General features: G+C 48.1%; 1 long non-coding RNA gene across 1 annotated transcript; it reads left to right on the forward strand.

Annotated features, from left to right (window-relative positions):
• Window positions 1-8,244: 8,244 nt before the first annotated feature.
• LOC119383541 (uncharacterized) lies at window positions 8,245-104,707 on the forward strand. The gene is made up of 4 exons (XR_007415147.1): window positions 8,245-8,325; window positions 13,974-14,090; window positions 95,582-95,724; window positions 104,336-104,707. It is a non-coding gene; the product is annotated as an uncharacterized LOC119383541 (long non-coding RNA).
• The last annotated feature ends 39,472 nt before the right edge of the window (window positions 104,708-144,179 follow it).

Consider the following 144,179-nt stretch of genomic DNA (forward strand, 5'->3'; position numbering starts at 1 on the left):
CTTCCCGATTTCGCGAACATGTTCGGCTCGTAGTACGTAGCGCAGCGACAGCGAGGGGAAAGGGTTTCGTCTCGCCGGTTCGCCTGCGGAATCGGTCTGTTCCACTTTGATTTCTTGAATTCTCCCGATCTGCGCGGGTGTTAGGCTGTCGCAACCGCGACGGCGACTTCGGTGGAGAGGGTAGGGGTTTGCCCTGTGCGCCTTTTGATGCTTGTCTTTTTTTTTCGTTGCGCGCACCCGTTGGGGGTAACAGTAGTAACAGTCGGCGCAGTGGCTTGATGCTGTCGTCAGTATGCGGCGGCGCGCGCCTGTTTTAGCGCTCGTTTGTGAGAAAAAGAAGTGCTCTGTTACGAATATTACGCTTCCCGACACTGTAGATCGCATGGGAATACGTGGTACTTCACAGCAGCGTCTTTTCACACGTTCGAGTTGCACACCGGCACGCAACAGCTTCGCGTCATCACACCGCTAGAAGAAAACGCCAGGCCTGCGCTGAAACCGCAGCACAGACACAGCGAAAGCTGGAAGAGCGGCGTTTCTAGAGCCCGTTAAGCTCTCTTGGGGCTACAATACAAGTACACTAGAAAGGTACCCACTACGCCATAAATCACAATTTTTGTGAAGTTGGGAAGCACCTACTCAGCCATTATTCGTCATTCTGCGGAGAAGCGAGGCACCAGCTACACGTCGGTAAGGCATTATGTGCACTTTGTTGACGCGACTACTGATGACGATGAAGAATTAAGGCTCAGCCCTTGGTAATGGGTTGGAATCTTTAAACGGCCCACCAGTTATGTAATTTGCAGTGGGCGACGCCCGGTCGTTATTTCCCTCTCCCGTCATGCTGTATAACATAGGTTGACGTGAGAGAGAGACGGGGGGGGGGGGGCGAAGACCTTTACTGAGACCCCAAGGAAATGGATCATGCGCTTATGAGTTTCCTTGGCAACCAATACAAGTGCACTTGCGAGGAACCCACTACGCTATAAATCATTGTAATTTTTGAGAAGTAGGGCAGCAGGCACTGTGCCATTTTTCGTCATTCTACGGAGAGCGTTGGTACCTGCTATACGCATGTAAGGCATTATGCGCACTTTGATGATGCTGTGCCTGATGACGATGAAGAATTATGGCAGAGTCCTTTGTAATGGGTTGGAAGCATTCAACAACCTACTCGCTGCGCAATTCGCATTGTGTGACGCCTGGTTACAGAATTCTCGTTGTGCGACGCTTGGTGCTTATTTTACTCTTCTACCACGCTATATTGCATATGCTAATGTTGTTCCTTCCCGACAGGAAGCCTGTATAGGACCTTTTTGCAAAGCCGTTTCAAGCACCGGCATGGCTCAGAGGTTGAATACTGGACTCCCACGCAGAGGGCCCAGGTTCGATCCTCGTTCCATCCTGGAATTTTTTTCTTATTTCGTTGTTTTTTCTTATTTCGAGCGATACTGGTTACGGACACCGGCGGCGGCGGCGGCGGACAACTACGGCGCCAAAAACGGCCGGTGAAATGATCTCATAACAGCTTTCGCTGTAAAAAACCGTCTGCCACACACGCGCGCACCAAAAAACCGTACTCAGGCGCAGGAAACATGAGGCAAGCTGCTCACACGCGCGGTTACACACAAGAAGGACACGAGAAAGCACATGAAAATGCACATGGAGACGCATAAATCCTGAGGCGACCACATACTAACACGAACCGGCGTCTGCCTTGAGGACCTAGAGTCACTAGAAAAATTTCAGAGTATCGCATCTGTTTTCCGCGCCCGCCGCCGACGCGATTGGCTTACTCGCATCACGTGACCTCTCGCCGCCATATCCCTTCCAAGCGCTTTGGGTGCAGGCGCGTTGAATGCAGAGCGCAGCCGGATATTTAGCAGTACCACGGTCCCTAGAAGTATTTCGTCGCTTTTTTAAACGCGTCATGCAGATGCCAGAGAGTAGCTCACCAGTAACCGAACGTTGCTGGTGAGCTACTCCGGGAATTTCGTATATTTTTGCATTCCGTCTGGGAAACATTAACGTCAAAGAGCGTCGTTGTACGTGGCTGCATAGTCGGCCGCGGAATGAATTCGCCCCCCTCGAAGAACACTCCTTTCTGCAGTGAACTACATAAACTTTGCTGGAAAAGCTCTCATGCAACAGGACACTTCACCTTTTTGGTTCGCTATGTTCAGCGATATTGGAAACTACATACTACATACCTTTCTATTTGCTCGGCTGCTTATATCTCGATCTGTTGAACAGATTGTGCATGCATTTCGAGTTTTAAGCGTGTCACGCACGAGAGCGAAATCGAAGACTTATTAAAATAAAAATAACTGTTTACTGTATACTTTGAAGGCAATTGTCGCATGATCATTTGCCACTGCGCAAAACTGAAGCGTGGAACTCTGTTGATAAACTTTGTATAAGGCAATGTTATTAAGCGTATTTTATTTCTTTTTCAAAAAAAAAATTGTTGTTAATGCTGCATTGCGCCGAGCGTACCCTTACAATGCTCTTGAGTGGGCGAGAAAGTGTCACAGCAAAAAAAAAAAAAATCGGCCCATCTTCCCACGCATTGAGGGAATCGATTTCATGCGAGCCCTAGATCTACATACATACTGTGTTGCAGTAGCATGCGCGTTGAAAATTTTCGGCATGTGCTATTTCTGATCAAAATAACATAAAGCACTGCGCCGAGGAAGTTTTAACAAGAGTGCATTACGAAAAAAAAAAAGTTGAAATTAAAAGCAGTGCAGAAACCGAACCCTAGCTGTTTACGCGCTGGCAACGCAAGAAAAAAAAAAAACTTTGTCGGAACACAGCAAAATATTTGCAAATGCACTGTAACGTTGGGAATATTAAGGAGACAAAAAATAGGAAATGAAACAACTGAGTAGTGACGTCAATCATTTTGATGGCCTATTTTCTACGTATCTTTTAAGAAATGACAACGTATTCGCAAAATAAGATGCACCTTACCTACCGCACGCCGATTCGCCCGTGCGTTCGGCTGCTGGCGTTACTTCACGCACAACTTCCACTTACCGTACACACACCACTTCTATTACAGATAACACCCAGCTGAACAGCAAGCATGGTGCGCAAGTAAGGTATGCATCAGCGATCAGTCGAAGGACGCATTGCTGAACGTTCTCGATGTTCGATAATGTTCTCGAATGCGCTATGAAGTGAACCTGAACACCGACTGCAAAGCTAGCGCAAACAGTCAACATTCACCAAGTGTCGAAGTAAAGGGCATCTCGTACGGTCATTACCAACGTTTATAGATACTTTTTCATCTATAAACGTTGGGTCATTACGCTAATGCAACTATACAGCTCCGGATCTTGCGAACACACTCGGCCGTGAAACGAAAAGAGACCAATGAAGCCACGAAGAGAGTTCGCGAGCACATGGCAACATTCGCCGCACGTTTCATTAGCTACACCGCTTACCGCGCAGTCGATTCATGACTGTCGATGACTCGAAATCACTTCTGATATCCTTTGGAAGAAACACACACACACATATTGCAGTTACGCCGAGCGTAACACGGCATCGAGGCGAAAAGATCGGTCACTTCTCAACACACGTTACCAACGCGCCGGACGGTCCGGAAGGGATATGGCCGCCGCCGCCCAATGTTGCCCGCGTGCAGCCTACCTTTGCGGTACTCTGAAATTTTCCAGTGACTCTATGAGGACCGTGCTTGTGGCGCCCTCACCCAAAAACAGCTGCCGCTCAGCCGACCCGCGTTCGCCCATTGACGGCGACGCGACGCAGCAGGCCGCACCTGTTTTTTTTTTTTTTTATGTAGCGGCCGTGGTAGTGCCTGGTGAGATTTCTCCTGTGCGTGATTAAACAATAAAAATTTTGTTCAAAACGCCGTTGATTGATGAAATAAACCAACGAAAGACGCCAGATGTTTTGTAAAAGCAAAACGAAAGAACGCCAGATGTTTCTAAAGCAAAACGAAAACACGCCAGCTGCTTAACGAAAGACGCCAGATTTTTCTAAAGCAATGGTTTTCTAAACAATGAAAATTCACAGCGTACATGTAAAATTAAAGTGAGCTGCGAGTCGTCATAACTCATCGAACCTTTAGTATAAAAGCGCCCGATCTCACGTCGGTTGGGCAGAATTCACGGAAGATTCACGGTTTACCGATGAACCTCCGCAGCTTCGCCCACTCATCATCATTCACTCCGTGGATATGCTGTGATTTCTTTTTTCTACAATAATTTGCGTACATAGCCTCTCAAAGATTAAAAACTTCAGGGTGTCTTGTGGCTGGCTGAGTGTGTTCTTTTATTGTCGGTTGTAGCAGAAGAGCTACCCATGCCTGTACCTGTGCATGTTTAAACAACATAATAGAAAAAGACGGGCTTTACTCGTGTTTATTTCGTAGCACCTCCTGTATATCTCAATTTCTTACGTTCAACCACTCGCACTGTTGTACAAATTGTATATAGACGAACACTCCATGTGACGCCACGAGCGTTGTCTCTCTGCGTACCTCCATAGGGGAGAACCGCGCAGGGGGGCGCTGCGATGCCGGGCGCTGCCGATGAATGTGGGAGAAAACTCGTAACGTGACAGGTCACCTCTCCGCTCTCCCCCTCATCCCGCCTTGAGTTCTCGTTGCTTTGCCCGCACGCTGCACGCGCTGTGCCCGTGTTTTCGCGGGTTTCGTGGCTCGCGAGGCGTTTCAAGAAGATCCGCGTGGCTGAGGACTCCTTGCGTAGCTGCAGTGTGGTGAAAGGGCAGCGTGAGCACAGCCTTGCACGAGATGCGCAGCAGGTAATAGCAGACGACATCGTCTTGGTCTGGGCGAAGGGCTTTTGTATAAAGAAATATTTGTGGTGCAACTGAGAACAAGGGAGAAAAGCGAGAGAAGACAGGATATGGTGCCTGATTCACATTTGCCCCAGAGACAGGATTGTGCTGTTTCCCACAAAATATATCCGTGTGACCTCTGTCGGCTACCATGCCTTTCCATCGGCCCTGCGTAGACGAAGTCTATCACCGCACAACTCAAGTTGGCCATATGGGTACACGCCTTGCACTAGTATCCCCTCTGTGATTTAGAATAGCGGCAGCAGCGTCAGCACAGGGTAGCGCGGAGTCAACTGACACATTTCAAGTAGGGAATTTGGGGGGCTCGTTTCTTTGTTTCTTACAACCTTAATGAAAACGAACAGACAATGAAGCCACGTCACGTATAAGGGACTTTAATTGTTGAAAAAGTTAAAGACAGTTGAAAAAGTTATTTGAAAACTACCTGGCTAATTTTTAAAAAAAGTGTATTCATTCACTCCGTCGCCCACTTTTAATTCTTGACATTTATATAACACTTGCTACTACACAGTTAAAACGGTACAGTTAATGCCCCCTGTGTATAATGGGACCTCGTTGCATCGGCCGCCCGACGCTGATTGCTAGCCGAACGCTGGTTGCTAGCCGAGCGCTGGTTCCTAGTCGAACTTTTGCCGTATTGGAACTTTTGCTGTAATGGAGCTCCAGTTCGAGCTAGGCATCTGATTGTGTCGTTCGCTTGTCATTAAACGTGCAATACAGTCCTCAGGTTATTCGACACGACATCACTTTTTCATCGAAAACGTACTGTAGCCGACATTTCGAAGCCCCAAGGCCACGTAACTGATGTGTTCGCATGTGGCAATAGTTTCTCCTCTTATGATTGCCGCTCAAGAGAGTGTGGCATGTGAAGTTATAGCAAAGAGGAAACGCACCTGCCTGATGGACGTAAACGAATTGTTCGCTGATTTCCATAGGGCCCGTTGACATATCCTTTAATTACCGAATTGGAATATATTCATTTACCCGTTTGCAGAATGAATGTACAAGGAAATCCCCCCGCACGCATTTCTACGTATTTTTAGGAGGCAAATACTTTATTTCAATGTATTTTAATTTTTTTATTTTGCGCCACTTACCCTCCACCTAGAGGACTTCCATAAAACACAATAATCATATTCAGTGTCTTTGTGTTTCGAGTGGTCGATTAATTCGCCCTCGCGCTGCGATTTACTTGCCTGGTTGTTACCTCCGATGGTAGAGCGACCGCCCGGGAAGCGCGTTGGTCCTGGGTTCAAATCACGAATAGGAAAAATATGTCGTCAACGGGGAAGCTTTCTTTGTGATAAGTCGGTAAGGATTTCTTCATCCTGCAAACGGGTGAATTAGACTCGCATTTCCTTTCGTGAACCTTTCTCTATTCTGCGCACATTCGCAGAAATTATTTGCACTACCTTATAATTACCACTAGCGGCATTGTTTCCGAAGCTTCGAGCAATGTACGTAAGCGAGCCGACACATTGAGCAGAAGTAGACAGGCCTGTTTCCGTGCTTCCAGGCTGACTCCTATCGTAGCCTTTGTCACACTATTCTACGCGGTATACCTGCCCTACTGCGGTGATGGACCGTTGTGGGGTTCCGTCATACCGGACCATGATGCTTTGCAAAGCCAAATGGTGGGCCAATATTCTGTACGTGCAAAATTTCGCTCTACCGAATGAAATGGTGAGTACTTTCGAAAGATATCTTAGCGAACACGAATATCTGGTAAGCGACTCGGTCCCTAGGGTTAGCAGAAAAAAAAATAAGTTTTTGTTCCTTCTTACAGAGTTTTTTTTTTTTTTTGCAGAAACCAACTGAATCCCCCTCATATAGAATATTTGTTCTTGTAATTCTTTTGGTTCTGAGATTTTTCTTCTCGTTTACATGAATAATGTGAAATTTCTCTTCGTGCACAGCCATGCTTTTGGGGTATTATATGAAGTATAATACGTAACATATAGTAATTCTAGGTTGCCAGTGCACGAAGTGTTTCAATAATGCCGATGAGGCTACGGAAAAGCGTGGAAAACATCAAAAACCTGCGTCTACCATATCACGTTATAATACTCATGGCGTCTCTAGGAGTCCACGGCGGCTTAACGTTATCCAAGAACATCAGTATGCACTGATGTATGCGCATGTTCGACGCCTATTCTACAGTTACCTGTATTTACTTGTTTCCATTTTATGTACCATTACCATACATGGTAATGGTATTGCGCACTTGACATGTATGCGGTGCTCGATTTTTAAATAAACTCGGTGTATTCGGGAGATCGAGCGTTGTAATGCGCATTTGAGAAACAGGGGTTAATCACGTCACGTGAATCGAGCTTGCTCGAATTAAAGGCACGTCACACAAGCAATGGCGTGCATGGAGCTCTTCATGGCCATACTTTGGGTACTGAAGCAAGATGACAAGAATATATGACACGTTAGAATTGATTTGAAATAGAATATACAGCTCAAATGAGCAGGTACGGAATGTAAAAAAATGGCACGACACATCGGAATGCACATGTTATGGGTAGGCTAAACATTTAACAACGCCTCTGTACTGCGCAGCAACTTTGCACAGTTTGACGTCCTCTCTAACAGAATGGTTTATATTCGAAAGGATTAAATTGAGATCACCACAAGTCACGCCAGCTGCCATGAGTAACTGCCATTAGTAGTTTATTTTTATTGTGTTAGCCATTGGATCGCCAGCTCGGAAAACTGTTCGTTGAGCCGGTGGTGCGTGCTCAGTTGTGAATAAAGGCTTGAAAGAAAAGGCGTCATTGAGGCAATGGGTGATGGAGGCGAAGTAGCGTTTTTAGTTACATAAAACAACATATGCTATGTGAATATCATTCGACGGAAGAATTTCAATTATTGGCGTCTAATGACAAAGCACGATGTTTTAACCGTTACACACCACAGGCGCATTCCTCAAGAGTAGGAATAAAACACTTTTGACAATGTCCCGAGTGCAAGCAGGTATGTTGACACGCTTGGAGCGTATACACAATGCTGAACGTTTACCGTCGGTCTCATGTCGTGCGTACATCATCGAGGTACCACGCTTGCGCCACCACTGGAGGCACGGTTTGATCAGCTGTTTTGTCCACAGGTGCTCAACACCGCCGGAGCCCCATCACCCGGCATAATGTTAACGCATCTCGTTGATGTTTACCGCAATATCGACACTGACATTTTTCCTCGTAATCACCGTTAACAAATAAATTTAAGATATGATCACTACCACTCCTTACATCACGATGACTCCGCTACTGTCCTTGTGAAGATTTATTCGTGTAAATACGGTTCCATGAATACTGCAGTCGCGACGCTGACATCTTCAATTTCATTGAATTTCTAGGAATCAGTTCTTACTTGACTGCACATTTTTCAGTGTGTTCCTCAGACGTGGTATTTGGCCGCAGATCTTCAATTGTACCTTATCAGCCCGCCGATCATATATGCTTTGTACAGGTGAGCATTCTTCTCTCACCTTTAGAGTGCTATATGCAAAGTGTGTTAAAATGGTGTAGATAACAAGTTCTCGGTTAATGCAAATTTCCTCTTCCCTAATACACAGCTCTTGGGGACCGCAAGATTCCACGGCCGGTATATGCACTACCGTGTCCTCAGTAACTTCATATCAATATTCCCGCCAGAAAGGCAGATAGCATATGCGTGACGTATGTAATCGGTAGACGACCTCATCTGAAGCAGCTGACTATAACGAACTCTGCTCAATTTCACACGTACGCCAACGCTCGACGACGCAAGAGTTAGGTCTACCAACCGCCTTTTGGCAAAGGCACCTGCAAACGTCGTGACAATATCGCCGCCATCAGGGCAGGGCGGCCGTCATTTCTGTGCTTACGAGCTGGCTCGGGGCCTTGAAATTCGATTATGAATGTCCCAGACCGCATGCGATTTTTCAGTTCTTGAAAAAATTGGTATACTATGTATTTTAACGTTCTACAACTTTTTCATACAAGGAACTGCCCTCTAGCTGATAATTAAAAATTTTAATTACAAGTTTGATGAAGCCTCTTTTCATTCCTGTTTAACAGCGGCAAAGTTTATCCGCCTCGACGTAGAATCCTTCTGCGAAGACGACAAGTGCCTTACTCCGACAGCAATTTTCTAAACAAATGTATACTCTAAAAAAACACAATGTATATCGAGTAATGACGAGGCATTGCAGCACCTGAAAGTCTGAACCAGGGTCGGCAGACTTTTGAGAGGAGGGCCGAGTTGATTGAAGCAGACACGGCGGGGGCCGGACGGCAAATCGGTTGACGTAGAGGGGAGGGGACTTTGCAAGCAAAAAAAAAATAAATAAATAATCGACGAATCAACAACAATGTACAAAACTGGAATAGAAGCCATGTTTATTTGCAGCACGCGTGTCGGAAGGGTTGTAATTGACAGGCATACATTACAAACAAAAAAAAACATTGTTTCAATGCAGCTTTTGGTGCTTAAGCGCTAGTCCCCTCACTATATTATCCGTGGACAAGCAGCATGTCGAACTAAAGCTCGAGCATGTTCACTCGTCACCCTCACTCGGCGCACGACGAGGAGAGTCGCCCATTGTGTGGGGAGTAACCCTTGACATTCACTTGGAGATTCTTGGATGAAGGTTCTTTCCTCACCAAGTATTTCGACAGATAATCTTGCTTGCCCATTTTTCTGCACGTGTAAAGAAAGAAAGTGAAGGACGTTATCTGGCTAAGTGTGAAAATGGGGGACAATATCCTGTCTGAGGTCAAAACTTGCCTTATCATCTTTCAGGTAGGAAAACAGTGGAAATTTTTTAAGGGCTCGTTTTTCTTTGTTATACACAATAATAATGAGAACTAACAGACAATAATGCCAAAGAACGTATAGGGAGTTATTAGTTGTAAACGTAAGGTAAATTTCAAGAAAGAAAAAGTGGACGGAAAGATAACTTGCCGCGGGCAGGGACCGAACCTGCGACCTTCGAATAACGCGTCCGATGCTCTACCAACTGAGCTACCGCGGCGGCCATCCCCCCGTCCACTTTATGGGGTATATATGTACATTTAAACGTGGGATCTGTCAGTCAGCGCCGCCAGTAGCCATGACGGCGAGTGTGGAACACTCTTTTTCTGCCTGTTGGCGTCACGTAGCACGTGAACTTATTACGAGCTGGCAGCTGACAAATAATCCCTCACATACTACCAGAAAGGCATCAAGTCTGCCAGAACGAGACCGTCGCTATGAATGAAGGAAAGAAGTGGAAATTTTTTAGGGGCTTGTTTTTCTTTGTTATACACAATATTATTGAGAAATAACAGACAATAATGAAAGATATCTTCAAGCAGTTTCAGAATATACCCCATAAGGTGGACGGGAGGATGGTCGCCGCGGTAGCTCAGTTGGTAGAGCATCGGACGTGTTATTCGAAGGTCGCAGCTTCGGTCCCTGCCCGTGGCAACTGATCTTTTCGTCCACATTTTTTTTCTTCACATTTACCTTTTATTTACAACTAATAACATCCCCTATACTTCCTTTGGCGTTATAGTCTGTTAGTGCGCATTATTATTCAGGCAGGAAGTAACAAGAGGACGGGGGTTTGACGTCAAGGAGGTAGGGTGTTCCGACGTCATGTCGGGGCCACAGAATACTGCGCCGCGGGCCTCATCTGGCCTGTGGGCCGCAGGTTGCCGACCCCTAGTCTAAACGAACGAAAGCGCTGGTTGTTCTTCGGACTATTACCGGCGCTTTTATTGAGTGAATATCGGTGGTTAGGGCCACCTTTCGTTTTCCCTTTGCAGGGCACGATCGTTTTATTGGCGTTCTCGGAAATTGGCTCGAGTGGCGCTCGGTCGAAATGCGAACGGCGAAGAATGGCTGTTGAATTCATTGAATGCATCGATATCACAGCTCGCAGTGTTCGACAGCTCTAAAGACATGATTATATATTAGAGAGCGGTCACAATTAAGCAGCGTCTGCTGTATCTCAACGCCTTCGCCCTTTCCGTTCTCTATACTGAATGGAACAGGATGGTTTGCGCGCCTTCCCAGCTTGTGAATTCAAATAGGTCACATCTTTCGCGCTTTATTGATTATCCAAAACTTATACTCAAATTTGTTGAGCATTTCTACCATCAGACAGGAGCGTCCATGGAATGCAGGATCGCCATTACTTTGAGATTGTGAAAAAAAAGCATACGTTTCGGAGCTATATATGCTTGAGGTTGTCCTGGCCGTCGTTTCCGGAAGCTCAGAGGGTGTGTGACCCAAAAAGTGGGCGTGTGCCATGCAGGTCCTAGCATAGGATAGCCATGTATAGTAAAGTATAATAGCAAGGTGGTGGGAAAGGGAGTGAGGGTGAGGAGGAGTGATGTGAAGGTGATTAGGAAGGAAAGAGGAGGCGAGAGGGTAAATCATGTCATAACATTGTATATCATTGTGTAGCAAGGGAACGGGAAAGTGAAGTGACGGATGTTACGGTGAGGAGAAAAAGATGGAGGAAGTGAGAGGGTTAACCGCAGCATAGTCATGTACAGTATAGCATATAGCAAGAGATGGGAAAGAGAAGTCACCGAGAGGAGAACGGGTGTGAGGGTTAGGAGTGGGAAAGGAGAGAGGGCAATAAAAAAAGAAATGAAGAAAGAAAAATGAAAGAAACAAGAAAGAAGATGAAGGTGGAACTAAATCTGTATTGTATGGCAGATTCGCTGTTTCCTCGGGTTTTACTGGCGTGGAACTGGCGTTTTTTTTTTTTTTATTGTAACAGGAACGAAACTTGGTTAGGCTCTATGATCGCGCATATACAATCACTAACTATTTTAAATGCGAAGCATTTCTTAGCGAACCTCTGGCACTTTGAGCGTTTCTATCTACGTATCTATCTATCTATCTATCTATCTATCTAGCCGCCTACGTCTGGGTGCTCTCATGATCGCCTCCTTAACTTGGTGTAGACCAAAATTGGCATGGGAGGGTAAGAAAATTTGACGAATATGATTGTCGGGTCGTGACATGAATAACGTGAAAATCCTGTCACGTACGTCGTCAAACCCTTTCCACTAGACACGTGTGGCACATACCCGTTTACCACGGGCCTAGGTGTACGGGTATGCGCCACAGGTGATTGACAGTTTATATCTACCCAGGAACGGCGAGAACAGACAATGGTAACTTCAATGCTAGAGCGTTAAGGAAAACCGACATCGGCAGCGTTTACCCGACGAATGGAAAGAATGAAAATTAGGATCCCAGATGGAATCGAACCCAAGCATTCTCCGTGGCAATCAGGTGTTCTACCACTGAGCCACGCCACATCTATAAACTGGTTTGGAAAAACAGCCTACGCAGGCGTAATATCAGTGCAACGTCAATTGTGGTTGTGGTGCTTGCTATCTAATTTTACAAGAAAGCAACAAACACTACATGATACTCCTACGATGTGCACTCCTACGATACAGGCGTCATATCAGATTAACGTATGTGGTTCCAGTGTTGGCTCCACTTTTATAGCAGTCTAATAAACATCACGTTTGTATTCCTGATTCAGCAAGCTATATTGAAGCACTGCTCGACCCCGGAGGAATACATTAACGAAAGTTGTATATGATATCCACATCACCGCCCCGTAAAGTGCACTTCGCCAGAACGACGCAGTGTCCTGTTCATTTCTTACGAGGATGGGCGATGGTCTCATGCTGACCGAGGATGATGCAAGATTGATTGACAGCCGCTTTGTAGACTAGGCTACGTAGGCCACATACGCCCATGTAGTCTACGAATACGACAAGCGCCCTCTATTGATGTTGGTCTACGTAGCATTATCTAGGCCTACCAGCCTCTACGGCCTAACCCTCACCAACGCGAAGAGTGCCTTCAAGTTCCGACATGTCGCCGACTCTATCGACAGACAATTTGTCGACGAAATGATCGAGGCATCCACGATTTCCAGCAGCTGTACTATACCACATACTTCACTACACAGGGACCCCTCGTCACCATGATCACGACCGCAACGTCGTGACCAGCTGCTGGTGCTCGCTGATTACGGTAAAGATGCCCTTGTTCAAGAACTGTCAAGGACTTCTTCCACACATGCTCACGGGTTCGTGAAACGTGCGTGCGTTCTCGGGACAAGTATAAGCACTACATATCAGCTTACCGCTTCTGGTGTTGGTAATACCCACGTTGCCATTGGCAGCGTTACCCAACCGTAAACAACTGGTTATATAACACACATGCGGCTCTTCAACATATATAAGTGCGTGTAAAATTTATACAAATCTTTAGCGTCATTTTGTAACGTGTCACTTAGTAAAAAAAGATTACGCCACAGTACCTTCCCGCCGCATGCTTCGCATAACATCGACTCCCACGGTACGTGGGATCTGCCGAATTTTTTCACCTCAGAATTTTTCAAAGTATCTTCCACGTGCCTAAGCATGTGCTTGTTTGTCTAAAGAAATGAGCTGCTTAAATGAATGAAGATGAAAAATAAATAATGCACTGTTCGGCTTACTGCGCTGGCAGAAGGAATCTATTCGGTTGTCGTTGGTACCATATAAACGCTGGAACATCCCACTGTGACGCCAAACAAAATAAAAGATGCGCGCGCTGACTTCCCACTGGAAGCGGATTACTGCTAATAACCGCAGTAATCCCTGTCCCTGCCTGTCATTTGCGCTACTTGTTCTTGTTTGCCTGTCTGTATGTAGCTGTCTTTCGCGCTTTTTGTTCGGTAGGAATTCCTACAAACTCGCCCATATTTCAGCTGTGGTACTCCTTAAAACACTCGAAAAATAGGGACTGAATTGTTTGCCTTTTCTTCTGCTATTTACCTAGGCTTTCATGTCACGATCATGCCGATCGTCATAACGTGGTACGAGCGCCAGTGAGGGAAGCTTTTACGTAAGACGAGAATGATAACTTGTACAAATACCAGCCCAGTTTTGGAGTTGCTGCTTGTTCTTTTTTTCAACGCCGTGTCACAGTAGCTTGAAAACAGCTTTTTCTTAGAGACCGTAGCGTATTATTGTTAAGTGAATTCTTGAGCAATGTTCTGTTCATTTGAAATTTCAATCAGACCATGTATGAACAGGAATAACAGTTCACTCAATTTTCTTTACTTTCAGGAAACCTCGTGTTGGCTTCGTCGTGATGGGAGTTCTCTTTATCATGAGTACGGCATACGTCGTCATCGTCGTGGTCCTTAAAGAATATCCAATTGTCCTGCCGCCCACGACTCCTCTGTAAGTAATCAATGAACGCAATGGTATGCCTTACGATTTTACTTGCACCAGTTTTGTTTGCACAAAAAATCAACGCACTTATCCTATTCATCAGGGGCTTACGCACACATGAAATCCAGTTATAAACATCTTTATGCACATGGATTCAGCTGCACACTCCGTTTTGTTCACCGATTAATTCAGCGATAACAGCGAAACTTATTATACGATCAGAACGACAGTGGGGTAGTTGTCCGCCACAACCACCGCTGGTGTCCATACCTGCTATCGTGCGGAAAAAAGGAAATAAATAAAAAAAACGCCAGGCGTGCGCTGAAACTGCTGCACAGTCACAGCGAAAGCTGGAAGAGCGGCGTTTCTAGAGCCCATTGTAAGCGTTCTTCGGACTACTAATACAAGTACACTAGCAAGGTACCCACTACGCCACAAATCACAATTTTCGTGAAGTTGGGAAGCACCTACTAAGTCCATTATTCCTCATTCTGCGGGGAAGCGAGGTACCACCTACACGTCTATAAGGCATTATGTGCATTTTGTTGACGCGCCGACAGATGACGATGAAGAATTATGGCTCAGCCCTTTGTAATAGGTTGGAAGCTTTAAACGGCCCACCAGTTATGTAATTTGCATTGGGTGACGCCCGGTCGCTATTTCCCTCTCCCGTCATGCTGTATAACATACGTTGACGTGGGAGAGAGACGGGGGGGGGGCGAAGAACTTTACTGAGACCCCGAGGAGAGAGAGAGAAAGACTAAGAATAAAAGAAAGGCAGGGAGGTTAACCAGGGCTGAGCCCGGTAGGCTACCCTGCACTGGGGAAAGGGAGAGGGGGAAGGAAAGTTAGAGAGAAGGAGAGAGAAGTCACTCTTTCAACCGACGTAAGTGTTCCGCATTGGACATCACAAACGGCGAATCAGTCCGGTACCCATGTGTATCGGGTACCTCGCTTATCCGCAGAGAGACGAATATTGACATAGTGGATGCTTCCCTAGTTCACAAAAATTATGATTTGTGGCGTAGTGGACACCTTGCATGTGTACCTGTATTAGATTACCCATGAGAGTTTACAACGGGCTCTAGAAATGCCGCTGTTCCAGCTTTCGCTGTGACTGCGCTGCGCACTCCGCGCAGGCCTGCTGTTTTTTGAGGCAGAGGAAATATACAGCTTTGTGCACATTCGGTTAGACCCTGGTTGTATTGTTTGAAGGAGGCGCTTGTAAATGTTCTCATATTCCTGACAGTCCAACGCTATGTGCTTTTTTTCATGAATTCGTAATCGCCAGAGAGAGAGCGTGTGTATATTAATGTCGTCAATGCTAGCACCTCGTCAGAATTTAGAACGAAATTGCTGGGGTTCTTGACTGCTGCGTCTTCTTTCCTTTGCCATCATTCATAGGGCTTATTTATCTTGTAAGCAGAGTTCCTAAAGATCGTCCTATCAGCAAGCTCTAAGGCTGACACGACAGGCATCAAATTGAGCACACGTCTGTGCAGCTTTAGCAGCAAATAACAGTCGTCTTCTATACAGTACCACGGTAGACCGGTAGGTATAATAAAAAATGAAAGACGGAACTGAATAAAAGACGACGACGCCGAGCACTAGAGACAAAACAATCTATTGACACTTGAGCACCCAGAATGGGAGCCTGAAGGCTCGTTCACACCTTGACCAGCACCGGTCGTGCAGCCATTTGCGACTAACAACCAAAAAGCGACTCAAGACGACCGATGTTCATACCTGCGTGCGACCTTTACCCGTCACCACACAGAATTATCCTCTCTTCGCATTGCCATTGCCCCATAAAATAACCGGACATCCTGCTCGTACGCATCTGGTAGATTCAGAGGCTTGCGGCTGAAAAATCGAGCAGCTAGCGACTGAGCCGTAGAAGTCGCTTTACGAGAGGGCTGGGAAGTATCGCGATACGAGAGTATAGCGATACATGACTATCGCTATACCATTTGAGAGATACTCTTGGGTATCTATATCAGTGTATTAAGATACACTTCAAAGTGTTTTCGTACCTCTATAATGAACTGCTTTTACTATGTATCGAGTATATCGCAACAGTGGGTACCTCGTTACATTTTTGTCGGAGAAGAACTGACTTCCAAATTAGAGAAAAAAAGCTTGTTTTTTTGCGCTCGGCCAAGCAAAGGCGCCACCAGTCGGCGGCACAGGGGGGGGGGGCGGCAGCGAAGGCTTCCCCACAGGACGTAGAATGGCCCACGTGAAAGCGGTAAGGTTTCGGTACCAAGATGATGCGAGAAGAGATACCGCCATGCTGCAGGATTTTCCGGCCATAAAGGCGGTATTTATGCATTACAACACGAACTTGTGGTCGCCTGCAGCGGTAGAGAGGTTTTTATCGCTTCGCGAGTCTTATGCTGAGGCCGAATTGATGCTTTCAGGAAGGTAGCCTATTTGGGAAGCGGCTTTTCATTAAGTGCAATTAATGCAACGGTCTTCTCATCCGAAAGATGTGTTCAAAATTAATCAATACTTTTTTTAATTCACTGGTGCTCGATAGTTCTTCGAGCGATATGCTTGACTTGGTTTCAACGCGCTGCAACGCTATTCACGATGTTATGCTGCACCTAATATCTTTGCGGAGCATTAGTATCCCCGAAATAAAAAATAACTATTCAAGTATCTCTATTCTTATATCTGTATTCCGGGATACTTTTTTCTCCTTTTTGCAAAAGTATCCACGAAATCTCCCAATGCGACAAAGAAAATGTGTCTCATCTGTATTTTAGGTTTGCTTGCATATGTATTTCGATATCTGTATTCCGGAATACTTTCGTGAGTACCTCAGCCCTGCTTTGCGACCAAAGCAGTCATTTGCGACCGTTTGCGACCAGTCGCTTTGCGACTAACTTTGGTAGCGCGACCGGTGCTGGTCGCAGGTGTGAATGTGCCTTTATTCACAACGAAAGCGAAAGAACGAAAAGTAGGTGTTTAAATTGCCTGATGGATGTGGCCTAAACATGTTGCGTTTTCGGGGCGCAGATTCCCGTCCGCGCGGTTGAGTGCTTTTTCTTGTTTGTATCGTGAAAGGTTCCAGATACAGTCTCGAAGGCAGGTCCTTCTCGGTAACGACGACACGTGCCTTGCCCCAATGTATCTCATGATCTGAGGCTTGCGCATGTTCGGCGAATGCGTTGGAGGACGATTTCGCCTTCTACACATCGTTACAGTGTTTGCGTCAGCTGTCGCTCGTTAATTTCCGGGTTCACCGATGTACTCACAATCGCAGTTCGCGAACAGAACTCTGTAAATCATGTCTGAATAGCACTTCTTTAGAAATCTGTCTTTCACATTTAGAAGAGCGTGTTTCAGCTTGAGCGTGGGTACATGAGCCATGTGTACGTCGTACTTGAGCAGAACACGTCCCAAACTCTGACTCACTCCACGCACGTATGGTATACAGGCTTTTTTCCTACAATGCAGTGGTGCTGCAGAACGGCACTCCAGATTACGTTCCACGGACGTCACGAAAGAATCTCGCGTAGCCACTTACCCGACAGGTGATGGCGCACACGTTGAACGATAGATGAACGGTCACCAGTATTGGTGCATATCCCGTGGGCACGCTGCATAAAAGACGACGCCACGGACTTCTGTGCTGCAGGGTGTCCTGATCTAAATTGTAAATGCCAGCCGCTGCGAGTGTTCTTTCTAAATACGGCAAAAGAAAGCTCAGCACCGTCATGTTTCACCTGTACGCCCCGCAAGGCCAACATTCCATTAATATTTTTGAGTAGTAAACTTAATCGATTTTTCAATGCAGTTTAGGTGGTACGCAGACGGATCCAAATCTTCTTTCATAAGCATAAAAAAATAGTCATCGACGAAACGAAGGAAGATCTTCGAGGCTGGAGTGAAGGACGATAGCGCTCGGCGTTCCACAGACTCCGATGTCAAACTGGTGGAAATCACAGAGATTGAAGCCTATATGGCTGTGCCGTAGACTTTTTTAAATCCCCGTTAAAAACAAAGTACGTGTTGCACAGACAGAAGAGTAGAAGCCTCACCAGGTTTTGCACGTCGATAGCCGTTCGTGCAGGACGAGCGGGCTGAAAGAGAGCCTGCTTGCATATTGTGCCCTGCCAAATCAGTAGGCAAACTGGTGAGACGTGACATCACGTCAAACAACATCCTGATTTCACCGTCGTTTATACACAGGCCATTGGCGTTTTCAATAAAGTGGATTGGATTCTCGATGTGGGTGTGACTATGACCGACCAGAGAGGAGAGAGAGACTCTTTATTGGAAAAACACATATTTGTTGCGGTGTCTATATAACCGCTGGCCTGCTGCTCTGTATAGACAATTTCACTGTTTACAAGCGCATGCCCTGGACGGCTTCCGGTTTTGCCACAAACGTAGCCTACTAGCATTCGCGGGAAGAAAAGCCTTGGCGAATAGCGCGTATATTTGAACACTTTTCTCCCTGTGTTGCGCCAAATATTTTTCAATAAGTATTTTTCTAAGCTCTACACGTGATTAAAAGAGATATCCTTGAATTTTAAGGGCCTCACTTTACCTGAAAACGTAAAAAACAGGCTTTGCTTGCGCAGCACAACATAAACACACACTTTCCACTTCTGTGTTAGAAACTGATAAATGAAGTGACCGGAAATTTCTTGTGGAACAACGCTTACAGCTATTATTGAATTCTTGAAACCTTCTATAGAGATGGAGAATGTGATTAAAAGATTCCGGAAGAGAGGGGAAATTAATAATAAAAAGAAAATATATCAACAAACATGAAATGTGCAAGTGAACCTGATACAAATATTTACAACTGCGATGTCAGGTACGTTATGTATTTTTATAAGAAATAGTAATGAATAAAGCTTGAATCATGTAATTATGAAGCCCCCATGGCACAACCATGGGTGCTTCAATATCGGCCATTTTTGCTAATTTGACATTGGATTCTGTGGAAGACCAAGTGCTCTAGTCCTTCACGCCAGCCTCGAAGATTTTCCGAGGTAAATGAAACTGGTAGCGAAGCTTCCATAGAAGCCCATACATTCCGAAAATGGCGGCTCATCAGCTGCTCATTTGGTTTAGTGCCATCTGAGTAAAGAGAGAACACTTTCGGTTGAACAAAGAATAAATCGGATGTGAAACATTTTCCGGTAAACAAGTGACGTCATTTTGTTGGCACCAACGCAAAATTTGATCTAAAAATCGTTTTCGTAGGCCCCTAATCGCTAAGGACTCGCGCTAAAGCGAGCCTGAGAGTCCATGAAGAGTGCGCTTCAAGTCAACGCCATCTAATCTCTAATATCTAATCTGATATCTTGTCTAATATCTAATCTAATAATCTGATATTGACTCACGACGAGACAGTTGTGCTAAGTGTACTGCCGTTTAATTTGCCTTCGTTTTACTTGGACGCCTATTCTTGGAACTTTTATTCGGCGTTCATGGCATCTTCCGCAGATGGATTGAAGCAAGCAGCAATGCACCTCTCATATTTGCCGCGTTGCCTATTTACTTTGCAAATACGCAGGTTACTTAGAGTGCACATTGCTTCTGTGCTTCAGTTTTTTTAAAACGAAATGACGCCCAATCACGCCAAATTTCCGTTTTATTCGGATGGTCACAATAACGCAACTTTATTACAGCGCAGACAATCAGCACCAAGTGTGGAAATAAGTACAAAAAGTGGGCGGACACTACGTGCACTATGTTTTGCCTTATTCTCCTATAAATTACCGTTACGGGTAATGTATACAGGCATGCGAATTACAGCGCGATAAACAGCTTGACGATAAGCTCACCGATAGCAGGAATAATAGTAGGCACTGCATGTCCACAAAGAAAACCGGGCCGCAGGAATACTGATTCATGAAAGACCAACGAGCACAGTATTCCGAACCTTTGCCCCGGTTTCTTATCTAGAAGACATGGATCGCCAGGTGTACGTGTGCTGCTATTGCGTACTTGCACAGTACATCGTTTCCACGAGTACCGAGGGAAGCGCTCGGCGTTAAATCTTATCCGCATCATACCGTTGCCCCTTTGACACCGTCTTGAACACGTTCACCAACGATGAAACGGACCTCACGATTCCGCTCACAGCAAAGATCAAATACCACCACAATAATTCAGCGAACGCATTTAAGTGCGAAACAGCAAAACACGTGAGTTGGCGTGTCGTCGCCGTCGAACTTCATAAGCACGCCTTTCCATACATCGCAAGGCCTGCACTGAACTTATTATTAATGACGTGCACCTCTCTTAAGAGGGTGCTGAGAAAGAGGTTTTTCGTTATTTTAGTCGCCACCATAAATTCTTTGCACAATTATTCTACATATTATTGCTCGGGAAATAAATATGTCATTTGAAAAGCATTAAGATTGCTTCGCACTTGAATAAAACTTGGGTTTTCGCTGTAATTGTTTGCTCATTCCACACCTAGTCACACTTCAATCGCAGCACGCATAACTCCACTTGCTGATGTGGCTGGCAACAGGTTCTGAACCGCTTTTGGCCCATAGCTTCGCGACCTACTTGGATCGACCTCGAATTTTCCTTCGTTACGTCGATGATCGTTATTGAATGTTAAAAAAAGCGTTTGGATCCGCTTGCGCACCACATAAGCTGCATCGAAAAATCGATTCGAATTACTACTAAAAAAGAAAATATTAGAGAGTTGGCCTTTCTGGACGTACTGGTCAAACTTGACGGTGCTGAGGTTTCTTTTGCCGCATCAAGAAAGAGCACGCGCACATACCGGTATTTGCAATTCAAATCAGTACACCCTGCAGCATACAAGACGTCCGTCGTGTCGTCTTTAATGCAGCGTACCTACAGAATGTGTGCCAAGCCTGTTGACCATTCGTCTGGCGTGCAACATGTGCGCCGTGACCTCTCGGGAAGGCGCTACGCGAATTCTTTCGTGACGCCCGTGGAACGCAAGTTCAAGTGTCGTTCTGCAGCACCACCGCAATGTTGGTAAGGATCCAGTATACGATACGTGCGTGGAGTGTGTGAGAATTTGGCCCGTGTTCTGCTCAAGTACGACGTACACATGGATCATGTACCCACGCGCAAGCTGAAACACGCTCTTGTGAATGTGAAAGACTGATTTCGAAAAGAATGCTCTCCTGGTATGGTGTACAGAGTTCCATTCGCGAACTGCGATTGTGACTTGTGAGTACGTCGGTGAACCCGGAAATTTCGAGGAACGGCTGATGTAAGCACTGCAACAATGTGTAGAAGGAGAAAGTATCCTTCCAACGCATTCGCCGAACATGCGCAAGCCTCAGATCATGAGATACATCGGCGCAAGGCACGTGTCGTCGCTACCGAGAAGGACCTGCCTTTTACATGGTATCTGGAACATCTGATGATACAACCAAGAAAAATTCGGCAGATCTGACTCATTGTGGAAATCGATGTCATGTGAAGAAGTACGCGATTATTAGATGCGAAGTATCTTAAGGCGGAGCTCAATCCGGTGGTGGTGGTGGTGATGGTGGTGTGCGGCGTGACCACCCTTACTGCGCATGCGCATACCCTCTCCACACACCTCCTCGCCACTCACCCTCTCCCCTTCCCCTCTCCACTTTCTCTCTCCCCTTCCCCTCTCCACTTTTCCTCTCCCTTCCCCTCTCTACTTTCCCTCTCCCCTCCCCCTTTCCACTCTTCCTCTGAAACGCGGGCTAGACATGCCGAAATTCTCTCCTGCGCAACGCCGCGATGAGCTCGAGCGCATGCGCGTCCCCTCCCCTTCTCTATCTTCTACGCTGCCCCCTGTCGACCGCGTTCCCCGCTCGCCCTGTGAGAATTAACGGCCAGGCTAGATGGAAGATACGACGGGCCGTAGCGTCCCTCTTCGCGTTCCACGACGCGAGGTCGGTAGCATGCCCAACGAACGCCAACGGAACGCGATCGTGCAAGTGCTCCGGCTTCGCATCGCCTCATGGTCCCCTTTAGCGGGAGATGGTGTAATTTTTTTGGCCTGTACCGATCTTTTTTTAGTGCTTTGAGTCAAGCGTGGCGACTTGGACCATCTACTCCGTGCATCTTGAGTAGTTTTGGGGTTATCGTGGGCAGGCCCGTAGCGAGCAATTATTTCGGGGCGGTGAGGGGGGGGGAGGAAGAGGGGAGCACTTGCTGAAGGTCTTGCCTATTTGAGGAAAGGACCTGTTTTGAGAGAAGTACATATTTTAGGAAGCAAGAATTAGGGAGGGGCGTCTCCTAGGGTCCGCCCCTCCCTCCCCTGACTACAGGATTGATCTTGGGCTTACCAGGAACGTCGACTACATTAACGGGTAGTCCTATGGCCTGATGTGAGGGCGGTACTCACCTTAGAGCACAGATTTCAGTTTTATCGATATGAACTGCACGCGCTACGGTGCGATGATGTGCACATCTTAAGCACATCTTTGCCACATCTGTGCACATCTTTGCCGTATTCCCCCGGGTTGAGCAAGGGTTGACCATACCTTGGCGAGTTATAGGAGTTATGTATTGTTTATTACCTTGTTACACGTGCCGTTAGCAAACAATGCAACCACAGTTGACATTGTCGCGTTATGACACTATTAGTGGGTGTTTTTCGAAAGCACTTTCAAGCACTGGCGACTGCCACACAGAATGCCTGGGTCGGACTGCGGCTCTAACCGTGATTTAAAATTTTTCCGTCCCTCTGATATTTCCTTCACTGACAACGCTGCCGATGCCTACCCCGCATTGTCTGCGACACAACCTCCATAACGTGCTCGCATAAAGATTTTTAAAAGTCTGTTATCCCTGTTCCTGGGTTGGTACAAACTTTCAATCATATGTGGCTCATACCCGCAATCCATGGGCCGTGGTGTACAGCTATGTGCCACATGTGACTGAAGGAAAACGTTTCATGACGTACGCGACAAGTAACTCACGATATCCACGTAATGGCCTGTTCATCGTATTCGTCATACGTTAATGCCCTCCCATGCAGATTTTGGTATGCGTCACATTACGGAACGACCAAGGGAGCGCCCAGACGTAGGCACCTAGATAGATAGGTAGATAGAAACGGTCGAAGTGCCTTTGGTTCGCTGAGAAATGCTTCGCATTTTTTAAGCACGCTCAACTGCATGGACGGTAATCTGACCCCCGCATATGCAAGATGTTTAGGTCACGTGCTTCAGCCTATTTCAATGCTTAACTCTACTTGCTTCAGTTTTATTGCGAAGAATTCTCCGGCTGCCGAAACTTCAGTAGACTGCTTTTTCTCTGGTGGTCGTTTCAGTTTCAGTCAGTTTCAGTTTCAGTTATAGACAATTTGACTGTTTTAGAAAAAAACGCCACATATACTCTCACGACGTCATACGTCACGTGTGCAAAGCACTCACAACCATAAACTCCAAACTACGCCCACACATTACAGACGTGACAACACAATATCATTCACCACGTGGAATCGCATTTATCCTAGTCGCCTAGCCACAAACAGTCTATCGCGAACACATGAAATTGAGTTCTTTATTTAACAACAGCACCGATGGACCACACACACATGCGTAACCAAACGTTGAAACTCTGCTAGCCTACATTACGTCATCTCGCACCTACTTGTACTCATGATGGCCGTGTCTGTAAATGCAAGTTTGCACTTACACCTTTTGCAATGAAGGGCAAGAAAATAATCAGCAGCCTACTTAGTTATTATGCTCTCGCAACCTATCATTTATGCACCTACCGGTCTGCCCTATGTGGAACGTTCCACAAGTAAGTAGAATCCGGTAGACAACACACGCGCTACGTTCAACAAATTTGTTCCTGTGCTTCTTTTCGCATACGCTGTCTGTTGTCTTTTCTGGTGTTGTGTTCCTGCACAGGCTCACCCATTTATTAGGCGCTGAAATTTTTCTTTTTGTTTTTACTTGCGCTATTTACATGCTCGGAACCTTTTTGTAGTGCTTTTTTACTCAAGCCCTTGGCAATTGACGCTATGTGGTGCTCTGAATAACCCGCGTCGATTACCCGCGAGACCTGATGCGTGAAGCTTTCGTGCATGGGGCACTGGCATGACTTATTCAGTGCTTCACTCAAGCACATCTTGGGCGATTCTCCGTTTTATGAATATAGTATGCACTGAATGAAACTGTAACAGTGGCTTATTTGCTCTGGGTTCATAACGCCGTAGCAAATGTTTGCTAAGATCGTCTCTGGGTGGCCCAGATTTTAGCTCTGCGTCGCCGGACATGAATAACAGCTTAGCGATAAACACAAATTGACATATTAATTGAAAAAAATACTTGTCGGCCTGGAAGCACTAGCCGCCAAACATTACCTTTCTACGGTGAAGTTGAGGTTATGTACTCACCTGCACCCCAAAACGGAAAGGTGTTTGAAACATGTTGACAGCTGCAGTGCCTCCATTCCTACTGAAGTGGCGCAAGTCATTGCAGCTGCTTTTAAGGCCTGCCGATGCCGATGCTGATGCGTCGGTCGTTTTGGTGGCCGGGAATGACAGCGCTGTTGTGAGACGCGGCCAGCTTGCACGAAATGTCTTTGTAGCCTCGCAGTGAAACGGGTCCTCTGTCAGCTGGTTGGGCGAGTTCATGCCTCCATCGTTTGCCTCCGGATTGCCAGCACTTGCGCGTGCGCAGTTCCTTCAATCCGGCACTGGGCACGCATTATTTAGTAACGAAATAATATCGCGTGCTCAATTCAATTCACTACTTTATTTATCTTTCATTGAACAACGAAAGAAACGAGCAGTCACAAAAAGAATTGCAGTATATCCACGGGTGAATGATGAAGAGCTTGGGCGAAGCTCCTGAAGCAATCATGGTCTCGGGATCCGCTTCTCGCTGAGCCCGTTTGGCAGCGGCGTCCTTAGCGCGCGCCGTCCCGGGATCCGCCTGGCTGCCACCAACCTAGCGCCCGCCGCTGCGTATCGTCCATGCTCCACCAACGATCCGACATGTACGGCGACGATCCAAGAAATCAGAGAGGCGCTCGCTCCCCACGCATCTTCGCGCAGCCCGCGCAGCAGCCAATCGGAGAGCAGCGGCACTTCCAGCGCCATCTACACAAGCGCCATATTGTACACAATTCTATTGGACCAACGCCATCAAGAAAATGAGACGAGAAATGGTGATGACCACACAGATTGCGTACAGCGCCATCTAGAAAATTGTCCCTGAACTGCGGTTTGTATGTACTTCTATGAGACAGCGCCATCTATTGCATTATACGGGAGATACTGCCGTTTACGCCGGACAACGGAGACGTGACAAGGTTAGACTAAGAGGAGCTACGCCCCTAAAAGCTACTACAATAAGTAGCTCGACGAGCCGACTGCCTCTTTGTAACGGCAGTAACTGGCAATGCGTAGGACGAACACCCCCTCCCTCCACCGCCAAAAGAAAAAAAACGAGGTACACAAGATCGAAATGGTACACATGTTTAGATGATATATTTTAGTACGAAATCTTCTCATAAAGCCCTCGGTATATCACATAAAAAACAGTTGCTTGATACATAGCAGCTTTACAATTTCTTCGCTGGAAAGACCAAGTGAATGCCGCCACTATACAGGATCCCTTCTATCGGCTCCTTGCGGTATATCTTACGAGCATTAAGCAACACAATTAAGGCAAACTTGCGCATAATAACAATTGCTTAGGCCCAGCGGCTCAGGATTTGTCTAGGCCTGCCTCTGAGCGCCTGCGCTGTTTCCGTCTTTTTTCCAGTGTCCGTGTTTGTGTGGGCGCCATATTCGGTCAAAAATGAACATCTACCAACTAGCCCAATTATTCGCGGTGCCTCAGGGTGCTGAGTGCATATATTCGCACTGCCTCTGGAGTGTTAATTATTTGTACTGCCTCTGGTGTGAATTATTCCTCGGAGTGAATTGTACCTCGGATTGAATTATCCGTACTGCCTCTGGGTGCTGAGTGTCTCAACACTGGCATCCATCCATCTGAGTCACCCTGTCAAGACCCACGTTACAGTTGACGTTGCAGGCGTACATATATTAGGCAGCTTGCCTGAACGCCCCGTTACCAGATAACCTCTGTACCTGCTGGCATATCATGTACCCTTTCTGCCAAGCGTTGGCCATGAATTATGAATCATTACTATCTTGATCCACGCCTGCCGCGAGACTTTCGACTCCTCCGTGCTGCCTCATTCAGTCGGCCTGTCAGTACCTGGCGTCCAGAAAAAAAAGGCAACCATCACCGGCACTTAGATTAACAGCTCGCCTTACTTCTTGGAACGCGCGTTGTCGCTGGAGCCAAAGTTTCGACAAGCGGCCTTGCCTTCTCCAAGGCAGCAAAGCCGAAAAGACCGTTTGAAGAAACGTCGCATCCAGCGACGCCGTGTGTCCCAGAGATTTCTCGCGGCTTCAAGCTTCCATCTTTCCCTGAACTGCTATTTTATTCGCCTTAATTCTATTATATTGGCACGCGCCCGCTTCATGTTTTATTTTGATGTATTGGGGTTTGACCAGCAAGGACGATTAGCAACGCTCAGCACTGGCCGTGCCGCAGTGTTCGAGAAGCTTCGCGATCGTAGTAGATCATTTTGTGTAGATTGCGCGCAGGACGCGAATAGTCTAGATTTTTCCGGAGCTTGCGCGACCACCAGTGACAAGACTGGAAAGTTCGGCTCGTCCCGGTCATGAGCAGTTGATCTACGGCCGACGCCCAGTTCGCCGCTATCAGTGTACAGCGTGTATTGCTGTAGGTTGAGTTTTCGTTTCCCGGTCACAAGTTCGGCCAAATAAAGTTTCATCTCGACACGCCGACTGCTGTCTTCATCAACGTTACGACCACGTGACAATATGAGAAATAATCATACGTCGGCAAAAACGTTGGAGCTCACTCAGACTCACACAACCAATATATTCCGCTCTGCGGGCTTACTCGAACTAAGACTCACAAAATTTTCTTCAACCGGCCTCAGTCGGACTCAGACTCACCAAACTCTTTCTGAACCGCACTCACTCGGACTGAATCTCACAACATATTGTGACGGGGTCGTGACATCCACGAAGGCAGCAGTCGGCGTGTCGAACATGAAACTCTTTTATTTGGCCCATCTTTTGGCCGGTAAAAGGAACGTCAAACTACAGCAATAGATACTGTACATTGATAGCGGCGAACAGAGCGTCGGCCGTCGATAAACTGCTCTGCGGTAAGGCGTGTTGGCTTTTATACATGCGGAATCGAACATTGGAGCCTTATGGCTGTTGGCCGCGTTAGTTCTAAAATGAACTCAACTGTTCGAGTTTGTGCGCTCAAGACTATAAGAAGATTCTGAAATAATCAGGAAGGTTTCCAGCCATTCGGGCGCGATTTGGGCAAGACAGCGATTACACGTGTAAGTGACCGGTTACATAAGCATTGCAAAAGCAACGTGCTTGGCATTGCCCCCTCTCAAAAAGCACCGTCCCGATGCTTGTGACAGAACATAGGAGGGGGAAAAGCAAGTATAGACACAAATAAATTACAATAACAACGCAAACAGTACAGTGCACAGGTTCGCTATCGCGTAAAAACGGCTTAAAGCGCACGACATGGATGAATTCAGGCCGTGCGCGGCGCCGCTGAGAGTTTGTGATGCCGTCCGGGATGTCTTCGTAGTCTAGAGCGCTCAGACATCGAAGAACCTTGTACCGTCCGACGTATCACCGAAGAAGTTTTTCACTGAGTCCACGTCGGCGTATCGGTGTCCAGACCCAAACAGGGTCGCCTGGCTGGTATTCCACGAAGCGTCGTCGAAGATTGTAACAGCGGCTGTCGGTCATTTGTTGATTCTTGACGCGTTGGCGGGCGAGCTGTCGTGCTTCTTCGGCTCACTGAAGGTAAACAGTGACGTCGAGGTTTTCTCGTCGGGGACGTTGGGTAACATGGCTTCGAGCGTCGTTGCCGGGCTCCTTCCGTAGAATAATTTACAGCACCAGCTGCGTCGTTTCTGGCACGGCCGTCTTGTATGCGAAGGTCACGTATGGAAGGATCGCATCCCAGGTCTTCTGTTCGACGTCGACGTAGAAGGCCAGCATGTCGGCGATCGTCTTATTTAAGCGATCGGTGAGGCCATTCGTCTGTGGGTGCTAGGCAATGGTCCGGTGGTGGCTTGTCTGGCTGTATCTCAAGATCGCCTCAGTTAGGTCCGCAGTAATTAGTTAGGTCCTGTTCGTGGTGGTGAGGACCTCTGGGGCGCCATGACGTAAGACGATGTTCTCAACGAAAAACTTGGCTACCTCAGCAGCACTGGCTTTGGGCAGGACCTGTGTTTCGGCGTAGCGGGTCAGGTAGTCGGTAGCTAGGACGATCCACTTATTACCGCAAGTCAACGTTGGGAAGGGCCGCAGGTGGTCCATCCCGATTTGCTGGAACGGTCGCCGAGGTGCCTGGATCGGCTGAAGAAAGCCTGCTGGTTTTATTGACGGTGTCTTGCGTCGCTGACAGTCTCTGCATGTCTTTTCATAGCTGGTGACGTCAGCGGCAAGGCGCGGCCAGTGGTACTTTTACTGCATTCTTGACAGCGTTCGGGAAACACCGAGGTGTCCTGCTGTCGCATCGTCGTGCAGGGCCTGGGGGACTTCTGGTCGCAATTCTGAAGGCACCACGAGAAGGTACTTGGCTCGCAGTGGTGAGAAGTTCTTTGGAGTACGCCACTACGTAAGAAAAAAAACGGCGCCAGTGCTCGCTTGAATACTTTGGGAAAGACGGCGGTCTTGCCCTCGAGGTTTTCGATAAGGACTCTCAGTTCGCGGTCGGATCGCTGTTGTTCAGCATAGTCGTCGGAACTTATGGTTCCTAAGAAGCAGTCATCATCCTGGTCGTATTGCGGCGGCGGGTCCACGGGGGCACGAGACAGGCAGTCGGCGACGGAGTGCTTTCGTTCGGGCTTGTAAACGACGGTAATGTCGAATTCCTGAAGTCACAGACACCACCGCGTGAGGCAACCTGAACGGTCCTTCAAGTTATCCAGCCAACACGAGGCGAGGTGGTCGCTGACAACTTTGAAAGGCCTGCCGTAAAAATTGGGGCGAAACTTTGAAGTAGCCCAGATGATGGCAAGGCACTCCTTTTCTGTTGTAGAATAGTTGGCCTCTGCGTTGGATAGCGACCGGCTAGCATAACGGATAATCCTTTCCAGTCCGTCAGTCCTCTGCACTTCGACGGCTCTGAGCCCCACGCCGCTTGCGTCGGTGTGGATTTCCGCGTCGGCCTACTCGTCAAAGGGCGTAAGTATCGGTGGCGTCTCCAGGTGTCGTGTCAGTTCTTCAAATGCTCCGACTTGCCGTTCCCCACTTGAATTCGACGTCGGTTTTCATAAGCTGCGTTAGTGGCTCGGCGATCCTTGAAAATCCTTTGACTAAACGCCTGTATAGGCGCACAAGCCCAGAAATCGGCGTACGGCCTTCTTGTCGGTGAGCGGCGGGAAGGCAGCGATGGCAGCTGTTTTCCGTGGGTCGGGGTGAACTCCAGACTTGATAATCGCGTCGCCCAAGAAGAAGAGCTCCTCGTACGCCAAACGGCACTTTAGCGATACACCACATAGCTAAGAAAGGCCTCTACTAATGCGCGTCACTATAGAACATCCAAACTCTCTTAACTGGCTACCAAGTCACTGTAGTATTACGAGACAATGAACGCGCCGATGAAGCTGCCCGTTCCGCCCATGCCAGAAAACCAGAAGACCACAAGGTAGTCAAAGCGCTTTCTAAGAATGACGGTGCATGAAAGCTTCGCATTCTTGCACGTCAGTGCACCCCATATGAATGCAACGAACCTGATTTCAAGCACACCTCATTATGCTCCTTGGACTGAACTTTAAGAATTCGTGTGCCATCGAGACTTGGCTGAGGAGAGGCTACCGTTTTCTGTAGGCTATGGTTTGGCGTCGCGCTTGCCAACGCCTCGCGTTCCGCAGAAGAATGGCTGACGCCGCAGCCTGTGACCACGGTGGCAATGAAACACCAATTCGGCATATCTGTGCGAGTGGGGGTCCGCAATGTACGATGCTCAGAGACAGCCAGCGGCGCAGCCGGAAATTTTTTTCGGGGGTGGGGGGAGGGAAGGCGGGTGATTTTTTCTTTATGAATGTTCGTGGGTGTGCATGCGCGTCTGCGCATATACATTGCCACGTGGTCGTGACGCTGACGAAGGCAGCAGTCGGCGTTTTCAAAAAGAAACTGCTTTTCGGGCGAAATTGTGCCCAGGAAAAGAAGAGTTAACGTACAAGCAATACACGCTGTACACTGATAGCGGCAGGCACTGTCGTCGAGGTCGTCGGATAATCTGGCCATCGGTGGAACACGTCGTCTTTATACATCAGTCACCGAATATTCATTGAAATCTACGGCTTACCGTTGATAAAAACTTCTAGCGTAATTAATTGGGATCTCTTAGTTTGATTCTAATTAATCAAGTATATGTGTTGAGATACGTACACAAGTAAAAAAATGGTTGATCCCTCTGTCATAGGAATCGGAATAACACGACAGTAAAACGTGCCCTTACAGAAGTAACTGGATGTTTACTGTACATTTATATAAGAGAGTTTGCACAGTGTATATAGATGTCTGTCAGCTATAGCACCGTTTAACGTGGATGCACACCCACTTTGATGATTGGTGGTACATCTCCATCCCGACGACTAACGTCCATGTTAAATGATTAAACAAACCCTTGTGGTAGCTGTAGTAGTTAACGGTAAAAGCGTAATCAGAGAACGAGGTGTGATAGCCAGAAGAGCGTCGCATATTGGACGCAGAACTTGGTCGTCATCCCGCGGCCTGTTACAATGCGATTGAACACCACGGCCGGACAAGAGGGAAACGCAAAGCGCGTCGTGCCGTCCCGGTAACCCGGCCGCAATATTTCTCAGGGCGGGCGCGTCAGCGGGGAACGCGGTGTTACAGCCAGGTGTGGCAGGCGCGCGTCGCAGAGCTATTTCTGGTTGGCATTAGCGTGATGCTATGAGCGAGGCTATAGTGAACTAGAACAAGTTGGTTCTAGTTCACTATACGCGAGGCCGACGCTTTTACGACGCTTGCGCCAAGGTCGCCACCCTGCGATGTGTTAAGCTAGTGACAAAACTTAACTGCTATTTAAAACGCTGTGAATGGGACGGACGTGTATCGCGTTGCAGTTGCTATTCGCGAAGGCCACAGTAATCACGAATTACTTTACTTTACCGCTCCCAGAGGGCAACACCAACCCGCCGACCTGGAGAGTCGTAGATATAAAAGGCGCGTTCGTAAAGCCTGTAGAGTCTGTGACCGTGCCGCAGTGGATAGCGTGCCCGGCATGTGTTGTTGCGGGCCGAGTGGTCATGGGTTCGACGCTCGTTGAGGGAACATTTTTCTTTGCCATCTGATCGTGCAAATTTTTTCGACGTCATTTCCGTGACGGAAATACGTCACCGAAGTCTTGGTGGATCCTGGCATAAAACACTTTTGTGTTAAAATAATTTGTCAGGGACCGCCAGGGAGCGCCGACTAGTGCAGATGCGCTGAGTTCGGCTCCTGCTTTTTGCAATGTGTCGGATGATTTCTTTCCTCGAAAACGAGTACATTATGTGTTGAACGACGCAGCGCGTTGTGAGGACTTGACCAACACCGGACTTTCTACGGTGGGTGACTTTTTCCCCGTTATATGAGTGTGCCCAGTTCCGACCACGCCAAGGCACAGCTAACCCTAACGCGGTGAGCCTAACCTCGGCTAGGCAGCGCAGGTAGGCTTAGGCCTATCCCTGCGACCGCGGGCACTTTAGCCCAAGATGGAAATCGTGGAGAGAGAAGAAATCTCTCAAGACGAAGCAAGCAGCCCCGGCTGGATGATGGCATATGGCCGCACAAACAACAAAGGGGTGAGAACGACGACTACTTCCCGCGAACGCAACCCAATGCGTGGCGGACGAAAGGACGGTGGCCGCACTGCCGCCCCACGGAACGCGTACCAACGCATTGTCGCCACTTCGAGACTCCCTCAACGGCCGAGAGACACGTATCTCATCATCGTAAGACCGATGAACGGTCTGAATGTGACCAAGGTTAGTCAATTATACGTTTCGAGCAAGCCCTGGCCATGGCGGTGGCCCTGGCTCTGGCCTAAATTGAAGAGGGCACCCTTTGTCCCAACGGCACTCAAAACATCTATGTGGTGTGTACTCCTCATGAGAAAAATGCGTGCGCCGACGTAAAGGCGCAGCAAGTCCGACTGGGCGAATGCACGTACCGGGTCTCTGTGTACCCGACTCCCACCGATGACACGTGCAATGATGTCATAAGGGGTGTTGACATGGATATCAGCGAGGCTCAGCTCCGAGCAAGAATCGTGAAGCACCGCAACCCAGGAACCATCGAGGTCAAAAGAATCAAGAACACCACGGCTGTGATAGTATTGTTCAAGCGTATGAAGGTGCTCAATTATGTGTCCTGCGGCGCGAGCATGTTTCGCTGCACACTATACAGGAGACACACGGGGGTCTGCTACGGCTGCGGAGGTTGAGGACGTCGTGCTGACATTTGCCCTAATCCAAACAGCCAGTGGTGCCGCACGTGCGGACAGAAATCACCAACGGAGGGTCATCATTGTACTCCAAAGTGTTCGCTATGCGGAGGTCCACATCCCACTGCAGACAGAGCATGCAAAGACAGAATTCAAGTACCCCGCATCGTGAGATGGAGATGACGCGAACGCCATCGGCGCTCTGAGGAGACGCAAATGGCCCCATGAATGCAGTCCCATGACTCCGGCGTCTCTTCTAGCGTCTACAGCACCCCCAAGAGAGGCCGCACCGTCACGCCAGCTGCGCAGCGGCGTACCGCCATGCAGAGCCACTCGCGTTCCAGAGGGCGTTCGGCGTCTAGAAGTAGTAGGGAGCCTACATGACCGGCCGTTCATATAGGCTCCCTAAGAAGGAGATTCCAGAAGGAGCTCACAAGGGCGGATCGAGTCAAGGAGAACACGCCCAAACCCAAAAAGGTAGCGCGGTCGGCATCGCCAGAGCATGGTGCAAAGAGTAAGATTGAACAATTACGTCAGGAGATTGCTAGTCTCAAAGCAGAGCTACGCAAGCAGAAAGCCGCGCAGGCCATTTCCTGCAGGGTCGAGGGCGCGAACGTGGCGGATGACGCCGTGCATAAAAGCACGCAGGAACGCAAAGTCGAGGTCAGCAAGGCCAAGCGTAAGGCCCCCTCTACAAATGATGAGAGCGACTCGGAGATGCCCGGAGTGGAAAGCTCGCAGAACAAGATGCTAGAAGAGTTACTTAGGATTTCCAAAGAAAATCAGTCAAGCATCATTGAACTCGCGCTGCGCATAGGAGAACTTGAGAGTAAAGTAGGAGCTATAGAAAATAAGGTAGTCGCACTTGAATTAAGGCCAAGCCAAAAGGTTCGTAGAAAAGCTGCAGCTAACGATGTTACGGGGGTGACCCCGCAGGGTCAATAAAACGGAAACTAGCAAAATGGCGGGCACTCAAAATAATCTAGTAATTCCGCATTGGAATTGCGCTATCTTTCAAAGGCGCAAGACCCCACTGCAACAGTACATTACGGCTCAGTCAGAAAGGCAGCAAGTAATTTTGCTACACGAAACACTGTGCGACACACCCACCTTCGCTGGTTACACATCGGTGGCGGCAAAGAGGGGAGGCCACGAGAGGTATAGCTACGCTGGTGAGCAAAAATCACGCATACGTAGTAAATGACATTCAGCCAGGTCGTGGCAGAATGGAGGCGCCTTTCATTGAGGTTATCTCTAGCAGGTGGCTTAAACAAAGTGTGTTCATTCTCACTGTTTACAGGCCACCATCCGATCAGAGACGCTCATTCCACTCCCTGTTTATGAAGGCCGCTACACTCCCTAGACAGTCACCGTTAGTAATCGCGGGAGACTTCAACGCCCCACATAATGCATGGGGATACATCAGGCAAACGGCTAAGGGCATAAATCTAGCGCGGCAGTCGATGACCTAACGCTAACAGTCATCACCGATCCCCGTTTCCCCACGAGACTGGGCGCGTCGGTGGCTAGAGGCACAACCTCCGATCTCGCGTTTATCAAACATTTACAGCAAACAACCTGGGATAACAAGCAAGAAAGCCTGGGCAGCGATCATTTCATCATTAGTGTTACCCTTCAGTTCAGAGCCCCTAGGCCAGGAAATTTAAAGTGACGGACTGGGATGCTTTCCGAAAGCTCAGAAAAGAGGACAGAGGCGAATACGGCAGCTTCAGCGAACATATTCACTCAGAGCACATGTTGAAAAGGCCACAGAAGCTATTCAAACCGAGCTCGAGGTTTCCAGGTTGGATCCGCACCTCGCACATCTCTTGGAAGCTAAAGCCTCCATATTGAGGCGATGGATAACACAGAGGCTTAACTAGAGGTTACGAAAGTGGGTTGCGGAACTTATTAGGGTGATCGAAAAGTACTGCACTGAGTTAGCTCGGCTACAATGGGATGAGATCTGTTCAGCAGTCGATGGACGCATGCGTACAGGGGGAAAATGGAATCTCCTTAAACACATGCTAGATTACACGCAGACGAACGGCAATCAAAGGCAGGTACTTTGCCGCCTGATCCGCAAGCACAGACAAGAGGGTGGAACGGAAGAAACGCTCTTAGACGAGGTAGCAAATAGATATCTCCCGCTAGGCGCAGGACGCTCAGAAGAGTATGCTGAAATAGAATGTGACACGGTAAAAGAGCTCGATAACCCTTCACGGAGTCAGAAATTAGGGCTGTCCTCCATCCTTCACAACTTGAATAGCAGGTCAGCCTCAGGACCGGACGGCATCTCAAACAGACTGTTAACGAAGCTGTATTATAGATCAATTGAGATGCTAACGAAAGAGGTCAACAAGACTTGGGAGAGTGGAAGCGTCCCATTAGAGTGGAAAGCGGCCTCGATTGTGCTTATTCTAAACCGGGTAAATCCTTAAATCTTGACAACCTAAGGCTGATATCGCTAACCGCCTGTGTAGGCAATGTAGCGGAGCATGCGATCCTCAATAGGATCTCAAACTACATAGAACGCAAGGAACTATTTCCGCACAACATGATGGGCTTCAGGCCTGGCCTTTGCGCACAAGATGTAAAGCTACTTCTTAAGCAGCACATTTTCCATAACAGCACTAGCGATGTTAGGGGGATCTTAGCCCTTGACCGGACCAAGGCCTTTGACACCGTATTTCATCGCTTTGTCTTGCAGGCCACGGCGAGCCAAAGTCTGGGAGCAAAGTTTCAGGCCTTTGTTAGATCATTTCTGATTAAGAGAACGGCTACCACAAGGATCGCTCAACAAAAGTCAGACGAATTCACCTTAGGAGCCAGAGGCACTCCCCAAGGAGCAGTCATCTCACCCTTGTTATTCAATATAGTCGTGAAGGGCTTATCGGGGAGGCTCAGATCCCTGCTCAATATAAGCCACTCGCTTTACGCAGACGATATCAGGATCTGGCGCCCGAGAGGATCACTCGCAGAAGTAGAAAACGTGCTGCAATCAGCCCTAGACGAAACGGACTTCTACCTAGAAGGCACAGGCCTCCAATTCTCTCTAAACAAATCAGAACGGTTACTGTACAGGCCGGCCAGGCATGGCGTTAGGAGACTTCCGCACCTCGACCAAATTCCCATCGCCCTTTTTGCAAGAAATGGACAGCGCATTCCACGAGTAGATTCAATTAGAATCCTAGAACTACTGATTGACGCGAGAGGATGTAACGCAAAAACACTTGACGCACATCATGGCCAAACCAGAAAGCATGCTGAGACTTGTTGATAGAGTATCAGGACGCAGAAAGGGACTAGGTGAAGCCCATCTACTTCGGGTCCATCATGCTTTCCTAATGAGCCACATTAACTATGTAACATCGGCGCTTACCTGGACTAGAGCAGAAAAAATTGGCCGCGTATCTGCGTGCTTCGCTGCAAATGTCGTGTGAAGACGATAGAAGAGGCGCTGTGTGAGATATGGACGCCATCTGGCAATACGTCGGGAAACATGAGTGCTGTGTTGCGTGCTGGTAGTCCCGGCGCAGCAGCAGGCGAAGACCGGCGGTGACCAACGCGACCGGCGGGGACGCCAGCCAGCCCGAAAACGCGGTTTGCACAACGACATTGATGAAGTGATCGAAGTGCAGGTCACCGCCCAGGTGGTCAAGCTCGCGTCAACCAGGGCAGGAAGACGCATCCTAGACGAGGCTGGCGTGGCTCCCGGAACGCTTGCTGAACGGGAAATCACCTTATCCAGGGAGGTCCGGGAAATCTTTGTGGTCAGCCCATTCCCTCGGAATATGCACCCGCAATACAATGTTGGGAGGCGAAAAGCACGAGTACGGGCGATATTACAGAACGCCGCTGAGAATCGAGAATCGACTGTCTTTGTCGACGCGGCTCAGTACGGCAAGTCTAGCACATTCACGCTGGCAATCATTGACGGCAACGGGGAATTACGCTCCTCAGCATCGGTCAGATTAGCTACGAGCGCAGTTGCAGAACAGGTCGCCATAGCCCTGGCCATGACCGACCGCTCGCGCAACAACATGTTAACAGACTCACGAGCGGCCATCAAAGCTTTGGAATCGGGTAACCTAGCGCGAGAGGCTGCCTCCATTCTAGAAAAAAGAACAGACCCTGGCACTCACTTCATCTCTTGGTTTCCCGCCCAAATGGGTGCGGACGTTCATCAGCACGTACCTAACCTCAATGAGCTTGCTCGTGACCGTGCGCGAGATATAACGCGCCACGGCGGCATGGAGGCTTTGTGGAGTCGGGATGAAATTCAGCGTAACGATCCGCTCCACACTTTCATTGAAATCCTCTTTCACTATCGGCTTGGTAGAAGGGCCTATCCTCTTCCTCACCCGAAGTTAGACAATTACACTTAGAATTCTCCAGACAGGCTTGTTCCCCTCGCGGGGCTTTCTCAGTCGTATCTCCACAGACGTTGACTCAAGCTTTCCGGAATGTAATGAGATTTATTGTTCCTTAGCACAAATGCACTGGCAGTGCCCCTCGTTATCTAACAGCCCTCTATCCAGTGAAGCCGACTGGGAAGAGGCACTCCAGAGCCCATCGCTCCAGGCACAAATCCAGGCTATCCAGAGGGCCCAAGAAAGGGCGGAACATCACGGTGTCCCAGCCCCGACTTGGACGCGCCCAACGGCTTCCGCGGGTCCCCGATATGGGTTTTCGCGAAATCTCGTCAGGATAGTAAACGAAGAATAAAAACAGCGCTAAACACGGGACGAGAAGAGGACACATACACGGCACTTCTTCTACTCCCGTGTTTAGCGCTGTTCTTATTCTTGGTTTACCATGCAGCACCAACCACCCCAATCAAGCACACTGTTAAAGTTTATTTCCTCAGGATAAAATACAGTTCATTGCCTGGCTGTCTATCAGGATGCATGTAATATCAAGAAAAGAAAACATGTTATTTTAAAGGACATTGGCTTTTGTATTGAACAACACTGATATGTGCGCGACGTGTGCATGGAATCATATCAATGTAGATCCCACACAATCAGAGGACTATAGCTGCAGCGTAGACAAAGACGCATTTTGCTTAACGCGTAAGAGCGTGGCTTTGCTTACTAGGTAATAACACTGCTACAAAGCTGCTGCAAAACCTGCTGCAAAAAACACTCTCGCATGATGTTCATGTTGCCGGACCGTGTGCCACCGCTTTTATAACGAGCATCCTGGGCGCTGTAAAGCAGAACTGCGCTCGCCACTGCTGCAAGTCAAAACCATTGTCATTTAGCTCCGGCATCGAAGAATATAATGTAGCGAAGCCTTTATTGAGTAATGGGTTGCGCTATCTATAGCCTTCTAGTGGGTCGTCGCCTTTGGCTCTTCGCGCTCGCGCTCTTGAGTCCGTGTTTGTGCCTCGACCGTCGCCATTGCATATCGTCGCCGACTACCGTCCAATAAACGCCTCAACAAATTGGTGGAGAGTGCTGTGCTCCTATTCGATGCCCCTGGAGCTGAGATCCCGTACCCTACCAACTACCATGCCTCAAGACGCTGCTCAGCAAACGTCTCCTTCCACAACGACCGCATGTCCCGGTGTCCCCCGCATCCGCGACCCTCCTATCTTCACCGGCGCGGATGGAACCGATGTTGAGGACTGGCTTGCGATGTACGAGCGTGTGAGCGTACCAAACAAATGGGACGAGGCAGGCAAACTCAGCAACCTGGTTTTCTACCTCGCGGGTGCGGCGGGCCTGCGGTACAACAACCACACCACCGAGTTCCCCACGTGGTCTGCTTTCAAGACCGCCATCATCGATGTGTTTGGCCGCCCTGCCGTTCGTAAACTGCAAGCCGAACAACGGTTACGTGAACGAGCTCAGCAGACCGGTGAGTCCTTTACGAGCTACATTGAAGACGTCCTGGACTTGTGCAAGAAGGCTGACGCGGCCATGCCTGAGTCTGACAAGATCCGCCACGTTCTGAAAGGCATCGACGACGATGCCTTCACTATGCTGCTCGCCAAGAACCCTCGTACTGTGGCCGAGGTGATTACGCTCTGCCAAAGCTACGAGGAGCTGCGCCGGCAGCGACTGCTGACCTGTCGACCTCCATCACGTGACCCCGATCTCGCAGGCTTGTCGGCCATTTCTGATCAGTCCGCCTTGCTCGCCGAGATCAAGTCATTCGTGCGCGAGGAAATTGCCCGCCAGTTCTCCCTACTGGCCTTCCCTCGCCCGCAGCATGTTGAACAGCCGTCGACCACGCTACTGGCTCCCTTACGCCGCGCTATTCAGCAGGAAATCGCGGAGGTCATGCCGGAATACCACCAGCCCCCTCCGGCACCTGCGCCGCTCAGTTACGCGCAGGTTGTAGCCAGGCCACCCCAAGCGATTCCTGTGGCTGCCCCACTTACTTACGCCGAAGCCGTCGCCCGACCTCAAGCCTTCGAAGCGAGTGGGCCGGCTGCGTTTGCCGACGCCATACCTAGGCCACCGATGCAGCCCATCATGCAGTCGTATCAGCAGACGCCTCGTCCACCGCGTCCTGCTCCATGGATGGGACCTACCCCGGCGAACCGATGGCGCACTTCTGACAACCGCCCGATTTGCTTCGCGTGTGGTTGCGCCGGTCATGTCGCCCGCTATTGCAATCGCGTGCAGCCGCCTCGTGTAGCCTCAGCCATCCCCAGCCAGTCAAGCCGCCCGTATTACGATTCACCGCCGCCTATGTCACCGTCGTCTCGCCCAGCTCCATCTACCCACCGTTCGCCGTCACCACGACGCCGATCACTGTCACCGATGCGGCCACGGCCGGTCACACGTGACCAGGAAAACTAATCGTCGCAGTCCACGAGGCAAGGGCTGCGACGCTATCGAACTGCGAAAGCCCTCAGCGAAGCCCATCAAACGTGTTAGACGTGTTTGTGGACGGTGTGCGCGCATCTGCCCTTATTGACACTGGAGCCGCCGTATCCGTTATTGACGCCAAACTTAGCCGACTACTGCGAAAAGTGACCACGCCACTTCCCGGGCTCTCCCTCCGTACAGCAAGCGCCCAAAGTATTCACCCTACAGCGGTGTGCACAGCCCGCGTCATGATTAAGGATGCTCTGTACGCCGTCGAATTGATTATAATTCCAGCATGCTCTCACGACGTCATCCTAGGATGGGATTTTCTCTCCCACCACGACGCCGTGATTCATTGCGCACCCGCCGAAATAGAGCTTTCACCATTCTCTGATCTGACGCCGGCTGACAGTCCATCGTCTGTGAGCAAGGTACTCGTCAAAGACGACACCAAACTGCCTGCATACTCGTCAGCGGCCGTGTCCGTCTACTGCGCCAGTCTCTCCGACACCGTCGCCCTCCTCTCGCCATCCGACCGTGTTTGCACGAGGAAAGGCTTGCTGGTGCCCTTCGCCACCGTGCAAGTCACTCAGGGCAGCACGTCAATTTTTGTTATCAACCCATCTCCGTACAGTGTTACGTTGGTGCGAGGAGAATGTCTCGGCAGCGTGGAACCCCTCGAAGACGCACAAGTTATGGACGAACCAGATGGCACGCACTGCCCCAGTTCCGGCACGCTCAGTTCTGTTACCACGTCTGGTTCATCGCCCGCTGATGTATTTGCTTCTTCCATTGCTGACAACCTTACGCCGGACCAGCGTTCCCAGCTTCTAGACCTCTTGGAAGAATTTCGCGCTTCTTTCGATATTGCTCAAACTTCTCTCGGCCGCACGTCCACCGTTACGCATCGCATCGACACTGGCGCCCAACCACCACTGCGGCAACGTCCATATCGCGTATCTCCCACAGAACGCCGCGTAATCAACGAGCAAGTCGACGACATGCTTCGACGCGATGTTATTCGACCATCTAACAGCCCCTGGGCGTCTCCTGTCGTACTTGTTGCGAAGGACGGTTCTGTGCGCTTCTGTGTGGACTACCGACGACTCAATAAGATCACTCGCAAGGACGTTTATCCGCTGCCGCGAATCGACGACGCGATTGACAGCCTACAAGGAGCCGAATTCTTTTCGTCTATCGATTTGCGCTCAGGGTACTGGCAGGTACCTATGGCTGATGACGCTCGACCGAAGACCGCCTTTGTCACGCCCGACGGCTTGTACGAATTCAACGTCATGCCGTTTGGGCGGTGTAATGCGCCCGCCACCTTCGAGCGCATGATGGATACTGTTCTGCGCAACCTGAAATGGCACACGTGCTTGTGCTACCTCGACGACGTCGTCGTTTTCGCTCCAGACTTCTCCACGCATCTTCAACGCCTCCGGCATGTGTTGACGCGTTTGAGCGACGCTGGTCTGCAACTGAATTTAAAGAAGTGCCGATTTGCAGCACGGCAGCTGACAATACTCGGCTACGTCGTGTCCAAGGACGGAATTCTCCCCGATCCAGCCAAACTTCGGGCCGTGACCGAGTTCCCGAAACCTACGTCCGTCAAAGAACTGCGCATTTTCGTAGGACTGTGTTCCTACTTTCGGCGCTTCATTCGAAACTTTGCGACTATCATATCACCGCTGACGAAGCTCCTCGAAAGTAACGGGCCCCTCCATTCGTGGTCGTCGGAGTGCGACGACGCTTTCGCAAAGCTCCGTCGTTTGTTGACGTCGCCTCCCATACTACGCCACTACGACCCTACGGCCCCTACAGAGGTACACACAGACGCCAGCGGTGTTGGCCTTGGCGCTGTCCTTGCGCAGCGCAAACCAGGATTCCCTGAATATGTCGTGGCATATGCAAGTCGTACGCTTACTAAAGCCGAGACCAATTACACCGTCACCGAAAAGGAATGCCTGGCGATCATATGGGCCCTTACAAAGTTCCGACCCTATTTATATGGCCGCCCATTTGATGTCATCACCGACCATCATGCACTATGCTGGTTGTCGTCATTGAAGGATCCCTCAGGCCGCCTCGCCCGCTGGGCACTTCGCCTACAGGACTACGATATTCGCGTGCTGTACCGCAACGGACGCCAGCATGCTGACGCCGACGCCCTCTCGCGCTCCCCCTTGCCTGACGACGATGCCCCCTGCTCGGTACCTAACAATGTTGTTTCTTCCATCGACGTTCACACCATCGCTACCGAACAACGCAAGGATAAATGGATCGCCTCGCTAATAGACTTGCTCACTGATCCGTCGGCAACACCAATCACTCGCGCGTTGCGTCGTCAAGCCCACCATTTCACCATTCGTGACGACCTACTGCACCGACGCAATTACAACGCCGACGGCCGCCAGTGGCTACTTGTGATACCCCGCAGTCTGCGTTCTGAAATATGCGAGTCTTTCCACTCTGATCCACAATGCGCGCACTCTGGGGTATCAAAAACTTACCACCGCATTCGACAACGATTCTTCTGGCGAGGGATGTACCGCTACGTGCAGAAGTTCGTTCGCTCCTGCCTCGATTGCCAACGCCGAAAACCTTCAACGCACGTGTCACCCGCCGGTCTACAACCGTTACCTTGCCCCAACCGTCCGTTCGGGCGCGTGGGCATCGACTTGTACGGACCACTTCCTCTGACATCGGCTGGTAACCGCTGGGCCATCGTCGCTGTTGACCACCTTACGCGATACGCCGAAACCGCCGCTCTCCCAGCGGCTACAGCGCGCGATGTTGCCTCCTTCCTGCTACACCGATTCATGCTGCGTCACGGTCCACCCCAGGAGCTTCTCAGCGATCGATGCCGTGTCTTCTTGTCGGAAGTCGTCGAAACAATTCTAAAAGAGTGCGGTGCTGTTCACCGCAAGACTACTGCTTACCACCCGCAGACGAATGGGCTCACCGAACGCTTTAACCGCACGCTCGGCGACATGCTCTCAATATACGTCGCCGCCGATCACACAAATTGGGATGCCATTCTGCCCTTCGTCACCTACGCCTATAATACCGCCCCTCAAAGCACAACTGGTTTTTCACCCTTCTTCCTATTGTACGGAAGGCACCCGTCGCACACCATCGACACGATACTCCCATACAAGCCGGATTCAACTGAGTGTGCGCCGATATCTGACACAGCCAGGCTTGCGGAAGAGTGCCGCGAGCTTGCCAAGACGTTTACAACGCAGGAACAAGAGCGGCAGAAGAGCATTCGCGGTGGAACCACCACTTCTGAGTCCACGTTCCTCCCTGGAGCGCTCGTATGGCTCTCGGTCCCTACCACTGCAACTGGCCTCTCTACAAAACTACTGCCGAAATACGAAGGCCCCTACCGGGTCGTCGAGCGCACATCCCCGGTCAACTACGTGATCGAACCCATCGAACCATCTTCGGACATGCGCCGTCGAGGGCGCGACATCGTCAACGTGGAGCGTCTCAAGGCTTACTATGACCCACTCATAGTGACGAGCTGTTAGGTCGCCAGACGGCTCCCTTTTCGTACCCGGGGAAATTGTAGCGAAGCCTTTATTGAGTAATGGGTTGCGCTATCTATAGCCTTCTAGTGGGTCGTCGCCTTTGGCTCTTCGCGCTCGCGCTCTTGAGTCCGTGTTTGTGCCTCGACTGTCGCCATTGCATATCGTCGCCGACTACCGTCCAATAAACGCCTCAACAATAACAACACCTGTCTTGGCGCTGTTTCTTCGTGGTATTTCCGCTGACATTCGGAAATACCACATTCGTGGTATTTCCGGAAGCTGGAGCCGAGAGGCTTCAGCTTCCGGCACCTTGCTGGGTGGAGGCACCTGGCTGAGCTAGCGGGACCTCCAGTCGCGTTCAGCTTCTGCCACTTTGGACCACAATAAAGTTCTCACTCACTCACTCGTCGGGAGACATGGCCTCTGTGTCATCGACGATTTATTACATTGGCTGCATGCCTCCACGCGCATGCTTGACTCTGATTACGTTACCTCAAGAAAGATTAATCAAGCACAAAAATTTGATCAGGATCAAAGTTTGGTTGATCAAGAAAAAAATGCCAGGCCTGCGCGGAAAGCGCAGCACAGTCACAGCGAAAACTAGAAGAGGGGCATTTCTAGAGCCCGTTGTAAACTCACTTGGGGCTACTAATACCTAGCACAATAGCAAGATACCCACTACTCCATGATTCATAATTTTGTGAAGTTGGGAAGCACTGACTACACCACTATACATCATTTTGAGGGGAAGCGAGGTACCCGCTTCACATCTCTAAGGCATTTTTATGTGCGCTTTGTTGATGCGACGACTGACGGATGGATGGATGAATACGCTTATTGAGGTCCATCGTTGCACGCGATCAGCGTGCACCGAAGGACGACTGATGACGATGAAGAATTACGGCTCAGCCGTGTGTATTGCGTTGGAAGCTTTAGACGGCCAACTAGTTACGCAATGCGCATTGTGTGACGCCCGGTTGCTATTTCACTATCCCACCACACTCTATAACATACGTTAACGTGGGAAAAAGAGAGAGGGAAAGAACTTTATTGAGACCCTGAGAATATAGATCATGGGGGCCTTATGGGCTACCTCGGCAACCAATACAAGTGCACTTGGGAGGAATCCACTACGCTCTAAATCATCATAATATTTTTCAAGTAGGGAAGCTGCAACTATGACATTATTCGGCATTCTTCGGGGAACGGGGTATCCGCTAAACACCTGTAAGGCCTTATGTGCACATTGTTGATGCTGCGCCTGATGACGATGAAGAATTATGGCAGAGAGCTTTGTAATGGGTTGGAAGCATTCAACAACCCACTCCTTACGCAATTCCCATTTTGTGACACCTGGTCACAGGGTTCAGGTTGTGTGACGCCTGGTAGTTATTTTGCTCTTCCGCCATGCTATATTACACATGTTAACGTGGTTCCTTCCGGACATGAAGCCTGTACAGGGTCCTTATCAGAAGCAGTTTTACGCACCGGCAAGGCTCTGAAGTAGAGCACTTAGCTCCCACGCAGAGGGCCCAGCTTCGAACAGCGTTGCATCCTGGATATTTCTTTCTTATTTATTTTTTTCTTATTTCGTGCGATAGCGGTGACGGACACCAGCGGCGGCGGCCGCGTACGACTACGGCGCCAAAATGGCCGGTGAAATGATCTCATAACCGCTCTCGCTGTAAAACATCAGTATCAGCAATCCAGCCCTACTTAAAGCGTTGTTTCTATGACACCTAGGCGTAACACTGCGATTGACATACATTAACTAACCAACCATATGTAGGCTGTAGCTTTGCTGACTGTCCTACATAGTGCCATAGCAAGTGTACAGAAAACCTACCTTTTCTGAGCTCGCAATTCGACAGAAAATCGGAAGAAAAACTGCACAAAAACAGCAATACAATATTTCTCATTTGATAGAAAATAATATAAAAACTCACTACAATGTTCCCTCGCAGTTAAATCCAGTCTCGACGGTGTGTAAAAACACTGTGCCACTTTCACAATTTGCAGAGACGTTGTGATGAATTACTATAATTACTTGTACTCTACGCCACCAGTCCATGTCGGACCTTACCTTGTCGGGATGATTGCCGGCTATATTGTGCACACCAGGCGTGGCTTGATCATCATGAGGAAGGTGAGTAAAGATTTTTGCGAGGTGTGCTTGCCTCTGACATTTGTTAGGTTCGTATTAGATATAACAGTACGTGGTTCTTCATAAAGAACGTGCAGCCTTCGTTCCTTGGGAAACTGTCTGAGAGAGCTGCAACTCAGACGCGTTCTCACCGAGCGGTGTTATCTCTTTGTATCTTGCGAACTTCATAAACCGGTAAAGGACCCCCCCCCCTTCCCCTGTGCCCGGAACTTCTCTACCGCGAGCCAACATCGCTCCTTCGGGTCGCATCCTTTTGCTGCCGTTATTACGGCGGCATGTTTCTAGACCGGTTATGCTGGAATGACCGCTGCACACCCACACTACTTAGAAAGTTTGATCGCAACGTTGACAGAATTATTTTTTTGTTGATGGAAATAATTTTTTGTGCACAATTATTTTTTTGTGCTCTATTTGACTGACTGACTGACTGACTGACTGACTGACTGACTGACTGACTGACTGACTGACTGACTGACTGACTGACTGACTGACTGACTGACTGACTGACTGACTGACTGACTGACTGACTGACTGACTGACTGACTGACAAAACAAAACAAAACTGACTAATTGAGCCGACAGCTCTTGCGCTTGTCGGTGTAGTCGGAAAATGCAAAGAATTGACGAAGTACTCAGGATGTTGGGTTCGAAGATGTTTATTGATCAACTTAGCGCGTGCCGACGTATGTTTCTTTCACAATTATTTTTTTGTGCTCTATTTGACTGACTGACTGACTGACTGACTGACTGACTGACTGACTGACTGACTGACTGACTGACTGACTGACTGACTGACTGACTGACTGACTGGCTGGCTGGCTGGCTGGCTGACTGACTGGCTGGCTGGCTGGCTGGCTGGCTGGCTGGCTGGCTGGCTGGCTGGCTGGCTGGCTGGCTGGCTGGCGGACCGACCGACCGACCGACCGACCGACCGACCGACCGACCGACCGACCGACCGACTGACTGACAAAACAAAACAAAACAAAACTGACTAAATGAGCCGACAGCTCTTGCGCTTGTCGGTGTAGTCGGAAAATGCAAAGAGTTGACGAAGTACTCAGGATGTTGGGTTCGAAGATTTTTATTGGTCAACTTAGCGCGGGCCGACGTATGTTTCTTCGAGTACAAAAATGTCCAAAAGGAGCACCATGGCCATCGGGTGGCTCTCATTGTCGTATTTCTTTAGTAGAGGACACGCTCGCTTCTTCTTGCGCCACATGCGGTGGTTGAAGGCCTCGCAATCTGGAAACACCTCGTTGTTTGAGAGCGTAATGACGGGCGTCCTGGAAATGGTCTGGTCAGCAGAGTACTTGGCCGCCACCGAGTCTACGTGACCACCATTTTTTTAACTATATCAAAAGCACAAGACTCACAGTTCGTCTCGTTTCACACCGGGATGTGACGGCCCACGGTGTCCTGTAGTGCAAAGCTAGTGTAGCGGTTAAAGTTACGGATCGTACCGCGGTTAATGTAAAAGGAAAGAATGCGGTCAAAAAAAGTTTTTTTTTCCTGCACTCGGAGGGCACACAATCTATATACAGTTTTTCTCGGGGACCACCTTCTCGAGCAGGCTATATAGGTTGTTTACAAAGACCGACACTTCCTCGTGGATGCCATTGAACTGAAAGTTTAATAGTTCCATCGCGGCATCAAACGACGTGGGCACATCCATGTAAACGATAGCGAGGTCAACGCGTGGGGCATCAAAGGAGGCCGGGTGTTCTGGTACATTTCAATAAAGTCCAAGGTGGTGTACGAGCACATTTCGTCATTAAACACCTGGATAGCTCGTTGGAGGCGCTTGTCGCCCAGGCGAATGAGCGGAAACTCCGAGTCTGCCAGCCACTTCGGGGTGCGCACAATGTTTGGCAACTGCGATACGGGGTTTCCGCGTAGCCACTCGTAGATGAATTCTTCCGATGGTCCTTTTGAACGTTTTCAGCACTTCGCACCCGTTCCCGCGCGTACCACGTCAGTAGTCTCCACCGCTCGTCTGACCTCCATGGGCGTCGTCACATGCAACTGAATGCGGAATTCGGGCGCAGTATTTCCAAAACGTGCCCAAGCTCGTGTCCACAACTTTTGACTTGTCCCAAAACTCCATTCTAACGTCGCGACCTCCATCATTTCTTCCCTTTGAATGTATTCCAATACTCGTGGCTCACTATTGAAATATTTGATGAGATGGTAGAGGTCCCATGCACTGGTGTTTGTAGACCAAATTGACGAGCGATTTGGTCGTCTGACGAAGCCAGCGAAGATAACACATCGGCATGTGCCATTGCTCAAGCTGCAGTCGTGTAAGATGTGGACTGTGGGAATGTAGTTCCTCGTGTGTGGAGTGCGATGGCAGCGATTCCGTACTGGGTGGGCCCTTGCTCGAATCCTCTGATAATGTCGTGACAAATTTTCTCAGCCCCTCTGTCGTCTCGAGCGGGAAACACATCGTGCACATGCTTTCTTCGTTTTGGAATTTTCTGTAGCTGCCATGCCCACCGTGGAGGGGATTGTAAACTTTTATACTCTGCTGCAACCCCTGTTCTTGGATCGGGCGCATAGCTCGGCACACTCACTCATGAGTGCACTCACTCACACTCATTTGAACGTTGTGAGTGTGAGTATGAGTGAGTACTCATGAGTGTGAGTGGACGTGAGTGTGAACGTGAGTGAGCACTCACGAGTGTGAGTAGGCGTGAGTATGAACGTGAGTGAGTGCCTATGAGTGTGAGTAGGCGTGAGTATGAACGTGAGTGAGTGTCTATGAGTGTGAGTAGGTGTGAGTATGAACGTGAGCGAATGCCTATGAGTGTGAGTAGGTGTCAGTATGAACGTGAGTGAGTGCCTTTGAGTGTGAGTAGGCGTGAGTATGAACGTGAGTGAGTGCCTATGAGTGTGAGTAGGCGTGAGTATGAACGTCAGTGAGTGTCTGTGAGTGTGAGTCGGCGTGAGTATGGACGTGAGTGAATAAAGTAAAAAGTTGGGCGAGTTGGTATTTGTTCATGATGACTGAGGGGCGCGAAAAAACGGCACACAACGAAAAGAAGTACACGGGAAGCGCGTCGTCCCGTGTACTTCTTTTCGTTGTGTGCCGTTTTTTCGCGCCCCTCAGTCATCGTGAGTGAATGCTTATGAGTGTGAGTGGGTGTGAGTATGAACGTGAGTGAGAGCCTATGAGTGTGAGTGGGCGTGAGTATGAACGTCAGTGAGTGTCTGTGAGTGTGAGTAGGTGTGAGTATGAACGTGAGCGAATGCCTATGAGTGTGAGTAGGTGTCAGTATGAACGTGAGTGAGTGCCTTTGAGTGTGAGTAGGCGTGAGTATGAACGTGAGTGAGTGCCTATGAGTGTGAGTAGGCGTGAGTATGAACGTCAGTGAGTGTCTGTGAGTGTGAGTCGGCGTGAGTATGGACGTGAGTGAATAAAGTAAAAAGTTGGGCGAGTTGGTATTTGTTCATGATGACTGAGGGGCGCGAAAAAACGGCACACAACGAAAAGAAGTACACGGGAAGCGCGTCGTCCCGTGTACTTCTTTTCGTTGTGTGCCGTTTTTTCGCGCCCCTCAGTCATCGTGAGTGAATGCTTATGAGTGTGAGTGGGTGTGAGTATGAACGTGAGTGAGTGCCTATGAGTGTGAGTAGGCGTGAGTATGAACGTGAGTGAGTGTCTATGAGTGTGAGTAGGTGTGAGTATGAACGTGAGCGAATGCCTATGAGTGTGAGTAGGTGTCAGTATGAACGTGAGTGAGTGCCTTTGAGTGTGAGTAGGCGTGAGTATGAACGTGAGTGAGTGCCTATGAGTGTGAGTAGGCGTGAGTATGAACGTCAGTGAGTGTCTGTGAGTGTGAGTCGGCGTGAGTATGGACGTGAGTGAATAAAGTAAAAAGTTGGGCGAGTTGGTATTTGTTCATGATGACTGAGGGGCGCGAAAAAACGGCACACAACGAAAAGAAGTACACGGGAAGCGCGTCGTCCCGTGTACATCGTGAGTGAATGCTTATGAGTGTGAGTGGGTGTGAGTATGAACGTGAGTGAGAGCCTATGAGTGTGAGTGGGCGTGAGTATGAACGTGAGTGAGTGCCTATGAGTGTGAGTGGGCGTGAGTATGAACGTGAGTGAGTGCCTATGAGTGTGAGTAGGCGTGAGTATGGACGTGAGTGAATGCTTATGAGTGTGAGTGGGCGTGAGTATGAACGTGAGTGAGAGCCTATGAGTGTGAGTCGGCGTGAATATGGACGTGAGTGAATGCTTATGAGTGTGAGTGGGCGTGAGTATGAACGTGAGTGAGTGTCTGTGAGTGTGAGTAGGCGTGAGTATGAACGTGAGTGAGTGTTTATGAGTGTGAGTAGGCGTGAGTACGAACGTGAGTGAATGCTTATGAGTGTGAGTGGGCGTGAGTATGAACGTGAGTGAGTGCCTATGAGTGTGAGTAGGCGTGAGTATGAACGTGAGTGAGTGCCTATGAGTGTGAGCAGGCGTGAGTATGAACGTGAGTGAGTGCGAAGGCTGAAAATATTGGGGTGAGTGAGTGTGAGTGAGTATTCTCTTACAGTGCCGACCTATGTTCGGGCGCGTTTGGATCTGATACTTCTCCCACGCCTCGATCAGGCTCTGCAAATGCCGCCAGGGTTTCATTAATGTCATAGGCACTGTTCTCGTCGCTCGAACCAATAAACTTTGTAGTTTGTCCCTGGTAATATAGATGGCATCACCAAAAAATAATTCCAAATGGTAATATAGGGGTACCTCATCTTCTGTTTCTTGATCGTGAAGCTGACGTTTGCGTGATTCTGCCATGGTCTCTATTAAAAAGCAGAAAAATGCAAGAATTCAGGATATAGCATAGCTAACCGAAAAAACAGTGCGGAGTCTTACCGAAGGCGTCTTCAGTGTCCGCTTGAGGTCCTCCTGAGTGGACAGCCTCTTGAAGACTGTGAGTTCTGAGATGCTGCATACCTCTTTATATACCGCTCGCGGCGGCCTTGGAAGCCTTTTATAATTAGTGTAAAAACCCGTCAAGAACTGGTTACGATTGCGCGACTAGTTAGTTATTCTCCGTCTCCGGCATACCGCTCAGTATAACATAAATGAGTTGGTTTATCTTCTATTCTACGACAAAGGCGCTTTTTACACACGTGTTTTCCTTGTATGTCGATGTCGTTGTCCTTGTAATTCCACTCGGAAAAAGTGTATATAAATAAATAAATAAATAAATATATATATATATATATATATATATATATATATATTGTAGTGAAGAGTACGTGACGACGACGAAGAGTGAAGAAAGCAAGCAACAGTGCGAGCGACAGCCACGCGCCCCGAGCTTGCGCTTGCCTGGATCTTGGCCCTTGACGTTCCATGGCGTTCTCGCAGTTTGTACGTGAATAAATCACGTGACATTTGGTGGAGGTGCGTGGGTTTCCCCTACGACCCTGGATCTTCGCTCCCGTAAGCTTCCCCCCCCCTTCGTGATACCAACATGGCCACCGAGACTCCTTCCCAGCCTGGCCCTTCGGCTGTCCACGTCACTTGTCGCGCCGTGTATCCTCAGCGGGAACCCCCCCTTCTTCTCGGGCTCCGGCGAATCGGACGTGGACGAGTGGCTGTCGAGGTATGACAAAGTCGGCGCCAGCAACAGATGGGACGATCCAATGAAGCTTGGGTATGTGCAATTCTACCTTGCCGACATAGCCCAACTGTGGTATCACAACCACGAGGCCGAGCTTCCATCTTGGTCAGCTTTCAAGACTGCTATCAAGGACGTCTTTGGACGGCCTGCGGCTCGCAAGCTTCTCGCCGAGCAGCGCTTGCGTCAGCGGGTTACATCGAGGATGCCCTCCATCTGTGCACCCGCGTCGACCCCGCTATGCCTGAGGAGGCCAAAATCAACCACATCTTCAAGGGCATCGAGGACGGCGCCTTCCAGCTGCTGCTCGCGCGGAATCCCACCACAGTCGCTGCGCTAGTTTCACTCTGTCAGAGTTTCGACGAATTGCGCAGGCAGCGCGCGATCGCCCGTGAGGCCCTCCCGACCCCCGACACACTCTCCAGCTTGCAGCTAGCTGTCCCACCGGCCGCTCAGCCGACTCTCCAGCCCACGATCAAAGACTTCATCCGTGAAGAAGTCGCACGCCAGCTGTCCTTACTGCCACTCACTCACGAGCCGGCGCGTCCTCTGGCTCCGGGCATTCAACAAGCCATTCGGACGCAAGTTGCTGAGGCTCTCCCACCCATGTTCCAACAACCGCCCGTCACTGCGCCGCTTACCTACGCCGCCGTTGCTGCTCGGCCCCCTCAACAGCCTATGCCCTCTGCTCCACCTCGACCACTGATGCCGTCCCATGCCTTGGCGACCACCGAGTATCACCAATCTATGCCTTACGCTCCACCTCGGCCACTTACGCCGCCCCGTGTCTTGCCAACATCCGCGTATGCTTCGTCGCCGCCCATCCCAACCCCCTCGGCTCCGTCTTTCCGCCGCTCCGACGCGTGGCGAACCCCGGACAATCGGCCCATCTGTTTCTCCTGTGGCCTCGCCGGCCACGTCGCTCGCCATTGTCGCCTGGTTCCTCCAACATTCGACGCCGTGGGCATGCCAGTTGCGTCGTCGTCCAGGTCGCCCCCAAACTACGCCCCTCCTCACTTCGACGCCGACGGCCGGCCGGTCGCGTCGTCGTCCCGGTCGCCACCGGAGTACGCCCGTGATCAACGACCCAACGACACCCACCGGTCACCGTCCCCTCGACGACGCTCCCTGTCACCTATGCGTCGCCGACCTGCTGCGCAAGAGGGAAACTGATCGCTGCAGTTCCGGAGGCAAGAACTGCATACGAAGCGAACTGCCCAAGGCCTCCGTCTTTTTCGCCGCGAAACGTTATCGACGTCAATGTTGAAGGGACCACGGCCCAAGCGCTAATTGATACCGGGGCCGCCGTTTCCGTAATCTGCGAGAGCCTCTGCCGCCAGTTAAAAAAAGTGACAACGTCGCTCTCAGGACTCATGCTCCGCACTGCGAACTCGCAGTTCATACACCTTCAGCCATGTGCACCGCGCGCGTTAATATTCAAGGAGAACTTTACGTCATTGAGTTTTTCGTGCTGCTGTCCTGCTCTCACGACGTTATCCTCGGCTAAGACTTCCTTTCACGTCATCGCGCCATCATAGATTGCGCCCGAGCAGAAGTCGCCCTTACGCCGCTGCAATCTTCTGTTTCGGGGCCTACCATATCTGACGCATGTAAACTTGTCATTGCTGCCGACGCTGACGTAGCCCCAAACACGTCCACCCTTGTCGCCTTGACTTGTCCGGCCGCTCCTGACGGCGCTGTCCTGTTCGCCCCGTCAGAGCTGTTCCTCCGCCGCCACGCTCTACGACTGCCGTTTGCCGTACTCACCGTCGAATCCGGCGCTACAATCATGCCGATTGCCAACTTGCGCACCTCGCCCGTTCGTCTACTTCGCGGGGAATGTTTGGGAAGCATACATGCCGTTGACCTACTTATCTTTCTGGAGCTCGCTGCAGCCCCACTTCACCACCAGCTGAATGCCATGACAGCCCCTGTTGCGGCACCTCCGAAGTCAGACATTTTTCACCCTTCTGTGTCCCCGGATCTATCACTGGACCATCGACGCGAACTATTGGCCCTTCTAGAAGAGTTCCGCTCATCCTTCGACTGCGGTCAGCCATCTCTGGGTCGCACAACGAGCGTCACGCACCACATCGACACCGGTGGTCATGCCCCTTTACGCCAACGACCTTATCGCGTTTCGGCGGAAGAGCGCCGTGGTATCAATGAACAAGTCGATGATATGCTCACGCGCGGAGTCATTCAGCCATCTGAGAGCCCCTGGTCGTCCCCTGTCGTGCTTGTGCGCAAAAAGGATGGCTCTATCAGATTCTGCGTCGACTACCGCCGCCTGAATAAGGTAACTCGGAAGGATGCGTACCCGTTGCCACGCATCGACGATGCCCTCGATTGCTTGCAAGGAGCAGAAAATCACAGCATATCCACGGAGTGAATGATGATGAGTGGGCGAAGCTGCGGAGGTTCATCGGTAAACCGTGAATCTTCCGTGAATTCTGCCCAGTACATCATCACCGACGTGAGATCGGGCGCGTTTATACTAAAGGTTCGATGAGTTATGACGACTTGCAGCTCACTTTAATTTTACATGTACGCTGTGAATTTTCATTGTTTAGAAAACCATTGCTTTAGAAAACACCTTGCGTCTTTCGTTAAGCAGCTGGCGTCTTTTTCGTTTTGCTTTAGAAACATCTGGCGTTCTTTCGTTTTGTTTTTACAAAACATCTGGCGTCTTTCGTTGGTTTATTTCATCAATCAACGGCGTTTTGAACAAAATTTTTATTGTTTAATCACGCACAGGAGAAATCTCACCAGGCACTACCTTGGAGGTAAACAATGGCTGCTAATGGGAATGAGAGACAGAAGAAGTCGGCTTTTAGCTAACTCTTACACTTCTACAGAGACAGAAGAATTCGGCTTTTAGTTAACGCGCACGCTGCGAATTTTTTATTGTTCAACAACGCACAGGAGAAATCTCCCACCGGCACCACCTTGGAGGTCAAAGGGTAAGACTTGTTACTCACTACTACGAGCACGACGAGGGACGAACGGGTGCCGCCTTAAGGAGCTTCGCCCCTAATATTTCTCGTCCTTGGATTTACGATCGGGCTATTGGCAAGTTCCACTGGCTGACCCTGACCGCCCGAAGACTGCGTTCGTTACTCCCGATGGGCTTTATGAGTTCAAGGTGATGCCCTTCGGACTCTGCAACGCCCCAGCTACCTTCGAACGAATGATGGATAACATCCTTCGTGGCCACAAGTGGAATACCTGCCTTTGCTACCTTGACGACATTGTTGTATTTTCCCGCGATTTTCCGACTCATCTTGTTCGTCTTCGCGCTATTCTCACGTGCCTCGCCTCTGCTGGCCTTCAACTTAACATCAGGAAGTGCCATTTTGCTGCGCGCCAACTCACCATACTAGGTCACGTCGTCTGCAAGGAAGGCGTTCTTCCGGATCCCGCTAAACTTCGTGCCGTGGCCGAGTACCCCAAGCCCAATTCCATCAAGACGCTCCGAAGCTTTATTGGGCTGTGCTCATATTTTCGTCGATTTGTGCGCGACTTCGCTTCTATCATCGCACCTCTCACCAAACTAGTGACAGCCTCTAACGGCCTGTCGGCTTGGTCACCAGAGTGCGATGAAGGTTTCATGACGCTACGGCGCTTATTAACGTCACCTCCGATACTCCGTCACTTTGACCCTAATGCGCCTACGGAGGTCCATACTGACGCTAGCGGTGTCGGCCTTGGTGCTGTACTGGCTCAACGGAAACCAGGATACGACGAGTACGTTGTTGCTTACGCGAGTCGAACCATGAAGAAAGCGGAGTGCAACTACTCAGTCACTGAAAAAGAGTGCCTCGCCATAATCTGGGCTTTGACCAAGTTCCGTCCGTACCTTTATGGCCGCCCCTTCGAAGTAGTCACGGACCATCACGCACTCTGTTGGCTCTCATCTCTGAAAGATCCTTCAGGCCGCCTCGGTCGTTGGGCGCTTCGGCTGCAGGAATACGACATTCTTGTGTACAGATCCGGCCGCAAGCACTCGGACGCTGATGCGCTATCCCGCTCACCGTTACCGTCTGACACAGCTTCGCCGTCAGCCACGTCAGCTGTCCTGACGCCCCTTGACTTCGCAGACATGCCGTCGGAGCAACGCAAGGATGCGTGGATCTCCGAACTCGTCGACTTTCTGACTGGTTCATTGGTTCATCCAGCGTCAAGAACTCTCCGTCGTCAAGCCACGCATTTCGCACTCCGCGACGGCCTCCTCTATCGGCGTAATTACGCACCTGACGGTCGGAGATGGTTGCTAGTGATCCCGCGCCACATGCGCACAGAAGTCTGCACTGCTTTTCACAACGACCTGCAAAGCGCTCACGCTGGCGCTCTGAAGACTTACAACCGCTCGCGTCAGCGATACTACTGGCGCGGCATGTACACGTTCGTGCGCAAGTACGTACGTGCTTGTACTGCATGTCAGCAGCGTAAAGCTCCACCTCAACGCCCAGCCGGTCCACTTCAGCCTCTACCTTGTCCGGGACGTCCATTCGACCGCGTCGGCATCGACTTATATGGCCCGCTTCCCCCGACTTCCTCTGGGAATCGCTGGATTATTGTTGGCGTGGACCACCTCACCCGTTACGCAGAGACTGCAGCACTTCCAACGGCTACCGCAAGAGAGGTTGCGTTTTTTATCTTACGCAACTTTGTCCTTCGCCACGGTGCTCCCCGTGAACTTTTGAGCGACAGAGGGCGTGTTTTCCTGTCTGACGCTATTCAGGCCTTGCTCGTCCAGTGCAACATCGTTCATCGAATGACCACCGCATATCATCCGCAGACGAATGGCCTCACGGAACGATTTAATCGCACACTCGGTGATATGTTGACAATGTACACGGCATCAGACCAGACCAACTGGGACACCGTCCTGCCGTTCGTCACGTACGCGTACAACACCGCAACGCACGCGACCACCGGTTTCTCACCTTTCTTTCTTTTATACGGACGCGACCCGTCCTGCACGCTGGACACTATGCTTCCCTATACGCCGGACTCGTCTGAATATACTGCGATTTCTGATGTTGCCAGATACGCCGAAGATTGCAGACAATTAGCCCGTTCGCTGACCACCGAGGACCAAGGCCACCAGAAGCTACGGCACGACACCGACCGACCTCTCTACTTTCACGACTGGTGACCTCGTTTGGCTCTGGATCCCATCGAGCGCTCCTGGCCTTTCCTCGAAATTACGTGCCCGATATCAGGGGCCCTACCGCATTCTTTCTCGCACGTCTCCTGTCAATTATGAGGTTGAGTCTCTGACAGCATCCCACGATTTACGTCGTCGTGGGCGGGAAATCGTCCATGTCAGCCGCCTCAAGCCCTATTACGACCCCGCTATACTGACAACGCCTTAGGTCGCCAGGATGGCTCCGCTATTCACCAGGGGCCAATGTAGTGAAGAGTACTTGACGACGACGAAGAGCGAAGAAAGCAAGCCACAGTGCGAGCGACAGCCACGCGCCCCGAGCTTGCGCTTGCCTGGATCTTGGCCCTTGACGTTCCACGGCGTTCTCACAGTTTGTACGTGAATAAATCACGTGACAATGTATATATATATATATATATATGTATCTTCTTAAGCTTTGCCGACAACGACAACGGCGCAGCATTATGAAGTAAAGAGGAAACGGAGCAACAATTGTGTTTTGTGATTTTCCTTTAATAAACAAAACGACTTATTGTGGGAAAAATGGCACCGGGCGTTCGGTTTTTGACGCGGCTTCTTTTGATGCGTTAGTTTTCGCTTGCGCAATCTTTTGCAGCTCTGCCCTGTGTTCGGTAACTTCGTACTCCGTACGAGCAAGGTTGACTGGACGTCCGTGACGTGTGAGGCTCTTGTAACTTGCTTTGATGTTCTCGTTGGAGTGATGCAAGTACGGCCCCACCTTCGAGGGTAAAGTAGCACTGTCGGCAACTATGGTGTCTACGTCAGAGTGAACCACCAGTTCTGTGTCAATTTTAAAAGAGGTGGTAATGTCTTGGAAAAGTTTCAGTACTGCCTGGGTCGTCCTTGTTAGACTTGCTTACTGCCAATACCCCGAAACTCAATCTCGGTTGAATATTTAGTGCGCCATCGTTTTTAAACCTCGAGCGAACCTCCATAGGGCTCTAATACTTCACGTGGCGCTGTGCATATCGTCGGGTCGAAGTGGCATAGTGATGTTTGTATCTGGCTTTTGCTCGTACGATTCGTAGTTTGACATGTTGCTAGTGGTGTAGGATACAACGTCAGCAGGCAGGCCAAGGTGTGGACGCGTTAGCAACTCGTTGCCCACGTTATAAGTGGAACCCATATTTAGCCATGCGTCACTTCCAAACTGGTACTCATAGTTGACTATATGTGGTATTTTTCTGTCACCGAAGACTGTGACCACTCCGTGGTCGCGAGGTACGCGCAATATCTGCTGAACAAACTCTGTCGAATTTTCACCGTCACCTCTAACTCCTGCTCCGCCTTGACGGATGGGGGCATCTGAGGGCATATGCTGCGACATCTGCGAACCTTCGGTATCGCCGGTAGTTGAGTCAGGCTGGTATTGCTTTGTGTCTGCTGTATCTGATTCCCCGTTATGTGCACGTTTCCGTCTATCTCCTGGCATTCCATAGAGACTACGGCCCAAGACGTATCGCTCCACAATTTTCTTCGTGACCAGACACTGCACCTAATACAGAGTGCCAGTTACCCGTGCGTCTAAAGTAATTCAAGAAGAGAGCCGCAGATGCCTGATCGGCAGCGAAAGACGTCCTCGTGGCTCCTGGCCCGCTCGTAGGCTTCGTCGTGCGACTTGGCTATGCCGTCGTCCTCGTCCACTGGATCTCTGTTGTGCTGTGGATTCCCGGAACGCAGGTACCGGTGGCCTGGGAACAAAGGCATACTACTCAAGTTAGGAGATACTACTCAAGTTAGGTAGTGGTAGCGACATCTACGACAGCTACACTTTTAGGCGCCTCTACTTGACCGACCGACCGACTGACAAAACGAAACAAAATACAACTGACTGATTGAGCCGACAGCTTTTGCGCTTGTCGGTGCCGGTGTAGTCGGAAGCACTTGCCTGTCCTTCTTCTTCCTGTCCCCGTCTTCATAAGTCTCTGCGCTAAACGCCAAGACTATGTCTAACTAACCAGGCCAGAAGTCAACCCTTGTGCACTTCACTCTCAGTGTAAAATGAGTCTGTCTTGTTTAATACTGAGTACCTTTGGCGGGCTTAGCAGAAGTGGCTGCATTGGCATTGGTTAATACACTGACTCTAGCGGAGTGCCGCATAGGGTCCATGCACAGAAACCGGCGACTGCTCGGCCGCCGCCATTACAGCCGTGGTGGAATGATACAAGCGTTGCCAGCTACTAAGACCCTTGCTATATTTCATGGTGGTATTCAGTTTTAATCTACCGACATAAGCCTGCCTTTCGTGTTCGCACGTCTATCGTACGCACGGCGTCTTGGCGTGTGCAGCCGTCAGTTAGTATAGTGCTGCCTGTGCAGCTAAACGAAATTAAAACAGTTAAAGTTCTCAACTGTTTGTACATCATTTTCGACAGGCACGTACTAGCAGTAATGGATAGCTCATAGAGCTTCCGTGTTCGCTGGCACAAGGATCACTCGACAGATTCTCAGCTCGAACGAAGCAAAGAGCGTTGGCCGTGGGTGCGCGGTACCTCGACTAGCAGTGACGACACATTTTATTGCGATAGCAATTATATGGACAGTCTCGGCTGGAAAATGTCCGTCCCCGTCGCCGTCATTCACCGTATATGTATAAGTATGTGTATATATATAGAAAGGCCACAAAGAAAAATAACTAAGAAATTCTTTCCGACGCGCGGAATCGAAAGGGCGACCTCTCACCTTGCAGCCCGCCGCGTTAGACGTTAGGCCACGACAGCACCGTCTCTCAGCCTGCTAACGGCGAGCTATTTATATACACCATGTAATTCAATATGCTTTCTTAGTGGCCGCATAGATGGCGCCACGTGCGCGCGCGTTGCACGCTTTAAAGATCGTCGCCCCGCCCCTGCGAACGCCGTTGCTATTCGCTCTACAGGGTGTCGTCGCTTTCGTGCGCTTATCTCAAGGAAAGAAGGGGCGGCCGGTGGGGTGCTTCGCTTCGCTCGCTGCAGCGGCCGCGTTTGCGAAAGGAGCGCGCTGTTAAAACAGAAATAAGCAACAACTGTGACAATTAGTTCGCGCTCGTCTTGTGTGTACCTGTTCGTTTGTTTCGTGCGTCCTGCTTTATGTTTAAGCAGTGCGCTTCAAATGTCGAGCTGTGACGCATTAGTTCGCGCTCGTCCTGTGTGCGTTCTTTTCGTGCGTCCTTTGGGCTCTAGCGATGCGCTGGCAATTTCGAGCTGCTTTCCGTTCTTCGCGTTACATTACAATTAATTGCTATCGCAATCATTGCTTCGCCGTTGCGGCGAAACTCTGACTTTCTTACAGGTACCTTCATCGATATCCTTCTTTTCGACTCAGTGCTGTCGTGCTTGAGCGCAGAAGGCTGTAAAACAGAAAAAGTGTCAGGTGTCAGGGGCGACTGCAGCATGAAGTGGCGAATGTGAGTGAGACGCCACCCGAAAGCTTTAATGAAAACTGATTTACACTACACGAACCTCTAGTAAGGTGTTACGCTAACATTTCATCGCAGTTAAAAAGACTATCACGTAGGATCGAATTGTTGGTATTGGGCAACAGAAAACGCGGAAGACGAGGAACTGCGACTCACAAGACGCGCAGTCTAGCGCAAACGGGCGCGCGGCTGGACCTGGCTCGCACTCGCGCACTTTCGATTAGTGTTGTTATTGTGGCGCCATTTAGTAAACAAGCCGGCAGGCACTCCTTTCTGCGCACAGCATACAGACTCTAGAGGAAGAGCTCCCCATCAGGGCCCATGCATTAGAATCTCCGACCGCATGGGCGCCATCATTGCCGTCATTACGCTACCCTGCGAAAGTTACCAGCCCCTGAGACGCTTGCTATACGTGACAGCAGTATTCAATTTTTATAGGAATTGATGAAAGTGAGGTCATGTACATTAGAGCTGTAAGAACGTGCCTACAGAAAGTGCAAATGACGACGCACTGCGATCCACAATATGCGCAATAAGCCGTGATATCGAACTCCAGTGGATATGGCGGCGCCATCTAGAAAAAGCGCGTCCAAACACTCATTGCTGCTCCACAATTCCTGCGCACAATTAGTTAGCTAAATTGCTTTGAATCTTTCCACAAAATGTTCCCTATAAACATCAAACCCTGCTCGCACGTTTATCATGGGTAAAAGCGACGGTGTCTTTTGAACATTTGCAGTTGTACTAGCGTTGCAAAGCGCTAATTTTAGCCGTTCTGTAAATATGTGCGCCGGCAACAACGACAACGGTAATGTAACGGCGTTGTTCTTATGGTCGGCCCTCTTTCCGGCCAGCTTTTCCTCTATTGGCCACGAGATCGAGTGGAGTCGCCGCCTGGCGGCTACTGGCTGAAGCGCGCCTAGTGTGGATTGCTCCCTGCGTCGTCTGCTAGCCACGTCGTGTTTGCATGTGCGCGTACGTCCTGCACGTTCTCAAAGCGCGATTTGTTCTGTTAAGTTAGCGCGAGTTTAACTGCTCGTACGTATACCTAACATGGTGTACAGAAACAAATTGGCTTGCTCGGCTGCATGCGCATTGTATAAGTTCAGTGAGTGCGACTTTCTAGAGGGCTGTGTATTGGTGTCGTACCCGTCGTACGCCAGAATCATTTCAGTGTTGGTGCCACTTTCTGGTTCAGGCGCATCCTAAAGTGCACTTGGCATAGTCCCAAACATGAGGAGCATTAAACAGTGTGTGAAAGCACCGTTTTAGCGACTCGTTGGTAAACAAAGACGAGGCTCTAGGTCATGCACTTTCGCATTGTTGTTAGGTGGATAACTGCGGCACTGTAGTTCATCGGCTATGCCATGAGCTTCACTTGTGCTTAAGATGTCCTTCTATTTTATACGCTTGTGGTTCCGCTACAGCGAAATATTTCTATCAAGGGAAATCGGACACTTCGGTACTCAAACTGTTCCCTAAAAGATTTGGCCGCGTATATGCACGCTTCGCTGCAAATGTCGTCTAAAGACGATAGAAGAGGCGCTGCGTGAGATATGGACGCCATCTGGCAGTAGGTCGGCAAACATGAGTGCTGTGTTGCGGGCTGGTAGTCCCGGCGCAGCAGCAGGCGAAGACCGGCGGTGACCAACGCGTCCGGCGGGGACGCCAACCAGCCCGAACACGCGGTTTGGCGCGAAGCGTTGAAGCAGAAGAAACGTCCGCACTCAACGAAAACTCTCCACACACTCTTTTATTTACACGTCGCCTGGGTAAAACAGGAATGACAGAGTGGCGCCCCATGGCATTTGTACAGTGCAATACAGAACCGAAACCGAAACACAACAATGAGCTCGTGCAGAGGGCACGGAGGAAGGCAAGTTTCAACGCAGTCGCATTTTCAGCGCAGCTTAAGAAACTAGGGTCTCTAGAATTACGTATGTATGCATTTTCCAATAAAGGAACTCACCACCTAATACTTACTTAGTGATGTTGCGCCTCAGATATTCGTAATGTTTGCTTTTTGATCGACAATGTAGACAAGTATGAACCTAGTCAGCCGTTCAAGATGGCTGGCCCTTGGGCAAGTGGTTCAACTTTGACCGAGCGGCTGAATCGAGTGACGTGCCGACAAACAGAAAGACAAAAAGACAGACCGAAACTTCTCCGTTTAAGTATCCCAAGAAAGACTATCGTCTTTAAAAACAGACAATGGAATGACACGGCAGTGATAAAACGGAGTTGCCGCGCGAAATTTTAAATTGGGGCGAAATTTACGCAGAACCACCCATGTGCTTAGATTTAGGTACGCTTTGAAGGACCCAGATGTTCAAAATTAATCGCGACGGCGTGCCTTACATTTATGTCGTACCATTTCACTCAAACCACATCCTTTCTTTTAGGGGCGTAGCTCCTCTTAGTCTAACCTTGTCACGTCTCCGTTGTCCGGCGTAAACGGCAGATGGCGCTGTCTCATAGAAGTGCATACAAACTGCAGTTGAGGGACGATATTCTAGATAGCGCTGTACACAATCCGTGTCGTCATCACCATTTCTCGTCTCATTTCCTAGATGGCGTTGGTCCAATAGAATTGTATGCAATATGGCGCTTGTGTGAATCGACACTAGATGGCGCTAGAAGTGCCGCTGCTCTCCGATTGGCTGCTGCGCGGGCTACGCGGGGATGCGCGGGGAGCGAGCGCCTCTCTCATTCTCCTGCATCGTCGCCGTGCGTGTCGGATCGTTGGTGGAGCATGAACGATGCGCAGCGGCGGGCGCTCGCTTGGCGGCAGCCAGGCGCATCCCGAGACGGTGCGCGCCAAGGACGCCGCTGTGAAACGGGCTTAACGAGAAGCCGATCCCGAGACCATGATTGTTTCAGGAGCTTCGCCCAAGCTCTTCATCATCCACCCGTGGATATGGATGAATGGGTGGATGAACAACTTTATTTTAGTCCTTCGGTACGTGCGATATGCTGTAATTTTTTACGTTATCTTGATTGTTTGTGTGGAGTTGTTATAAATTGAAGGAAGGCAGCGAACATTATTTCAAAAAAAAAAGAAAGGACACTTACACCATAAAATAACCGGACCTTTGTTGCATCACTGTTGTGCGCGTAATCAGGCGATGAAAACTCTGTGCTAAACTCTTACCTTTTTAACACGAAACTGTTCTATGCCGGGGCCCACCAACACTTCAGTGACGTACTTCCTACACGGAAATCGATCAGATGTTAAAGAAAAAAAGTTCCGTCAACGGGCATCGAACCCACGATCGCTCGGTCCGCAACAACAGATGCCGGGCACACTATCCACTGCGCCACGGCCACATGCTCTCTGGGAGCGGTAAAGTCAAGTAATTCGTCATTATTGTGGCCTCCGCGATTAACACCTGCAACGCGTTACACGTCCGTCCCATTCGGCGCGTTTTCAATAAAAGTTCAATTTTGTCAATGCCTTAACACACCGCGAGGTGGCGATCTTAGCCCAATCATCGCAAAAGCGTCGGCCTCGCGCATAGCATACCGCTAATCCAAACCAAAAATAGCTCTGCAATGCCCGCCTCCCTCACCTGGATGTAACACCGCGTTCGCCGCTCACGCGTTCGCCCCGAGAAAAATTGCGGCCGGAGGGCGTCACGACGCGCTTTGCGCTTCCCTTTAGTCCGGCCGAGGTGTACAATCGCATTTTAAAATGGCGCGGGATCGCGACCAAGTTCTGCGTCCAATATGCGACGCTCTTCTGGCTATCACACCTTGTTCTCCGATTACGCTTTGACCGTTAACTACTACAGCTACCACAAGGCTTTGTTTAATTGTTTAACATGGACGTTAGTCGTCGGGATGGAGATGTACCACCAGTCATCAAAGTGGGTGCATCCACGTTAAACGGCGCTATAGCTGCCAGACATCAATATACATTGTGCAAACTCTCTTATATCAATGTACAGTAAACATTCAGTTACTTCTGTAAAGGCACGCTTTACATCCATGTTATTCCGATTCCTATGACGGAGGGATCAACCATCTTTTTTTTATTCTGTTACTGGAGCAAGAACACGAGCGTGCGTTTTAAACGTCTCCGTGGCGCTAAACCGCTGTCAATCACGTAGCTTTCCTGAATAAACTTATTAAATGTCGTACATTTCATGGTGAACTGAACAATAAAAAAAAATGCGTATGGGTATTCGCGCGAACAGTGCTATTGAACTCATTGCTCAGGAATATGGGCTGGTATACAAATGAACAAGAAGCAAACACTTAGCCTAAGTAGTTCAGTCGTGCTACAGCAGTGCGTAGTACACATAACACAAGCTAGCACGCACAGAGAAAATAACCAAAAACGTCATATAATGGGTAAGCGTAGAGTTTCATCCAGGGCGAGTATCCCTTTCATCGACAGATTGCGCCTCTCTTACTAGTAATAGTAACGTTGGATGACCTTTGTGCATCGATTCAACAATGAGGAGCTTATATATTACCAGTAAGCTGTAATCAACGCATTTTATTCGCCGACAATTGGCTCAAACCGCTCACAACGAAGCGCCGCTGCGTGAATTTGTATACGCGCCGCCGACGGCCTCTCCACACTAATGCGGCGACGGTGCTGCCACCCAGAGGTCGATCTTGTGGGCAATGGTCTGCGCTAACTCCATGGGGCACAGTAAATTCCATAAATAACCTGTTCGAAATAAACAGAAAACAATTTCCGCACGTTGTGGTGCGCGCAAATGCTTGTTTCTGATTAGTATTATATATATATATATATATATATATATATATATATATATATATATATATATATATATATATATGTATATATACATATATATATATATATATATATATATATATATATATATATATATATATATATATATATATATATATATATATATATATATATATAATGTCCTGATCCCGTTAATCGGATTGGCAATCGCCGGGCGGATTCTAAGGGTTGGCGTCACGGCCCTCCGAAAATCAAATCAAAATGAGTTTATTAAGACATGTATACAAAAAATGCGTACATAATATTTGGACCAATAGCCTACGTGGCTAGTAGCTGGTCCAATAGAGAAAATACATAAAAGTTAGCAACGCACATGATTGGTCATGAAAAATGATTGGTTTTATACATATGGAAGTTTCAGTGATGTACAATCTACGTACGGAAGGTGATTACAATTCATTAGACAAGAAAAAGCGTTTGCAAGAAAGGTTGAAGTTACGCGTAGTTTTTATTTCCAGAGGCACAGTGTTCCAGGTTACAGCTCCGAAGAATTCTAGCAATCGTTCGCCATAAACGTTGTTACAGGGAGGAAGATTTAAATTTAACTGACTTGTTTGTCTGGTGTTTGCACGCGGGAAGTTGAATATGGTGTTGGGTAGTGGAAAGTTTGTGTACAGTATTTTGTGAACTAGGCAAGCTACCTTATAATTTCTTAGCGCCGTAAATGAGAGAATATGAAGATCATTGAATAGGGTGCCACTGGGGTAATGAACGGGGGAGAGTGTTATTATTCTTAAAGCACGTTTTTGTTACTGGAGTATAGGTCTTAAATAAGTTTTGTATGTTAGGCCCCAGGCCTCACAGCAGTAGCCGAGGTGTGAATGAAACAGAGAAAAATATATGCAACGAAGTAGAGAACGAAGTAGAGAAATATTGGCGGGAACGGACCAGTGCATAACAGCTGAAAGCTAGTTTTCTACACACAGCATTGATCTGGTCTCTCCAGTGCAAGTGATGGTCAAAAAGAATTCCCAAGTATTTGAATGAGTCGACCCTATTCAGAGTTTGGTTGGCCAGAGAAATATTAAGGCTGCTGTAGTTCACTATTTTTCTGCTTGAGTGAAATACGACGTATTGAGTTTTCTCAGTATTTATGGCTAGCCTGTTTTCTGTAAACCACTTATTTATTATTGTCATTTCTTTCGATATAACGTCTTGCAGTGAAGGAAGTGAGTTACCTGAGTAAAGTAATGCTGTATCATCAGCATACATTAGGACTTTTGTGAACTTAAGAGCCAGCGGTAGATCATTGACGTATAAAGAGAAGAAAATGGGACCCAAAACCGATCCCTGTGGTACTCTGCATGTGACATCAGCAAAAGTAGAGCAATGTTTGTCAATTACAACTTGCTGTCTACGTGCGTGGAAATAGCTCTGGATGAATTGAAGCGCGTTTCCAACGACTCCATAAGACTCTAACTTTTCAAATAGTCTAGCATGACAGATTGTGTCGAACGCCTTCCTTACATCGAGAAATATTGATACTGCAACGTCCTGCCTGTTTAAAGCGGTGTTAATGAATTGTGAAAGTGTTGAAACGGCGGTTGCAGTAGATCTACCTGCAATGAAACCATGCTGCTGCGGGCAGATAATGTTATTGTTCTCAAAGAATGCATTTAGTTGTAATGCAATGAGTTTTTCGAATAGGGTGTTGAATAGGGTGTTGAATAGGGTTTTCGAATAGGTTTCGAAAACGCACCACGAAAGCGCGGACAATTTAGAGTTGGTCCTTTGGTGCGCCAGCGAACGCCGGTTGTGGTCAAAAGACCGAGTCAGAGCCGAGAGTCGATAACACAGACGAAAACGAAATATATTCTCAGTTAAGGCAATACAAATTACACAAACACATGCACACTCGGCTGGTACCAGTTACAGTTTCACAATATAACTCAGATGGTGTTTACACAACGGGAGCTAAACATACAGATCACACGCTACAAATGCAATCACATGCATTTTAACTATTCAATGACAGTTAAAGTCTTGAATAGACAATGGCCTATCCAGTCCACAAAATTTGGACGGTAATCGAATGCTTCTCTTCAAGGAAACACTCACGCCAGCTCCAGCGTTGATCGTCGTAGCTCAACCGTCGTGGTGACTTGTCACGGCTCACACGGCGTCGTCATCCAATTCTTCCAGATGGACGATCGACGGACCGCACACCATCATAAACACGTCTTCTTTGGCTAACGGAGCCACACTTAGCACTACTTCACCATCAGCGGGCCGACTAACTCGCTCACTCCTTCGCTGAGTGTCTGACTTTCGTCGCACGCTTTTATCCCTTCTCCCCCGGTTTCTAGAAGCGTCGGGAGTGTTCTCCGGTGCGTAGTACAGCTAAGCCTGGGGAAAGGGCGAAAATGGTAAAAATGATGGCTCCTCAGAGTGCGCTCATGACGAGAATCGCAGATCTGGAGAATACGTTGGCGACAGAACGAGAGAAAACGAAGGGCATAGGAGAAAGGCTTAGGACAGCCGAGGAGAGTATATCAAAGGTCGTGAAAGTGAACAGAGAAGACGCAGTTGATGGAGGAAACATACGGGTGTCGACCCCCGTGCGAGAGAGCCAAAAGGAGCATTAGGCGTCACAAAGGTCACAGGGCCCAGCTTGCGGGCAGTAGTTTTGAAGGAAGGTGGGAACAAGGCGGTAGCCGTGACTCACGCTTGTCACCTAGTCAGCAACCAGGTGCAGGTCACTTTAGCAGGAATGTCTGATTTTCAGCAGGAATGTCTGAGCAGGTCATTATCACCGGTGACTCGAATGTAGTTCGATGCGCAGAGGTAATCAAGGAGAGGGTGAAAGGCGATAAAAGAGCTTCGATAGGGACGCAGTTCGCAGTTAAAGCTCACGGACGCAGCTAAAGCTCACGGACGTAACTTCGTAGTAATTGCGGGAGGGCTAAATGACGTCTTGAACAAAGAATCGTCACGGCCTAGCGACGACCTTAGCGAAAGGGGTCAATGACATGCGTGCCGTGTTCCCCCAGGCGCAAAATGTAGTATGCATGGTACCGGAAGTACCAGTGAGAAACAGCAACCTGCCAAGAGCGTTTGTCGACGCAAACTGAGAGCTATGGCGAAGGAGTCGAGATAAAGGTTTTGAGGTAGTGGAAATAAACAGGGAGGTGCACAGGGTTCGTGGTCTCCAAAGAGAGTGAATTCACTTCGATAAGGGGCTTGGTCATGAGGTGGGCTGGCGACTGGCAGGAGGCGCAGTAGCTTTTTTGGGAGGCACGCGGGCCCTTCAGAGTCCGGGGCAGCTAGTAACAAAGAAAACCACCAGTGAGGCACTTTGACAGGTAGTATTGCGAGAACCAGAAAAAAAAGCAAAACAAAAGGGGAGAAGGCGCCTGTTGCAATTAGTTACATAAACATGCAGTGTGGCAGAAAAAAAAGGCAAAGTGGTCAGAGATTGAGGAGCAGTTAAACGAAGAACAGATAGGCCTTTATTGGGTTACAGAAACACACTTTAGAGACTTGGAAGTAGCTACCACATATTGACAATTATGTTTGGGAAGGGTGCAACAGGATCATATCAGAAAGGAAAGATGGGGGTGTAGCAATGCTAATTGACCGCAAAGCCGAACGGGATAGAGTGAAATAGACGCGTTCAGAGCACCTCTGGATTTTGGGCCCAGTAGCTGTAAAGAAAATGTGGCTGGGGGTAACCTATTTGGGGAGGGGGAATAACTGCAGAGAAAAGAATCAGGAGATAGTTGATTGCATAAGTACGAATATTAAGGAATGTGGTAATGGAGCCGAAATCATCCTTCTAGGGGGACATGAATGCCCGTACACATGACCTAGACGGATATTCAGACACCAGTAGGAAGCTATTGCTAGATCTCTGCGAGGAACATTGTATTGACATAGTTAACACGGGGCCTAAATGCGATGGGCAGATCACGTGGGAAGTCGAAAACAAGTAATCTAGTATTGATTATTTTCTCATGACTGGAGGAATTTATCACAAACTGAAAAAAAATGAGAATAGACGAGGAAGTGATTAAAAGCTTGGGTAGTGATCATAAACGCATAATATTACAAATGGGGTCTAAAACTGGAAATGAGAGCATAGAATCAAGGTACGACAGCTGGTATTTCAATGACAAACAAAAACAAATATAACCGCAAGAGTCGAGGAAGAAGTAGACGAAATACCAGGCAAGGACTGGGGGTACAATGAGCTGTAATTACATGTAATATACGAGGGAGATAGTGAAAGAGAAGAAAACTATTTGCTGGAAAGGAAAGAGAAAGCCAAAAAGCTGGCAGAACAAGCAGATCCGCGAAGCGATCGAGAAGCAACGTGAAGCATCGTGGCAGCATATACAGGCAAAGAATGAGAAGCAGCCCGGCCGCATGACGAATTCAACAAAATATGCGAAATATATTTAGAGAAAAAAAATCTATTGTAGAGAAATTGGTCGAGGCAAAAATTAATGTGAAAGTGAACGCTGGGTGACAGAGATTCACGAAAAAAAGAAGGCCGCGCCTAGGGTATCTTAGAGCCACATAAAGGCGCTAGTTAGGAAGTCTGTCACAATGCAAAAACATATTATAGATGAACGAGGAAATCAAATGGAAGTGTACGAAGCGCTAGGTTACATTCAAAAGGTAACAGCCTGCTTCGTTTAAAAAGATCGTCCAGTGTATTTTGCCGGTGAGTAAAAATATGATGGAGAGAGCAACCGAGGAAGAGCTAGTACTTGAGAACTTCAACTGGAAAAAGGCCGAAGAAAAAATTCCAAACGCACTGCCCCGGGTTTAGGTGGAATTTCCGTTAGCCTCATTAACGAACTAGAACATAACACTAAAGAGGCACTGTTGAAAGCCGTAGAAGAATGCTTACAGGAGACGCAAATACCAGACAGCTGGCGAAAAAGTGGAATGAACCTAATCTATAAAGGCAAGGGAGAAAAGGTTAACATTTGGTTGTATAGACCACCAGCCATCGGTAGTAAACAGGTTTGTGATGCTGCCATTAAAATTTAAAATAGAAACGTGGGCAGAACATCACGATATTTTCGGAGAACTTCAGAATGGATTTCGAGTCGACAGGCGGTTGGACGGTAACCTATTTCTTCTTATTCAGTGTGTACAAATATCTAAAATAGAAAACAGGCCCTTGTACGTGGCTTTTCTAGACATCGCTGGGGCGTATGACAGCGTTAATCAGGACATCTTGTGGCATATATTGAAAGGAATGGGCATAGACGACGACTGTATGCAGCTTTTGAGGGAAATATAGCGAGAAAATACACTTTGCATATAATGCAAAAGAATTAGTAGCAAGGAGAACGTTGAGGTTAGCAAGAGGCTGAGGCAGGGGTGTGCTTTCTCCACTCTGTTGTTCATGCTGAAGATGGTGAAGATGGAAAAAGCGCTTGAAGGTAGCAGCATTGGTTTTAATCTGTCACACAAACAGCGCAGCGTGATGATTGAGCAGAAGCTTCCAGGATTATTTTATGCTGACGATATTGTTTTATTTGCGGACAGTCGAGGCTATATACAGAGGCTGGCGGATGTATGCGGAAGGGAAGGTGCAGCTCTAGGACTAAAATTCAGTGTAACAAAATGCGGAGTGATGGTACTAAATGATCCCAATAATCAGGCGGTGTCCATACAGGGCCAAGAAATACCAAGGGTAAGCGAATATGAGTACCTCGGTGTATGGGTAAATGAAGGTGATAGGCACATGGAGGTATAGGAAAAAGCCTCAGCAGCAAAGGGAAAGAGGAATGCTGCAATAATTAATCACGGAGCGTTATGGGGATACAATAGGTACGAGGTGCTTCAAGATCTGTGGAAAGATGTAATAGTTCCGGGACTTCGATTCGATTTGGGAACTCAGTGGTGAGCATGAGGCCAGAGGTACAACCAGGAATGAATGTGAATCAAAGGACTATGGGACGCTTCGCGTTGGGCATTCACAGGAAGACGACAAATGAGGCTGTAAAGGGCGATATGGGATGGACAATTTTTAAGGTGAGGGAAGCGCAGAGCAAAATAAGGTTCGAAGAAAGGCTAAAGAATATGAAGGAGAGTAGATGGGCAGAAAAGGCGTTCCGTTATTTGTATAAAAAAGCGTTGACAGACAGTGGAGAAAAAGAACTAAGAGGTTCACTAGTAAATATACGGCGGATGGTGTAACCGGTGTGGTAACAAAAAGCGTTAAGCGAAAAGTCAAAGAGACTGAATAGATTTAGTGGACGGTAGATAGGGAGAAAAAGACGGCTTTGAGTAACTACCCAAAGTGTAAGAACGAAATAAGGAGGGAGGCATTTTATGATAATTCAAGGGAAAGCGCTTTACTGTTTGAAGCGAGGTCGGGTTGCCTTAGAACGCGTAGTTATAAATCGAGATTCAGTAAAGAAGAACAATGTACATGCTGTGGGGAAGATAAGGAAACAATGGAACAAATGCTGACTGAATGTGCAGATATCCACCCAGGTGTATGTTTGGGCGCGAGCCTTCATGAAGCCTTGGGTTTTAGGGACAATGGAAAGCTGAAGCCCGTGGTATAAATAAGTAAAAGATGGCTAGAGTATTAGTGGCAGAAAACTAGACAGAAAGGAAAAATAAATAGTGGGAAAAGTAAAGGCATTCTGCCATAAGAGGCAGAGAACTAGGCTGTGAATTTGTTTTTGTTTTTCTTTATAATAAGATTGATTTGATCGTAGTAGACAAGGCACTACGCCAACCAAAAGCCTAGTGCCTGGTGGCACACATGTCACCGCCCCGTTATAAAGGGGACGCTCATAGCATCCATCCATCCGTCCACACATTTATCCCCTATTTCTCTAGTTTTCAATGCTTCAAAAACGAGCGCCGTTTTATTCAAACCAACCGATAAAATTAGCTTTGACCTACGCCTCTGTTTTAACATGGTTGGGTTTGTAAAAGCCTAATAGCGGACATTATTTGTAGTTTTTAAGTGTAGTGTTGCAATTGTAACACCTCCTGAAATGAATTCAAGTGGATGAGTAAGCACCCTCGTTGTTGGTCGGACACGAACCTACAACCTTCGAATTACGCGTCCGATGCTCTACCAGTTTAATCGTGGGAGTGATAGCCAGCGCCACTCGTAGCCAAGGCGGCGAGTGTGAAGCACTCATTTTAAATGCGAAGCATTTCTTTGGCGACTAAAAGCACTCTTATCGTTTCTCTCTATTTGTCCAGCCGCTTACGTATGCGAGCTCTCGTGATTGTCTCCTTAACTTTGCATAAACCAAAAGTAGTAGAGCTGGTAGAGTGTGACGAAGACAATTAACATGTCATGACATGAATATCGTGACATGCTTGTCGTGTACGTCATGAAGCGATTTCTCTCAGTCGCCTTTGGCAGATACCCGCCTAACACGGTCCTCGGAATACGGGTACGTGCCACACGTGACTCACAGTCTATATGATCCCTCCAACCACGAGAATAGACTTTGCAAGTATTCATACCATAGCGTAAAGGCGCTCATGTTTCAGAAAATTGCGATAGGTGCAAAGAACAAAACTCGCGGCTCCAGCCGGAACCGAATCCAGGCTTTCTGCATGAAAGTCAAGTATCCTACCCGAGAGCCACACCTGTCCAGTACTTGATACTGCTTCGGAAAAAGACCCTACATAGGCGTCAGGTCAGGGCGACGTCAACTGTAGTTGCAGTGATCGCTAACCGCTCACGTAGCAGTGTATTAATAGGCCTTACATGTGGACTCCTATGATTCGGCAAGCTACAGTCAAGCGTTACTCGACCCCGGAGGAATACTACTACTCGCCCACTGCTTCGCATGAATGCTTCGCCCACTGCTTCGTGCTACTACGTACCCATTGCTTCTCATGACATCGATTCCCACAATACATGGGATCCGCCTCAATTTTAACCATATGCGTCACGTGGCACGTGATTTTTACGAGCAGGCGGCAGACCAATAAACCCTGGGATGCTACCTAAAGGCACAAAATTTGCCACACGAGAATATCGCTATGAAATAACGAAAGCAAGGGAATGATTTAAGAGGCTCGTTCTAGTGCTAGGTACAACAAACATTACGGGTTACTTTTAGTGAGGCTGAAACTGGGATTCCCGTGTGCATGACGTTGCCAAGAATGTTACCAAGGTATTTGGTGTGCTTTCAAGAATTCGAGATCTAATCCCCTCGAGAATCGCATTACTGATATATAACGCCCTATTTAGAACATACGTAAGTCATTGTTGCCTTCTTTGGGAGAACACCACGCAAATGAACAAGTCAAACTTTTGTGTAGTTTGCTGCTATCTTTTGCTGCCTTTTCATCTGATTGCTATGCGCGTCCTATTTACTCCGTGCAGCGATAATCACGCACAGTGCTGAAAAATAAATGCGACGTCTTGCAGGAGTTCCATATGATGATTCTACGTCTTATTCAAATCACTTATTGCGTTTCGGTTGGAACAGCTGCACAATAACATCAATTTCATGCAATACAAGCCGTGTCTGAAAAATAAAAAGAACTTCTATTCTGACGTTATGCCAATTGATCAAATGAGTTGAAACACCTTCTAACATCGAAGAGGCACATGGTTTATGATTCTGTCTAGAGCACTGCACGGGCCGTGATTCTCGGCCCGGGCCCGGCCCGGGCCCGGCACTCGTTCAAACTTACCCGCCCGAGCCCGGCCCGGCGACACACAGCGAGACCCGGGCCCGGCCCGAACCCGAGAAAAAATTTCGCCTACCCGGCCCGGCCCGGCCCGACCACAGATCGGGCCCGACAGGGGCCCGAGCCAATAATCTAGGTTATTTTTGCCCGAAGATAGAATCGACCGCAAGGGTGTTTTAAGTGGCAGATATCTACGCATCTTTGGCGCATGCTTCGCTAGCAAGTATACTTTAATCTACGGTATTTTCTGGTAAAAAGGGACCGGCTCACCGTGGAAACAGTTGAGAGGACATACTGGATACTATTAACGTTTGTTCGGCAGTGGTGTACTGTACCCAATTTTCTAGGAATACCATAGGGATCATCAAGAGCGTTTAGTAGCAGATATTTTAGGAAGAAAAGTGACTTCCAGTATGATTCCGATTTTGATAAGGAGCTCAATAAAAATAGAGGGGACAGAGAACAGAACGCTCTCTTCATTTTGTTTTTATTGCCCTCTCTATTGAAATTTAAATGGACACGAAAGTGAAACAATGAATCGGTTTAGATTGATAAATTATACTCTGAGAAATCTAATGTCGTTAAGTTCACCTACACAGATGCATTAATAAAGGAGAAAATCAAGGTCAGGGTTTCATTTGTAAATTTCGCGCCAAAATCTCCACGCGTGACAACACGGATTTCAAAGCACATTTTTCGTATTTTGGCGACTTTGTCTTATCGAAATTTCCTGGTTTCGTATGTTAAGTCTATGCCCTCCCCCCTCCCTCCTCGGAAGACAATGCACTTCGTTTTTACCGATTAGGAACTGCGTAGGACCTAGCAGACACCAACAAAATCTATGATGAGTTTGATGCGGGAATTTCAAGGTGGCGTCACCAGCCGTAATTTCTTATTGCGCGTTTTCGCGCTTCCCATGCGTCTTCTGCAGCCAGGCGTGGTGATTTTGGAATTATGAAAGTGTAATTTACTAATACGCCAAAAATCGCTTTTTTTCCTTAGTGTCCCTTTAAAGCATGCTGTAACGAGAAATCCAACCGTGCACCCTTCTGGATATGTAGCACCTATCTTCATCGTAGTAGCACCTTGCCACATCAAGAGAAATGAAGGAAAAAAGTCAAATTTATTACAATTGTTGTAAATACACAAACCTAGATAAAAGTTATAACGAGCCGCGCGCACCACGTGCACTTTGCAAATACGTTTAAGAAGCCGAATGAAAAAAAAGCAACTATTTGTCATAGCAGTCTTTTCATATATCACACCACTGCTATTACATACAGTCTATAAGCTTTTGTGGCATAGTTTACAGCCTATTTGTTCTCATGGTATTTCACAAAAAAATCACATTATAAATAGATTCCACTATAAGCACACCATGCGCCGTTCCATCACATGTCCTACCGCGCTAAAGTTTCTTGTACTGCTTGCGCTAGCCGCATATGCGCACATCTGCCTTGAGAAATGTGAAAGCGTCGGCAGCCGTAGTTCTTAACTTCCACCACTGGAGCTAATTTAGGATGTCTTTTTGGACCTCTGCAGAATGAAAATATCTGTCCAGCTAATCCCTTCATTTCTATCGTTCCCAAACGTGAAATCTTAAAAAGGTCTTTAAAATGGCAACGTTAGCTGACATCTGGTAGAACCTAATCTCTCCCCCTCCCCGCCCCCCTCCCTTTACTCCTACCTTCGTCACTGTCCTGGCCCTCGCGGAAGTAAATTTTCGTCAATGCGGCCCGTTAGCTGAGGCGAGTTTGAGACCCCTGATATAGCGGAAGAAGACGAACGTTCAGATGTTAACAATGTGGGCAAACAAAGCAGGCTGTGCATGTCCATCTCGCGTCACATGACCACTGGGAGCCTAGACGAAGCCACGGAAAAAAAACGTCTTTATAGGGATTTTATGCAACGGGACTGCGCGTAGTCTTTTCGTTTTAGTGGAGGGCTGGAACTTGCAAGAACGTTTCCCCGCCTTGGGGCTCCTTGATCGCACTTGCGATGATAAGTTATATGTATAAGTTTATTATGTTACATTTATTACTGAGATTACAGAATAATACTTGGAATATAAAATAATAACGGATGCAAATAAAGCACGGAATAGCGAGATGTTAGCTGTATAAGCGCCTGGTCTATTTACTTTCAGCTCGCCCGTTTCAGATCAATCAAGTAGCTTCATATGCAAGAAGCGAAAGAAGATCAGTACTTGTCGCTCATAAAGCTTCTTCAAATAGCTTGCCCCACATAAAAAAAGAATCGTTTTATCGAGATAAAATGCGAAACGTATATGTACGCGCAACGTATGAGGAACACACTTGAAAGGGACAGACACTAAAAAAACAATTCTTCTATTATCAGTAAATTACTCTGAACATTCCGTAATCACCACGCTCGCTGCGACAAGAGTCTTGGTAAACGAGAAACACGCACAAAAAAAGGCGATTGCCGACGCCACCTTCAAAATTGTGCAACAAACACCGTGACGTCATAGATTCTGACGGCGTCTACTGGGATCTACGTTGGTCCTAATCGGTAAAAATTAAGTACAATGACCTCTGAGAGGGTCATAAACTTAACATACCAAGTTTTATGAAGTTTCGCTGAACCAATGTCCCCAAAATAAGACAAATACAGTTTGAAATCCGTGACGTCACGCGCGGAGATTTCGGCGCGAAATTTAAAAATGGAACTTAGCCCTTGATTTTCTCCTTATGATGGTGAAACTTTGCCGCATGATTATTCTTTGCCGCATGAGGACTTGTTAAAATGTGTTAATGAATGTGTTAACGAACAAGAGCACCAGACAGCTTTCACCGAAAAATGTGCTGTTTCTACCGGGGCATTTCTAGAAATCCTTTCCATGTTTTTAAAGTCGACGCTTGTAGGTTGGAAGGAAGGCGTTTATGTGCAGAAATCAGGGATATGTATTGGTTCTAAAGTTCCTCCGGTTCTTAGTGATTTATACCTTAGCAAGATTGACAATCTTTTGGAAGGCGCCTTAGGTAATTCTGTTATTAAGGTTTTTCGTTATGTGGACGATTACTTGATTTTTTGTAGTGGTGAGGACTTTGAAAAGGCGGTAACTTCCGTGAGCGAAAAATTTGAATTAAATGGAGGAGGGCTGAGCTTTACTAAAGAGGTGGCTCACAATAATGGAATACAATTTCTAGACATTTCCTTAACGTTCCAGAAGAATCACGTGTGCTGGCAGTATTCTCCTAGATCTTCGAAACCGCTGTTAAATTTTTCGTCGAAGCACTCGAAGGTTGTAAAAAACGGCATCGCCATGTCTTGCCTTAAGTCAGCCCCCACCAAGTCGTGTGAGCACAAAATGAGTGATAGCTTTAACGCACAGGTTACACGTCTTTTAGATGTAGGGTATTCTCGTGATGCAGTGGCCACGGTCGCTGAACGTTTAAAGAAATCTATTGTGTTAAGCCCAAGCATGGTTGCAGAAAGCGATAGGAAGAAACGTGTCGTAGGTATACCGTACATTCATCGAGTATCTCACAGGCTAAAGAAAGTAGGACCTAGATACGGCGTTAATGTTGTTTTCACGGCTGCCAATAAGCTAGGTAAGATTTGTGCCGCTGTGCAGAGGAAGAATGAGGGAGTAAAAGACAAGAAGCGGACCGATATTTGTTTAGTAAAACACACCAACAGATTCACTGATTGCCGTACGAGTGTGGCGTATAAGATCCCTTTCAGCTGCGGCCGCTTCTACGCAGGACAGACGGGCCGATGCATCAACCAGAGATTGCTGGAACATAAGAGATCGCTAACGGGAGGCTCACCTTCTAATCTATCTTTACATTGTCGAGATTGTAAGTGCACGCCAAAATTTGATGAATGCACAGTGTTGTACCGGCATAGAAATGAAGAAACGCGCCTGATGATTGAAGCATGGCATATCGAGAATAGTGGTAGCGCATGCGTGAGCCAACCGTCGATTAACTTGCATAAAGATGAAATCAAATGCCTTAACAGTTATCTTTCACGTAGACCGCCACGCGTGCCGGATTGATAGGTTCGCATGTTGCATGGGCATGCACAGATAAGTTTTCGTGCCTTCTTTCTTTTCAGCCGTTGTGCGTCTCTTCAGTTGTTAGTCGGCGTTTGTGGTGTCCTGACTTCTTTCTTGTGTCCGTGTTTGCACGCCCTCTCTATTTAGAATAAACTAATTACATACGAGTTCAGAGTACACTTTATCAGTCTTAACCGATTCACTGAATCACTTTAGTGTCCCTTTAAGAACTCAGCAAAGTCCAAGCCCGGCCCGACCCGAGCCCGCCACCTCAAACCCGGGCCCGGCCCTAAGCCCGGAGGTCCAGACCCGAGCCCGGCCCGGGCCCGCCGTGAAAACTACTTTACCCGGCCCGGCCCGGCCCACGGGCCGGGCCGGGCCCGGGTTTTCGGGTAGGCCCGAGCCCGTGCAGTGCTCTAATTCTGTCACTAGCCGGGTGTGGTATAAAAATGGTACTGTAGATCGTGCCTATGCTTTTAGCTGACTTAAACAGCAACGATTTACCGCTCATACGTTAATAGGCAAAAAAGGGAGAGAATATGTAATTAAAGCCGCCAAGTTGCATCACTAAGCGCACTGAGTCATTACCACTACATTTTTAAACTCATATATCTCATACACAGATAACTCAAACGTGTTTTTTTTTGTTATTTTATCACGGAGAGCTATTTCTATGTTTCGCGATGGAATCCCGGCTGCGGCGGCTGCATTTTCTATGGAGGTGAAAATGCTTGAGGCCGGTGTACTTAGATTTAGGTGCGCGTTTAAGAACCCCAGGTGGTCGAAATTTCCGGAGCCCTCCACTACGGCGTCTCTCAATCATATCGTGGTTTTCGGACGTTAAAACCCAGGTATTATATTATCATTGCTTATGTTTGCACGAATAGAACGAACTTGGGCATGCGAGATTGCCTTAGCGCTTTTTTTTCTTTCATTGAATTATTTTTCTGTCTAACTTGTTCAAGAGCAGTTTGGCCTGATTCTGCATTTTTACTATTATGTACACAAATACATTTCACACTTATTTACGAATATTGCCTACTCACAAAGTGCAAAGACAGAAATACACGCCACGAGCTGTGTACTGTTAGTACAACAGTGTTCCGAGTGCGGCTCCAATGATCTATCGAAAGTATTAGGAACCATACACAAAATATCACATGCACCGATTTCCGTAAAGATGTCGCTCTATAATGTAATTTTAGGAGCTTGCTCCTTTTGGTGGGGGGGGGGGTGTCTCTCGTCCTTCCTGCCGTGTACGCTGCGCGTGCTCAGCCGAGAGCGGAGCACGCGCTTAAGTGCACAATTCAAGGGCACGTGCTCCGCTTTCGGTGGAGCACGCCGAGAAGAAGAAGAAGAAGAGGCCAAAGAAGCCAAGGCACCGGCGCGGAGGACTCGCAATGCAGAAGCAGCGCGGGCTCGCCGCTAAGACCTTGCGGTGAGAGCTTGCGAGGCCGAAGAGAGACGCCAGCGCCGACAATAAGCACAAGCCCCTACCAGCACCGAGGCGGCGGCAGCAGCGAGGGCTCGCGATGCCAAAACTAAACGGGCTCGTTGACAAGCGGACCCGGCGGCGGCACGGGCCCGCGAGGCCGCAGCGAAGCGGGCGCAAGGACAAGTGGACCCCAAGCTGAGAGCCCGCGAAGCAGAAGAAGCCATTATACTAAAAGGAAAACATTCCCCCGAGCTTATGTAAATAAGCTCTTCAACAAAGTGTATATACTGCATCAATATGCAAATTTGGTATATAGTGTATTGATATGTAAATTTTAAACATTGTGTAATAACATTGCGTTATAACATTGTTTTATAGACATTGTGTATATACAATCACAACACAACTCTCGTGTAACTTCTTTATATGCTGATGATTGAGCAGATGTACGGAAGATTCACGGTTTACCGGATTTAACCTCTGGATCAAGCTCCTTCCTCATCATTCACTTCGTGAATGTGCTGTGATTTTTTTATTCAAAGCTCTGTTGTGGAGGATAAACATGGGGTACTACTACCAAATTTAACTATGCCCGACTCGTAAAAGTACAGAAGAAAATTCGCAGCCTTTACATAAATTACACAGGCTCGCTAAGGGACCTCAAAATTGCGCCGCTGTTCGCGAGATTTTCGATGATTCGTGTAGATGAGGTATATTATTTAAAAATGAGGCTATATATATATATATATATATATATATATATATATATATATATATATATATATATATATATATATATATGAGCAGAAGCTCTACCGTTAGATCAATCAGAACGTTTCTCCAATATACTCCTTCCGAAACCCACAGCAACACGCCACAAACGAGAAGAACCACGTAAAACAAACTATTTCTTATTAAACGATGTATGTATTAAACAAAACAGAAGGCCAATATAATTACCCTAATGTCCATCGCGCGCATTTAAAAAGCAAATTAATTTCTTATCAATTACGAATGAATGATTTTCTAGGTAACCAAAAAACCTTGTTTACTCATAACGTATTCGGGTTTTCGCATGTTTACTTAGGGTTTGTTTGATGTGATATAACAATATGTGTGGTCATTCTCTGTGCATGGTTCGAGTTTAGAGACAAGAAAGCATTGTGCACCCAGATTGCGGTGCTTTTTGAGCTGACATGTTATGAGCGTTATGTAAATATGTATATATTATATATGCCCATATTGAATATATGCAGTTTAAGGGTGTGCTTTTTTGTTGGTTATTGTACTGCTTAAACCTAGCATGTCAGTGCGATACGCTCTCAAGATGAATGCTAAACTTTGTTTGAAGCGTATGTGGGGGCGGGGACCTTTGTCAGGCTCATAAGCCTTTAGTCCTCGCCACCATCTTGACTGGTCAAGAAAATAGAGACATTGAAATGAATTGAAAAAATTCGCCGACGATTACGATACTGCCTCCTGCGAATTCTGAGCGCAGCTTCGTATTGGGGCGACACCAACTCTGTTTGAAGTTTTGGCTATCAGCAGTTGTAGGAATGTAACATTCTTTACATATTGCCACAGAAACTGGCAGCGCTTCGAGTGCTGCGCACACCACTCTCTGCATTGCAGGCTCCGCTTCACACATCACGGGCAACGCTGTGGAAGATAGCGATACTTCTTGCAGTGGATGCGTTCGCATCAAGAAGCATTTCAATGTCCTTACCACCCAGAACAGAATTTTCTTATTTTTATGACGAGTAGTAATTAAAGATATTTTACGCTCTACAAACAAACCAACGCCAGGATACGTCTGTTATTACGCGTCTGGATCGCTGAGCGTTTATTTGCTTTCTCTTTTATTCGAATTTCATTTGCAGCCCTTGGCGTCACTCGTAGCGTTGCGCGGAGCCTCCTACTCGTCATCTTCGTTTCCCACGCCTCGCAGGCCAACCCACTTTCTGGCGACCGTGCGCGAGAGGCATGAGTTGTGTTCTCTCAAGAAGCGCGAGCAGGCACGAGGCATTGCACACGTTAACACAGCGGCTCGCTGCGCTTCGCGTTTGCTCCCTTTCGTGCTCGATCACTCTATGGGTTATGCCGCGACAGCGGCAACGGCAACTCCAACGCCGCACAACGCAGGAACGGACGCCTAAGGACTGCTCTCTAGAATGTTGTGTATCTGTTTCTGTTTTTATGTGAAAGCTGACAATTGGAACATTAGCATCATTTTACTTTAACGGATACTAGTGTTGTGTGGAAAAGAATGCTAAGTAAACCGAAACTGAAACAATCTCAAACTTATTTGTCAATGGAAATAGCATCGCATTTCACGCCTTGCATCTTTTCAGCGCTACGTGTGCGGCGGCTGGATCGCAGTGCGCCTCGCTTACACTGGGCTTGATTGTCGCCTTGGGGCTGGCGCCGGCCAACGAAGCCAATGTTCCTTTGTACGCCTCAGCCCTGTATACCGCGTTCTCACGCTCCATCTGGGCCGTCTGCCTTGCGTGGCTTTTAATATGCTGCATCGAAGGCTACGGAGGTGAGTTCCAAACCGACCGGTATCATGATCGTCGCCATCAACTTGTAGGCAGTAGCAGTTCGTATAGATGCCGTACAATTTATTTATTCACCTATTTATTTGCATTCCCTCCTGTCGACATTGGAAAAGGCAGTGGTTGCAAATTCTTCAGGTACAACGATTATCATTGCTAGCCAAGTGATAACTGTATGGCGTTGCTATACCGTGGTTCCCTTTCGTGTGCTCTCGACCACGACATGGGCTCCTGGCCTGGTTCACTGAACCTACCAAACAATGCAGTTGCATCTGCTTGCGGGTACTGATGTAAAGATTGATGTTTCGAAGACTGTAGCAGGTGCCGAAGGCCAGAGGGGCAATTTGAGGACTATTATGTGCAAGAGTGTACAATGCGGATCCGATCGTTAAAATTTATTCAGACGGGAGAGAAATCCTCGCGGGAGAAGCGGGGATTCCGGATCACGTGACAGTGACGTTACGGATTAGCGAGTGGACGCCTCCTCGGGGGAGACGGGAAGCTTTTGGCCGATAGGAACCTCACGCGGTGGGGGGACAAAGCGGATTTTCGGGCTGGTGTCTTGTTGTCGCAGTTGCTCCTACTGCGGCAACCATTTTGCAATCGCTTCGTAGGTGTGTTGGCCGCAGCAACGGTGGTCCCGATGGCAAAAATGAGCGACGATGCCACTTTTTTTTGTCAATCGTGTGAGAATATGCGTGCTTTTGGAACACGTCCGAGGCCTACACTAAGCTGAACTTGAAGAATTCTGAGTGAGAGGTGATATTCAAGCAGATGAGAACGCCTGTCCCGTCTTCTCTCTTGTGTCCAGTCTATATTGCGCTCTGCTTTTATTTTGAGACAATGCACCAACTCGCCTAGCAACGCATTCTTATAAAATGAGAGAGCGCTACCACCACAATGGCCCATAATACGGGTCACACACACTAACTCTTTTCTTTTTATTGTGGTGGTTTTAACAAGCATTTTGACATTGCCCGTTTTCTTTAGCTCAAGCCCAACGTTGCCAGGTTTCTTGAAATAACGATATTGCCACGCCCACTTGTTTTATTTTGATGTATTCGGGTTTGACCAACAAGGACGGTTATCAACGCTCGGCGCTGTCCGCGAAGCAGTGTTCAAGAAGCTTCACGATTGTAGTAGATCATTTTGTTAAGATTGCGCGCCGCACGCGAATATGCCAGCTTTGTCGAGAGATACCGCCGCCACCGGCGATATCGCTAGAAAGTTCGATAGCGCCTGTATAAAAGCCGACGCGCTTGACCGCCTGTCAGTTGATCGACGGTCGACGCTCTGTTCGCCGCTATCAGTGTATTGTTGTAGTTTCACTTTCAGTTTCCCGGCCACAAGTTCGGCCAAAAGAAGTTTCATCTTGACTACGCCAGCTGTTGTCTTCGTCGACGTCACGACACCGTGACATCTGGTGGAGGTGCTGCTTCATGATCCGGACGCCACCGCGGGGCGCTGACCCAAGCCGCGAAGAAGACGACGCTAAAGACAACCCGGATCCTCGAACCAGCCGCCGGCAGAAGGGACTACAACCAGAGTACGGGCTCCTTCCCGAAAACACCAGGCATCCCAAGACAGTCACATCGACCGCCGAGACGATGACAGCCCCCCTGCCACCTGCAACGGTAGTGATGCAACAGCCAAGGGAGCCACCGACTTTCCGTGGATTGTCGTTTGAAGACCCGGAGAGCTGGCTGGAGACGTACGAGCGAGTCGCCACCTTCAACCACTGGGACACTGAAGAGAAGCGGCGCCACGTCTACTTCTACTTAGAAGACGCCGCGAAGACGTGGTTCGAAAACCGTGAATCGACCCTTCAATCCTGGTACCCCTTTCTGACGACGTTCCTTAATACCTTCGCGAGCATCGTCGGGAAGGAAAAGGCCGCTGCTTTACTAGAGACAATAGCGCAGCTACCGAATGAGACGGTCACTATCTACACGGAAGAAACGACGCGACGATTCCGCCTGGCTGATGCTGCCATGCCTGAGAAACAAAAGGCCGCTTCCTTATGCGGGGAGTGAAACAAGACCTCTTTGCAGTATTGGTGTGGAACCCACCGAAAACTTCACCCAAATCTTAAAGGAGCCTACAACAATTGAAAAATCCCTCGAGATTAGGACGAAGCAATACAATCAATCAGCCCTGTCGACAGGCTACAACGAAGCGCACTCGCTAGGCACCGACGACCTACGGGAAACCATGAGAGCGATAGTGCGGGAGGAGCTGCGCAAGCTGTTGCCTTCAGCGCAGCCTCAAGTGGATTCGATCGCCGACATGGTCCGCGAGGAAATCCAGTAGTCGCTGGGCACCCCTTATTCAGCGCAGCTGCAGCTGCAAGCAATGAACTATGCTGCTGCAGCCCGACGAAACGCCCCCGCTCCTCGCCCACGCCAACACGCCGCTCCGCCGCAGCAGTTCTGCGCCAGACGCCGCCGCCGCCGCCATCACCACCAACGCCCTACCGTCCTCCTGTCGCCCAGCGCTATGCCCCGCGCTACGCCCCAAGGAAGACCGACGTTTGGTGCGCCCACGACAACCGCCCGCTCTGCTACCACTGCGGGGAGGCCGGCCACACGTACCGCCGCTGCCAGTACCGTCAGATGGGGCTACGCGGATTCGCCGTCAACGCGCCGCGCCCGCGGCCAGGCGAACGGCCTCGCGACATTGACGACTACCTCACCGGAACACAGTGACAAGAACGACGACCTTCCCGCTCGCCGTCGCCCGGCCGCTACATGTCACCGCACAGCCGGCAGTACACTACCCCAAACCGGGGCCAATCGCCTAGCCCGTATCCGGAAAACTAAGGACAGCAACCGATGGAGGTGCGGTTGCTGAGTGACGAAATGTCGAAGATTCTCCGCCGTCGACGACGACGCCGAGACGAAGTTCCGAGCCCCAGCCGCACGCCGAACGATGTCCTGAAGACGTAACTTTGCGACCGGAAGCAGACCTGACGACGCAACGCGGAAGCAGCGGTGCAAACCGACGTAGCCGTGACCCAACGCCGCGACGTCACCGCAACGCAAGACGGCGGACTAGCGACCTCGGCGTTCTGATCGACGGCCACAACGTCACCACTCTCGTCGATACTGGACCGACTATTCCGTCATCCGTGGGCCGTTCGCAGCAAAGTTGAAGAAAGTTAGGACTGCTTGGGAAGGCTCCGAGATCCGGACCGCTGGAGGCCATCTGATAACGCCGATTGGTCTCTGCACGGCGAGAGTCACCATCAATAACCGGGCTTATCCTGCGAGCTTTGTAATCCTAGAAAACTGCTCCAGGGATGTGATACTTGGAATGGAATTCCTAAGTGACCACGGCGCCGTCATCGACCTGAGGTCTGAGTCCATAACACTAACCTCAGACAAAACGCTCCCGCCCCACGCGACGCCAGGGAACCATGCATTAAATGTGATAGAAGAGCAGGTGACCGTTGCGCCGAGCTCCAGCGTCGTTATTTCCGTTGGCAACGAAAAACCTGCAAACCTCCAAGGCGTCATCGAGGGCGATCAGCACCTACTCCTGAACCGTCAAATTTGCGTCGCACGAGGTATAGCCGAGCTGCGTGATGGTAAAGCAAAGGTTGTGCTGACAAACTTCAGCCACAAATATAGGCACCTCAACATTGGTACGACGGTAGTCTACATCGAAGAATGTGTAGCCGCCAGCGATGCTTTCGCCCTCTTCGATGCTGCCGAACCTGCTTAGACGAGTCGAGGTCCCGAACCAGATTTCGACGTCCACCCGAGCCTTCCGAAGGTCAAGCAAGACCAGCTCTAAACCCTGCTCCTGCAATACAAGGACTGCTTTTCATCGTCGTCCAGACTTCGACAGACACCGATCGCAAGACATCGCATCATAACAGAAGAAAGTACCAGGCCACTTCGTCAGAGCCCGTACAGAGTTTCGACGCGAGAACGTGAGGCCATAAAGAAACAAGTCGACGAAATGCTACGCGACGACATCATCTAGCCTTCAAAGAGTCCGTGGGCGTCACAGGTGGTGTTAGTGAAGAAGAAGGATGGGACCCTACGTTTCTGCGTCGATTATCGTCGCCTGAACAAAATCACGAAAAAGGACGTGTACCCTCTCCCTCGTATAGACGACGTCCTAGATCAACTCCACAACGCGAAGTACTTTTCTTCGATGGACCTCAAGACCGGCTACTGGCAAATCGAAGTCGACGAGAAAGACCGAGAAAAGACTTCCTTCATAACACCGGACGGCCTGTTCGAGTTCAAGGTCATGCCCTTTGGTCTTTGCTCGGCACCTGCGACTTTCCAACGAGTCATGGATTCTGTATTAGCTGGCTTGAAGCGGCAGACTTGCGTTGTTTACTTGGACGACGTCGTTGTGTTTTCCTCGAACTTCGACGAACGCCTCCAGAGACTTCAATCCGTACTTCAAGCAATCAGGAACTCCGGGCTCCCGCTGAAGGCAGAAAAGTGCCGCTTCGCGTGCTAGGAGCTCTTGTTTTTGGGTCACGTGATCAGCAAGACTGGAGTGCTCCCAGACCCGCAGAAGACAGCTGCCATCGCCGCTTTCCCGCCACCCACCGACAAGAATGCCGTGCGCCGATTTCTTGGCTTGTGCGCCTATTACAGACGCTTTGTCAAAGACTTTTCGCGGATAGCCGAGCCACTAACGCAGCTCACGAAGACCGACGTCGAATTCAGTTGGCAAACAGCGCAAGTCGGGACTTGAAACTCGTTTTCAAAGTGTGGGACTTGAAACTCGTTTTCAAAGCACGCGGCAGCGCTCCACAAGCAGCCGACGCGGCCGCTGAGGCCACGTGATCCTGCCAAGCACGTCACGCCGACGGTGGCGCCGGCGTTTCGAGTGGTATGCCTCGCGGCCAATAGTATAACCAATTGAAGATATAATGCGGTGAATATCGCTGTCTTTCCTTCACTTCGTCCGTATGTTGGCCATACGAACAACTCGTATTTCATAGTAGATGTCTTCTCCATTCATCATATGAGAAAGGTCACCACGTGATGTTTAAGAGGCTGCCAAGTAACTGTGACGTCACGGTCACTGTGACGTCATGGGAATTGAACACACCGATAAAGCCTCTCGGGCAGCTCTGGAAGGCAGGCAGGAAGAGATCATTCACCTTTCAAGGTCCTGCACTGCCACAAGACTTCGACTGCTTGCACGGGAGATCACGCTCTCTCTATGGTGCACACCAAGCAGCCAAACTAACCGGACCAATCATCAACACCGCCTGTCTTCTTTGATGTGTCTTTCTCAAAGAAGCATCACTTCGCTTTATCACTTATCGCTCGGGGTGTCATTCACGAAATCTTATTCATACAACGCACTGTGCGATGCTTGACGTTGCGAGAAGATGCTACAACACATTTTGTGCGACTGTGCGGCATATAATGTTCGGAGACAGTCCCTGGCATCCGTTCCTGCGCACCTTGACAGTAGACCAATGTCGGTTGAAACCATTCTGACATATCGACAGAAGACATCGCAGTAGAAGGCGACGGAGGCACTACTTCAATTTTTAAACGAAACGGAGTTGGACAAGCCGCCGTGACATTGATGTCGCGTACCAAGCAAGGGCGACAGACTGTAACTGACTGTATGTGTACTGGGTTATGTGCCGTCTTTTTCTCTCTTTCCTCTCCATCTTTCAATATCCCCCATCATCTTCCCAAATATAGGGTAGCAAACCGGTTGTCCTAAACTGGTTAACCTCCTGACCTTTCCTTCTCTATTTCTTCTTTCTCTTGTGGAGTCAGAGAGTGCTAGACGCTCCGGCTTCCACGACTACGCTGGTCGGGGAAATGACAGCTGTCCTCCTCTCTCAGCGCGCGCGTACGCGCGCTCTGCCTTCCTTCAATCGCGCAGAACCGGTTGACAGAGGTCGCTGACCAGCGTGCGTCAAAAGACGCGCGCCGATTGGACCACGAGCTTTTCGATGGGAACGCTAGGCACGACGGGATGCGCCAGCAAGAAAGAAGCTTTCTTTGGGATTACGGCAGGCGGAAGCAGCGATCCCAACCCTAGGGACTTTTTCTCATACCTAGGGGTTTCCTACCTCTTTCAGGGATTCGGCGTCTTTTTTGTTGAGTCTAGGGATTTTTGTAAGGCTCTGCAAATGTTACGTTACGCAGCCTATTGACAGGCGTGACTGAGTAATCACACGTTTTCAACTTTAAAGACTATAAAACGATAATCGTCGCCATTTTCTGTTTTGCGATTAGGAGAGCTTTGCTGTTCTGTTTGGCGGAGTGAAGGCGTTAGCAGTTCTGTAACGTAAGATTATCATATCAGCGCTTTGTGCGCGTGTGTTCCTCCTTAAGTGTTTCGTCTGTTTGCGCTGGTAAATTTATCTTAATCATTATCATATTGTCACGTGGTCATGACATTGAAGAAAGCAGCAGTTGGCGGGTTCAAGACGAATACTTTAAGGGCGAACTTGTGCGCGGAAAATAAATGACAAGGCACAAGTTATAGACTGTACACAAATAGCGGCGAACAGAGCGCCGGCCTTCGGTAATCTGGTCATCGCTGCAAGTCGTCGTCTTTTATAAACCACTCATCGAGCCTTCCAGCGTTATCGCTGGTGATCGCGTAAACTCTAGAAGAACGTTGACTGTTCGCGTCCTGCGCGTAACCTTAACATAATGATGTCAAACAATCGCGAAGCTTCCCGAACCTTGCGACGCAGTCTGCGCCGAACGTTGCTAACAGTTTTTGTCGATGAAGCGCGAATACATATAGAAAAACACGGCTGATCCCTCTGTCATAGGAAATGGTATAACACGAAAGTGACACGTATCTTCACCAAGGAGGTTAAAAAAAATTGCTGGAGTGGCGATTATTGCGCAAGAGTGAAGCCGTGCCCACCAAAAGATGGCGGCTGCGCCCGCCATGTTAGTAGGGGCAAGATGAACAATCGGCATTTGGCGAAGGAAAGCGAGCGTTTTCCTCGCACGTCAGACGAGTTTAATATGGCAACTTTTACGGGTCAGATACTGCTCCAAATGTGTCTTTGTGTTACTAGTTTCCATAAGTAAGCCTCAAAGACATGGCAAATTTTATTGACGATCAATCGCCAATACTCCTCTGGGCGGGTTACTTTTGTCGGCAACAACGATCTTTTGTTTTGTAATTAACGTAGTATTTACACCAACAGATCAAAGCCATTTGATCTCCAAGTAGGCACCACCAGAAAAGAGCATGTTTCCGAGATCTTTGGTGGGCAAAAGCTGGCTTCACTTTCGCTGGCAAGGCGTTGCGAGAGCTTCCACTCCAGAATTTTTTTTAAAACCTCCTTGGTCTTCACATACGTATAGCATCTTCGACTGGTCGTTTTCGAGTGCTCCGAAGGTGCTGAAAAAAGTACGTAAAATAGCAACTAACCATTGCTCCTAACATCATCGGGCCAAAACATAATCGGGGAGAAGAAACATTACTTGCATGCGTGCTTGTTCTCTTTGAAAAGGTTTAAAGCTGTTGAATTCAACAGTTGCAAACACAGAGCGCTCTCGAACAACCAGTCGAAGATGCAAGTATATAAATATATATATATATATATATAGCTCAGCGTTTGTTGTGCATTGTTTCGCCACAAGGGCGAAGGAATGAATGCTATAGCAACAAATTGCAATGTCACGCGAAGAACGGCAGCAACTCGAAACTTGCAACGCGCTGGTCAAGCAGAAAAGACGCACGGAAATAACATACAAAGGATGAGCGCTAACTAACAACTGTCACAGCTCGACAGTTAAAGCGCGCTGCTCAAACACAAAGGAGGAGCATGAAACGAACGCACAAGTATACACAGGATGAGGATGACGTAACATAGCTGTAACTTCTTTGTGCGCTCCTTTCGCAAAAGCGGCCGCTGCAGTGAACGAAGCGACCATCGTGCTCTCTGTAATTTCAAAGCAAATTTACGGTGAGAGCACAAGACGTACACACACCACCGCCATCACCAGATAAGCGCGCGCGCACGAGCGACCACGCCCTGTTGAGGCGCGCACTCATCTCAACGCGTGGGGCGACGACCTTTAAAGCGCGTCCTTGGAGCCCTTCGCGCCATCTCGCTAGCGATAACTAAAACACGCTGAAGTGTCACCGATCTTTGAGTACCAACGCCAGTAAATGGTGCATATAAATAGCTTGCCGTTAGTATGGCGAAGAACGTGTCATCTGTGGCTGAGTCGTTTCGCGCCGTGCATTGCCGAGCGAGGGGTCGTAAGTTCGACTCCCGGTGGCGGAACTTTTTAGGTGCGTAGCAGCCCTTTGACTAGCCTGTTTAACGCTTTCCGTCCGCACAAACGCGAGGCAACGCGCTTCCCTCGGCGCAGGTGTTGGAGTGGTGCCAAGTAGGTCACGCCGCAGCTGGGCGTTGACGTCACGCTCCCTTCGCATGCTTCCCTCGCAGGTGCGCGCGTACGCCACTCTCTCCCTCACCCGCCGGAGCGCCGCAGCTACCGGCTCGAACGCCCGCTCGCCTCCCGTGTCTGCGTTTCAAACAAACGTTTACACCAGTAAACGCTACACCGAGTTTCGCTTCAAACGAATCTTCCAGCGCTCACCGCAGCACCCGCGTTAGCGCCGTTCAACCCGTGACGCCACCCGTGCGCAACGCTGCTGCTTCGCATTCCATCAGCGTTCCCTTCGGGGAGATAGTCCAATTTTTTTCTTCTACTTTTTCTTTGCCATCTGCTGGTCTATATATGTTACAACGTCATATCCGCGACGGAAATACGTCAGTGGAGCTGTGCTGCACCCTGGCATAAATCACTTTCGGGTTAGTAAATCAATAAGTGAGCGTGGCAATATACAGAACACTGGGGTGAGGGGGGTGCAACCTTTCCGTCGTGAGTGTTATGCATGGATTTATTATTATGAAAACGGCACAACAGAAACAGACATAAAGGCTGTTCGTGTGTTTTCATTTTTTTTTCTCTCTTTATGTAGCGCAGTTTTCGTAAAACAGAACGTAGTGACAAACATATTTGCCCTCATATAAAGCTGGTAAAAAAATCACAGCATATCCACGGAGTGAATGATGATGAGTGGGCGAAGCTGCGGAGGTTCATCGGTAAACCGTGAATCTTCCGTGAATTCTGCCCAGTACATCATCACCGACGTGAGATAGGGCGCGTTTATACTAAAGGTTCGATGAGTTATGACGACTTGCAGCTCACTTTAATTTTACATGTACGCTGTGAATTTTCACTGTTTAGAAAACCATTGCTTTAGAAAACATCTGGCGTCTTTCGTTAAGCAGCTGGCGTCTTTTCCTCTTGCTTTAGAAACATCTGGCGTTCTTCCGTTTTGCTTTTACAAAACATCTGGCGTCTTTCGTTGGTTTATTTCATCAATCAACAGCGTTTTGAACAAAATTGTTATTGATTAATCACGCACAGGAGAAATCTCACCAGGCACTACCTTGGAGGTAAAGAATGGCTGCTAATGGGAATGAGAGACAGAAGAAGTCGGCTTTTAGCTACCGCTGCGAATTTTTTATTGTTCAACAACGCACAGGAAAAATCTCCCACCGGCACCACCTTGGAGGTCAAAGCGTAAGACTGGTTACGGACTACGACTACGACTACGAGGGACGAACGGGTGCCGCCTTAAGGAGCTTCGCCCCTAAAAGTACGCAGTATGGGTATCAGCCACTAAAAAGGACAGGCAGATGCCAGGGTAGTCGCAGCAACGCTCAGCTCGAAAACGACACCCACCACAGGCAGTCGCCTGAATTCCCGCAACATGCCGAGCCGTCAACGCGCGACGATCCAGCCAGTTGTTATTGTAGTCGTCGCTCTCTACGAGCGTCCTATCCAAACGGGAATAAACGCATCTACGGAAAAGGTCCGTTCTGTGTCATCGTGTTGTTTCCTCGCTTGCTTCGGTACAGCCGGGTGCTGTTGCAGTAGCGAGCGGAAGTGGGGGCACGTGCGAGTTATCTAGACCTCGCTAGATAGAAAGTCCTTAAGTAGCACCTGCGTGTGGTAGAACCGCCACACTCTTTTCCTATTGATCAAATGCCAACTCCGGCAATTTTTTGGACAAGTCAAAGTTATTTATTTATTTATTTATTACATACACCTACAGCGCCCTAGTTGGGCATTATCGTAGGGGATTATTATATGCATAAAAGTAGCACAAAGCAATATCAAAAAATGCACGCTAGCATATACAGACATCATGGTAAAAGAGACAACACAGTATTACTGAGGTTAAGGCAGTCGATTTGACTGGCGTTTCATGTAATATTTAAATTGATTCACAAGAAGTTCTCTATGGCAGAAGAAAAGTTTGGTGCACATACAATACTATCGAGAAGCTGATTCCATTCTTCAATTGTTCGAGGAAAGAATGAAAACTTAAAAACCTTGATACGACATTGGTAGGGCCTTATTTTACTTGAATTGTCTCGTCTCTTAGAATGACAATGAGGCTGTTTTATATATACGTTTCTATCGATCCCCGTGTTACCACTGTAAATATTGTACAAAAGCTTTAGCCTGACTATCTTTCTGCGCGTGGAAAGTAATGTTGACCCTAGTTCTTCTCTTATTTGTGAACTTCGAATTTTGTAATCATAATTACCCGTGACGAATCTTGCAGCTCTTTTCTGAACGCGTTCTAACTTATCTTCAAGAACATTTGTGAAAGGGTCCCACGCTGCGCATGCGTATTCCAACACGGGCCTAATACTAGTCAGATACAACGTTTCCTTTAACGCTTTGAGCGCATAGTTGAAATTTCTTTGAAAAAAGTGCAATAAGCGACATGCTTTGGCACATGTCTTGTCAATGTGTGATGTCCAGTCCAATGTCTCAGTTAAAGTGACACCCAGGTTCACTTCATTATCACACTGCACTAATACATTGTTTAGAAAATGCGAACTAGACACCTTGTTCTTTTTGTTAGTAAATTGCACGTGGTAGCATTTTGCTATGTTCAAATCCATTTTCCATTTGGCACACCAAGAACAAATTTCATCGAGATCAAACTGCAAAACACTCGCATCCTCAGCACATCGCACAGGGTGATATACAACGCAATCATCTGCATATAGTCTGACATTTGAAATGAGACCTTCACTGAGATCATTGATAAAAATGAGGAACAGTAGTGGCCCAAGCACCGACCCCTGAGGCACACCAGATAAAACGTCAGTCGTTTGTGACGCCGCACCATTCAGTACCACTTTTTGCTGCCGTTCGAACAAATAGTCTTTAAGCCAACCGTAAAGTGAATAAGGAAGACCAAGAGATGACAGTTTATATAAAAGTAAGCGGTGCGGGACTACGTCAAACGCCTTTCTGAAATCAATAAAAACAGCGTCTATCTCAGTGCTATTGCTAAATCCGAGTGCGACCTCATGTAAAAATTCAGTAAGTTGAGTGGCACAGGACAACCCAGCACGAAATCCATGTTGGGTCGGAATGAAAAATCTATTGCTTTGAATGTGCTTAATTAGAGAAGAGTAAATGATATGCTCCAATGTTTTACAACAAACAGATGTCAAAGATACCGGTCTATAATTGCTTACCAGGTCACGAGATCCGCTTTTGAACATTGGAGTTTCCATTCACTAGGTAATGTTTGAGAATGTATTGACCTGTTAAATAACTAAACCAAAACAGGAGCAATGCTGTGTGAACGGCGCAAAATAGGAGCAATGCTGTGTGAACAGCGCAATGGTGCTTTTATGTTCCTGAGACGCTCCTGTCACGGGCCCGATAGCAGGAACACTCGGAAATTTGGAGAATAATTTTATATAAGCAAAATAGATCAAGCAAGCGAAACGGCCGCCAGCGCACCATGAGCGTGGCACGTAAGTCATGCTGTACATGACATGCGTGTCATGATTTTCATGTTAACTCGTGTTATTTATGTTCGCCATACAGTGACGTCGCAAGATACCAATTGCGGTTAATAGCGAGTTTTAGTATAGCGGATAACAGCAAACGCAAGGATTTAGCGTTAGCGTTAGCGTTGCGTGCTCCTAACTGCGCATGAGCAGAACGTAAACGTAGCCCCAGCTCTTACGTACGAACGCTATTTCTGGAATATAGCGTTCAACGCTAACGCACGCAAGAGATCCCGTACGTAGGGCAAGATGGCGGTGCCTGTTGAAGCGAGAGCCGTCCACTTCGAATCTTTGTAGCCGTCGTCCTGCTTTACTAAACTTATTCATTCCCTAATAATGTTCGTATTTGATTTAGATTTGAGTAATGAGGCTTCGCCAACCGTATACCGCCGATAACATAGCTCCGTTTTTGAGATACAAAGTGGATTTGCGCTGCAGAAGGCTTAGCAAGATTTGCTTGCAAGGTTCGCTCATGTTATCTGTAGCAGCGCAGAGATGGCGACGCTGTCTTTAGTCGCCTCTTTCCAAGATACGGCCACAAGTCAATCAGATACATGTCAGGCGTCGTTTCCCTTCATGCCTTTCGCGGCAGTGCATGAATGTAACGCGTGATGCGTCCCAGCTTAAAAAGGCCAAGTAATAGGGGTCTTGAAGAATTCTCGAACGCGGCATGTCGGCAGAAACCAATATGTCAGAACTCAACACTTCTGCAAACGCGACATGGAGACGCAACAGTGGTGACTTTGGATCAGCTCAACTTGGTGGCGCTTTTGTGGATTCTACAGTGCATTTAGTGTTTTTATGTCTAGATGGTGCCGTATGTGCTTGCGTTAGCGTTAGCGGGAATGCCTTCCGCTGTACTAAAAGACCACCAGTTGACACGCAGCGCGTTCCGTTTTAGCGTTAGCGTTGAGACGCACGCTAACGCTAACGTAAGCGTTTCCCGCTATACTAAAACTCGCTTATATCAAGCTAGCGAAACGGCCGCCATCGCACCCTGAGCGTGGCACGTAGGTCATGCTGTATATGACATGCGTGTCATGATTTTCATGTTAACTCGTGTGTTATTTATGTTCGTCACACAGTCACGCCACGCAATACCAATTTCGGGGTAGATCAAGTTAGCGAAACGGGCGCCAGCGCACCATGAGCGTGGCACGTAAGTCATGCTGTACATGACATGCGTGTCATGATTTTCATGTTAACTCGTGTTATTTATGTTCGCCATACAGTGACGTCGCAAGATACCAATTGCGGTTTATATCAAGCTAGCGAAACGGCCGCCTGCGCACCATGAGCGTGGCACATAAGTCATGCTGTACATGACATGTGTGTGATGGTTCTCATGTTAACTCGTGTCATTTATATTCGTCACACAGTCACGTCGCAAGATACCAATTTTGGCAGTGTATATCAAGCTAGCGAAACGGCCGCCAGCGCACCATGAGCGTGGCATGTAAATCATGCTGTACATGACATGCGTGTCACGATTTTCATGTTATGACTTGTCATTTATGTTCGTCATACAGTCATGTTACGCCATACCAATTTTGGTGTACATTCGATTAACCAAGCGACCAGGAGAGCACAAAGTCGTAGGCGGCTAGATAGATAGATAGATAGATACGCTCAAAGTCGCAGAAGTTCGCTAAGAAATGCTTCGCATTTAAAAGCGCAACACCGAAACCGATACCCAACCGAGCATACTGTCTTCGCGTGACGTATAAGTCGGCAACAATAGGAAATCATGCGAGGCGAACCGGTCCCATCCCACCAGCGCGTAGTATGAAAGCTGCGAAAGCGGCGAAGAGCAGACGCTCAGGGGAAAGGTGACTCCATCAGAAATATATCTTGTGGATGACTGACCGTGCCACGTGCACAAGCTCCTCGGAGCTCTCGGAAAATGACAGCTGAGATTCCGATGCATTTGGAGGCCAACTAAAATGGTCATTCCTCTTCGATGAAGTGGAACGCCTGTTTAGTTCTTTGCTTGCCTGCTTGCGCATTCCACCGCCACATGGCGCCACCTGTCCAGGCGGCTCAAGTTTGTGGGGCCGCGATCGGGTAAAATGCCCTCTGTGAGATGTTTGCGGACTAACTATTGTTATGGGAAGAGTGCACAAATTTGGCAATGGCGGCGTTCAACATCGCGTTGGTACGGCCGAATGAATTTAATATAAGCCAAGTACGAACCACCGTTCGCACCAACGTTACTAGATTAGGTAGGTCACGTTGTTTCGCACGATGCGCAGCTCATCCTATACCGGTAGGCCCGGTCACGGTGCACCCTGTGTAGGCTATGGAAAGCGTTTCGGTAATGTTCCCGCATGTGGATTCTTTAGCCGGTATGGTATTACCGTACCATCCGTGTGGTAAACCGGCATTGCTAGCTAAAACAGTCCAATAATAAAGATGCAGGGTAATTGTTAGGTGCGAGTGTTTCGTGACTGCCAACGGAGAATAGTGTGCAGCCCACGAAGCAACACCACTTGCCACCCATCGCACGCACTACCACAAGAAACTGAAATTCACACGCCCAGCCAACGAAGCGCTGGCCAAACACACACGATTGTTGCCTTGCGGATAGCAGACGCTGTAGTGGCCCCTCGGTTCCGTCACTTCCGCTTTGCCAAAAATGACGTCACACACACAATGTTGCCAATAATTCTTGGAAACGAGGTGGGGAGAGTCCGGGCAATCAATAAAATTGTTTTGTAATGATTCTGCGTATCTCTCCAGCTTGTAATTTGGCATACATAACGGGAACGTGAAAAGGAACGTACCCAGCGAATTTTATTGAGATCTATTACCTCGAAAAATCGCCGGAGTTGGCCTTTAATGATTAGGTTACCGTGTAATGTCCTTCTCCCTCTCTTGCTGTCCTTCACTTGCTTACGCAGCATACGCTTGCGTCTGTGAAGCGCTGGCCAACATGGTGTTTTTCACGCAGGTCCGGTCAACGCCCTGCTGTCGTCCAAGTTTCTGGTACCCCTCAGCCGACTGACCTTCGTCGTCTACCTCGTCCACCTGGTGCCCATGCTTATTTTCTTCGGAACACGACAGCAAAGTTTCGACTTCTCGCTTAGCCTCTTGGTCAGTGCGGCGTCAGTGCGCCCGTGCTAAACTTCGCAACGTTCGGAAGCGCTGTTTATCTTGTGCTGTGAAGGGGTCACGAAATTTGTACATTTGGATGGCACAATCGTGGCCGAACGACAGTAGCCTCAGCCATAGGAGCAAACTCTTATGACGATCGGACTTCGTCAGGGCGACGAATAGAAGTCACCTTGCTGAACACATCCCCTCCTTATTGAAACGTTATCTCTAGGCTTGTGCTTTTAAACACTAACCACTCTGCCATAGCGCTTATAATCGTTGGGCGCACTTGCATACGTTGCACTCAAGTGAGAATCAGTGAGAGGTCACCAACTATTTCCAATAGGATTGGAGTTAATATTATGTACCGCGGCACGTTCACATTGCTGAGAAGAAATAACTAAACTAAATGAAAAATAGTGAGGCTTGCACTAAGACGCGCAGTGCTTGAAACAGCAAAACTGGACGATTCTAAAGGCTAATGAGGTTGCTTCTCGGTTGTTGCTAGGCTTTAGCTGGGTTAGTCAGACACGGATGTCCAAACATCAGAACCGAGCGTTCGCACCTCTCATAGATTTGTGGGCTCGTCGTCGTTGGCGTAGGCCTTCTTCGCTTCGCGGTCTTGTCGCAGCCGCCGTTGCCTTTCCCGTTCGCTAGTGTGGCAGTTTTGCACTAGTCGTGCCCAGCCTTAGGGAAGAGCGCAGCTAGGTGGCCTTCTTTGTTTCTCGTTATTCCAATCTCCTTTTTCTGTCTCTTTCTCTTGGTTTATTGTATCTCTATTTTGTATCTGTTTCTCTTATTTCTATTTTTTTCTTTCTATTTCTTTCTCTTTCTCGCTCTTTTTATTGTTATTTCTCTTTCTTCCCTTTCTTACTCTGTGCTTTTTTTCTCTCTCTTCATTTCTCTCTTGATCTTTCTTTTTTTTCCGTCTCTTTCTCCCTCTTTCTGTGTTTCTCTTTCTTTCTCTTTCTCTCTCTTTCTATATCTTTGTCTCTATCTTTCTATGTCTTTAGTCCCATTATTTCTCTATATTTTGTTCTCACTCGATTTCTTTCTGTAACAGGGGTCTGAAACACGCGCCCCGCGGACCCCTCGCTTGCGGCCTGGGCAATACATGAGTGTCTTCGCCCATTTTTCTGTAATATCTCATTAAGTATGCTCATGAGCTATAGAGACGTGACTGGTTTTAGGCATTTTTTTTTTTTTCGTGAACCACCCCATGCGGTCACAGTGTCTTAAGAAATGACTGTAGAACAACAAACTCTGTATTTCAGGATCCACATTTCGGTCACTCTGGAGCTCAGTATCAATCTGTTTCTCGAATTCTGACGTCAAGTCACTATAAGAAATGACCCATTAATGAGATGTCGGAAAGGCCTGCTGTCAAATGGCAAGGTTAGCTGAGCTGACACTTTGTTCAACCCTCATGAACTCGAGATGCAGAGCTCGTAGCTTGAGCCGTGAACGCGCGATGGCCTCTCGCTGCCCACTGACGTGTCTCACTGCAACAAATCACTCACTCAAACTGTACTGGAGTGAAATGGAGGGGAAATCGGGAAGCCAGTGTTGAACGAGGGAACGCTGTCACTGAGGTGCCCTAGCGCAGATACTACTGACGCGCGTCGTGCCGGCGCTCGGTAATGTCGTGATGCAGTACTTCACTTCATACCTCCGAGACGGCGGCACCACCCCACGCCAACAATGTCACTGTGAAAGGGAGAAGGTGTAAAAGATATAAGGTTCGTTTATTGAGACATGAGCGTCGGTGGCGTAATGGTTAAAGCGCCCGACTCCCATCGTCGCGGACCGAGAGGTCATGGATGGCATCTAGACCGAGAGGTCGAGAAGCCATCAAATTAACGAAACTTTTTCTTTGTCAACTGCATTTTACTGACGTATTTGCGTGTGTAAATACGAAAGCAAGTCTTGCTGGACCCCGGAATAAAGCATTTTCGCGTTAAAAATTACTCGCACGGGGTTAGCAGCCGCGCCTACATCACGAACATCAAGATTACCCCGTTCTTTTACGCATGACATGGTCTTGGTGCCCGAAATTGCAAGCTTTAACCCAGACCTGACACTACCGCCTCCCCCCCCCCCCCCCCCCCACGCTAAAAAAATGCCGTAAGGGCAGGCAAGGTCTCTCATTTTAACGTTATTTTGTGATATCAAAGGCACAATAGGGGCGGCCATGGTTCATCACTGTTTATGATGTTCTGCTGGCTTTTTTTATATTGCGACTTAGATTTGCCCTTTAAGGCATATTAATTTACGTGAATATGTGTATTAGATGCGCGTCGTTAGACCGCTGTTGCGTTTAAAGTCAAGCAGCGTCTTGTGGAATCTGTTATCATGTATTCAGCGGTAATAAGTGGTCGTGCCAGTAGTGACGGTAGCATTGCGACAGTAACATTTAGCATGCCCATATAACATGGTATGCACCTGCTTGCATCACTGCAACGGATCAGTACCGTTGTCTAGAACCATAGAGTTTCCTACAATACTTACTAGAGAACTCTGGCACTAGTGTCTATGGCAGCTGCAACGCATGACGCTTCAGCCAGCTTGGGAATGATGGGTAGTACACAAACTTGTCTAGACTTCATTCTTTCGGCTCCGTTTGGCTCCGCGTCGGCTGCATCCCCTTTGTTGCAAAACGAAGTTCAACAAAAGTCAGCAGTTCCACTTCACCACTTTAACTTTTTTAGTCTCACCAAATCAAACCTGGTCACGACGTTCACAACGGTCTATTCTTTTATCCGAAACGAACCCCAAAACACAGCAGTAAACAAAGCCACAAATGCGTTCGAAGCCAGCAAGCACGAAGACTAGGCAAATCCGTGTACTACCCATCATTCCCATGGTGGCTGTACGCTCGCAGCGCTAGAGTACCCTCTAGTTAATTTAAGGAATCTCTATGCCTAGAACCAAGTGGTAAATGCTGCCGAGAGCGGTGTTCATAGGCTTGACTTTCGGCCGCGGCGGTCACATCTTGATGGGAGTGATATTAAATTTAGGTGCATGCCAAAGGAACCCGAGGTGGTGAAATTTAACGATTATAATGTTTAAGAAAAGGAGCACAGTACGAACCATGCATAACATACAATGCTGAAGCCTGCAAGGAGAAGCAGTCAGGGAAGAGTTTTATAGATTACATTATAGAGAGGCACAACGTTCGGGAACAAAAGAAATGAAGGGATGAGCTGGAGAGCTATGTTCATTCTAACGAGTTCCACAGAGACGTCCGAAATTTGCTCCAGTGGTGGAAGTCTGAGAACAACGACTAGGGACGCCTTCACCATTCGCAAGGCAGATCTTAAGCGCCCCTGCGGCTAGCACAAGCAGTTCAAGAAAATTGAGCGCGGCAGTATATCTGATGCAACAGCGCATGGCGTGCTTACAGCCGGAATATCTTGATAATTAGATTTTTCGCACAATAACATATGAAGAAATGAACTGTAAACTATGCCACAAAAAATTCATAGACTGTACATACTAGCCCTGATATATACGGAATGAGTGTTATGAAAAATGTTTTCTTCTTTTCAGCTGTTTATACGTATTTCGAAAAGTACACGTCGTGCACGGAGTTAATTATAATTTTTATTCAGGTTAGCATATTTAAAACAAAGATGATAATTTTTTTTAGCACGAAAGTGTTTTCTGCCGGGGTCCACCAAGACTTCAGTGACGTATTTCTCACGGAAATGACGTCGAAAAAATATACATGGTCAGATGACAAAGATTTCCGTCAATGGGCATCAAACCCACAACCGCTCGGTCTGCAACAACAGATGTCGGGCACGCTATCCACTACGCCTTGGTCACAGACTCCAGAGGTTTTACAAACGTGCCTTTCATATCTACCACTTTCCCGGTCGACGGGGTGGTGTTGCCCTCTGGGAGCGGTAAAGTAAAGTAATTCGTCATTACTCTGGCCTCCACAATTAGCACCTGCAACGCTTACACGTCTCTACCTTTCGGCGCGTTTTCAATAGAAGTTCAATTTTGTCAATGCCTTAACACACCGTGAGGTGGCGACCTTAGCCAAGCGTCGTTAGGGTGCCTTGATGCGCGCGCGGGGCGCACACATCGAGGCACACTAAGCGTCGTCAGAGCGTCAGCCTCGCTCATACCTCTGCGACGCGCGCCTGCCTCATTTGGCTGCAACAACGCGCTCCCCGCTCACGCGCTCGCCCCGAGAAAAATCGCGGCCGGGCTACCGGGGCGGCACGACGCGCTTTGCGTTTCCCTCTAGTCCGGCCGCGGTGTTCAATAACATTTCAACATGCCGCGTGATGGTGACCAAGTTCTGCGTCCCATATGCGACGCTCGTCTGGGTATCACAGCTAGTTCTCTGATTACACTTTCACCGTTAACTACTACAGCTACCACAAGGGTTCGTTTAATCATTTAGCAGGGACGTTAGTCGTCGGGGTGAAGATGTACCACCAATCATCAAAGTGGGCACATCCACGTTAAACGGTGCTGTAGCTGCCAGACATCAATATACATTGTGAAAACTCTCTTATACCAATGTACAGTAAACATTCAATTACTTCTGTAAGGGCATGCTTTACTTTCGTGTTATTCCGATACATATGACGGAGGGACCAACCATGTTTTTTTTTGTTTTTTTTCTTGCTCTGGAAGGTTCTAATGTGCTGAAGACAGCTGCTGCATATCCAGAGGGTGCACGATTGGGTTTGTTGGTAGAGCATGCTTTAAATTTCAATAGAGAGCGCATTAAAAAACAATGCGAAAAGAGTGTTCTCTCTCTCTCTCCTCTGTTCTTATTGCGCTCGTTACTTAGACAGAAATCATGCTGCAAATAACTTTTATTTATACGATATCTGCTACCAAACGCTCTTCATATTTCCCATTGTATCAGCAAAAAAAAACACTTCACAGGGTTCTTTATGCATTTGCCTAAGACAACTGGAAGGCAAAAGCCATCTTTTTTTATTGCGATAGCAATTATATGGACCGTCTCGGCTGGTTTTTGTCCGTCCCCGTCATTCACCGTAGATATATATATATATATATGAAAGTCCTAAAGAAAAGTAATTTAGAAATATGCTTCCGAAGCGCGGAATCGAACCAGGGACCTCTCGCTCCGCAGCCCGTGGCGCTAGCCACTACGCCACCAAACGCCGATCCTCGAGGGAGCTAACGGCGAGCGTTATATACACACCCTTTACCGCTGACCGGACTCAGAGACGGCAGGCGCTTATAAGCGTTTCTTCATTGCCAGCGAGATGGCGCGAGGAGCCCAACGAAGGTAGGGTGCCTTGATGCGCGTTTTGTTGCGCGTTTTGCACACATCGAGGCACACTAAACGAAGGTAGGGAGCCTACATGACCGGCCGTTTTAGGGTGATGTCCGATTTGACCCACTACATGCCGCCAACGCACCGCCGCCCGCCAAAACACAGTGTTGCCAGACCGCAACGCCGTGCTGGGAGCGGCGGCTGGCACCAATATGGCGGCGCAAAGAAAACTATGCATCTTGGTGCCCGCACTGCGTCTACTCCCGGTTGCGCTTAGTTCTCGGCAATACGGCGTCGAGCGTTGCGGTAGCGTGTTTAACGCTGCCGGTGAAGCCCTGGATGCTGCGTACCGCTCTGCACTAACCACAACAGAAAGGCCGTGCGAATGTTCCGCTTCCCAGCGAGCCCTGGTCGACGACAACTCTGGCTGGCTCAAGTGAAGCGAGACGGCTGGGAGAGTGCGTCTCGTATTTGCTCTGTGAATACTGCGTATTTCGTTCACTGTTTTTTGCTGCAGCACACATTATATGTCTTTCACGGTGTTCGCGAATGCGTAGATAACCGAAGTTGTCATTGCTGCTTCCACGCATTGCGAGTAGGAAGCCTACAAACGGGACGCGTCCGCGCGTCCGTACGGAGACGCGCTCTAGTCTGAGCTGTTGCCTCCCTTGCGTGAGTTCGCGTCAGCGTAACCTCAGTATTATGTCGCCATAGGGCCCCTTATGCCTTCGCCTAAGATGACAAGAAACAGAAAGCCTTCTCATTTCGCTCGATTATATTTATAATAATAATATCTGGGGTTTAACGTCCCAAATCGATTATATTTATCCTTACCCCGGAAGCGTTCTGCACTTAAAGTGCTTTCGCATTGCCTCCGCGATCATAGGCTTGCAACTTTTTATTTTCAACTCTCGTTGTTAAGCATTGCCTCCGAGATGGGCACACGTTTCACCAAGCGACGATGGCGTGTGATGACGTCATCATGTGAGGTCATGTGATGAACTCATCATGAAACGTTATGATCACGTCACAAATTTCGGAGCTCTATGACTTCATGATGACGTCACATGGTCGGCTCCTTGATGGCATCGATTGACATTCAGGTCATGCGACTTTCGATGCGCCGTCGGCTTGCATGCATTCACCTAACCAGCACGTGACCTCTGGCCTACCTTTATTCCGTTTTCTTGAATCATTTTTGTTGACACCGCCGCCGACGGTGTGTGGCAATATCATCATACGTGTTACGTCACAGTGATTCTCATGATGACGTCATACTTTGGTGTCATACACCATGGTATTGCTAATTGATGTATCACTCGTGTTGACGCCGATGCTGGACGCCAACGACGGTTACATTTCGCGTTGGATGCATCTAAGGCTTTCGCCTGGAAAGGGCCTTTGAATACACGGCAAGTCACTGCTAACCACGCAGATCACGAGTAACCCTTATGGAGAGCAAGATTGCTTCGCGTAGCTGGAGGGAGCGGCGGCTGGCCCCAATATGGCGGCGCACAGAAAACTATGCTGAATTTGGTGGAAGCTGGCAACAGCGTTTCCCATTGCCCGCTGGTTTTGGCTGAGTTTCTTGAAGGCACTTATTAAGATGTCTCCACCCTAAAAACGGCCGGTCATGTAGGCTCCCTAAACGAAGGTCTTTCGCTCGGTGAAGCGGCCGCGTTTGCGGAAGGAGCGCGCTGTTCAAACAGAAATAAATAACAACTGCGACATTTAGTTCGCGCTCGTCCTGTGTGTACCTGTTCGTTCGTTTCGTGCGTCCTGCTTTATGTTTTAGCAGTGCGCTTCAAGTATCGAGCTGTGACGCATGCTAGTTCACGCTCGTCCTGTGTGCGTTCTTTTCGTGCGTCTTTTGGGGTCGAGCGACGCGCTGGCAATTTCGAGCTGCTTTCCGTTCTTCGCGTTACATTTCAATTTATTTGCTATCGCATTCATTGCTTCGCCGTTGCGGCGAAACTCTGACATTTTTTCTTCACTCGATGTATTGTTCCTCTCACACTCCCTCCGAAAGATTTCTGGACATACCTGGTTTTTCACTGCCTCCAGGATCGGAGGCATTACAAGCTTTCTACACCTCACCTGGTTTTGCACCGCCTGCGTGATCGGTGGGCTGATCCCACCGATGACGTGATCATGTGACATCTCATTATGTTATTTATGTGACGTCATGATAACGTCAAGAATTTTGGTGATCTGTGACGTCATCACGTGATGATTTTTTGCATCACTCGTGTTGACGTCGCCGACGCGGGACGCTGCCGACACCGATGATCAATTTTCGCGTTTGATATGGCATCTAAGGATCGCCTTAATATGTACAGTAACCGTTCATTGTATTCAGTATCTCCGGCCAACTGTTACAACCGTGAGACCCTTTTGTACAAGGTATTACCGTAGATTAAAGCATACTTGTCAGCGTAGCATGTGCCAACAAATTGTGGATATTTTCTACTTAAAACGCCTTGCTGTCGACTCCATGTTCAGACAACACTACTCAGATAATTGACTGGGGCCCCATTCGGGCCTCATCTGCGGTCGGGCAGGGCCAGGCCGTGCCGGGTAGGTGAAATTTTTTCTCGGATTCGGGCCGGGCGCGGGTCTAGAATCACGGCCCGTGCAGTGCTTTACAAGAGGAATGCATTCTTGAACTACACCTTGAAGCGTAGACCGCGATAGCCTAATCTGGCTCCATGCTCATCGCCCTCAATCGTGTCGCAAGGAAAGGAACGTTTGTACGCGTAACATTGGCCATTTCAAACTATCCTAGAATACATAATGCAAGTGGAGTTCCGAAGTGCCTACTACGTCATAATGCTTCCATTTGGAAGTAGGCACAGTGCCCACTACGCATCCGTAAGGGGAGCAGTTCAAAGCACTGGCGTTGCACCGTGGTAATACTTGCCTCGTCATAATGCTTGCCTCGCAGAAAACCTGGGGTCGATTCTCACTCGTGCTGAAGTTTTTTATTGTTTATTATTTGCATCTGTCTTGAATTTTCGCTCACGAACAAGGCCGCGTTTTCGCCCGCAACCGTAGACGCCGACACCGGAATTTCTTCGAAACGAGCTCTTTAAAGCTATCACGTTAAAAAACATGGAAAGCCTTTTTTTCTCCAGTCTGCCCGCCTACTAGAAAGTATACCCGTGTCGATCCCTCGCGGAGGTGGCCCTAAGCCAGCGTCGCCTGACTGCAAAGCGGAATTTTCCGTTTCAACCAAGTCACGTGTATTCCACGTTAAGCGGAAATGAGGAACCAATTTTCCACTCTCATCTGTTTTCTGGAGATAACACCCGATCATTGTAAATATTCGAACTTTTTTTTCAGTACTTCCTCTACATTGGATTCCTGGCTGCTGCGTACCTGTTGTCCCTGGTCGTGAGCCTGCTGCTTGAAGCGCCTATCTTCAACGTTGAAAAAGTGCTGTTGGCTGGACGGATGTGAAAAAAAGAAAAAGCCCTAGCTGCTGTTTTTCCAACAGTAGCCTAGAGAGGCGCCGCCTCGACGTATATCAAGCCTACCCTTTAGCGCCGACTGCTGCTGGATAACACGTCGCCCACGTTTCCCCCAGATATGGCCATTACATGTTCTGAGTCGTTCATGAGCGACTGAGATGCCTCTACCGACTCAGCAGGCTTGCAGCGCAGCGCGCTTGGTGGCAGCTAATGTCTGATGAACCAGGTGTCGGATTAATAAGATGCGAACGAAGCAGCAACAGTTGTCTTGTCTTTCTTCTTCTATATTTTCCTTGGCATCACTATCTGCTGGTTTTCATTAACGTCCTGTAAAACAAAAAGAAACGAACCCTGAAGTTCTTTTCGTTCATTCATTCATAGCGAGGGCCTCGTTCGGGCAAACTTGATGCCTTGAGGTAGTATGCTATTGGTCAGCTGTCCGTCTCGTTAAAAAAATGGTGAAGCTACGTACTAATCGTGCGAAGACTAAGGAAGAGGCGGAGGTGGTGGCATTGCCCTCCTCTTTTACCTCCACCTCAACCTTACTTCACTTTCCCACCCATTGCTATACTATACTATAAAGGACAGCTCCATTAACGTGGAACCTGAGCGGATGCGAATCACCGTAATTTTTCGCTACAGACACCTCAATAGCAATGAGAGGACAGCGTCCCCTCATTTCTACAGACAGCTTCTAACACCTATCGCAGGCACCATCCACCGCAGAAACAGCTTTTCCTGAGCGAACGCGCCGTCTTATTGGCCACCTGCTTCACCGTGACGTGCGAAACCGTGATTGGTTACGACGACAGGATACGCCGACATCCTGAGCGTACAACGTGGTTCGCACCTAAAACGATCACGGGTTACATGAAGCCAACTGGCAAAGAAAGAGTGTTCCACACTTGCCGTCATGGCTGCGAGCTGCGCTGACTGGCAGTCCCAGGGTTTGCATGCACATTAATACCCCAAGGTGTGGACGAGGGGACGACCGCCGCCGTAGCTCTGCTGGTAAGAGTATCGGGCGCGTAATCTGAAGGCTGCAGGTTTGGTCCCTGCCACCGAGAGGTCTTTTCGGCCACTTTACTTCCCTCACATCTACATCGCAATTACTACAATACACTTAAAACAGCACAAATAACGTTACCCATGCCCTCCATGTGTCATCATGTCCTGGTTTTCATTAACGTTGCGTCAAACAAAAAATAAACTAGCCCTCAAAATTCGCTTGCTTCGGTCTTCCGCTGAGGGTTTCCAATGGTTCAGACGCTGCATTCGCTTATATTGCCCGAGAGTAATCATCCTTGATATGCAGCTTGAAATGTCTAAAGGTGACTAATTTCCCATAAATATGCTGGGGACAAGGGCGTCAGAACCAAAAGCTTCAAAAAGTAGCAAAACAGCCATTTGGGCTAGTAGGTATCGGTTCATCTTAAGAGTACTGAAGGGGAGGAGCAAAACAAGAGAGGGACATAAAAATGAGACAAAGTGCGCCTGTGTGGTTGGTCTCCTCTTTATGTCCCTGTTTTGTTTTGCGCCTCCTCTTCAGTACCTTCAAAAGTAGCCTTTGAAAAGTGTTCGACGCCTGGCAAAAGAAACGCACGAAATGTAGGGGTGTGCGAATATCAAATTTTTCGAATACGAATCGAATACGAATATCCACCTTCGAATATCGAATCGAATATCGAATATCAAAGGAAAAATGCCTCCACAGTAACACTATTTTATTTAACATGTAGCTATTTGAAAAAAAAACACATTAACAGCCTGACTGGCAACGAAACATACACTGCTATCTCCAGAACACAATGTCCAGGCTAGCACAATGCACATCACAACGCGAGCAAATATCACGGCACAATGAAAGTAATGACTTGATGTTATCATGAAGAAATGTGAGTTGCTTCACATGATCAGGCAGCAGGCGCTCCTTTCTAACAGAGACAACCCCCCCTGCCACTAAAAAGGCACGCTCGCTTGGAACAGAAGTGGCTGGTATACAATCTAAGAAAAAAAAGAGTATGCGTGACTCTTTTCGGAGAATTCTGACTTGCCACGTATAGGACTCTCTTTAAATAGTCACGGTGACTCTCTTGGTGGGTCAGGATCAGCTCGCTCTAGGAGAGTCCCCTGACCCTCTAGGAAGAGTGCAAAGACTCTCATCGGGAGGATCACGTTACCACTTATAGGGAGTCAGACGACTCTTGCCGGCAACGCTGCTAGGGGGGTCAAGGGACCCACACCGAAGCATCAAGCGACTCCACAAGTATTTTAAGCTACTCATTTGATCCTTGCTCTACTTTTGCGCGACTACTGTTGAAAATAGTGGAGTATTCATTCAAAACTCGTCAAAACAACACATATTTTCCAGCAAAGTTATATAGAAAGCGCGAAAAGATGGTCTGTGATTTCCAATTAAGAAGTTTGGGTATTCTTCATTTACATGCTTCTATGAGTATAGCCAACTAAAATGTGTGACTGTGATGTGCACAGTGTCATATGGTGCTAAATGAACAGCAGAAATCGCAATCATGTTTCCATATTTATTCTTTGTGATTAAGAATAAATCAAAAAGTGGTGACGGCTTGAGGCATCAGACTTGTGGCTTGCTAGGTTGTCGCTCCTGTCCAGCGTGAGCGCATGAAAAACGGTATCTGAAAAGCAGAACGTGATATTATGATGAGAAAATTAAATTGCAGTAAAGGTGTGCAAAACCTACACAATAAGTGGTTCACACAGACATAATACAGGCTAACAACAAAACAACAAAGCACATCCTCCGGCAGCCAGGGGCATGCCGTGAGCGGTTATTGACCGCATGTTTTACAAACGTAACCCATCCTTAAATACTCAGATAAACAGATGCGAGTACTAGGGCCCGAATGACACCCAGCGTGTGCGTACGACGTCTATACGTCGAGATCAGACATGTCATATGCTAGAATTAGCGCACATAACTGCTACAATCACGTACACTCACTCAATTCTGTTATTCTGTTATAGCGCCCAACGTCATCGCAGTGTATGCAAACCACAAAAACAGCAAACAGAAACGAGGGAAAAGAGTGCGCGCCGGCGGCCGCAACAACGCGCGCCGTCGAAATTCTAGAGCTTTTTTCACTTTACCGGCGAGGCGTGTCCAACTTGAATGACTACCGCGTACGTTCTGGAAGCCACCGTACTATATCTGCACCTCAAACTACCGTCTTTAAGCCAACAAAAACTATTACATATAGTGCGTCTGAGCGTTCTGTACGCAGGCTTTTTTTTTTCCACGTTCCCACGCGTGGAAGCACGCTGCACACTCAAGGTCGATGGAAATGTTATTATGAAGTAGACTAAAGGGCATCTCAAAACGACATCTTGCACCTTCAGTAGTGCAGACACGACGTGCGATCAGCAAGAAATGACCCTCGATTATTGTTTCCATCGCTCACTTTATGGGAGCTTGTACAGCAACGCGCATAACGGTGGCAACTCGTTAACTGACAGCTTTAACTGGGCATCCGCAACAGCCACGCGGATACAGGCTACTGTTGGAAATGGCTGGCAGATTCCGCAGAGCTGCTGCAGACGCCAAGCTAAAGCTGTATAATTAGTACCTACGAAAGCAGTACACTCACCGTTAACTGGCGCCCGTTGTCGGTGTCCGCAGCTCCATGAATATTTCGTCCTCCAAGCGTCACTTCGTGCACGGCTCGAGCCGGCGTCAACACCACCGAAGACGCGCAACCTACGCAACCACGCAGCGCATTCCAATAGACCAGGAGACTGGGACGACTGAGAGAGGAAAGCGGCGCGCCACCCCGGCGCCAACCCCGACTACGTTGGCGAGCAAGGCGCCTCAACGGCGCCAAAGGGCGAGCGTGCGATATGTATGGCGTATACGGCGGCTCTTCCGTATAGCGAAGCCAATCGAAACGCGCTTCAGGAGGGTCCAGTGACTCCTTCCCAAATGCGAACTCTTTTTCTCTGCCTGTACCTTCCAAAAGGGGTCAGATGGACACCCGAAGAGAGTCACGGTTCCATGACCCTCTTTTGACTCTCTTTTTTCTTAGAGTGTAGGGAGTTACATGGGGAAAGCTTTGCTTTCCCATGTAACTCCCTACACTCTAATGACCCAGTGACCCATGTGACAACCAGTCACATGGGTCACTGTCTTTCTTCAGAAGTGGTCCCGCATAGTGAACGAGTGGTAGTGCGGCATGTTACGGCCGCATAATATTGAAAATTTACGGTTACATGATCGCCAACAGCGCTGCACGTCGGAGATGTAACAGCAATAAATCATACGTATTGGGGCGCTCGTCGCAGGCAGATATCGTCCCTTCGTGTACTTACGATGTTTATCGCTCCTCTCGGCAACGTTTTTAGCTATACGAACGCAGCAGAAATGTGGAAGACGAGTTATTTTATGCATGATAATCGAATCGCATATTCGAATTTTTCGAATATTCGAAGTTATCGAATATTCGAAACTTTTAGAATACACGATTTTCGAATCGAATACGAATATTTCGAATGTAATATTCGACGAATATTCGAAACTTTCGAATATTCGCACACCCCTAACGAAATGGGAACATTGCACAAAGGGCCTCTGCACTCCCTCTACTGGACCTACTAAAGGCATAACAGTGTCACTTTTTTTACACATTGCCAAAAAACTCACAAGGCTGTAAAACATGCAGAGACAATTTAATAAAAGTAGTTGCAGCCATTCAGCTCTGTCAAGGTGGGTGACCAGGGGAGCAGACGACCGCAATATGTCATTCGGAAGTTGTCTGCGGGATGCGTAGGTGTAGAGTTTCATCGCGGTGCGGAATTTCCCGCGTTCACCCTGCAAGACGACGAAGACGTGCTTTAGGCCAGCGAGCGCGTGAGCTCGTTGTTCCAATAAAGGAGCCATCTTTATGTTCTGAGCTCATGCGGACGCTAATAAACGTCTGTGCGAGTTCTAAATGCACACTAAAGGCAAATATTAAGTCGACGTTGACTGTTGAAATCACGGTCCAGAAACCTCGTAGTGCTACTTTTGTGTCAAAGAAGTGCTTATTTTGAAATAAAATCACGCTTTAAAGGCCCGCATCGCGTTAGCGCACTTCAAATCACCCGCCTCAAAGCGGTGTTTCTCACGTCACTGCTGCAGTGCCCAACGTTGCCCGCCTTTACTGCTCGGCGGCGTGCACTGGCGGCGGGCATCCGGCAACATCACATGCGTGCGGCATTTTGTCGAACTTTCTGTCAGAGCGATTTTCACGAGCGCGCAAAATACACGCGGCTGTACGCGATGCTGAAACTACCACTGAGACGTGACCGCGTGAGCGAAGCAGGGTGCCGGGCGAAGTGCAGTTCGGCAAAAACGGAACCTTTGAACCATGCGTGCCGTTCCCCATGGCAACGGCAAAGAGGTTCTTTTTTCCATGAATTAAACAGAAACGAACAAGAAGCATTTTATTACGTTTCTTGATGCACGGAAGTTTCTTTTTTTAATTAGAGCTTGTTTGATTACGAGTGATTCATTGTAGTCAAAGTCTCTCATGTCATCGGGATCATTTTCAAAATGCGCCGCTCGAGACACTCATCGTGTGATACATTTAGCCTAATTTCTCGGTAAGTAGGCACTGCTGTTGATAATATTGCTGTTTTAGACGTTGTCATACATTGAGCTTTCACTCTGACATAAATTGTTATTTGCCTTTAGTGTCCCTTTAAGTCTGCATTGGCTGTTCTGTTTGCCACATATTTTACATTGGGCGCCGAAACCCGGTAGGCGACAGCCGCGAGCTACCGTAAAGGGACATCGCTGGTGGCTACCGACTTGAACAACAGCCGTGAACTACGGATGCCTACAGTTAAGTGGACCACCATAGACAAGCTCAAGATGCAGAGGACCACGCGAAGGGCACAGAACACCAAGCATGATTCAAGATGCGAGAGCCTCAATTTAGCCTCTCGTAAATCGATTCGATTTACCAGAGGCTGAAGAACAACAACGACGACCTGAAGAAGATAAACGATGCCGTAGAAAGCCCCATAAGTGACGAAGCCTTCGAGGTGGAGTACGCAACTGTCGTTGAATATGAGGACAACGCGACCCGCATCTTAGCCGAGCTCCATAGCAAACGCCGCCAGCATACCGAAACATCTGCAGTGCCATCGTCAATCCGTGTTTGCGAGGTGCCGGCGGCTATGGGAACTGCTGTAAGGCCAGGAGCCAAGTTACCGAAGCTGACGATTAATTCTTTTGCTGGTGACCTGTGCAAGTGAAACGAGTTCTGGGAGCAGTTCGATCACATCATCAAACGGAACGGAAATCTTACATTGACCGAGAAATTCAACTATCTGAGGCTCATTTTGAAAGGAGACGCGGCGGCAGTTATAGAGGGGCTTGCCATAGGGGTGCGCACCGGGGGGGCAGGGGGGGGGCGGCTGCCCCCCCTAATCACCTAAGAGGGGGGCTCAAAATCTGCCCCGTACATTGACCCTTCCAGTCACCCAAGAGGGGGGGGGGGCGCAAAATTTGCACCATACATTGACATAGTAGAGTGGGGGGTCGCTGTGACGAACCTTTGCCCCCCCCCCTAATGGGGAACCCTGCGCACGCCTATGGGGCTTCCTACCACCGAAGCAAGTTACGAAGCCCCATTGGTCATGCTGAAAAGACGTTTCGGTGACAAGAAGCGCAGCAGGAGTACTTCTCAAGGCTTCGAAGGCTTACTCCTGTGAGTTCTTCTAACGAGGTGACAAAACTCCGGAAGTTGTACGAGCAAGTGGCGATCAACACGCGGGGACTGGAGGCGCTTGGCGTTAGCAAGTCGCCTTTCTAATCGATGCTATGCGACGTTCTGCTGAGGGCATTGCCACATGACATCGTCGTAGCTTATCACAGATCTTGCGCAACACAAGCTGCAACTTCCACCAACGGAAATGTTCAGTACGTCACGGAACTTGATCGGCTTCTTCAAATCGTCACTATTGAAGTGGAGAGCCTCGGAAAGAGCGACCTTGGGGAGCAGAAAGGATACGATGAGGTGACTCATCCTGAAGACATTGAGAGTCCTCACCGCCACATCGCGATCCCAACGTCATCAGTGCTTCATTACCATTCCTCTATCATTCCAACAAATTCGAGCTGAAATTTCTGCAAATCGACGCAGCATTTGACGGAGTCATGTAGCATGGACTAACCGGTGCCAGAGAAGAAGAAACTTCTTTCTCTTCTACTGACATGCGGTGCTTTCGATGCACCAGTAAAGGTCACCGCGCAAGGGATTGCACACGGAGAATTGCGTGCTTTGGCTGTAACTGCCGTGATGCCTCCAGTATGTGCGACCCATATAAGCTAAGGCGAAAGCAGCAGGAAGACGTCAAAATAACCCGCGAACTTTCCAGACCGGCAAATGAAAAAGCAATGACTACCATGGAAAATTTCGGGTAGACATTTGAAGGGAGCAGCGAGCACTGACCGTCAAACACATTTTGCTCCCAATTCATGGAAGTGACCACCGGACCAGCCAAGGCAAAGCGTAGAGAATTGAGCAAAGTAATCTGCAAGCAAAAGGGAAGCCTCCAGCTCCATGAGACCCGGCACGGAGAATGTGTTCGTACAGGCAAGAGTCAGAGCATGGAGCCTGCCTTCCATGACAACTCTAAGCAAAATGCCCAGGAGAGAAACGTGAATGAGCAGACCACTTCGATGGAAACCAATATGGCAGAGCGGCGAGTGAAGTGGCGCGAGGAGCAGAATGCTCGTGAGCGTGAGCACACGGACCATGCAACCATGCTGTAGGATCTTCAACGCATGCTTTTTGAGGAACGAACTTTTCGCGAGAAATTTGAAGATAAGCTTGAGAAAATCATGAGGGAAGCTTCTCAGGCACACGTGGCGAAGTAGTACAAGTCCAAAATACAGAAGTTGACTTAGGAGTTAGACGAGGAGCGCAAGCAGCTGCTTGTGTTGTAGGAGAAGCTCAGACCGATGTTCCTTCTCCTGCTCAAGATACAGCAGCTGGGCATTCAACAATGCCAGGCTGAGTTGGAGCAACAAAACAGACAGCCAGGACATGTCGGGGGGCACCAGCAGACGATAAGAAGAGAGACAAAATTGGGCAGCCTGGAGAATCGTCTGAAGGAGCTGTCCCCGGCAGGAAGAGCATATGATTGGTTGAGCATGCAAGAGTGTGCTGCCATTCAGCAGATTCGAGAGCGCGCTTCGCTGCTCACCCGAGCAGAAGTATGCTCATCAAATACTGCGAGCATCAGTAGCAAGGCTGTCGAGCTGCCTTCCCCGGCCAGAAAACCTAAACGTGAGGGCACTGCTGGACCGTTTCGGCAAGAGGCGCCTGCTGCTGAAACAATCGAAGCAGCATGTGCTGAGAGCCCTGTGGACCTGCTCGCCTATTTATTTATTTATTTATTTATTTATTTATTTATTTATTTATTTATTTATTTATTTATTTATTACAATACCCACAGCGCCCAAGGGCATTACAGTGGGGGGAAGAATACAATATTTCGATACAGAATACAGATTCGAACACTTCAACATTACAATAAACCGCAATTCACTGTCAACTTACGTAGTGATAGATGGGATACGCACAATATAAATCGGGTTCATAGTACAGTTTTGTCCTTACACAATCGCGCGAATACACTACTGGAAACCCAGCAGTGAACTTGGAAATACTTCATGGGAAGCAATTTCTGCTACTTCAGGAGAGAACCTATTCCACTGCCTTATCATCCTGGGAAGAAAATGACATTTTAAATGCGTCAGTCCGGTATCTTATGTACTTTATCTTTATGGCATGATCTAGTCGCTGCGAAAAGTAATCCGGTTTGCGAAAAGCATCGCGAGGGAACCAGACCTGTTCGGTTATGAAATCCGTTGTGAAAAAGTTTCAACCTCAGATGTTCCCTTCGTTTGTGTAAAAGTTCCCAACCAAGCCTTTCTTTTGCATTTGAAACACTGAAATTCCTGGTATAATAAGAGCAGACACGCCGAACAGCCATGTTCTGAGTTTTTTCTAAATTGGACACGTCACTTGCCTTCCACGGATCCCACACAGCACAAGCGTAATCTAAGATAGATCGAACGTTAGACATGTATAGTTGAGTCTTCGCCTCAAATGGTAACCTTTTCGCATTTCTGCGCAGGAAACCTAGCACACGTCCAGCTTTAATTGTGACGTGATTGATGTGACTGCTCCAGGAAAGGTCCGGTGTGAAATATACACCAAGATGCCTGTGTTCGCGAACTGATAGCAGCCTGGTTGAATGTACAACATAAAATGAGTCATGGGGGCCTTTTTCCTAGTGAAACACGTATGCACTGTTTTTTTTTTTTGCATTAATAAAAATACGCCACTTATCACACCATTCTAAGACCCTGTCGAGGTCGTTTTGAAGAGTAGTGCAATCATGGGAGCTATGTATAATTCTGTACAAAACGCAGTAATCGGCACATAATTTGATATGTGATGAAATACCGGAACAAGTGTCTTTTATGTAGATGAGGAACAACAGCGGACCCAAGACTGACCCTTGGGGCGAGCTACATCTGCGAGCTGGCAGAAAAGGAAATCATCGGTCTCCAGGCCAAGTGGCTAGGATGACCGATGACAACTCAAGGATGACCTCGAAAAGCAGAAGGATGAGAAAGGCACCTTACGACCGCATCGAAAAAGTCACAGTTTCGGCGCATCGGCGAAGCAATGAATGCGATAGCAATAAATTAGAATGTAACGCGAAGAAAGGAAAGCAGCTCGAAATTGCCAGCGCGTCGCTCGAGCCCAAAGGACGCACGACACGAACGCACACAGGATGAGCGCGAACTAATGCGTCACAGCTCGACACTTGAAGCGCGCTGCTCAAACATAAAGCAGGACGCACGAAACGAACAAACAGGTACACACAAGACGAGCGCGAACTAATTGTCACAGTTGTTACTTATTTCTGTTTAAACAGCGCGCTCCTTTCGCAAACGCGGCCGCGGCAGCGAGCGAAGCGAAGCACCCCACTGGCCGCCCCTTCTTTCCTCGAGATAAGCGCACGAAAGCGACCACGCCCTGTAGGGCGAAGAGCAACGGCGTTCGCAGGAGCGGGGCGACGATCTTTAAAGCGCGCCACACGCGCGCACGTCGCCCCATCTATGTGGCCACTGAGAAAGCATGCTGAAGTGGTGTATATACACCACTTCAGCATGCTTACATGGTGTATATACACCATGTATATATATGGTGTATATAAATAGCTCGCCGTTAGCAGGCTGAAAGACGGTGCTGTCGTGGCCTAACGTCTAACGCGGCGGGCTGCAAAGCGAGCGGTCTCCCGTTCGATTCGCGCGTCAAAAAGTGTTTCTGAATTATTTTTCTTTGTGGCTTTTCTATACATATACGGTGAATGACGGCGGCGGTGGCGACGGGGACGGACATTTTCCAGCCGAGACTGTCCATATAATTGCTATCGCAATAAAAGCGTAAATGAACGCGTAACAAGTTATTGTGGAGAGTTCAACACAGAAGGTGCCTGACCGTACAGGCGAGAAACAACTGCGCGGCCGGGAATATGTTCAATTTCCCGCGTTCATCCTGCCACAACAAGAAGACGAGCTTTGGGCTAGCGAGCGCGTTAGCTCGTTCTACGAGGAACGAATGAGCCATCTTTAAGTTATGGGCTCATGCGGAAGCTAATAAACGTCTGTGAATTCCCAAGTCCGCGTCGGCTGTTTTGTTTACCACATATTTAACGTCGCGGCCTTTCCAAGAGCGCTGTTTTCAGCGGCCACTTCTCAAGGTTCGTCAGTGTTTTGAGCACTAGGCAACTAAACAGGATAAAAGAAAGGAAGTTTACTACAACATTTGAACCCAGGCCGTCTAGACAAAAAAGTGACACCTTCGCACTGATGTTGCCAAGCCTGAAGGAACGGTGAAGCTGGGAGGTCTTCCTTGTTTCACTTTATTTTTCTCCAGTGCGCCGCTCTTTTATATAGACGCTGACGTAATGGCTTTAGCTCCGCCTACTCAGCTGTGCGGAGTGGATCGAGAAGTGCGCGCGCGGCCGCGCACACACACCATCCGTGCTCTTCCGAACGTTATGCATTGGATCAGAGTCAGACGGTTATGTAGTTGCGGGAATTTTTCGCGCGCTTTTGCATGGTGCCATGTAGCCAAGGCACAGTTCTCGAAAGGTATTGATTAGCTATCGATTCGCCTTGTACTATGTATTGCCATATATAACTGAGCAATGCTAAGTAACTTCCAGAAATGTATTGGTTATTGCTCGATTATTATTGGTTGTTATTGATCACCTATCGATTGGCTATCGTTTGGCTTATACTAATTATTACCATACATGTGGAGTCATTTGTAAGCAATTTCCAGAAATCTATTAGTGGTTGACTGAGTATCGATTGCCGTTCGATTTCTATCTTTTTTTTACTCTCTCTCTTTTACTCTGTTTCGTTCTCTTTCTGTTGTTCTTCCATTTATTTCTCTCCATTTCTCTGTTTCTCTTTCTTTTTATGTATTCCTTTTTCTCTTTCTTTCTTTCTTTCTCTCTATCTATGTACTCATTCACCCCCCCCCCCCCATCAGAGTTATTCCATCTCATGTTGAACAAGTCGGCCCACGTGTTTTGAGAGCGAAGCAGAAGATGAAGAGGAGGAAAAAGAGTACGAATGTAGTGCGTGGCGGTTCATCATGATGATAATTTTCTGTTGCCGGATTGCAACCAACCGCTGGCATAAACAGTTCCGTTGTTAAAGACAACATTTATACCGTTAGGCGCTGTACACTTTCGTTTTCTCTCTCTCTGTCTTTCTCGTGCAGCAAAGTACAAGAGTTTTGTACAGCAGACTGTACAACAGGATCTATGAACAAACACAGCTGTACTACAGGCCAGGCCCGTAGCTAAGGGGGGGGGGGCTACCCCTCCCGAAATTTTGGTGGCGTAGGGCTTTTCACCAAAAATCAATAATGAAAAGAGGTGTTTTTCTCAAATAGTCAAGGTTTTCTGCAAGTGCCCCCCTCCCTTCTCCGAAAAAAAATTCCTGACTACGGGCCAGCTGCAGTACAGGAACATTCAGTTATCAGACGCAGATTCTTGCAGCGGCTCTTGTGGTACGTACACACAACGTTAATATGCCAGCACTAGCCGAAAAAGTTATTTCCTTGAGGGCATAATTTGGGCATAGGAAACATCAAAAAGTATATGTTTTTGTGGCTGTTTGCGTCACGTCTACAAGTGTTTTCATGCACGCGGGTTCAACATGCAGCAGCGCTGCCTAATCTCTGCGCATGTTGAATGCGCTCCTATGCCTATAAGGATATGCCATATGTAACATCATTCTCAATTTAGTTCTTGCCTTCTTGAATCCTTAGGATCACCTATATGGTGTTCTTGTGTCAATTGGCCAACAACGTTTCTGGCGAGCACGGTTGTCGATAATCTGGCGCCCAATTCACAAAGCTTTCTCTTGCCTACGCAATTTCTTAGCCAAGAATTCTCGTATCTCGAGGGAGTACGATAGCAATGGTACGAATTTAACTTACTCGACACTTTTGAGGGCAAGGAGGCAACGCGAAAGCCGATGAAACGACAAAAGAAAGAAGTGCGCGCAGGTGATAGCAAGGCAGCACGCGAAGCGTCTGGCATCGAGGGTATACGATGATAGCAAATGTATTTTCACTGCAACTCAGATTCCAGTTCTGCAGTTCCGGGCGTATGCTACAGCGCTTCCGCGTTGCCGCGTTGCAGCAGACGTCCTGGGGTCTTGCGCGAAGCCAGGTGCTCATGTTTCATTGATGACCATAGCTAACAAAAACCTAGTTGCTCGATTGCGTTAATAATCCGTGCGCTATCTCGTCAAGTGCAGGCGAACAACGCTCCAGATGCACCGCATCTATAAACCGCGCATACATTGAAACATTGAAGGTTTGAAGATGTGACCGAAACGTCTCCCCCTGTTTACCACAACCAGTTCAGTTACATTTTCATGAACCTGCGCTGCCACTCAACTAATTAAGCATGTTCGAGCACGGTATGGTGGTTGCCATTATAGGGTGTTTCGTAGCTAGACGTAAAATGTTGCATTTCTACAAAGATCTCAGTACAAGACATGGGAGCGGATTTTGAGCCTACGGAGAACTGTACAGAAATATAAAGCAGTAGTAAGAAAGGTATCATGAGCGTAATGCCGCAGGTTCAACTCACCGCAGCACTTTGACAGGGCCGTAATGCAAGAGCAATCGTATACGCTTTGATATGTGAACGCGTAAAACGAGGAAGTTTCGTCGGGAGGTTTCTACGTGCTAATGCTTTTCAGAAAACACGGCGCAGTCACTTCGTCCTTGTGGAGTTAGCGTGAGCAAACATAAAAGCGGCGTTCAGTTGTCTCGGCCTGAAGTGACATGAGTACACGTGCGCCTGGATTCACAGGGCGCGCGTACTGCGCGTTCGCACGATTAACAAAAAGAAAAGAAAAAGAGAGGCGACTAACGTCTATGGGAGCGAAAGCCATACAAAAGCGAGCGAAAGTGTGATTGTTTTGATATATGAGAATCGAAGCAAATTGAGTAGTGATTTGTTTAGAGGAAGTTTATTTAAATGACGATAATCGAAACAAATTGAATATTCAGTTAGTGGAAATGACATGAGTGACAGTCAATTAGCGATAATTGATTAGTGATATCGCACTCGCTACAAAGTGCACGGTAATATAGTCACACTTGGTGGCTTTAACCTTCGAGTCACCTTAGGCGAATGCATTAGAATCCCGAGTTTTTATTTTCTTTTTTTATCGACTTTCACCGGACGTTTTGCATTAGGTGTCTTTCGAGGGAAAGATTATATATATACAATGAAGTAAGTGTTACAGTGGCCAGCTCTCTTCTGAAACACTGCAGCGGTGGTCGAGTCCTTACAGAGTCCGACAACAATGCGGGAGGTACTGGGTTCGATCGCAGTGTCGCCAAGCACCCACGTTTTTTTTTGTTCTTTTTTTGTTTTTCTTTATATGGAAAAACGGAAAGCAAGGCCTGAGGTTATGTATTGCGGGCACTCTTTTCTTGAGAGGGTGACCTTTCCGCTCCTTTCTTTCACTCCCCTTTACACCCCAAAACGCTGCGCCGTGCTCCCTCACGGATCAGAGAAATAAGAGTATCCTTTTTTTTTTGCCCTAACCACAACTATCGCAAGAGCGCCTAGTCCCGAAACCCAATCATCAAACCTGTGAATTACTTTTCACGGCTCTGGCTATTGGAGCGCCGGTCAGACATCACGGTGTTTTTAAGAGCATCAAGAGACACGCGGCGGCCACACTGCTTGCGGCCAAGACGACTCCCTTTGTCGGGACACGTTTCCGTGTTGTTGGGTGGGATTCATTAAATGCAGCAGCGCAAAACGACAGGGACAGAGAGAAAAGACACAAACACAGTGATGTGTTTGTGTCTTCTCTCTCGGTCTCTGTCGTGTTGCGCAGCTCCGTGTAATGCCTCTGTCAATGGTTATAAAGAACTCCAGCAGGCTATCGAGTTCTGAGGAGTGGGCAAAGCAGTAGGCCTGGGAAAAGACTACGGCAAATTCATTTGCGTCATAAAGGGCTACTCTTCCCTTGGTAAGCACATGAAAATTTTAAACGCGAGTTTATTCTTTATCAACAGCAGTTGCAGTATTTGCAAGGAAAGAATATTGATGCGCACACACATAAAAACACGGACTCAGGAGACTCGGAGTTGCGCTCTTCCGAGTCTCCTGAGTCCGTGTTTTTATGTGTGTGCGCATCAATATTCTTTCCTTGCAAGTATGAACCAACTCGCCCAGCAGCGAGTTTTATTTACAGTATAGATGACAGGTGGACAGACAAAAACCCGCGTATTCAGCTTGACTAGTTTGTGCCCTCAATAGTAATTGGCAACACGTATGACAATACGCAGAAATGAAAAAATCCGTAAACAGGGGGTGGGTGCTCGAGCCGACGTTTCGACAAGTGGACCTGTCTTCTTCAAGGCTGGAACTGATTTCCTTAGCTATCGTGTGTATATGTTTTGTGCCCTCTCCACCAGAAGGGAGAAGGGGTGGGGGAGGGGAGCGAGAGGCTAACGTGACGACTGGGTGAGTCATAAGGAACGCGGAGAAAAAGAAAAACGGAACAACAAGCGGGGGCCGGGGGGGGGGGGGGGGGGAGGCGGCAGGGTATACGTTTCGCTGAATGATTGTCAGTGGAAGCACGTGTCAGTGAAACACGTGAAACCACGTGTTTCCGTTTAAAGCACCGTTTAACGTGAATGCACCCACTTTGATGATCGGTGGTACATCTCCATCCCGACGACTAACGTCCATGTTAAATGATTAAACAAAACCTTTTGGTAGCTGTAGTAGTTAACGGTGAAAGCGTAATCAGGACATGTGATAGCCAGAAGAGCGTCGCATAATGGACGCAGAACTTGGTCGCCATCCCGTGGCATGGTAATATGTGATTGAACACTACGGCCGGACTAGAGGGAAACGCAAAGCGCGTCGTGCCGCCCCCCGGCCGCAATTTTTCTCGGGGCAAGCGCGTGAGCGGGGAACGCGGGTGTACAGCCAGCTGAGGCAGGCGCGCGTCGCAGAACTATTTTTTTTTATTAGCGTGATGATATGAGCGAGGCCAACGCTTTCACGACGCTTGCGCTAAGATCGCCACCTCGCGGTGTGTTAAGGCATTGACAAAGTTGAAGCTTCTATTGAAAACGCGCCGAATGGGACCGGACGTGTAACGCGTTGCAGATATTAATCGCGGAGGCCACAGTAATGACGAATTACTTCATTTATCGCTCCCAGAGGGCAACACCACCCGCCGACCGGGAGAGTAGTAGATATAAAAGGCGCGTTTGTAAAGCCTCTAGAGTCTGTGACCCGTGGCGCAGTGGATAGCGTGCCCGGCATCTGTTGTTGCGGTCCGAGTGGTCGTGGGTTCGATGCCCGTTGACGGAACTTTTTTCTTTGCCATCGGATCATGTAAATTTTTTCGACGTCATTTCCGTGACGGAAGTACGTCAGTGAAGTCTTGGTGGAGCCCGACATAAAATACTTTCGTGTTAAAAGCAATAAATACTTCAAGCAGTAATATGAGCAAAGCTATTTGCAGAGTATACAATTACATTATGGAGAAACCTATGGCAGCAAACACTATATAAAAAAAAATTAAAACTTACACAGTACGTGCAGAGAGGTTGACTGTCGAAGAGGTAAGACAGGCGATGGGATAGCATTACACAGGTGCTAAAGTCTATTGGACATACTAGGAATAGTGACGCTCGTCTAGCTTCTAAATGATCCGTGAAGGATTTTATATATACATAAAACATTATATAAGATCTTATATATAGATAAAATCATTTGTGCTATACTAATGCGTGTATCCTGAACGACTATATCAACCAAGTGCAAGATTACCCGCTTCAATGGTTTTATTCTTGCACTACCAAACACGAAAACACAGTTTTGGTTGCCGACTATGGATGCTGTTTCTAATGGCAGTGAAATGCAGAGACACACGCACTTTGATTTACGTGCATGTAAAAAATTCAAGGTAGCCGAAATTAATTTGCACATTACCACTATAGTGTGCTTTACATTAATGTCAAGTTTTGGTATATTAAATGCAGAATTTAAATAATTGTGAACCTCAAGTGCAAGGAATTGCTGAAGTAATGCACTGCTCAGTAATTAAACTGCAGCTGTGCAGATTCTCACCATACAATTCAAACTGTTCCAAGCTATCACAATGCATTCTTTCTGTTGACGTGCACTTTCGAACAGCAGGACACAGTGACTGGTAGTCGCTCTCTCTATTTGTTGGCCTTGTGTGTTTTGTCCGAGATACAGCTCAGAACACCAAAGGTGCATCGTATGACTTGTCTTGCATGGGCTGGGGGCTGCACTGCACTGCTGCTCAGCTGGGCCAGCCACCGACAGGAGGGTGAGCACTCATGGCTCTCAGGCATAGCGTAACCGTGATTAGAGTGAACAACCTACAAGCAAGCAGATTAGTCCTCAGAATCGTCCAGTTTCGCTGTTTCAAGCCTTGCGCGGCTTAGTGCAAGCTTTGCCAAATGTTTTTTTTTTATTATTAGCAGAGCTCCTGCTTGTATCTGCCTCACTGATGTACTGTTGGACTGTATTGTGTTTACACATCTGGCATTCCAATAGGGGTCATAGTTTGTGCCAGCGATTCTATATCATCGAGCTTCATCATAATCTGAATCAGCGTCATCACTTCGTTTAATTATTAATTTATTCCCTCCCTTCTATGGTCACGTGGCCTGCGCGACGCCTACTACTACTAATACTAGTACTACAAGGACGAATGCACAGGGTAGACCAAGAGAGGTTAGCGATAAAAGTGAGTGAATGAATGGAAATAGCCACTTCGCAAAAGAAAGTGGACTGCAGCCACCCGCCCTCAGACGGTTACCCCCACCGTACATCTGCAATCATTCCTCCTCGCCTGCAAGGTCCGAAGCGCGGGCGAGTAGTGACCCCGACCGGGATGACTCTGATCTCGTCTTTGACAAAGATGCATCGATGTATTCCAACCGGGGCCACACGACCACGGTCCACCCAGCGACAGGCTTATTTCGACCAGCTCGAGTGTGCAGAGTATGACTATGACTTCACACCTGCTTCAACGTCATTAAGCTGGATACGGACCTGTCACCTACCGACCAGAGAACGCTGCGGTTCTTGACCGCTCGCTCACTGGTCGGGTGATATCTTAGCAGTTTCAACACAATATATGCGTGCATCTTGTTCACGGAAGAAAACAGTCTAAAAATATTGGGTGAAACCGGTCTCCAGATAAGGAATTGTATGGACCCTTGCCACCGAAACAATAGGCAGCACAAGGTACCAAAAGGCATGACAACAATTACGAGTTAAAGTTTGTAAATTAACAAGGAATATTGCTTAAGCATAACGCATGCTGAATACTCAACATTCTTTATGTTTTATTGTCATATTTTCCGGATTTTTTCTAATGTTCTGTAATATTTTTACTGTCTCTTTATTTAGATGTCATGTTCCGCAGTTAGCAGCAAGTAGCTGCGGAACTTAGTTTGAATCAATAGTTCGATTTATTAATAACATTATTATTCCTATGCATCATATGCTTTACAGAAAGACGTCGCCCTGAGAGAGCGTAGATAATAATAATAGACAAAGTATTTTACGTTTAAGTAAATACTTTTAGGGAGCTATCACTTTATCATCCTAGTAGCCGCAATATTTTTATTCTCCTAGGAGTAAGGTTTCCTCAAAAATAAAACAAAGGGCTACTAATACGTAAAGATACCACGCGGACGGGTAACCCAAACGCTTGTTCTCGGATTTCAACTCCAGCCAGAGCCTCAATTAATCATACAGCAGAAAAATCTGTTCGATCATTCATTCGTTCATTCAATAATTCTGGTCTGCAAAACGGGGATAAAGGCAAAGTATGGCCGAAACCGCTGGAACAACGTGCGCGAGTTGTCTGTGAGCAACCGCAAGCCCGCTAACAGAATGGCAAAGCCGGGAAGAAAATGCAATAAACAAAAAAGCACGCGTAACAAAAAAAGAAACTGCTAAAAAAAGCCTAATAAAACAATTGAGAACGTTACAAATTCAGCATGCATTACACTAAAGCACTTCTAGTTACTTCACATATTCGAATTCGTAACTTATTGCTGTTTGTTTTGCAGGGAATAGAGGCTTTGAGCTTACCCGTATATATTTTGACCTTACCGCTTTACCGGAATACCCAATTACACTTAACGTGCTACTGGAAAGCATGTTTCAGCAAAGTTTTAGCTCCCCATACGTAAACCTTTACGCACGTACGTAAACGTATACGTTACCGTTTGCGCGAAACGAAAGGATGATAACCGCTTCATTGAAACTATTTTTCATTCAGATAAGATTCAGTCACCACTGCGGCGAAGTCGTAATAGAGGTTTGAAGAATGTACGGTATTCCTTTATACGCAGAGGTGTATACGGAACACCGGGTGACCGAGCGATTGTGTCGACATCTTGTGACACTTCTTGCAAGCAGAATTATAGACACGTTGCTTGCGCTTTGGGTTTCCGAAGAAAAAAATAGATTAAAAAGTGAACTCATTCGAAATTATGCCGCTGTCGCAAATTTACGCCACCAGAGAAGTAGAATGCACTAGGTTACTGCAATAACAATTTTATGCTTGCCTGGTTCATCTCGGAGCCACAAGATGGCACCACCTACTTATCGTCTCACGTTTACGGCAGCGATAACCCGGCTCAGACGAGGTAGTCGTAAATGGCGCTTGCACTTCGACTAACCTAGACCATTTTATAGAAGACGTCGTTATCCCGACTCTGGGGCAGGAGTCTGCGCGAAGGTGATCTCGTGATTATCCACGAACGACGTAAATTGGCAAGATAACGCCTTAAACGTACAACGGCGAGCAGTCCATGTTCCGCGAAAGAAAGTCTACGTTCCGTAAAGGCGCGCTAAACGGAGATTCTATCTGCTGCCCCGATAATCCAGTAACGTGAAATGTGTACGGACCCACTAAAGCCTTGTGCTGACAAGCCTCTGTCTGTCTTGCATTAACTACAGACGGGACACAGCAAGGTCAATACACACATACTTTTAATGTAATGCTACTTTCTTACTGGCTGTAAGGAGTCTACACCATTCAGCACTTGCATAAAGGTGTGGGCTAGTCGTTAAAACATTCCTGCCTTCCGGGCAAGAGCAGTACGCATATATTGCTCCAAAGCTGCTAAGCTATCACCCGATCAGTGAGCGAGCGGCTAAGAACTGCAACGTTCTCTGGTCGGTAGGTGGCAGGTTCGAATGCAGCTGATGGATGTTGTACGGGGCTGACGTCATAGTCTTCCTCTGCACATGCGAGCTGGTCGAAATAAGCCTGTCGCTGGGTGGACTGCGGTCGTGTGGCCCTGGTTGGGTATAGATCGACTCACCCTTGTCATAGACGGGATGAGAGTCATCCCGGTCGGGGTCACGACCTGCCCGCGCGGCCGGACCTTGCAGGCGAGGAGGAAAGGCAGCAGAGGACGGTGGGGATGACCGTCTGAGGGCGCGTGGCTGCAGTCCACTTTCTTTTGCAATGTGGCTGTTTCAGCATAATGTTTAGCAGGGGCAGTTGGTGCATAGCTTAACGAAATAATTGTGGCGCCCCTGAGAAGGAGAACGAAAAACTAGAGAAGACCGGACTGGCTAGTCCCACGTAGCCAGTCCGGTCTTCTCTAGTTTTTCTTTCTCCTTCTCAGGGGTCTCCCCTGCGTCTTCTCTGGACCCCAATAAAGTTTGCATCATCATCATCATCATCATCATCATCAAGACCGGACTGACACCATATCCTGTTTTCTATCCTTTTCTTCCTTGTTCTCAGCTGCGGCACAAATAATTTGGCTGTTTCTACTCAGTCACTCAGTTTTATAGCGACATTGTAGATCTGATAGGTTCAATTCAATTCAATTAGTTGTTTTCTACATCACAGGAGACGTTACAAAAGTCACAACAGTGATGCTGTGCAGCGTATATTTGTAAAATGGTTGTATGGAGATGAAATATGGAGTATGGAAGCATAGGGCATGTAATGAAGATGGTTGTATATTCATGAAAGACGGGACGAGAGCAACCCCGAGCGCTGCATTCCTTTCATGCCAGAAGCAAAGGCTGCATAACTGTCTCAGGGTGGGATGGCCACAGCCCGCAGTCTCAACAATTTCCCCATAAGTGGCTGTTAACATTCATTCATTCATCTATTCACCCATGGCTCTCAGGTATAGCGACAGTCACCTTCAGAGATCAACAAGCGTGTATTCAGGTCACATACGATTTGTAAAAATAACCGTGCCACTATGCAATTGCGCTGAGAACATGTACGGCGGAAATACAACGTGCCACAACAATGAAAAACCATAAGCTACCCGCAGGTAAAATGTGCATTTACTGCTCCTGTGTGGCCTGAGGCTTGAACTAGAGCTCCTTCTCCCTACATGTTGCGAACAGCCATGCGATTTTCACCCGCTTGCTATTTCTATGCACAGCACTTGATACACTGAGCGAGTCACAAGCACAAGAGCTCAATAAGCAATGAAAGTATTTGCGCTATTTCAAAAGGACAACTACTCCTGTGAAGCAAATACTAAAGGCATTAATGCCGAGGTTCTCTCAGCGAGGTGGACCGATGTCCTGCAAAGCTCATAGCTCGCCGACCAAATCTGGGATGCCCAACAAGACCGCGAAGCGGCCACTAGGCAATTCCTGGACGTCCCGACGTGGGAGATCTGACTACAGGATACTCAATAAAAGTATTTGCCAACACATTCGGGGGCAGCCCTCTACAAACGAAGGGCCTCAGTAGCGTACAGCCAGTCTTTACCGCATGCCCGCCGCAAGTTTTCGTTAGCTTTCAACTGCTACGTCGCCAACCCCGCCGTACCTGAGCTGGCCAGACCGAGAGGCGATAACTGGGTTGTGATCACACACGCTCGCTGTTCTCCCGTGCGCCGAAGTAAACGGTGGTGGTACATAGGTTGCATCAATGATCGCACCGCCGAAATTCTTAAGTGATGCTATTACCGAGATCACCCAAATCCACGCACCGTCATCTGGACTCCTGCTCATACGGTGTCAGTTGGGAACGAGGGTGCAGATGCCCCGGCCCGCGCGCCTAATTACCGGGACCCGCGTCGCCCTCTATCGCCAGATGCTCCAGAACCCAATCCGACTACCTCTTTCAGAGAAATCACCGCTGTGTACAAATCGAACAGGCTCCGCTCCTTCGTCTCTACACCAATACAGTATTGTGCCCGGCGATACTAAAACATTTCAATCCGGCATTCTCTGGGGAGTGCCAGCACTGTGACCATCCGTTCGCGAATCTCTTCCACATGGTATGGGCATGCCCCTCAAGCCGGGAGGTTCTGCCACTTCCTTCCTCCCCCCCCCCCCCTACACGAGAGAGCTGGGAGGCTGCCCTGCTCGGTTGCTCGACCCTAGCGCACCAGCATGCCCTAGTGGCCCGAGCGCGTGCTGAGGCAGAAGCCACAGGGGTCCCGTACTACGGACTCCTCCTAGATTTTGTAAGGGGCCGGCTCTTAAGGCCAACCCCAACTGTCTCCTGTCAACTGAAGCCATAAAGTTGGCCGCCACCACCATAACCTCCTCCGTGTGCATGTAAAGTTGGATCTTATAAGCAGCTACACGCTAAAAATAACAAAAAGAAATTAATGATCCTATTGCAACAAACAAAAAGATTTGTACTGCTCCCACACACATTTTGGAAGAGGGGTAAATAAAATTCAAACTTGCAAATTGCGTGCGACCTCACTTTATATATGGTAATTAAGGTGCTCTTAGAGCACGCGTCAGATGCATGGGAAACGACACATATCTTCATCTTTATGAATGGTGATGACATGTTTAGAATTTTCAACAAACGAGTCAGGTAACAGAAACGCCGTACGCTCTTAACTCCAACACCCCGGCTGCATAAATAAACACCGGCATGCTCTCAGCGACCACCGCATACGGCCAAGCACACTGACGAAATAAACGGTTTCCACCATGTATATGCGATTTGAACAATCTCACTCCCACGGCACATAGCACCTGCGAGAAATACTCGTGGCGGGCGTCTGAGCGGACCGCTGCGTGCTATCGCGCGCCCTGAAGGACCACAATAAAATTTTTCATCCATCCATCGCCTGAATTTTTCAAAATTATGGACGAACTGATCGAAGTCAAAAGAACGAAGAATTTCGCTTCTGCGCTGCTGCAAATATATTTTACGTGCAAGAGGACTGGGACTCTTTCCGTGAAACTCGATAGTAAAATGCAACAACAATAAATAATTTAAAACCTTGCGACTCAATGAAGAGAAGTAGAAGAAAACAATGAAACGATAAAGAAGTAGAAGTGTTGGTGCAATACCATCCCACGTGTGAAGGCTGAAAGGATGAGTTAAAACAGTATTTTATGGTGGGTATTTTTTCCTCCTCTCGGAATGCCGAAGATTGGAGTACATGGAATAGCTTTCCCCTTCAATCGAAGTTTCCGGGAAAGAAAGAAAATCCAACATTCCCTGAGCGCCGATGGTGGGGCAGGTGACGTGGAGTAGGACGACGATAGAGAACGCTATGCGCTCAAGAAGTGGGCCGCACGCAGTTCTTTCTATTAACCTGCCTGTCAAGCGTGGAGATGCAGTTCACGCCACAAATTCACGCCTCCTCGCGCACACAAAGAAGCATATTCCAAACTTTGAAATAGGCTGTTCCGGGTCTTGAAATCAAATGACGCTTCGAAAATGCATGATAGTAATGAGAACAAACCGAAAATTGTGATATATCAGATGCAAGAAGGGCCTGTCTAAGAAGGCATATGGAAAGTACTGTTCAAATATGGCCTTCTCGCAAACATTTCGTCGGCACGCAAAGCTTAAAGATACGTCAAGCTTTATATGTGTCGTGAATACGACCCTAGTTGGAGTTGTTCTTGATGGTAATTATCGAGTAAATCTTTAAAAATGCCAAACTCAGGCAATAGCGACAAAATTGTTAGCGCTTGTGCCGTACGTTTTCTTTTATCTTGTTTGCGTCTTCCTGAGCGCTGCTAGTTGAGAGAAATAGTCGTATCTTAGTTACTTTTCCGAAGCTTGCCCAAAAAGCAAACGCTCGTTAGATGTAAAAAAAAAATTACAGCATATCCACGGGGTGATTGATGATGAGTGGGGCGAAGCTCCGGAGGGCATCATCGGTAAACCGTGAATACGAGTATTTCGCCCCACTAAAGTAAACACGTGAGAAATGTTAAACATCAAACTTTCTCGCATCGGCTGCTCAACAGTCACCTGCGAAGCGCCGGCGGTGGCCATTTCTCCTGATGTAGGGCTTGGTTGGAGAAGTTCCAGAGGGATGGCCTCGGGAGTAAGGCCTCGCAGTCGGCGACTGAAGCGGTAGACAGGAGTATCCACTGCAGGCACGGGTTGCGGGATCGGACTGGCGGAACCGCTTCGTGAAGGGGTGGTGAGCATCAGGCGTTGAAGCCAGAAGAACCGAAGACCCGAGCGTCATCTTCCTCTGATAAATTGTGGTTGCTGCTCGAGCTTCCCACTTCGTCGTCCTCAGTTATCTAGCCAGCCTTGAGCCGTGTTTTCATCATATACAAGTACCGCCATCTAGCGGACACTCCACGAACTAATCATATACAAGTACCGCCATCTAGTGGACACTCCACGAACTAAACGAGAGGTGGCTACTACATACATCGGGGACGCACGACCCGCGGCTTAAGGAGCTTCGCCCCTAAAATGGCATTTCCGGATGCGTACTTTGTTCTTTTAAGATATTCAGTTAGGCCCCTTTCACCCCACCCCACCCACTTGCTGTTTTTGGACGTTTGAGGCGTCAACCAATCTTGATGGGGCAAACTGCTTATAATATTCGTGAAGCGAATCCGTTTGAAGTGAAGCGCCATGTTCTTCCTCTAATGTTCACGCGCGCCAGCCATTGCCGGTCATAAGCCGTCTGAATATTTTGATGCGGAAGACACCAAAAGAGAGCATATAGAGATATATTTACAAACATACGCACTTCACTGGTTTACAGGAACAGCTAGCACTAGCTAAAATATTGCCGTCGTGTTAGAAGTTGTCGAGCAGGAAATGTCGCTGAAGCGTAAAATTCTGTTCAACAATATTTTCATCACTAACGTAGTCGTATATCACGCATACTTTGTAATGGAAACAAGCAGGGTTATATCTGAGAGCCATGGTATAGTTCACTTTAGGCAAAATTTAAAAAACAATGCAAGAAATCCAAAGAAGCAGAGAAGGAGAAAACCGGAATTCTGCGCAGCAGAGGCAAATCGAAAGGGTTTTTGCGACGTGTTTCGCGAAAATACGGCGGTGACTCACCAAATATATAGCTGGCACACACCAACAAGTACGCCACTAGCGTTTTTCCAGACAGGGTGCGAATGCATCTTGAATATGTCTGACGTGAACTCGGCATACAGGCAGCCTGTGTAAGCCTGAGCCTGCAAGACTAAAGTGCACTGCATAGTCAAGGAGCCGTTCAAATTGACTCCTAGTGCGTTTCACGCTGCCATCCCAGCTATACAGCCAGCCGAGCGGCGGCGCTGACTATCCATCTTATTCGCTCCCGTGCTCAGCATCGGAAATGCGGCAACTAACTCGATAAGTCTTGCAAGGAAGAAACTGACTGCCACGCGTATGTGTGTATCAAACGAATGGCATCCAGGAAGCGCTCGCACTACGTCCTCCTTGGTGATTTGTAAGGCGCACGAAACGCTCTTTGCATAGGAGAAGACGGTGAGTTGTATGCTGCCAACGAGGACAAAGTGCTTGCATTATAAGAAATAAAAAAGTTTTACTCTCTAAAAGGAAAATACTTACTTTGTGCGCAGAACGTTTGAGAAAAAAAAAAAAAAACAACGCTGATTTTTTTTTTGTCTCAGAAGTTCTGCGCACAAAGAAAGTATTTTCCTTTTAGAATGCAATACAAACCAGCCCAAGTAGCCACCCTGCTGCAGAAAGGTTTACATTTGGGCGAATAGATGAAGGCAGTCGATGGGAAACTGCAATGCATATGTATGCACCCAGTTCGAACGCGGTTTGAAATTTTTATGCTTCATTTCTTTAGCACGCTTTCTGTGCATTTGATCTTATTGAAGCATACGATTGATTGATTGATTGATTGATTGATTGATTGATTGATTGATTGATTGATTGATTGATTGATTGATTGATTGATTGATTGATTGATTGATTGATTGATTGATACTGACACGCACTAATAACACAGAATATCGAACCACTGCCCCATGCCAGTTTATCAAACGCAAGCGCTAATTTCTCTACAATGCCCCGTTAACTGCGCGCAGTTAAGTGCGCAGACATGGACAATCCGAATACATCGTGAGCTCATGGTTAACTAAAATGCATTATTTCGTACTTGTTTTCGCCAGCACGCATAATTGCAGCCTGATTTTTGCGTGCACGCTTATTTTTGACCTAAACCATTTCGCGCAATCATATAATTGTCGGTCTAAGAAAGTGCCTCCCAGCAATCGCTAGCGAAACATCGTCATTTCTCGTAGCGTTTCACTTGTCCATTGCTTTGTATTTTGTTCTCTATGAATTTCAGTGTGAAACAGTTCTAAACTGAACAAAAACATTTGTTGCTGCGGTGACGTTTACTACTCCATGGAGACCCAATATTGCAAAACCTGCGCTGCCTCAGAATGTGAACCATAGATATCCAGTAGGCATGGTGTTGCTTTCTCCAACTGCACCTTTCAAGGGACACTAAAGAGAAACAATGAATCGGTTTATATCGATATATTGTGCTGTGAGAATTCTAATGTCGTTAATTTCACCATCGTAGGTTTATTATTAGAGGAGAAAATCAAGTTCAAGGTTTCATTTTTAAATTTTGCTCCCGAAATCTCCACGTGTGACGTCATGGATTTCAAAGTGTATTTATCGTACTTTGGCGCCATTGGCTCAACAAAATTACCCCAAACTTGGTATGTTAAGTCTATGGCCTTCACAAAGGACAATATACTTCATTTTTACCGATTAGGAACTACGTAGTCCCTAGCAGTTGCCGTCAAAACATGTGACGTCACGTCGAATGGTGCGGAAACTTACTCAAGGTGGCGTCGCCACCCACATTTTGTTTTTGCGCGTTTTCTCCCTCACTAAGCGTCTTCCCGCAGCAAGCGTGGTGTTTTTGGTATCGTGAAAGAGTACAAACAGATGTGCCGCAAGGTTCCGTATTAGGTCCGTTACTTTACTTGCTATACATAAATGATTTGCGTCTAGTACTAACAACTGCCGAGATGCTTATGTATGCTGATGATACTGCCCTAATCATTACCGGCAGAAATCTGTCAGACATAGAAGAACAAATGAATACCGAACTAGCTAAGCTGGCCGATTGGTTCGCAGCTAACCGGCTTACCATCAATGCCAAAAAAAAAAACAAAGTATATGTTATTCCACTCCCGTACAAATCCTATTCCACATTATACGCAACTCTGCATCAATAATTTCTCCCTGGAATGTACTGATTCTTTTACTTACCTTGGTGGTGTTCTACACAGCTGTTTAAATAGGCAGATTCAGATAGATGCAGTCAGCTCGAAACCAGCTTCGAGTTGTTACGCCCTTTTGGAAGCTCGTGAATATTTTGATACTACAATTTTCCGTATTTTGTATTTTGCTTTAGTTACCTGCCACCTTCTGTACTGCGTAGAGTCCTGGAGTTCGACGTATGACTTTTATCTTGAGCCAATACGACGACTGCAAAAACGGGCTATACGCACGATAACTTTCTCACATTGCTACAAACATAGCAAACCACTGTTTTCTAGGTTGAAGATCTTACCATTTGATTATGTGCGCGAACTAAGATTAGCTACGTGTATTAACAGTGTCGTTGGGAACAATGAACCATTCCCTATTTCATTACTGCGTATCCCCCGACGCCAAAATAGGAACCAAACTTTTAACAACTTTAATATACCTCCCACAAAAAACGCCTATAGCAAACGTCTACTACAATATACCGGAGTGAACATTTGGAAGGACATACCGCATTATATAAAGAATACCCACAACTTTTCCAGATCCCTGAAGAAATGCTACTTTGAAATGTTTTTTCGCTGCTTGAGTTGACTGTTACTTTGGGCTGTAATTTTTCATCATGTATATATATTGCCCTTTATGTGTTTTGTGCTTTCGTTGAAACATGTTACAATACCCTTGTTCTCTTTATTGAGCTATATTTGATACTTGCATCTACAAGATTCATTCTAGAGTTCTGTACGCAGCTAATAACCAAATTTCTGTGTTTAATACAAGTTACGTACTCCCCTTTTCTCTTTCTTCAATCGAATTCAAGTGACTATTGTTAGCAGAAAAACATTATTTCTTGTATGAAAATATCAAATTTGAAATGTTTACTTTGTTTATTTTAATTAGAAGTATTACAGTTTCAGCTATGTATACTTCCAATGGGACCCGCACTAGCCTTTGGCTATGGGACCATACAGTTTGTGCCTGTTTTGTATAAGATATGTGTGCAATAAAGAACATTCATTCATTCATTCGTACTTTACTAATATGAGAAAAAATTTTTTTTCTCTTTAATGTCTCTTTAAAGATTATAGATGTGCGTGCTTTCGTTATTCTCTTTTTACCGCTAGCACCTCGCCACTTTTTTTAAAGGCCGCTACAGTATTGTGGAGGTAATCATCGACCCGTAACGACCGATGCAGTCGCAATACACATCATCACCAAGTATTCGGTCATTTTTACCCACGCAGATAGCTCAAGTCCTCAAGATATAAAAAAATGTGAGCCGTCTTCACATTCACGAGCGCCCATATTCGACACAGGCTTGCGCGCATTTACATAATAAGAATAGACTTTTGTTTTTTTTACACGTCCCCGGGATCAGTGTACAGCTGTTAGCACGAATGAGTGTGTGCCACGGCGTTAATAGATTAGACAAACTCCATGGGTGAAGAACGTGGCTTCATCTAAAGTACATGCCATGGTCCGAGGTAAACAGGTAGACAGAGAACTTTATTTAGTTCCTGGAGAAAAAAAATAATGCAGCCGAAGTATTTCATACAGTAAGCCTAATTTCAACAACCACTCCACCGGCAGCTAATTATTCAGAGAGTTCTGCGCAATATGTCCTGTATTGTGGCTCCAGTGCCGCCCTCAAAGGAAGCTTTTGGCGGAAATTCGATAAATGCAAATGAGTTCTCAGCACCTCCAGGAAATTCCGGTGATACGAGTCATTTTCCAGTAATGTACACAAGGACTACGTTCTTTCTTTGTGAAAATACTTGGGTCACTGAACCCTCTTTGCGATTTCATCACTACCGCGGTTGAGTACCCGCCAATTTGTTTACCGATGACGTAACGGCGGATAAGCGGCATGCCTCGACGGGTCCCGACGCGCCGCAGCTTCTATGACATCGTTTGTTGACCGACGAAAGCGGATATGAAAAATACTTATGGGAGACATGGAAGCTGTTCCACGCTTCTACCAAATTAAGTTGGGTGATCGAATTCGGCACGTAGGGACTCCTTGCGCAAAAAAAAAAAAAAAGCGCGTGATGCGAAGTTTTTCAACCTGGCTTCACCGTAGACACACATTGTGTGCCACAAAGCCAGCTCGCGGCGCTCTTTATTGAAAGTCGTTGAGCGCACGCGAATAGCGGGGTTATGAGAGTGGTTGTCACGGCCGCGCAGTTATAAGCGCTGTGTCCTCAGCCGCCGCTGCACTCTTGACTGTCGCGCTCAATGTGTCTTGCAGCAGCACAGCTCATCTCCGAACAATCTCCAAGACTGAAAAGGCCTCTTTCACTTGGCATTATTTTCAGAACCGAATGCTCGCCTCTTATTAGGTTGTGATCCCAAATAGGTGTAGTTTGTAATGAGCTATAGTAACGTATATTCTGAAACTAAGAAGTAGCCGCCGTGAGCGATCGTTCAGCTCGTTCAGTCAGTATCTCTTTTGTTGAAGCTCACATTAAGCGGAAATTTAAAAAAAAAAATGGGGAGGGGCGAAGCATGCAGGGAAGGGTGTTTCAGCTCCACTAACGTGAACCCTGTGGAGGGGCGAAGCATCAGTGTTCGCCGGTGTTTCCCACAGCAAAATCACTGCTAATGGGCAATGAGAGACAGAAGGAAGATTAGAGACAGAGACCCGCAGTCCGCTTTTAGTTAACGTGCACGATGCGAATCTTTATTGTTCAACTACGCACAAGAGAAATCTGCCACCGGCACGACATTGCAGGTCAAGATCCGGTGCATATATATACGCGGTGGCCGGTGAACAATTGTGCAGCGCCAGCAGTCGGTTTTTAGATGCGAAGCAGATTTTGTTTGGGGCTGTGTCCGTCCCTTGGCGACCGTCCGTTTTCTACCACCTATCATAGCCATCTGAGCGCTCGCTCGCGCCAGGAAGTCTTCTTCCTCTTGTTCTTCGGCTGGCTTGATGATGATACGTGCAGAGCACTTTAGGGGCCCGGGCTGCAGTATGCTTGGCGTAACGCAGATAAAACCATGTGTGCTGGCACGCGCTACCGCGTTCGGGCCTGTGTAAGGTGCTGGGTAAGACGCTGTGGCCTCTCCCCCTTGCACTCTCTCAGCAATCGTGTGATGGTGTCGGGGAACCAGATTCTGCAGATGCACGATGAACCAACACGTTGTATCCTAGTCAGAACGCGCTGGCACGTGCTATCGCGTTCGGGCCTGTGTAAGGGGCCGGGTAAGACGCTGTGGCCTCTCCCGCTTACACTCTCTAAGCAATCACGTGATGGCGTCGGGGAACGAGATTCTGCAGACGCGCGATGAACCCGCGTGGCGTCCTCCAACAAGAGTTCGGGACGAGTAACAGCAACAGCAACTACAGTGAATTCATGGTGTACTCCACTTGCAAGGACGCGTTAACATCGGGCAAGGTGCCCGTCATGAACGGAACTTTAAGTCGACCAATGCGGTGCTTCGCATCCCCACATAGTTCTGTTTAGTGGGAGATGGCGTAATTTTTTTCAGTCAAGAAACTCGCTAGCAGACGCAGCCTGCGTGGGCGTTGTCAGCGACGGACGCCCCTGTCGACGAAACGACGACGAGCGACCAAGTGGTCGAGCCGACATCCTCGAAGCTCAACGGCTCGAGCGACGCACTATGGCACCACCTCACCCGAAACTGAACAGAGAGCAATCGAGAGAGTGGCGCCGACTGCAGATGAACACGTACCCCAACCTACACACACTTTCTAAGATACACCCCTCCGAATATCGAAATGAGTGCCCTGGTGCGGAGGGATACCAACACTGACACACATTACATACAGCTGCACCTCGCGTCCTGTTGCGGCAAACTCCACGCTCATAAAAACACACACATTACCACACTGGTCGTGGGAGGCGCGACTGTCGGATCAGGCCTTGGGAAGTCAACTGGCAACCCTGGATCAGGCCCGGCGAGCTGCAATAGCCAGTGGAGCACTAGACGAAGGGCCCCACCCACTCTAGTAGCTAATAGGAATAGTTAATGAAAATTTATTCTCTCTCTCTCTCTCTCGCAGGCCAGGGCACGTTCTCGTTCCTTGTGAGCTGGTAGTTCAGCGTTCATCGCAGAAGGAACGTTTCCATAGTCAACACGCGCCGTTCACTCTCTCTCGCCACATGGCGAGTGCTGAGGTGGTGGCGCCCTCTCTTGCGCTCAAGAAAATGGAGCAGACGACGGTGCACACACGACAGCAGACGACGATGCGCGATTCGCGAAGACACGCCGAAACCCTAAGGTGTTTCTTCCCTTAAACTCTTATGAAGTTTTACTGCGGTTCTATGAACGCGCATTTGCGGGGACATTTTCAAGCAGGCATGCGTAGGTTCAATTCAAGGAAAATAGCAAATAGTAGCCGAAAGTTTCCAGCAGTCAGAAGGGCTAGACTAGCCTAAATAAGGAAAAAAACATAGACTGTAGAACTGAACGACGTTGGGCCCGTTAGTGTTGCACAGTGAAATGGAAGAAACAGCGCTTATACGACGAGGACAGGGAAGGAAGAACACACGATGCGCTAACAACATTTTTATTGCAGCAAGGAAATATTCTGAAAAGCAATGCCTGCCAGCGCATGCGCAGTACACATCGTCACGTCACCGTGAGTGATTTCTCTTTTACGTTTTTTTACTGACAGTGACGTGACGAAGTGCACAGCCCATGTGCTAGCAGGCATTGCTTTTTCATATATTGCCTCGCTGAAATAAAATGGTTGTTAGTCGGCGCATCGTGTGTCGTTCTTTTACTGTCCTCGTCGAATAAGCGTTCTTTTTTCCCCTTTCGTTATGAAAAAAAAGAAGGAAATGGCTCTCGCTTTGACACTCGGCAGGCTTATCATGTAGCAATAAATTCCCAGATGTTCTAGCAGCGTCGGTTTTTGAACGAAAGTTCCTCACACGCTAGCAACTTCAGTTCGTGCGATACGAATACCAGAGAAGCAGGCCCATAGCCAGGAATTTTTTTATAGGAAGGGGGGGGGGGGCACTTACTGAAAAGCTTGACTATTTGAGAAAAAGACCTAGTTTCGTTATTTATTTTTTGGGGAAAACACCTACTTCACTGAAATCTCGGGGGGGGGGGCACCTAGCCCCCCCCCCCCCTTGATACGGGCCTGCATAGAAGACATTGGTTAAGTGATATATTAATCGACAGAGTGTGACGCCTCGAGACATTTTGTATTTGAAGACGTCTCAAAAGTACCCGGACGTGGCGGGTTTGAGAGAGGCAGGCAAGAGATGCCGGCGAGCAATGATCGGTTTTTGTATGAGGTAAGATACTTCAGGTTCATTCTTGAGATGTATCCCACGAATCGGTGAACTGAAGAGGCCACTTGTGTTGCAACAGACACGTGAATTGTTGCTGGAAATAAGGAACATGAGAATAAGCCTAACTCTCAAAGCTGAAGAGGGTGCATGGAATAAGCGCGCACGTGTCTTGACATCGGCGCTTCAAATGACGTTAGAATACTCTTTTCTAAGTGGTGGTGGTGTCGCGCGCGACGCTACACAGCCAAGAAGAACATTTACAGCTTAGATTTAAGCTTATAAAGAGAAAACAAAACTAAATGATAATGTACGTGGTTGCTCGGGAGAGCCGCAACAAGGCAATTGAAAGCCAGATTACGCGTGTGTCAAACTTAAATGCTATGCATGTGACACAGCACGCAAGTGGTCTGAGATGGTTATTTGTATGACTACACGGTAGCTTCCTTTGTCATAGAATCACACGCTAGTGCGCAAGAGTTGTTCACGCAGTAAGTCGCATGATTCGTGACCGCCTACTTCCGTGTACGGCGGAACAATAAAAATAATTAGAGAAAGAAATCGTTGACACTGAGTGGCACTTCATGATTTCGCGATGGAATGCCACTCCATCACCAGCGTCTATAGCTTTCAAGAAGCGCACGCCCACGCGCACACACGATTATATTGACTGCACCGCCACTGTGGTCTAGTGGTTATGGCGCTCGACTGCTGACCCGAAGGTTGCGGGATCGAATCCCGGCCGCGGCGGCTGCATTTTCGGTAGAGGCGAGAATATTTGAGGCCTGTACTTAGATTTAGGTGAACGTTAAAGAACGCCCGCTGGTCCACGTTAACCCCCTGATATTATTATTATTACGATTAAAATGAAGCGATGACGTACTTTTAACAATGGCCTTTCTTTGGTCCCTGGCTTTCCTGAAATAATGATGGGAAGTAAACAGTTCTTGGAATGCAGCACCAAGGGCTTTCGGACGCCATTATCGTCAAAAACTTGGATGGTCATAACAGTGCCCTTTAAACAATGACAGGATGGGTTTGACTGAGTCAACGCACTTTATTTAGTCGTTTGCGACTGATAATAATAATATCTGGGGTTTGCCGTCCCAACATCACGATATGATTATGAGAGCCGCCGTAGTGAAGGGCTCCGGAAAATTCGACCACCAGGGGTTCTTTAACGTGCACCTAAATCTAAGTACACGGGCCTCAAACATTTTCGCCTGCGTTTGCGACTGAGTAAACAGACTATGCGCCCACCCTCCTAGGTGGAAGGTGACATCGCTCGGTGCTGCTGCTCTACACCTGACAAGAACGTCGCATGCGCAAGCATCGGGGACACCTACAGCACCTATTTAAACCGCTGTAACATTTAGTGGTGACTTTGTTCGGCAGCAGTGCTTCAAGAGTGCGCATACCACTCGGCATCCTGTCATCTCACCGGCAAACACAAGATTTTGTGCTTCTAAGCCCATAGTACTTTCTTGTTTTCTTACAAACTGCTGCCGAACAGAGTTCTTGTGTCACTTGCAATTATTTATTTCAATATTGTGTTCAGTGTTCTTGCTGTCTGAAGCCATCTCGAAATGACCAACCGCAGCACGCGAAAAACTGGAAGAGATGACACTGATGATAAACTTAACAATAGCACGGCATCGCAACACGAACTAGAGAGCCTTAGAAATGATATCAGAACTTCGTTCACTGAAGAAGCGCATTCAGTACTGCAGCGATTCTTGTGACAGTGTGACTGCGATGGGCAAAGACATAAAAGAGCTAATAATGGAGATCAAGGAGCTAAAAGTAAGCAACCGCAAACTAGTGGAAGAGAACACGAAGTTGACTGCGTGAGTCGACGAGTTGGAGCAATATTCTCGCTTCAATAATGTACAGATTAAGGGAGTTCTTGTAGAACCAGATGTGAATGACGTGTTCTCGAAAATGGGTCAGCTCGTTGGTGAATGAGTATCGAAAGACAACATTGACCTCTGTCATCGGGCCTTCACGACTATGCATAGCGAGCCAAACATAACTGTGCGCTTTGTCCATCGAAAGAAGCGAAATTCTTTTCTGGTGAAGGCTAGGAAGACGCGTCTAACTGGTGCATTGCTTGGCTGCAGTTCTACAAAACCCGTGTTTGTTAATGAACACCTGACGCGTCAGAATAAGCAACTTCTCGGTGCAGCTGTGGCTAGGAAGAGAGAAGCAGGCTGGCGGTATGTCTGATCAAAGGATAGACGAATTTTTGCTCGTCGAGACTAAAACTCGGCCGTTCTGCGCTTAAATTCCTTAAGCAACTTGGAGAAGATGACGCTGTCAGATGACTCCTCATTACTATGAGATTGTTGCTTGCGTGGCCCTTTTCTCTTGTAGATTACTGGCGTCATGGCCGTAAAACCTTATTCACTTAAACACCTATCTGGAAGTGGTAGATTTTCTTTTCTGCATGTATATGCGCGATCGTTGGAACCCAAATGTGACGAATTCGAACTATTTCTCGCTAGCATCGCCGTACCGTTCGATATCATCATGGTATCTGTAACGTGGTATACGAAATATTCCGTGCCATTCGCCCAACTAGGCTACCAAAGCTTTGCTTTAAGCCGCTCTGAACGTAAAGGAGGGGGCACGCTGTTGTTGGCTAAGGTTGCGCTAAACGTGAGCATTATTGTCGAATTCTCCGTTTCAAAGCGTTCTAGGCGTGCGTAGTCGATCAAATATCTTTTGTGCTGTTTACCGCCCACCTGATGCCGATATTCACAGTTATTTCAGTTTTCTTGAAGAATATTTCGACTTCATTCGTGCCAACAAATATTCTCTTTTTCTTGCTCGTGAATTCGATATAAACATGCCTCAACCTCAAGAGTTCAAAATGAACTGTCAGCATTACTGCAGTCAAATCGGTTTGTAAACACTATTGTGAATTCCACCCGCATTACTCATTCATCAAACACCCTTATCGATCTTTTCATCACTAAAACCGACAGAAATATTCTCTGTAGTGGTCCGATTGCAAGCGACATGAGTGACCATCTTCCCATGTTTACTTTCATCGAAAATAAGTGCCATCTAAGCAGTATTTCGAGGCCCCGCAGCGTTTCGATTATATAAACAGCGCATCTCTGGACGCTTTCCGTAGCCATGTCGAAGCCCACGATTGGCGTGAAGTTTTTAGACAACATGACTCAAATTCCATGTACAAGACCTGCATTGCTGAACTGAGGTCATTGTACAATAAACATTTCCCATACGTAGTCAGACATAGAAGCAAGAAATCGCGGAAACCCTAGCTAACCAATTACCTTCGCAGCCAAATCAAGTTAAAGAAACAACCTTTATCGGGATTTTATCAGAACTAGAAACCCTGAAATATGGAAAAAGGTTAAATCATTCCGAAATCGCTTGAATTTTATGCTAAAGAAAGCAAAGCAAGAATACTTTGCCACGCATTTCTCTGTCGCGGCAAACACTGAGCTGCTGTGGAAACGACTGGAACATCCCAAGACTGACCGTGCGATTTCGAGCCTGTGTGTAAACGGTCTGGTGAAGGCCGGTTCAGATCTATGAAGTCCACTTAATGACCACTTCATTGCGGTAGGCCAGTCAGGCGCACACAACGTAAATGCATATGTCATTCATGTCACCAGTGCATCCTATTCCACTATGGTGTTCTTCCCCACAACGGAGAGTGAAGTTGTCAATATATTGAAGAGCTTAAAAGCTTCAAGATCACTGGATGCTAACGACGTGCAAATTCGCCCTATAAAGCACATCATCGACATTATTGCCCCTATTTTGACGACATTGTACAATTTAGTGTTTGAAAGCAGCTGTTTTCCAGATGAAGTGCAAACGGCAAGGGTAATTGCAATTCACAAAGGGGGCGATATACATGACTTGGGGAACTTCAGATAAATTTATATACTCCCAGGCTTATTGAAAGGCCTGGAAAAGATTATTACGTCTTTTTCGCTTCTTGAAAAAACATTCTCTTATTTCACTGGACCAGTACGATTTCTTGAAAGGGAAATCCACAGAACAAGCACTACTTGCTCTAAAGAAATGTATGATAGATGCCTTTGAAGACAAAAGTATAGTACTATAGTCCGGTACAACTGTAGAAGTCAGCCGCATTTCCTCCTCAAAGGCGGATGAACACACGCCTGCACCAATGGTCGCGCACTAGGGACAGACGTCATGAACGGGACCGCCGGTGGCTCCGCCTTCGGAGAACATCGGCGCGTGCATGAGGGGGACTATTTCTTTAGTCGCGGAGGCGATCGGCTGCCGCGCTTCGGTCGCCTGGGCGGGGCCTCTCCTGACTTCTTAAGTTGTATCCGGCTATAGGTATATACATCGACTTCTCAAAAGCTTTTGATAGTGTGCAACATAATCTATTACTGTATAAGCTATGGCGTGCGTGGGAGGTCCAATGACCTACTGCGTTCATACCTTCAGCGTAGAAGAAAATTTGTCACGAATAACACTCTCAAATCAAAGACTAAACGCCTTAAGCCCGGGTTGCTCCAAGGCAACATACTCGGCCCGCTCTTATTCGTCGTCTATATAAGCGACATTTTTTTTCTGTTACTAACTGTAAGTGGGTAGGTTACGCCGATGATACATCGCTTTTATTCAGTGGAGTAAAGCCGCATGGGTTGGTATCTTTAGCTAACGATGCGCTTGCAGAAGTGTTAGCGTAGTCAAAAGGAAACTCCTTGAAAATTAACGCAAGAAAGACTAAAGCCATAATTTTCCGCACTAGACCTACAGTTATTAAACTGACAAAAACTTGTATCTTGATAATGACACAATTATTGTTCTTAGCGAGATTAAAGCTTTGGGCGTCAATTTTACAAAAACATTGTCCTTGAATAAGCATTTACAAAATGTTTTTAACAAGCTATATTCCGTCACTAGATTGATTAAAAAAAACGTCAAATATTACCAGACAAAGCTAAACGTTTGGTATACAACGGAGTATTTTTATCAACATTAAATGATTTTTTTTTATTGGCGCCAGTATGCCCTACGGCATAAGTCAAATAAAAGGAAAGAGTTCAGATTCGCTGATAAAGGCCAGGAGCGGTCGATGCAACGGCCCGTGCGTCCAGCGCGTTAAGTCGGGTGGTCGACCGGGGCGGTAGTCAAGGCCTCGTAGGTGGCGGGTGCGAGCCTTGTGAAGGCCCGGACAGGTCCCAAGTAAGCGATCGATCGTTGCTTCTGTGGCTGGAGCAACGCAGAAGGGGCATGTCGTTGGGGGAGGCTGTGCACCGGATGTCCATGCAGCCCGGATGGCAGGAGTCAACGCGGCGCCCACACGAATCCTCCTGAGCGCAACCTCCTCTCGGCGAGTTAAGCCGCCGGGAAGGTCCGATCCACGCGGAGGAATGAGTGCACGCGTGGAGCGCCGGAGGGTTTCTTTGTGCTGGAGCAAGCTGTCCTTTGGGGGCAAACGAAGTAGAGGCAGCGGGTGTTGAACTTCCGCTGGATGGCAAGCGGCATCTGCGGCCATTTGAGCCAGTGTAGACCGACGGGTCCACAATACGCGGACAGGGCAGGCGCACGAGTAAATTAGTCGGTGCACATCGGAAGCTATATCGAGGGAGCTGCTCACTTTTCGCAACTCTCGAACTGCCTGCGTGGAGTCCGTATAGACGAGCAGCCTATTGAGTGACAAGCAATCCACCTTGGGTATCATGAGTGTTAAGCCGTCCCGTATAGCTGCGAGCTCCGCCAACACTGATGGAAATGGTGCCTCTGTAACATAGGAGCATGTATGTTGCGTTTCAGGTAGCGTGGGGCATACGAGGCTGGTGTGCAAAACGCAGCTATCGATAGCTGCATCTACGTATACCGCTAGTGAGTCGTCGACGGCAGTGACGACAGCTTCCTGTTCCACTTGTCGGTTGGATTGTCGCAGGCGAGTCAGTGGTCGGTTGTCGCTGGCCTGTGCCTTGAGCCATGGTGGAATTTCTGGCAAGGGTGCAGCAGGCTGTGGCAGCGTTGAATTATAGTAGTGAGCTAGCGCCGCCGCCGCAGGAACAGCTTGACTTTTAGGGTGGCGAGCCATTCGACGCTGGTGTACGATTTCGTCGATGGTATTGAGCTGCGCTTCCGCCTGGAGGGTCGCGATAGGTGTTATCCGAGGAAGGCATGTGATCGCCCTCATGGCATCTCGGTTGGCGGTTTCGAGCAAGTCCCAATCTCTCAATGTGAGGCGTTGAAACTGAGCTTGATAAACAAGCCGAGGTTGCAGGATCGACCGCACTAAAACACGGGCCATTCGAGAGCAAGCACCTCCGGTTTTTTGAGAAATACGTCGAATGAGATGGAGGGTATTAGCACTCTTTCGACGAGCAGAGCGAACCCATGCACTCGCGGAGCCAGATGCGTCCAGTTCGACTCCGAGCACACGGATAGTGGATACAGTGCTGAGGGCTTGGCCATTTAGGCTCAAACAAATAGGCGTCTGCAGAAGGCGACGGCGACCTCGTCTGTTGGTGATAGACATGAATGCCGTCTTCGTGGCCGATAGTGTGAGTCCTATGCGCGCACACCAGTCCGAGGCCTTGTCCAGAGCACTCTGGAGTGCATGCTGCTGGCGTTGCAGGTCTGGATGTAGTGTCCACACAGTCAAATCGTCCGCATACAGGAGGAAGAAGGCATCTGAAATGCTTGCTAGTTGCCATGCGAGGGGCAATAGGGCAATATTAAAGAGTATCGGAGCCAGCACCGAGCCCTGCGGCACACCCCTTTTCGTGACAAAGTGGCCGGTTCTTTCCTTGCCGACTCGGATGCAGAAGGTACGGTGTGCCAGAAAAGACACCACGAAGTCGCACACACGAGGCGGAAGTTGAAGCCATTGCATTACGCGAATGATGGCAGAGTGGCTGACGTTGTCGTAGGCCTTATGAACGTCCATTGCTAGAAGGGTTCGAATGCTGCTTGTTCTCCCTCCCACGAGCACCATTGACGTCATATGATCCAGGCCATCTTCCGTGCCCAAATGCGGTCGAAACCCAATCTGGGCCGGATGGTACCAGGCGTGCTTTTCCAGCCACCAGGAGATACGCGACGCCAACATGCGTTCAAGAAGCTTGCACAACGTACACGTAAGAGCGATCGGCCGAAGATTAGAGAGGTTGCCCGGGTGCTTTCCTGGCTTTGGTATCGGCACCACTTCGGCATGCTCTCATGATTCCGGCAGCTCTCCACTCGTCCAAATTACGTTAAGCGTGTCCAGCAGCCACTGTAGAGCAGCGCCATCGGTGTTTTTGAACACTTCATAAGAGATCCCATCTGGT

Source organism: Rhipicephalus sanguineus, chromosome 2 (assembly GCF_013339695.2).
Source record: "Rhipicephalus sanguineus isolate Rsan-2018 chromosome 2, BIME_Rsan_1.4, whole genome shotgun sequence".
Taxonomy (NCBI): domain Eukaryota; kingdom Metazoa; phylum Arthropoda; class Arachnida; order Ixodida; family Ixodidae; genus Rhipicephalus; species Rhipicephalus sanguineus.